The 144,179-nt window shown below is 37.6% G+C and overlaps 1 protein-coding gene across 1 annotated transcript; it reads left to right on the top strand.

Moving 5' to 3' along the window:
- Nucleotides 1-31,961: 31,961 nt before the first annotated feature.
- LOC131062627 (L-galactono-1,4-lactone dehydrogenase 2, mitochondrial) lies at nucleotides 31,962-142,439 on the top strand. Its single transcript, XM_057996334.2, has 6 exons — nucleotides 31,962-33,128; nucleotides 91,154-91,404; nucleotides 140,670-140,855; nucleotides 141,038-141,488; nucleotides 141,689-141,829; nucleotides 141,948-142,439. Exons 1-6 carry the CDS (start codon nucleotides 32,484-32,486, stop codon nucleotides 142,089-142,091), a joined length of 1,818 nt encoding a protein of 605 aa, XP_057852317.2. The 5' UTR covers nucleotides 31,962-32,483; the 3' UTR covers nucleotides 142,092-142,439.
- The last annotated feature ends 1,740 nt before the right edge of the window (nucleotides 142,440-144,179 follow it).

Raw genomic sequence — 144,179 nt, 5'->3', positions numbered from 1 at the left:
TTGGAGAGGAGAGGAACAAGGGACAAAGGAGCTAATATCATGTTAAGAGATAGTTGGAGATATCTCATTGTCTTACTTCTTTAGTTAGATTCATTAGCATGTTTTTAGTGTCTCCTTTGGAATGCCTTCATGTTTTAGTTTTTGATTGATTAACTCTAACATCTTGTGTGTTTTGTGTTGTTTGATCTTGAACTAACAATTGTGCCATTTAGGAGGGCATCAAATAACATTATCAAAATTAATCTAAAACCCTAAAGAAAAGAACATAATAATATATAGCATTTTGCTTGTATCTAATTTGTACAATTACAATGCGGTTTACCTACTCAGTAGAAGTGCCTGGAGCTACATCCCAATCTGTGCTATGTGTCGGATCCATGTCGCGCTGTGACAAAAATTAAATATAAAAATGATATATTGGAGTCATTAATTGGAGATTGGTTTGAATGGCATATATAAGTACATACCACCCCATGATAGTAACTTTGTTTGTATCTATGTGATTCAAATTGTAATTTATTATCAGCTCTTCCCCTACACTTATTGATTTTATCGCACATACGAATACACGGTTTCCCTCGCATGCCTCGAATATGCAATTGGGTTGCCTATTAGTTGACCCAGGTCGTGTGCTTTTTATAAAACCTACAATATTCCCTATTTCTTTTGGCCTTCCATCAGTGTACATAGCCACTCTTTTACTTTGATCATTATCTTTTAGCTGTATATAATTTGTTGATGGTGCATACCTACGCATACTTCGTGTATATCAAACCAGCTGCATCCAGTTTTTGTAATTGTAACAGGGTCCAACATACTCCATCAATTAATAAAATTTGTTGTAACATACCTTTATGTTGTCCATGGAAAATAGGCCCAAACCATGTAATGATGATGGTGCTATGCAATATATACTCTCGTTAACACAAAAATCAATGTTTATTGGGGGAAGTTCCTTGGGTACCCATTGTTTCTGTAGATGTTTGTACCTCAAGGGCACCTCGATGTCGCCTATTTTTTCATCATTATAAGAACATGACCCCCCTTGAGCAAGAAAAAATTCCATGCATTTATGGAATTTTCTTCTGATCTTTTGACCTTTAGTTGATCTCCCTCTTTTAGACGTACTACACGTCTCTCTTTCCTCTTCTCTTCCTGAATTTCCCTCACTCAAGGAAGACACATCTGAAAAATACCTATTTGGTGGTACCTACACTCCATCAAATGAGAGAGATAGTCGGGAGAGGGTCAAATGTTATTGTGAGAGGAAATAAATTTTAGGATTCCATGGAGAGAGATGACAAGAAGTTGTAATAGATGGTTCACCATATCTTGTTGATTTTTTGCAAATGTTGCAAGTAGATTTGAGGGTGGGTTGTCAAAGGTCTATTGCATTGATTGATAAGAATGGCTCATGTTTTTTCCCCAAATTCATCATTGAGGGTAATGTTGATGAAGAAGTCGGCCCTAAAGTTGATGTTGAGATTTAAATTTGAATAAGGCCAACTGGGGCCTCAAGTGCTGATAATTGTATTAGAGTAGTTGTTAATGTGGAGGTTTCAAAAACTCAAAAAAATAGCCTTCCTTGTCACTTAAAGCATATAGGAGGGTTGAGAAAGTGGAATGAGCTATACCATGTGGATGTCAAGTTGGTTTAGGTGAGAAAAAAATCAAAGTTTTGACAAAATATAGTTGCTAAAACCTGGCTTATTATTAAACTACTCCAAGATGGGTGTAAAGAGAAAGCAAGCAAATAATAAATGGTTTCTATAGGGTGTATTGACTTATACCCACTGATCCATGAGAAGAATCATCGCCTTGCCTTTATGTAGACTATGCAGGATCCTCATCAAAGGGGTTCAGGTTCCTGCATATTTAATTCATTTATCTTATGTTAGCTTACATCTTATATGAAGGTCAATCATAATCATATTTACATAAGTCATACGTATGCCAAAAATTACATAGTAGACAATATGAATAGATTTATTTCTTGTTACAATATGCAATCATCATAGTTTATACAAATACTGGAATGAATGGTAAAGAGTATTCTTCAGGACTATAAAAAATAAATCATTTCATCACACTACACAATACACAATTAGGGGTAGGTAAAAGTAACTTATTTACCAATTAGAATCAGGTACATACAACTAAATAAATGTTTGTCTTAAGCATTCGATGTTAGATAATTTAGATAACTGAAAGACAACTAAGAGGGGGGTGAATTAGTTGTCACGGATTACAGGAACATTCAGCAATTAAAACATTAATACCCGAACCCAAAACAATTACCGGAATAGCAGTTAATCAATTAAGCATAAACAATAATCACAAAATAAAATCCATCCACACAACACCAAGATTTGTTTGTGGAAAACCTGGTAAGGGGAAAAGCCACGGTGGGAAGCCTACCCACAGTCAGATAATACTTTTGCAGTAAGTATGTGAATTACAATGAAGGGGCCTGCACTTGCAGGTAGGCCAACAACCTAGAGCACATTGCTCATCACAAAAGGAGTCTCGCTGACTACATATAAATCCAGACTACAATCCAGAGAAGTGTTGAACTACAAAAGATAGCATCTCCTATGCCTGAGTATAGTTTCAGTTAAGCTCAATACCGGAGGACTAAATCCTCTTACATAAACCCAATTCGATCTCCAATGATCGATCAACTCCTCTTCTTGAATGATATTACATTATTCGCACATTACATTCCTTGGCCATGACCTCTTACAATAACCATGATGATCTACAATGAGATCTTACATCTATTTATACAAACCCTCAAACATAAACAATCAGGTAGGCCACCAGACAATAAACCAATTACATAATTAAAAACCATGTCGGCCTTAGACCAAACAAGTAATATCAACACATAAGACATCCCAAAAATATATCAATAGGTCCTATCCACATGTTACATTAAAGTTGGTCAATAACCTAGATAAACCGGGACCAAGTATAGGTCCACATGTTTCATAAATGTTACAAGCTAGCGTTGACATTGCACTAAAAGATCGACTTGTCAATGCTCGATACAACCACTAGACTTATAGAATCCACAGGAGGTTGTTAAACCATGTCGCGAATCCCTGCAAAGGACGCTGGCCCACTACCAACAATCCCCCTCTTAACGTCACTCGTTGTGACCTGCATGATTCGAACCTATGACCAAGCTCTGATACCACTTATTACAAGCTGGGGTTGACATTGGACCAAAAGATCGACCTGTCAATGCCCAATACAACCACTAGACTTATAGAATCCACAGGAGGCTGTTAAACCATGTCGCGAATCCTCACGAGGCACATTGGTCCACTGCCAACACGTTGTTCATTCCTTCTTTGGTAAAGTAAATTTTCTACAAAGATTCATTCCGAACTTTGCAGAAAAGACTCATCATATCATGGATATGATGAAAGGAAAAACCGTTTTTCATTGGAATTTGGAAGGAAAATGCCGCATTCAATGAAATCAAGGATGCAATTGCTCATGAACCTATGTTGGTATGTCCTAACTGAATTAAGGATTTTATCATGTACAGTTATGCTTCTGAGAATACTATGTTTGTTATTCTAAGGCAGAGGAATTCAGAACAGATTGAATCTCCTATTGCTTTCATGAGTTGTTCTTTGAAGTCTCATGAACTCAAGTATTCCCCTATTGAAAAGAATACATGTGTTGTTGTTAAAGCAGTTAAGTATTTCCATTTTTATATTCTGAATTCTCATACTATTGCGTTAGTTCCTGATACAGCGGTCAAGTCTATCTTGACACAACAAGAGTTTGACACAAAAAGAGGGAATTGGATTGCCAAAACTCAAGAGTATGATTTGGAGATTAAGCCTACTAAGCTTGTTCACGGTAAAGGACTTTGTCAGCTTATGGCATAAGGTATTCCAGAGGAGCAAGAATTGGATGATTCTGAAGATCTTCCCAAGCTGTTGTTTGTTAGTACTACCGATGAATGGTATTCTAATATAGAATTTTTCTTGACCTATGGTAAATGTCCACAACATTTGTCATTCAAGGAAAAGAGGAGTATCAAGCTAAAGGATGCGAACTTTGTATTATGGGATATTGGTGTGTATAAAAGAGCAATTGATGGTACTTTCCTTCGTTGTTTTGTCAAAGCACAACAAGACAAATTGCTAGAATCTTTCCATGATAAGGCTTGTGGTGGTCATTTTTCCGCACAAGTGACTGCTCACAAAATTTTGAGAGCTAAGTACTATTGCCCTACACTCTTTCAAGATGATTTTAGATGGGTGCGTAAATGTGTACATTGCCAATAGTTTGTGGGCAAACATAATCTTGTAGCATTACCATTAAAAATGTTGATTGTTGAAGAACCTTTCCGGCAATGGGGAATTGACTTGATTGGTATTATCAACCCTTCTTCAAGTGCAAGGTAATGGTCAGGCGAAATCAAGTAACAAGAACTTGATTACCATCATTTGCAATCTTGTGGAAGAGAACCAAAGGTATTGGCATAAGGCTCTTTATGATGCTTTATGGGTGGACAAAATTACACCCAAAAGGGCTATTGGTATGTCACCATTTCAACTTCTTTATGGGATCAATGCAGAAATACCCATTACTTTGGAACTTCCTGCTCTTAAATTGGCTAAAGCAATTGAAGATGAAACTTTTGAAAATGCTTCAGACAAAAGGATCATGTATCTTTCTTAGCTGGAAGAACAAAGAACACAAGTGGTGGACCGGATCGCTCAGCACCAACAACAAGTCAAAGTTCTTTTTGATAAGAAAGCAAAGCAAAGAGGATTCCAAGTTGGTGATCACGTGTTGCTTTGGGATAAGCAAAGGGAACCTAAAGGTTTACATGGAAAATTTGACTCTCTTTAATGAGGACCTTTCATAATTCATCTTGTTGCTGGAGAAGATAGTTTAATCTTGGCTTATCGTGATGGTACACCATTTGCGCTGCCCTGTAATGGTCAGCATTTGAAGCATTACTTTGAATGAAATTTCGAGGTAACCTCTTGTAAATAATGTCTATGTCTTTGTCTTTTTGTCTTTTGTCTTTTTGGTTGTTTGTTTTTGTTTGTTTTTGTGTTGATTGACTCTATGGCCCAATGGATAAGAGGAAGGCACTTAGAGATCTAGTTTCTTTTCTTTCACAATATTGAAGGATAAATGAAAGAATTCTCTAGTCAAAGCCAGTTGTTGTCCTCATTTTTTGTTTTCAAAAATGATGGACCATTACTTAAAATTTTTGTCAAAAAATAAAAAATTTACTCTAAGGCACACTTCTGGAGGTAGAATTTTGCCCTACCCTTGGATTGTCTTAACCCTCATTCCATCCTTGAACCATGTTTCAAATTTCATCGTGTTTCGAGTTCGTTTGTTATGTTTTTCCTTCAATTTTGGGTTTTTTCTCCTTGGCTGCAGGTGGGAAATTTTCCTTAAGTTACAAGTTTTATGTTTTCTTTTGTTTTAGTCTTTGTAGGGACATTTTTAGTTAGTTAAAAGTTCACTTTATGTAAAAAGAACTTGTAACTTACTTTTTATTTCCCCCTTGATTCTTTTTGGCTTTTTAAGTCATAATAGGAACTTTTTGGATAAGTTACAGGTTAATTTTAAATTTATAAATTTAAAAGTCACTTGTAATTCTTTTTTTTAAAGTTCCTATTTAAGTGATTTCACTTGTAATAGGGATTATAATTCCCTATTACATGTTTTATTTTCAAGTCACTTGTAAAGAGAATTTTATTTTCCTATTGCAAGTGTTTTTTAAAGTAAAGTTATTAAAACTTGTTGAGGGGATTTTATTTTCCCCTTACAAGTTATTATAACTTGCATTTCTCTCTCACAAACCCGATTTGCTCTAGAATTGAAAATAAAGACATTTTTAAACTTGTAATAAGATGAAAGAAACCCAATTTTCTTCATTACATGCATTTTTTAAATTTGTTGTTCACTCCCAAGAACATGACCAGCTATAGAGGTGGAATTTGTTGAATATTTAAAGCAATTTTTTTGGAGAAATCTTAGGAGGTGAAAGGTGTTTTGGATTCCTCCCTATTTTCATAAATTTTCAAACACATCCCACACCATTTGGAGGTAGGTCATGATTGTTGGTTTTATGGTGTTTAATAGCAAAAAACGTGTTTGTAAATGCCACGATTTGCCTTTGAAATTTACCACGGATCCATTCTTTCCTAAGTCGTTTTTCCTTCCTTCACCTAGGTGTGGGGTTTGGATGGAGATTTGACCATTTATTATCCCATTTTGATAGTCATTTTTGCTGCACATGGTATTTTGGAAAAACATGGCTAGGGTTTGAATCTCCTCCTTGTATCTATTTAAGAGTTTCAATCTTCCATTTCAAGGATTGCTTCTTGTATTTTGGAGGATGTTTTCATTGATCAAGGTATGTTTCTTTCCTTTCTTTTTTGTTTTTATTTCTTGTTTATTTGGTTTTCCTTGGTCAATTTGTAAATTTGTATATATGTTAATTTTTGCCTAAAATCGGTTTTGTGAGAGAGATTTTCCCCTTAGCAAAGCAATTTGTGAATTGCATTGATCTTCCCCTAGGTTGGAAGATTTTAATCATCTTTTGGTGAAATTCCAAGTTTCTAAGTTGAACAATACCCTTTCTTTAAAAATTGGGTTTTTAAAACCGGATTACATTTTGAAAGTTCTTCTTATTTTCTTGAAAGTGGCCTTCCCAAAATCCTTCCATTTTTGTTCATACTCATTGCCTTTATTTGTACATACCATTCACGCCATTTCCCACATGTCAAAATCTCATTTTTCACCCACTTCTACATTTTCCTTTTTACAAGTATACTTGCATTCGGATTTTAAAAGTCTGATTGCACGTTTGTCCTTCCCCACTTGTATACTTGTAAAAATTTCCCCAAGATCCAAAATTGGTCAAAGGCCAAGTTTCAATCATTCCCATTTATTTCCCATCTTCCTCTCACAAAATTGTGAAGTGCAAGGGTTAGAGTTTTTCCCAAAGATGATAGTTGCAGTTGATCTTGATGTTGCTTTGACACTTTTAAGTCTTCATTGTAGCATACCAGATTGTTCTTCAATTTTAGATTTACCATCATCTTTTGTTCCAAATAAGATGAAATATAAATATGACAAATACCAGAATGAGGTTTCTCCTACATAGGTTTCCTCTCATATGGATCATGTCAAGGATAAATAAATTGGGCATGTCGACATGTCAAAATTCATCATGCATCTTCTTTTCTAGTGGCTGCCCTAGAACCTAAATTTGTTCTTGCTTGCACTCACCATTTCGATAAGGAGACGAGAACCATTAGAAATAATAATGGAGAGGCAATAATCCACCTTGACTTGGATACTATTGAGAAAGTCTTTAGAATACTGTCAACACCTATGTATATGGAGATTTCTAAGGATAATGTAGCTGAGTACTGTGTGAATAGGGAAAAGGACTGCAAATGTCACATTAAGAGATGGATCCATGAGCTATGAGCCGCTTTCACAAGGTGGGCTAAGTTATACGAATGTGACTTCAAGTGGGAAATTGGAGACATCATTACTCTCCTCAAAAGAATGTTAGTTCTTGAGAATTCTAATATTTTTGAGCCTTGGATGTATTAGTTTATCATGTTCATAAGGCAATCCCATCACATTTCATGGGGAGAGATTATTAGTTATGCTTTGTGTAAACAACTTGCAGCAGTCCCTACCACTATGACTATTACATGAACTCATACTTGGTGTATTTGGCAGCGTCACTTAGACATTTCCTTGGTCTTTCTACCAAGGGTCATCTCTCGCTTATGCCAGTGTGGGAGTACTATGATTAGCTCCCCTTGAGACCCAACAGGTTACATTTCAAAAGGGATTAGGATGCATTCTTTGGTTATTTCATGTGTCAGTTTGACAAGACTCTAAAGAATAAAAGAATATCTAATGAGGCATGGGAAAGGGTGAATGAGTATGGTTTCTTGTTCCTTCAATTCCCAACTTACACTAGAGTTGGATGCTACTATGGGCAGCCATACATGCTCCCTAGATACTCAACTGACAAGATTATTCTTATGGAGTTGAGAAGACAAACCATGGCAGTTCATGAACACCAATTTGTTAAGCATAAGGTTGGAATAGGGATTTCTACAACTAACCCATTGAAGATTGGTCGGTACTCCCTCACCACATCCACCAAAGCCAAAGCTATGAAGATAGAAATGCAGGAAATAAAACTCAAAAGGTTTAAGTTAATGGTATATTTTGACTACTGAGGTATGAAGGAGAGAATAAAAAATTCCTTCATACATGTGCATCACATAGAAGATATCTAGGTGGATTACTACAGGCTCACCCTTGAGTAGGTTATTGATTTGAACCTAGTGGATATTTCAAAAGGGATGATTGATGATGGAAATATGCTTGATCCAGAGTACGTCTCATGGAGGGTTGATGAAGCCCCACTTCCTTTAATACAGTGGTCACACAAAGAATGCACTTCCATTCTTGAAATATTTCAGCCCATCTTAGTTAACACCAACACTTGGCTGAAAGGTAATGGTATTAGGCTCATCAAGATCAAGGTTGGAAAAGAAGACGATTCTATGGGGCCTCTTGGACATAAGTCTAAGATTCAGATTGACAACAAGGAAAGTGCATCATCTTTAGGCATGAGGATCAAATTACAGGTTAGTCGGGCAATGGTGCTTCCTCTTGAGGAGGCGACAATTCATGGGAAAGAAAAGTCCCAGATTCACATTCATGTGATTGATCCTGATGATCCAGAGGAAGGACAACAATCAGATTATGCTCCTAAGTCACTGGATTCAGAGTCACCTGATGAGATTCCCTCCTCAATTTCCATGGAGTTGCCTCTATCTCCTCCTGAAATAGTAGTGAATGAGTCTCCTCAGAATGTCATTCCCATTTCAATAGTTGAGCCACCTCTTGATCATCAACAAGAGAGTTTGCTAGAAATCTTCGAGGATACTATTGCATGTATTCATTTGTCAGAGATTGATACCTCTACTTCCATCTTTGAGGAGTTTATGAAACAATCTTCATGCCCATTAGTTACTGAACAAGCCATGGTTGCCATCCAGATAGATACTTCCCCCAGGGTGACCACGGTTGTTCAAACAAAAACTGCTTCTATTTTGCTTTCAGCTGCTACTGAAGGAGAACTAGTCGTTTTACCTCCATGGCTTAGTTCTTTCACACCCAATAGGAAGAAGCGGGAAATTTCTCGTGATGTCTTTGATTATCAACAACTTAAGCAATCTAGGCCCAAGGTTGCTAAAAGAGCCAAGATGATCTCAAGGGTAACAGTTGACAACAACAAGATGAAAGTGGCAAAAATTGTTGAGCCCCTTGTAGATAAGCCACATGTGGAAATGCAAGCTACTAATTACAAGGTCACAAGGATAGAATTGTGTAAGAAAATGCATGAAGTGGTCAAGCATGATGCCCATCAATATGTAGCTTGACTAGAACAATGATATGATGAACTTCTAGCGAAGAAAGACAAGATAGAAGAGGAGAATAGGCAACTTGTTGCAGCTGTTCATAAAATCACAAAACCTACTGGTGAAGGGAGTAATCTTTCAAGTTCTTCTGGTTCACAAAATAAATTTGGGGAGTTGAAAGAGCTATTGAGAAGGTACAAGAGTTGGACTCTTGTGTGGATCAGTTCATGATCTATGTGCGCAAGTGCTGAAAGACATATTCCAAATGATGGTTAAGTTAGAGACCATTGAAGAAAAATTGAATAATACCTCTAAGACTTTCAAACAAAAATTGGAAAGGGTTGAAGGTAGCCTGACGGTTTGGTGCAAGATACCTCAACAATAGTTGAGTGTTCTTTAGGAGCATGACATTATTCCTTCCATGGTCATGTATCTAGAATTTGAAGATCTCCTAGAGAACAAAGCCCTCATTCTCAAATCCCTCATTGAAGAGACTGATGACACAATGAGATTGTGAGTTGAAGTATTCCAAGGTGTTGTTTCTCACTATGAGAAGGCCTGTTGAAATATCATGGGTCAAAATGGGGAGTTGATACCAAAAGAAGAAGTTCTCGAAGATCTATAGATGAAGATTCATAATGAGTGGAGGAGTGAGCAATTTTCAGCTGCCTCTATTCAAGTATTGATGAAACATCAAATCTTCTTGCAGGAAATCTAGTTTACATTGGAGAAGAACAACCCTATGCTTCTTCAATGCCATGATACCATTGTGAAGACCATGATTGTTGCCAAGAACACCCACGAGCCAAATCCTGCTGAGCTACAAACAATCATCCAAAAGTTTGAAGGATTCATGTCTTCACATGCTACAACTTAAGTGTTTTTCAACACTTAGTTGTATTTTGCAGAACTGTAATCCCTTAGTTGTAGTTTTTCTTTTGACAATTTTACTTGTAAAAACATTTTGTAAATTGCAAGTCAAGTCATTACTCGCACTTTTGTAATTACAAGTAGATGAGTAACAAGTCAATTTAGAATACCACTTGTTACTTTGAATAAGTCATAGTTAGTTATTGAATAAGTCTTGGTGGTTGAGAGAATTTCTCCAGTTAGTTAGGATCCTCCCACATTTTTCTCAAGACTCCTCTCATATAAATACTTGAGGGGGTCTATTATAATCTTTATCTTTTGAAAGCAAGCAAAAACTCTACCAAATTTGCAGCAAAAAGTCTTTGAGCTTTAATGTGTAAATTGAAGAATTGAAAGGAATAGAAGAAGATTGCTCAAGTTTTGAGTCTTTGTGCTACATTCTTTATTTTGTGTTCCATATTATCTTTCTTGCAAATGTTTCTTAGAGAGCTAAATAGAATTTGATTTGCAGACTTTGTGCTACAAGTATTGAAGGTTAATTTTAATTAGAGTAAATATTCTTTTGGGAAGAGTTGTAAGACTTTGTGCTTACACTTATTCTTAAGAGAGTTTAGAAATAGATTTTGTGATAAGAATTAGTTGTGAGTCTTTGAGCTCATACTAGTTATTATTATTTTATGTAAAAGAGAATAAGATGTTTCAGACTTTGTGCTGCTATAATTTGTTCTTGATATCATTAGCATGCCAAAGGGTAGATAGGACTCGATATATTTAAGTATATGAGCTTAATATTGTTGTCATGTCATAAAGGATGTGACAGAAGTCTTTGAGATTTCTAGAAACTTCATTTCCTTTCTCTCATCTTGTTTCAAAAAGTTTTCATTACTATTTTAAGTTAACTTGCTATCACTTTTCTCTGAAGAGAAAAGGATATTGGCTTTGGCTTTCTTGAAGAAAGAAGAAAGATTGTTGTTTCATCATGTTTAGTTTTACATTATATATAGATAGGGGGAGCCTTCCCTTAATTAGGCAAGTTTTACTCACACACTGTGGTTGAAGCCATAATTTTGTATATTTCCCCAAGTGTACAAAACTTTCAACCAATAGGCCTATGACCAAAAAAAAAGTTAGGGTTTCATACATATAGCCTTTCCTTTCCTCATTTGAAAGATCTATCTACATGCAATTGAAGAAGCCTCTTATGAAGTGAAAGTGTAAGTTATATGGAGTCTACAATTAGAAAATCAAGCATTTGTCAAGTCTACATCAACCATTTTCATTATCAATTGGAGCTTTGAAGACATAGACGAATAATAAGAGATCATCGCCTGTTGATTGGCTTGTACCTCTCCCTTAGTGTTTGGTATGGTTTCAAGTTATTTTCATGTCTTTGTATGAGCCTCATAACATTCATTTTCATATCTACATTCATGCTTTAGATGCATTATTGTATTTGTGATTTTAAGCATTTGCATTTACATTTACACTCATTTAGGGTTTACTCTCCAAAGCGTAGGGTAGAGCTCTAGATCTACTTTCTTGTTTATTTATGATCTTGCATACACACAAGATTCTTGCACACACATTTTTAATACATTATCGACTATTTGTGGAGGTGGAAATCACCAAAACAAGGGTTTTGACTAAGGCAAAGCCCTATATAGCCACCCACAACACAATGCCCCTTCTTTTTGTGTGTAAGTTGCAGATTCGGGAGATGTACAAGACTAGAAAGGACAAAGGAGACCAAGACAAAGTGAACTACCTTTTGCAGATCTTTTGAAGACCCCCTAAGACCAGGGTGCTATAGCGGGACCAGGGCGCTAGAGGAGGACCAGGGCACTTCCTCTTGGTCCCGACAAGGACCAGGACACTGCCTCTTGGTCCCGATAATTTTTCTTAAGTTTTCAAGTGTGGACTCTAATCCTCTTATGTATCTTAGATCCTATCTTGTGGCTCTATTTGATTTCTACAACATTGTGTTTTTACCATTTCATTCCAATGGATTTAGTGTTTGCAATTTCCAAACCTAATTCAAGATTACACAATTTCAACTCAAACAAAAGTGAAAATAGGACCTCAATCAGCATTCAATCCTTTTCCTAATAGAATTGAGGTTGGATCTATGGAAGGTTCATCCTCCTTTTAATTTTTTGGTTAGTTTAGCTAATTGGTGGTCTTAACTTACGTGGTGTGACCCTAGGTCCAAATTAATCCATTGCATAAGGGTAAAAGCAATGGAAGAAGAACTAAATCAAATCCAGAAGAAAAAGACTTGGGATTCGATACCTAGACCGATGGACAAGAATGTAATAGGAACTAAGTGGGTATTTAGAAATAAGCTGAATGAGAAAGGTGTTGGAAGTGCAAAATTTTGGCTTTTAAGTGTGTCCCTCCTACATTTAAAATCCTAGGGTTTAGGGTTTTAAAAGGGTTTTACTGTTGCTAAATTTTCCCTTTGTTCTCCCGGGCCATGTTATGTTTTGTAGTTGACCTGCGTTTGTCGGTGCCCTTGCCTTAAGTCATGGTCGGGAGGGTTCTTCATCATTGCTTTACCAACCCCGTGCGTTAGGATTTTTATATCCAATCGGTAACCTAGGGTATTGGTTGCCTGAAAGATTATGTGAATCCCCCATATGATTAAGCTTAAGTCATATAATCCCCTAGGGACACCCCATCTCATCACCACTTTACCCATCATAAGCCCCCACATGCTCTAAATAGTCACTTAAGTGTTGGTCTGTGTGTCACAATTGTGCACCTGATAAGAAAATACAAAGGAAATGTGCTAGAGAAGCTTATCCCACGAGAGTATATGCAGTAGGTCCCAATCATGCGGGATAAGGATATAACATTACTCAAGTGGAAATGTTATCCCATGGTATGTCTGAAGAAGAGAAAGTAGCAACACGAGATAAGAAAGGTTTTTAAGGAGCAAAGGTAATCCTTACCCCGCGGCTTCTTCATAACAGTTCAAGGGCCACGCAGGATAAGGATAATCAAAAGAACACTAGGGACAAGTTTATCCCATGGTACCTCTAGGATGCCAATAAAGCACTACGAGATAAAATATAATTCAAAAAAGCAATAGCACGGCATAAGAGACGGTGACGGAAGTAACAAGTAAAGATGCTTATACCGTGGTGCTCTTTACTATGAAGATTGGATGCACGAGATAAGAAATAACAAAGGATGTTGAATGCATTCTTATCCTGTGAGGCTTCCCAGTAGTTCAAAATGGGTTGCGGGATAAGGTTGCAAGCTAAGGATAGAAGGATTTCTTATCCCGTGTATTCCCGTGGGGATAATAAATAGGTCATGTGATAAGGAAATACTAAGCTAATGAATTATCCCACAGGAGTAAACACATAAAGGAGAAGCATGCTCAAGAAGTAAAAGGATAGAAGACTAATGACATCGCAGGATAAGGAGGCAACTTAAAAGGCATACTTGAAGCCTTATCCTGCGAAGGAGAACTAAGATATTTGTTGTGATGCAAGATAAGGAAGGATAAAGTCGATAAAAGAAAAATAGCTAAGGCTTATCTTGCGATGAAGGGAGGGGTGTTCCTAGATGCTACGAGATAAGAAAGCAAAGTAGATACAAAGGAGTCTTATCTTGCAGAGATGGTTAAAGCTATGCAGGATGTTGCGGGTTAACTAAATGTGAAGATTTAAGACTTGGGTTATCCCTCATGGCTAAGATAGTCGGAATAGCTGAAATAACATAAAATTTTAACAAGTCCAAGGTGGCCGAAGGAATTTTAGGATAATTCCATGTCACTATTTAAAGGACATCAAAAGATGATCTTGGTCGTGTTGGCATTTGGCACTAAGTTGTCATTAATGTCAACTAGCATGATGGAGATCCACATAAGGGTGAGCATAAAGAATGAAGGTCTATCAATCTGAAGGATAAAGTACAAACCGGTCTGAAGGATGGTTGCTTGTTTATGATGAAGAGGCAGAATGTTAAAAGTTGTCTCACACCACCAGAGGTGAAGATGTGAAACCAGTACAGGATGCTCTACCAGTTAACATAAGAAGAACACTCTACTAGCAAAGGGATATACCAGTATGTTCTTGTCAAACCGAATGTGTGTTGGTGGGCCATGTCTTGATCTGTGTAATGCCATGTGGAGCAGAGGTGAAGCCTCATCGATAGGGTCAATGAAACATATAATCGCCATTAATGAAGGAGCCACAAAACATGAGATTGTACCTGACTGATTGCGGATCGAGGAAGAAGGAATGATAGAGGAAGATCAGGGTGTAGTTGGCGCCTGAATCAAGGCAAAGGAAATCTGATTCAGGAAGTTCTTATAAAGGAAACTTCTGGAACACTTTATGTGTCATTTTACTAAATGACAGAAGATTTGATTCGTGATTGCCACTCCGAGAAAAACATGCATTAGATAATGAAAACCATGTGTAGGTGCAGTCTTCAAGGATAGGTGATTGATCCAAGATAGTGGGGATTGGATCTCATAAAGATTGTGTCGGAAAGAGAAAACCCTAACTGCTCAAGTTTTTGAATTTCATTTTGGCGAGAAAATAGGTATAAGAAATGAGAGCTTTGGATAGAATAGGTGTTGATGCTATGAAGATTGAGCAGAGAAGAGAAAGAGCGATAAAGTTGCAGTGTGAGTGAGAAAGCAAACCGGTGAGAGGATTCTACTGACAGTATCATAGTCTGGCAGTTGAGCTTAACTGGTAAGGTGTGGCAAAGTAGACAACATCCTAGTGTGACACAATGTGTTGAGAGATTGTGTGTGAAAGGGACAGAAAGATAATAGAGAGTTATTTGATTCAAGAGTTGCAAAAAACATTTGCAACAAGAAGCCTTAATTGTATTCAAATAGTATTTCAATATACATCACCAAGTTGAAGCTTGGTGTAGGGGTTGGTGCTCCTTGGGTTGGTGCCCAAAATCTTTGTAAATCTGTGTTTTACCTATGAGGCTAGATTGGAGCAGTAGTCTTCAGCAACTTTTGTCACTGAGGTTTTTCCCATATTGGGTTTTCCTCATAAATCTGGTGTTGTGAGTTACTTGTGTGTGTATGGTCTCTTTGGATTTCTTTCTTGTATTATCGATTTGACTGTTTAAGTGATTAAGTAAATAACTAATATTCTCAAGTTAGATCACAAGAGGAAAAACTTAGGAACCACTGATTCACCCCCCTCTTAGTGATAATTTGTGTTTAACAATTGGTATCAGAGCATAGGTTCTCAGTTATCTTTAAACCTTGGGTAGATTCTGGACTTTGAGAACAATGGCAAGAAGTGAGTCTGCTTCCTCAAAAGCCCCCATGTTTGATGGATCCAACTATGCCTTCTGGAGCAGAAGAATCGAGACCTATATTTCATCTCTTGGTTTTGATGTGTGGATGTCGGTCAAGAATGGGTATGTCATTCCTAATACTCCTCCCTCTGATCCAGATTCAAAAAAGAAGTATGAGAATAATGCAAAGGCAAAACATGCTATCTTGAGTGGACTGTCCGATAATGAATTTGTCAAAGTCATGCACTGTATTTCAGTAAAGGAGACATGGGACAAATTGCAGAGATTGTTTGAGGGAGATTCAAAAGTCAAAGAAGCCAAGTTGCAAACACTAAGGGGTCAACTTGAAAGCATCAAAATGAAAGATGATGAAAAGATTGCAGACTATCTTCATAGATTTGATGAAACTATAAATACCATTAGAGGACTTGGAGAAGAGATTGCAGATGAAATTCTTGTCAAAAAGCTACTTAGATCTCTCACTCCCAAATATGATACTAAGGTGTCAGCCATTGAAGAAGCGAAGCATCTAAAGACTTTTACAATGGATGAGCTATTTGGCTCCTTGACAACCTATGAGATGAGAGCAACTGGTGATACTTCCTCAAGGAAAGAAGTAGCATTCAACGTCACCAAAAAGGGCAAAGAAGTTTTTACTCACAAAGAATCCAATGAAGATTCTGATGAAGAAGTAGAAAACTTTGTCAGGAAGCTCAAAAGAGGATCCAACTGGTACAAAGGAAAGCTACCACTTAAGTGCTTCAACTATGGAAAAGTAGGACACTTCACTGCAAACTATCCTCACAAAGAAACTGGTGGAGATGAGTCAAGAGAGTTCAGAAGATCTGCCAGCAAAGATAGTGAAAGGAATGACTATTGGCAGGGAAGAAGAGGCTACCGAAATCATAACAACTTATATACCTTTGAGGAGGACACAACAGATGATGAAAATGCATCAGAAGATGATGACCATGAGAACAACAGAAAAGTCAATCTCTTCATGGCACTTGATAGACCAGCTGATGAAGATGAGGATGTTGAGGCTGAAGTGGATTTGGAGAGGGAATTTATAAGTGCTCTTGAAGAATTGAGTAAAACAAGAAGAGAACTCAAGAAGGTTAAGCTTGTTGCAGTAGATGAACAAGATCTTTTGAAACAATCTCTAGAAGAGTTCGGTCAAGTCATATATGACTTGAAGCTGCAACTGGAAGAAACTATGAGGATTAGTGAAGCTTCAGCCTTTGATCTAACAAAGAAAGAAAAGGAGCAACAAGAGCTGGAAGCTAAAATAATAAGGTTCAGAAAGGAGCTTGAAGAAAGCAAGGAAGAAATAAAAATAAGGAGCAAGTATGAAGGCAGCACTGAGGCCTTAGATAAGATGTTGAGCAAACAAAAGCATTCCAAAGACACCGGTGGCTTAGGTTTTGAAGAAGGTCAAAGTTCAACCCACAAAGATAATTTCGACAAAGAAATAATGTTCACCTCTTGAATTGAAGGTGAAGGAAAGAAGAAATTCACTGTAGGCAAGGATGCCAGCAAAAAGACATATGCAAATGCTATTGGAAATTGTCACTCAAATCGGTATGCAAAAATGAACCTGACGCCACACTTCTTGCACCAAAATGCAGATTTAAGGAGATATGCCAGAATTGATCATGAAGGATTCACCCGATTTAACAACATGAAGGGAAAACCCTCCATGAGGCAATTCCATTCAGGACCAAGACAACTTAACCGATATGTTTCCAATTTTCATGGTTACTGTTATGGGTGCAATAAATTTGGACACAAAATAGCTGATTGTAGATTAAACAATAAGCCTTCTATGAATTATGAAAGTAGAAATCTATTAAATACACTCCAGGATATGAATGTTGTCTACTATCAGTGCAATGGATATGGTCATAAGAGTTTTGATTGTAGGAAGAATAAACCTACACCTTACAATAATGTTAAGGATGTTCCCTTAATCAAAATGTAAAATGCTATAACTATCAAGAATTTGGACACATAGCGAAGTCATGCAAAAACAAGAAGATCAAGAAAATGAAGGCAAATCCAGATCAAGGGCTGGTAATTGAACCTGAGCTCAATATAGCAACAGACAAGAAGAAGGAAGTCAAACCAATTTGGGTTGAGAAAGAAAAGGAACGGGCATAATCAAGTCTCTTAGTACAGATGACCTTGCATGCTGAAAGGAAAAATCTATGGGTGGTAGATAGTGGTTGTTCAAACCATATGGCTGGTGACAAAAAGAAATTCATCAAACTTGAAGACTAGAATGGTGGATCAGTAAGGTTTGGAGACAACTCCTCCATCAAAATAAAGGGAAAAGGAAGTCTAGGCATTGATGGAAAACTTAAGGCACATGATGTATATTATGTGGAAGGCCTCAAGCATAATCTACTGAGTGTGAGTCAGATGTGTGACAAAGGTTACAAATTCACCTTTGACTCAATTGAGTGTCATATAAAGAAAGACAATACCAGTAAAGTTGTGGCAAAAGGAAAGAGAACTAATGGAAATGTTTATAATATGAAGGAATGCTATGAGTTCCAATGTATGTTAGGTCAAGTAGATGAAAGTTGGTTGTGGCACAGAAGATTAGGTCATATCCACTTTGATAACTTAGTTGCAGTAAGAAAAAAGGGGTGTGTGAGGAATATTCCACCCATCATCAAACCGGTAAACACATTTTGTGATGAATGTGTACAAGGTAAGCAAACAAAAGTGAGTTTCAGGACAAAGGAGCACAACACCTCAAAACCACTTGAAATTGTGCATACAAAACTATGTGGTCCAACTCGAACAAGAGAACTTGTCGGTGAAAGATACTTTATGCTCTTCATTGATGACTACTCAAGGATGACATGGGTCACCTTTCTGCAAGATAAACCACAAGCATTTGAAAGATTCAAGATCTTTCAGAAAATGATGGAAAAGAAAAGTGGGTACAGATTAAAATGTCTAAGATCAGATAGGGGTGGAGAGTTCACATCAAATGAATTTGAAGATTATTGTGAAAAACATGGAATTAGAAGGCAATACTCTGCTCCTAAAACACCACAGCAAAATGGTGTGGTAGAAAGGAAGAACAGGACAATCAAGGAGATGGCCAAAACCATGTTAAATGAGGCTAGTCTATTGGATACATATTGGAAAGAAGTTGTTCACACTGTTGCATATACTTTGAACCGGGTTCAATTAAGAACAAACAACAAAATGACACCTTATGAGTTTTGGTATGCCTGGAAGCCGTCAGTCAAATACTTCAAAGTATTTGGAAGCAAGTGCTTCATCAAGAAAGATGTGGATGGTTTAGGAAGTTTTGACTCCAGGAGTGATGAAGGAATCTTTCTTGGTTACTCATCTAACATCAAAGCCTACAAATGCTACAATAAAAGGATAAGAAGGTTTGTTGAGAGTGTGCATGTAAAAGTTGATGAAGATATGCACAGAGGAAGTCAACCATAGGTTAACCAGTATGATGACTCTGATGATGAATATTGTGAAGCTCAGACAGATACTGAACCAGAGGTAGCATCCAAGAAGGTTCCCAATCGGTACGTACAACTGAATCACCCAAAAGAACAAATTTTGAGAAATAAGAGTGATTGTATGCAGACTAGAAGAAGACTTTCCCATAATGATGAACAAGTCAACCTATACCTCATGACTAAAGTTGAACCCAAAACTTTCAATGAGGCTAGCAAGAGACAAGAATTGATGGATTCCGTGGAAGAAGAACTGCACCAGATTGAGAAGAACAAGACTTGGGAATTAGTCCCTAAACCGGAAGACAAGAACATCATTGACACAGAGTGGGTCTACCGGAACAAGATGAATGAATAAGGTAAGATTGTGAGGCATAATGCTAGACTAGTATGCAAAGGATACTCTCGAGTAGAAGGAATTGACTTTGAAGAAACATTTGCACCAGTGGCTAGATTAGAAGCAATTAGGATGTTTCTAGCTTACTCTGCCTACAAGGGGTATAAAGTATATCAAATGGATGTAAAATCTACTTTTCTAAATGGAAATTTAGAAGAAATATACATGGAGCAACCGAAAGGATTTTTGTTGCATCATGATGAGACATTTGTGTGTCATTTAAAGAAGGCTTTGCATGGTTTAAAGCAAGCTCCCAGAGAATGGTACTCAAGATTAGATCAGTATCTGAAGGAGAAGGGATTAAAAAAGGGAAGTGCTGACAGCAATCTGTACATAAGGAAAGATGGGAATCACATGATTATTGTGGTTGTGTATGTAGATGATATCATCTTTAGAGGTAACAAGGATACTCTCTGCAAAGAGTTTGCTGATCAGATGCAGTCAGAATTTGAGATGTCAATGCTTGGTGAATTGACTTACTTCCTTGGCTTGCAGATATTACAGAAAGATAAAGGAATCTTTATCTCACAAGTCAAGTATGCAAAGGAGATGTTGAATAAATTCCAACTGGAAGATTGCAAACTGGTAAGCACCCCCATGGTGACCGACAACAAATTGAGTAAGAATGATGAATCACCGGTGGTGGATCAGACTCTGTACAGATCCATGATAGGCAGTCTACTATATCTAACTGCTTCAAGACCGGATATAGTTCAAGCAGTATGCATGGTAGCCAGATTCCAAGCTGCACCAAAGCAGTCACACATGAATGTTGTTGGCAGAATTTTTAGGTACCTACAAGGAATGCTCAGCTGTGGTTTGTGGTATCCTAAACAGGGAGATTTTATCTTGGAAGCATACACTGATGTCGATTGGGCAAGATGCATTGATGATAGAAAGAGCACAAGCGGTGGTGCATTCTTTCTAGGTGACCGGTTGGTCTCTTGGCATAGCAAGAAGTAGGATTCAGTCTCCTTATCTATTACTGAAGCTGAGTACATTGTTGTTGCTACATGCTGCTCTCAGGTGCTTTGGATGAAGCAGACTCTCAAAGATATATAGTTGGACATCACTGAACCTATTCTCATCAAGTGTGACAATTCGAGTGCAATCAACATAGCAAAGAATCCGGTCATGCATTCAAGAACAAAACATATTGCTACCAAATATCACTTTCTCCGAGAGAAGGTTGAAGGGAAGGAGGTATGGATGGACTATGTTCCTACTGGTGAACAAGTAGCGGACATTTTCACCAAACTGCTACCGGTAAGCATGTTTGAATACCTTTGACACAAGTTGGGAGTTATGTCATCTGCCTAGGAAGATTTTCTGTGACTCAGGGGGAGCTTGGTATGGGTCAAAGGGGGAGTGCGCAAGTACCCTTTGTCATTGTGTCAAAGGGGGAGAAATGTACCAGTATGGAGTGGATCGTGAGAAGTTGACATCAATGCCAAAGGGGATACTGTTGGCATTTTGGCACTAAGTTGTCATTGATGTCAACCGACATGATGGAGATCCACATAAGGGTGAGCATAAAAAATATGGAGTAGATCGTGAGAAGCTGACATCAATTCCAAAGGGGGAGATTGTTGGCATTTTGGCACTAAGTTGTCATTGATGTCAACTGGCATGATGGAGATCCACATAAGGGTGAGCATAAAGAATGAAGGTCTACCGATCTGAAGGATAAAGTACAAACTGGTTTGAAGGATGGTTGCTTGTTTATAATGAAGAGGCAGAATGTTAAAAGTTGTCTCACACCACCCGAGGTAAAGATGTGAAACTGGTACATGATGCTCTATTGATTAACAGAAGAAGAACACTCTACTGGAAAAGGGATGTACCGGTATGTGTTTTTCGGACCGACTATGTGTTGGTGGGCCATGTCTTGATCCGTGTGATGCCATGTGGAGCAGAGGTGGCAAGTGTGTTGTGGTTGGTGAAGCCTCATTGACAGGGTCGATGAAACAAATAATTGCCATTAATGAAGGAGCCACAAATCACGGGATTGCACCTGACTGATTGAGGCTTGAGGAAGAAGGAATGATAGAGGAAGATCAAGGTGTAGTTGGCGCCTGAATCAAGGTAAAGGAAATCTGATTCAGGACATTCTCATAAAGGAAACTTCTGGAACACTTTATGTGTCTTTTGACTTCATGACAGAAGATCTGATTCATGATTGCCACTCTAAGAGAAACATGCATTGGATAATGAAAATCGTGTGCAGGAACAGTCTTCAAGGATAGGTGATTAATCCAAGATAGTGGGGATTGGATCTCATGAAAATTGTGTCGGAAAGAGAAAACCCTAACCGCTCAGGTTTTTGAATTGCATTCAGGCGGGAAAACAGGTATAAGAAATGAGAGCTCTGGATATAATAGGTGTTAATGCTATGAAGATTGAGAAGAGAAAAGAAGTGAGAGCGAGCAAGGAGAAAACTTTAGAAGGTGTTCTGAGCAAGTTCCAATGTGAGTGAGCAAGCAAACCGGTGAGAGGATTCTATCGATAGTATCATAGTTTGGTAGTTGAGCCTAACTGGTAAGGTGTGGCAAAGCAGACAACATCCTAGTGTGACATGGTGTGTTGAGAGACTGTGTGTGAAAGGGAGAGAAAGATAACAAATAGTTATTTGATTCAAGAGTTGTAGAATACATTTGTAACAAGAAGCCTTAATTGTATTCAAACAGTATTTCAATATACATCGCCAAGTTGAAGCTTGGTGTAGGGGTTGGTGCTCCTTGGGTTGGTGCCCTAAAAGTGCAAGGGTTGGTGCCCAAAATCTTTGTAAATCTGTGTTTTACCTGTGAGGCTGGATTGGAGCAGTAGTCTTCAACAACTTTTCTCACCGAGGTTTTTCCCATATTGGGTTTTCCTCATAAATCTGGCGTTGTGAGTTACTTGTGTGTGTATAGTCTCTTTGGATTTCTTTCTTGTATTACCAATTTGACTATTTAAGTGATTAAGTAAATAACTGATATTCTCAAGTTAGATCACAAGAGGAAAAACTTAGGAAACACTGATTCACCCCCCTCTCAGTGGTACTCTGTGTTCAAAAGGTCGTTCATTTTCAGATTAACGGTTGAAATTCAAATCTGGCACCAATGACCAACTCTGTCCAACATGAATGAATTAATGGCATCGCCATAAAAGAGAGATTCAATGTCATTCTTCCACACCTTGCATCTAAGAGAATTCAGAGCATTTCTAGAGAGAAGAAGAAGAGAGAATTGTAGTGAACTAGTGCGCCTTCAAGCAAATTCAGCCAAGCAGAATCCAATAAGTAAATTATTTTCCTATCCTTTTGCATTGCTAGGTTGTTATAGTCATGTGTATGCAGATTCTTTTTGTGTGTGCCCTATAGTCAGTAGGTTTTGTGTCTGCACTCAATTTTCTGAGCTTTCTTTGCTTTAAGTGTTAAAATGGCCTCCCTTGCTAAGAAATTTGCTACCCCTGCTGCTGAGAATGTTCCCGAGATTGGTACTAGCTCTGCAACACCAGAGATTACCCATGTTGTCCCCCTTGACGTAATAGCTCCTGCACCAACAATTGAGAATGCCCCCGTTGTCAAGCCAAACCTCGAACTAGTTCCGCAAATATCTATGGAGGCCGAAGCTAGATCCCCTCCAAAGGAAAGGCTACTAAGGCTAATAAGAGAAGGGAACCTCGAAAGGATACTATCGTACTTTCAGACAGTGACTCTTTTGATGATCCTACCCCTGCTCCCAAAGCCAGAAAACCTACCTAAAACAGAAGGAGAGTTGCTAAAGAGATCCCTGTTGAAGCACCCTCCACTGACGTCTCTCCTCTTGCAGAAAGTGCCCCTGTTGCAGTTAACCCTTCTGGTGGTAAAGGCCCAATTGCACAAGAGCCAAACCCTCAAGAGCAACCCAAAAAAGTTGCTCTTGTGAAGAAGCCTACCCCCGTAAATGCTAAGCAACCCAGGCGACCTTCAAAGGGAGAATCTTCTGCCCAAGTATAGCCAACAACAAATACCACTAACTCTCTTGCTCCTGCCATGACCCTTGAGGAATTGCAGTAAGAAGTAGAGCAAAAATTGGAGGAAGTTAGACAGAGGCCAACAAGACAGACAAGGAGGTTGCACCAAGACCTTTTGGAATTATTTGAGGGCTCCACTATGCATGACAACCTCATAATGGATTTCATGATAAGGAGGCAGTGTGCAGAGACGCCTTTACAAAGGAGAGGGGTTGGGATATCTTTTACTATTTCTATGGTAACAGAGACAAACCTGTCCCAGTGTCCAATCCTTGAATTTTGAATTTAGGGAAGCTAGTAGTGCCAAATGTGTTTGTTGAGCCTATGTTGATAAGGGAACTTGCCAAGGCTTATGATTCACCAAGCCTAACTATAAGAACTACAAAAGGATATTGATTACTGGACATCTCTCACGGGGCTATTGTTGAATGTTTTGGCTTGGATAGGTCCACCCTCAGAGGCATCAACAAGGAGAATTTGAAAAGTGATTATAAATATAAGAGGGAAAGGTACAAGAAGGAACTGATTCCTCCCTTCATGGGGAAACTTTTTAAGAATTCTCAGAATTATGTTTTTTCATATGAGAAGGAGCCTTTCAGATTAGAATGTTTTGATCCTTATTTTAACAAAACATACTATGCCTTGTGCCAAATTCTTGGGGTAGACTGTGGGCTAACTCAAATGCCCATTGATTTCATGATGCTAGCAATAAATATCTAGTACCCCTCAATAAATGAATCATATGATTTTGCAACCATCATTCAAGACAAGATTCATGAGGGGTTAACTAAAGAAAAAAATAAAAGTGAGAAGCTAGAATTCAAACATTATTCTTTGTTGTGTCATTTAATTCTATATCAAAATAGGGTCTATTGGGGCAGTGAATTGAAGATAAGGGTCAATGACCCATACACAGGTTTTGAATGGCTCGTGCAAAGGTGGACTCAAATATGGGACAAAGGGTCTAGACTTGGAGATTAGTGTGTGTTTTTTTATCATTTTGTTATGAAAATTTTGTCAAGGCTTGGAGTTGGGTTGTGAAGGCTGCCCAAGGGCATCATTAAAATTTTGAGAATAAAAAGCTACAGGGCTGAAGGGTTAGTGTACCCAGAGGGGGGTTTCACCCACAATTTTGGAGATTTCTTCTTCTATGGCAACTGCACCATCTTTAGAGTCTATGGGTGTGAGCAGGCACCTCATGTCTTGCCAGTTTTTGTCTCCCCTAGCCTGTCTTTTATTGAATTCATTTGGCAAATGATGTGGATGGAGAAGGAGCAAATCAAAACAGACAAGAAGGGAATGCTCCTCCCTAGAGTGTCAGTTTTTGAAGAATTTAGTTTAGGTTGTGATGTCTTGAAGAAGGTGCAGGATTCTTTGGTAAAAAACTACAGATTAAAGGTTGCCTGAGCTAGGCATTTTGACCCTAAGGGGTGCATAAGCGACTTGAGGATAAACAAGCTGAAAGAAAAGGGTTATTTCCATTTATTTGATGAGAGAGAACATCTAATCAAGAATAGTTTCCCTACTGATATGGACCAAAGGAAAAAGAAATGGGAGCTTATGAAAAGCTAGAGAGGGAAAGGAAGGAAGAAGACCCAAATTTTGAGGATTTTTTTTACATATTTCAATAATGATTTTTCAAGGATATCATTTATGGTCCGAATGGTTGATGATATCATTAAAATGGAAATGGGAAGAAAAGAAGCCAAAGAAAAGGGGACAAAATTTGAAGAGAGGCCCATTGAAACAACCCCTAAGGTTTATAAAGTAAAGGGAACAAAGGTCTTAATTGAAGAGCTATCTCCAGGGACCTCTCAACAAAGCACACAAAAGGAAGGGCGACATACTACTGAGCAAGTCAGAAGGATTGAAAAAGGGAAAGCAAAGATATCCGACTTTTCTCATATTTAGGAGAATTTTGATGTTGGTGTGCCACCACCCTCTCCCCCACGAGACACATTAAAAGAAGATGAGGCTATTGGGGTCCTTAATGATAGAGATAGGGCCATCGTTCCAATCACAACCCTATTGAGGAAGTAGATGATGAGAGGATTGTTGCTTCTAAAAATTTCATGGCGGATGACAATTTTGTGAACACTCCCGAGTTTAAATCTTTTTGGCTTAGGGAAAAATTGCAAAACCTGCCTAATGAAGAAATTAAAGATTTTGATAGAGACAATTTTAGGGGCACCCGTGAAGAAGGTAGGGAAATGGTCACAAACAGTGGCATGATTTTGGTACCCGGTTGGGATTTTGAGAAAATTTTCTTGTTAGATCAGATCATGCAACAGAAAGATCCTAATTTTTCTAGAGAATTTGGAGAACATGGGTTGGGGGTAAGCATAAGCTTAAAGGATTTTTCTCTATGGGACAAGGCCCCAAGTATTCAAAAGTTAATGGTTTTGCAGGGTGTACAACAAAAAATAGGAGATACAATAATTAGAACATTGGAAGACACTACTGCATCAGAAGTTGTGGCCATGACATCCCATGCAGTCCAATTTGCTTAGTTAGTTGTAGAGGACCTTGAGCAAAAACATGCAAGGCTAAAGGACATGCATGTGGCCCTCAATGCAAGCCACAATAATTTATTCATTGAAAATGTTGCATTGAAGGATAAGATAAGAAAGATGACTGCAAAGTCTTTAGGAGGAATAAAGCCTAAAGAATTGGAAAAGATGAACAAATAATTGCAAAGGGTTAAGGATGAAGTCGAGCAAAATTATTTTGAAATTAGAAAATCTTCAATTTTGCAGGTCTCAAATAAAGTCATTGAAAAATTGAATGAGGTGCACACCTCCTATTCTTTGATGTCACAACTCCTCATCCAATTGGATGAGATTATTTTATTTTTTCAAGCTATTAGGATTATTTGGCTGCCAAAGAGTCAAATCCCAAAAGAGGTCTTATTGGAAGTCAAGAATGTGCCAAATGTACCCCAAATTGTAGGGACAACATGAAAAAATTACAATTTATTGATTAAAGAGTTGGCTCACATTGAGGATGAGAAGAAAGCACAAATCAACATGATTGATTTTTTTCAAGGACTTCAAAGTGGGATATTCCCACTATTTTGATAGGTGAAGGGTAAATCAAAGATTTGGATACATGGAAGCAGGGATTCCAAGATGCAATTAATGCAATTTTGAATTCATTGGCTAATGACCTTGCCCAAGGTGACACATATCATTTGATTATTGATAAGATCACAGAAGTTGATTCCATGTATCATAAGTTCACCTTGGAGGCTATAGTTGTACCAGCACACATGACAAAAGAAGCAATGAGTAAGCTTCAAGGCTCAAGAAATTTTCCTTGGCAGGTGGACGAGATTGACACTCTGCACAAAAAGTACTATTCTTTGGAAGAGGATTAGCTCGAGGAGGAGGACTCGTCCGTGTCAGTTCCATTTTTGCACCTCCTATGTTTTTGGGCAAGTTTCAAGTTTTGGATGAGGAAATTTGAGCACTCATTCTTCACTCATCAACCCCAAACGTACATGATAGATCCAACGACTAAGTACAGTCAACACTGACAAAAGATACTGCAAAAGATTGCCCCTGTATCAATCACATCAAGCCCGCTGCTCCAACTTCTAGAGGTTGTCCTTGCTTCCGCCATCATTTATGATCTCTTGGAGTTTTTGAAATATGAATTGTAAAGATGCCTTAGGGCATAATCTAGCTTGTAGGCAATATGATTTTGACATGTGTCTTCTCTGGCCTGAAGCTTATTTTGCTCCCTTGTGTTATAAAAGGGAATTCAGGCCCAGGAAGCAGGATTCCAAATTTTTTGACTTGTATGTACCAAGAAGGCTAAAGAGTAATGCATAGACAATTAGTCATTTTGAAAATTTAGTGAGCTTAACAGTTTGTCATGAATGTATCAATCTTATTCTGAAAATCAATAAAGAAAACATTCATTTTCTGGCTCCCATCTCTTGTGTTATGTTGTATGAGTTGAAGTGTTAATGACATGTTTAGCTTATCTTCTCTAATGGAGAATGTATGTTCCTTGATGGGTTTCATTTTGAGTGAATGAATTAAATTCTATCTTGAACATTGCAATATTTGTGTGAGAGAGTGAGAGGAATTTATATATGCATTCCTACTTTAAGTATTTTAAGCAAGTCTTACATACTTAGTATTGAGTTTTAGTGTTGATAATGTGATATTGTTCATCACCAGGCCTGCCACTTGACTTTGTATTCCATTTGAATAAGCACTGGTCATACTATCTTAAGTTTCAGGGTCATTCTTACATTCTTATTTCACCTTTTATATTCCTGCCTTTTATTTTTCTGCACTAGGAGTAGTTATCAGTTTAGAACTCATCTCAATGTGTACAAAGATGGTATAAACCAAGGTTAGAGCCATAACCAAAAGTTTATCTACATTTTCTTGGTATATTCTCATTGATAAATTTGCTTTGTTCTACAGTGTCATAGGTCTAAAGAGTTGAAAATTTCTCAGTTGCTCTATAGGGGATCCCACCTGGGTCTTGTAGAGCCTAAAGTGTAGGAGACCTTAGTTTCCAACTAAGTCTTGTTTGTTGGCCAAGTCTCATTCTAAGTTTGTTGATAAGTTAGTGACAATTTCTTTAGAACTTGGAATCTATTGATTTGGGAACCAACAAAAGGACAAGTGACAAGGAATAAAGCAAGACTAGTCTATAAAGGATATTCTCAAGTGGAAGGCATACATTTTGAAGAAACTTTTTCTCTAGTAGCAAGGATGGAAACTATTCATATGTTTTTGGTATTTTCTTCTTACAAGAATTTTAGTTTATCAGATGGATGTCAAATAAGCATTTTTTAATGGAGATCTATAAGAAGAAGTTTATATTGAGCAACTGGATGGATTCAGACTGACATAAGAACTAGATATAGTGTGCAAACTGAAGAAAGCATTGTATGGACTCAAACAGGCACCTAGAGTCCGGTATGAAAGATTGGATAGGTATTTGTTTCAATAGAATTTCAAGAAAGGTACAACATATAATAATATTTATTTCAAGATTGTTGGAGATAAGTTGTTAATTGTTATAGTTTATTTGTTGGCAATTTGGAAGAATTGATTATGTGTTGCATTGATATTTGTCATTGATGTCAACACTAGCTTCTTTGGTTATCTACTGAGTTCCAGTAGAGTGGTCATACTTTGATGATGATCAAGAGATTTGTCTCTGGTAAATTCTGATTGGTGGAATTGGTTTGGTTCGATCATTCATTTTATTCAGATGCTTCTCACATTCAGTTGGTTCAAGATTTGGTGATCTAGAAGCTATCATATGTTCTAGTAAGCCTTTTGGTTACTGGTAAGGGTTCTATCGACAGAGATTCATTGAAGATCTTTCGATGGATTTGATAAGTGGTGTTGGTGTGGCTTCTAGAAGGTTTTCAGGATGTTGATGGTTATCATGTTCATATTCCAGTTGATTGGTGGTATTTCATTTGGCTTATGGCGACATATTTTAGGTCTGGTCTTGTTCTACTAGGTTATGGACCGGTTTATGTAATGTGTTGGTGGATGCTCCCAATGCGTTACCAGTTGGACTTATTGTTTGGTTAATGTTGTTTCGGTCTTAGGCCGACTTGGATTATCATTGGTTTGAGGGTTTATGTAATGGATTTATTGTATTATCTTTTAGGTGGCTGACCTAATTGTTTAGGTCCCGGGTTGGTATAAATATGATGTAAGATCTCTTTGTAGATCATCAATCGGTCGTGGTTATGGGAATATCTGTGTGTGAATAAAGTTGTAATCATATGCAGAGGTTTTGGTCGATCATAGGTGATCAAATGAGGTTAGTGTAAGAGGTTTAAGACCTCCGACATTGAGCTTAACCGAAATTGTACTTAGGCATAAGAGATGCTATTCTTGCAGTTCATTCTTATTTTCAGATTGTAGTCTAGATATCTTTTGTAGTCAGTGAGGCTCCTTTGTGATGAGAAGTGTGCTCTAGGTTGTTGGCCTTCCCGCATGTGCAACCCCCTTATTGTAATCACATACTTATTGTAGAAGTATCATCTTACTATGGGTAGGCTTCCCACCCTGGGTTTTCCCTTTATCGGGTTTTCCACGTACAAATCTTGGTGTTATGTGCTGTGGATGCATGATATTTGGTTTAAGATTTATGTTTGTGCTTAATTGATATATCTGCTATTCCGGTATTTGGTTTATGCATTTTGGTAAAAGTTTTTGTGTGCTTAAAGTTTCATAATCTGTTAACAACTGATTCACCCCCCCCCCCGAAACAGTTATTCACCGGTTATCCTAACAATTGGTATTAGAGCATGGTCCTCTTTGCAAAAGCTTAACTGCTTGAGGAAGATCCTATGACGAGTAATCATTCAACTTCAATTGCTTACTAGAAGGACAACCCTAGGCTTGAAGGAACACATTACAGAGTATGGAAGCTTCAGATGGAGACTCATTTGAGATGTCTTAGCAAGGATATTTGGGAGATCACTGAGAAATGCTATACCCCTTATGATCCAACATCTGGCAATCCTCCTCTGACAGACTTGGATAAGAACATTGAAAATGACTATAGAGCGAGAGAAACCCTTTTGAGCGCCCTTTTAGATCAACAAGTAATGGGATTAATGGACAAATCATCTGCAAAAGCTATATGGGATAAGTTGGAGACTCTGAATGAAGGTGACCCTACTGTTAAAATTGCTAAACTTGATGATTACCGGGTAAGGTATGAAAACCTGAGAATGGAGGAAGATGAAAGAATTGTTGCTTTTATGGAAAGAGTCAATGGAATTGTTTTGGGAATTCAATGCTATGGTGGATCTCAGAGCGAAGATGAGATTGTTTCATATTTGTAATGATGTTGTTATTGAGATCTTCATTCAATCATCATTACTAATACAATCCCATATAACTAACAAAATTTGTGTGTAGTAGATTAAGTCGTGACATATATATAAAAAAATCCATAAGGGAAATTGGCCATAAATTGAAAGAAAATGCACATATTTCTCTCATGGTAAAACATGCATACACTATAGGTCTAGTAAAATCACTTAGATCTAAACACAACAACCACAAAGAGCTCACCATGTTGTAGATTTGAATCTTGAAGCACCATAGATATACACATTAGTATATGTAGATCCAAAACACATAACTTCATGGCTAAATTATACAAAATTTTCACCCAAGCATGCATATCTAAAATAATCAAATGTACAAAATCATAATAATGAAAGAACACATATATTCAACATAAAAAAATTAATATTAAAAAAAAAATTGCTTGCCATCCTTCTCAACAAAACCTTAAACCCCGCTTATGCGCACAAACTCCACTCAAATAAAAGGTTAACTAATCAAGAAAGACATCCCCACTTATAACCCAAAACCAAGCTTTGATACCAAATATCAGTAAATTTCAAGCCATAAATGTTGATCCCACATAACCTCAATGAGATAAACTACGATAGAATAGTGTGCAAATTCCACAATACAAAAAATTTATAAAACATGCACATAAGATCTAGATGTACCTTAAAAACTCATTCGAAAAAACCCAACCTCTAAAGCACCACATAACTCAATGCATTATCTCAAGAATGAGATTACAACATGTTTAAAAAGTTCTCCATGCAAGACTTCAATAACATTAAGCAACCCATCATGTGGTCAATCTAATGACACATGAGAACCACACATCCTACTCCATGCCTTCCTTAGGTTCTCCAATGCATATTCATACCACTATCCATGCCCTTGTTTCTATAGACCAAGCTTGCACAAAACTATATGCCCTTTAAACCATGACCCCATAATTAAATAAATGTCTCATGTCCCAGACAACTTATAACTCCCCATAAATTACCTATTTAATGTGGTATGCACATTAAAGATAACCCCAATTAAAAAACATATGTTTTTATTATAAATGATGTATGACATAACTTTCCTAACACATCATTCACCAATAAAAAAAATTGATTCATTTAAAAAAAATCTGTTTTTCTTAAAAAAAACAAAACAATTCATCTAAATACTTTTCACCACCATTACTATAAACAAATAATTACCAATAAATTGAAAAACAAAACAAAACTAAGAAATGCATAATAATACAACATCTCAAAGACAACTTTAAGACATAACTTTATCCACAAGCAAGTCAAAATCACAATGCAAGTCTATAAAACCTTTATAATAAATATAAAAACCAATCATTATCGACATGAAATTGACACTCCAACCTAACCGCTCTATATAAGGCACTAATCCAAAAAACTCAGAGTGAATAAGATCAAAATGAAGAGTACCACATAAAAATTAACAATTAACATAAGATAGGAAAAATAAGAAACATGATGCTCTACTAAAACATAAAATAATGTGTCATATTTTAGAAATTTTAAAATAACCTATGGGACCGGCCAACAGCTCAAACTGATTTTGCAGTTCCATCCTCTTTTTTCGTTTTGTATTATGAGCTAGTTGGTCCAGCTGTCTCTGGTGTAATTATGTCTTGCTGTTCCTAAACTTGTTCTTTCTTTCTGTGCAGTCCTATCTTTGGACTGCTATTCATTTGTTCAATAAAAAAAACATAAAATAATGTGTATATGTTATGGGTCATGAATCACTGAATGCCCAAGATCTACTAGATGAGCGTGAAAAATGACGAAGAGATCTTTTCCTACTACCTAATGGGGTGCATCTTGCCATTGTATCACCTCTGGTCAAATCAAACCAGAAGAGGACAAAACGTCGGTTTATGAGGGTCATAAATCTGTTAAAAAAACTTGATTAGTGAGATACGGATAAATGCTATAGAAATTATTCTAAGAAAGCTGATTGATTGAGATCGCCAATGGAGTTAAAATCTGTAAAAGGTAAAATTTATTTTTGGGAAGTAGCTATGTTTGAACATGACAGGGCATAGAAGCTGTGGCAATAAAGAGCAGACGAAGCGCGAATTGCTGGTAGATCCTCAAACATTCATCTGTCCGTGGGTTTGGCTATGGCCTCAGCTCTCCTAAGAGACGGGCGACGCTTATGCCGACATTATAAGGCATTGGCGCTCACATTCCAAAACCATAAGAACATTGCAGCAATTTCAGCGCCTAAGGGGGTTTTGTTTGGGCGTCCATTTTGCTCTGTACCGAGAGAAAGAGCAGAGCTTTCGGAGTGGAAAAAATATGCAGGTTATGTGGTGCTGCTGGTGGGGTGTGGAGCCGCCACATACTATACATTCCCATATCCAGAAAAAGGAGGGGGGCGAGGGCGAGGGGAAGAGGGCGAGCAGCAGAGCGTGGCTGTGAGTAACTGGAGCGGAACCCACGAAGTGGAAGTGCAGAGCGAGAATTATCTGCAGCCGGAGAGCTTGGAAGAGCTGGAGAGGATGGTGAGGAAAGCCGATCGGCAAAGAAAGAAGATGAGGCCTGTGGGGTCGGGGCTGTCGCCCAACGGCATAGGGTTGAATGCACATGGGATGATGAATTTGGCCCTCATGGATAAGGTACTGCATGTTGACACTAATAACAACACAGTGCGCCTGCAGCCCGGTGTCACAGTCTCCAACCTTGTCGATCACCTACGCCCCTACGGCCTCACCTTGCAGAACTTTGCTTCCATAAGGGAGCAGCAGATTGGCGGTTTCACTCAGGTATACTCCAATTTCTCTGCTGAAAATAGTAAGAGTGCACAAAGAAAGATCAGTTTCAATTATTGCTGCACATTACCTAATACAATGTTTTATTTTATTGCTTCATTCAATCACGAGAAATAACTCTCAAATTAATTCTCAACCCCATTATCTGTTGAAAATTCTGAAAGCAAAAGTTTGTTTTATTTATTTATTTGTTCAGTACCATAATCTAATTTACAATGTAATACAATTTTCAACGTTTCTCTTTATTACATTAATTTGGAACATTGCATGAAATGAGCACAAGAGTTCTACTTGAAGCTTGATGAAGTGAATCCACCAAATGTCCCACTCACCCAATACACTTCCAAATTGATCACATTAGTGGATGCTATGATTGTTAAACTTTACGAATTCTTTATATCACATGATGGAACATATCTCAACCTCCACACCTATGTCACAAAGTTTAAGTTTGCATTTGTTGATTACAACAATAAAATTCAGATGAAATTGGGCCAGAAGAAAAAATAAAAAAATTATGATTAAATATTATTCATAAATTTGATTTGTAAAAATATAAGATTATAAATTTATAAAAATAAAATAATATTATATTTGATTTGAATACATTATAAAAAATCAAAAAACAAGATAATATAAATGTTTAAAATTTTAATTCAAATATTGTTAATATATAAATAATAAATTTATTATAATTAAAAGCCTAATTTAGATGGTTTAGAATATGAAATCCTAATATAATAAATAAAACTTAAAATTAAAAAACAAATGGATATTTAAAAAAAAAAATATAAAGATATTAATCAGAGCTATTCGATTTCCACAATCCATTCAAATATTTGTATGTAGTTTTTGGATTAGATTGTGTGAGAGTTTTTAACCATCGACGTTTCAAATCACACTCCGTGATCCACCATCAAGGTGCAAGAGAGCTCAAGGAGTTGTAATATAGATAGTTGGAGACCAAGGCTTCAATATAAAGAAAAGGTGAGAGGAGAGAGGAGGGGGTGAGCACGAATTTGTTTCCCTTGGTCCTCATGCTCACCCCCTCCTCTCTCCTCTTACCTTTTCTTTATATTGAGGCCTTGGTCTGCAAATATCTTATCTTACAACTCCTTGAGCTCTCTTGCATCCTGATGATGGATCACGAAGTGTGATTCAAATTGTCGATGGTTAAAAATTCTCACACAATCTAATCCAAAAACTGCATACAATATAAATATATTAAATTAAATTTAATTTAATTTAAAAAAATAAAATAAAACGTAAAAATTAATATCTAAATATTAAATATTAAAAGGGCAGTGACTAGGAGAGGGGGAAGAGTGCCTCAGCCTACTCACATTTTTAATTGATTAGAAGGATATCATGTGGAAAAGGTGTTTAGTTGAATGGTTGAGTTATCATTACTTGGTGAGGGTTTATTCCTTCATTTATATCATTTTCCATGGTAAAGTTTTGATTAAGTAAAAGCAGGTATTTGAAAGGTACCCGAACCTTGAACAAGCCAGGAGAGAGAACTGCTAAAAAAAGTGCCTGGTCATTTCAAGAAAACAAAATGAACCCACCAAAAGGGATCAACTAAACACTACATTACATAATAAAGTATCTCGGTACAGACAGCAAAAGGAAAGCATAAAGACAACAAAGAGACCTAAATAGGGACAGCAACAGAAACTAAATACTATTCTTAATTTCCTCAGCGTGAACAACCATTTGTTTCATGCTGTTCGCTGAGGTCTTCAGATCCTCCAGCTCATGACCTTCGATGTCGCCTTTTTTTTTTGTGTTCGCTTTGGTCCTCCTTTCGTGCCCTTTCTTGTTCAACTGCTCTTTATCACCATCCTTATCAGCATCATTCTCGAACCTGTTAATAAGGATGTTCATGTTGTCCACCGAGGATTTGAGGATTTGGAAGTTTCGGTTGGCTATCTTCTTTACATTGAGCTCCAGCTTGTCAATTCTGGTGCTGAAATCTTTCATTTTGTTTTCCATTTCCTTAGGATCTCCCATCTGGTTGACCTTTTTCTCCGTTGCCATAATTTTTCCAACCATGCATTCAATAGCTTGTGCATTATGCAGAACGACTGCTAGTTCTTTAACATGTTCCGCCAAGGGCTTGTCACCAACTGTAATTCTTGCAATGGCCTGTGTATCGGTTTTCAAACTGTTAACATCCTTCACAATAGTAGCAATGGTCTCACAGAAGGCCTTAACAGTGTCTTTGTCACCATTGTCACTTTTATCCCCTTTTTCCTCCTTATGCAGATTCGTGGTATTCACGGTCTCCAAATTATCCATCACCGGGTTACCCTCCCCTTCTTTATCCTGACTATCAACCACCTTGTTTTCTTCAACCTCCTCTTCCAATTCAATTTGAACATGATTGAAGTCGGAATTGTTCCCCTTTTTAATGTTCTTTTTCTGAGCCTTCTTTCCAGTGGTTTTCCCTTTCCTTTTTTTAGCAGATTTTTCCTCAAGGGATTCAGTTGCAGAGTCCGACGTATCAGAATTCACAATAATCCTCCTTTTCTTGGCCCTAATCCTCCCTTTCTTGCTAGTTTCCTCCGACTCTCCCTCAGTTTCCGAGTCGAAATTAAAACCACTATCCTTACTTTCTGTAGTTTCGTCTCTAGCATTTTTGCCTTTGATAGGCTTTTCAATGCACTTCCCTTTTAGCATTCTATAAACCAGGACCATAAGCCCTTGGTGAAGGGCATGATCACCTTTAGGATCCCTCTGGATTTCCTTTATGGTGTGATCCATAGAACAGGCTAGGTAATAGGGAAGGCTAACCCTCTCTCCATGATGAAAATGATTAAGAAGAACGAAATGATGCCCGTAGGCCCTGGTAAACCTACCGTCTAAGGTAATGTATTCAATAGAAGCGAAAAGAACAAACCTCCAAGGCCTGCAAATTCTCTTCGGGGAGTGGTAGGAATTGTCAATTTTGATCATCTTTCGCCTCTCTCCATCCATAACTGGAAACTTGTTTGCAGCTTTCTCAGATATTCCTCTGTCCCTGTAAAATTTCGTACCCTCAGTAGACATCCCCATGGCCTCGGCAATAACCTCTTCGTCGATATTCATCATCTGTGAGCCAATTAGAATTTTTTCATTTTTCCAGTTCTTGATGAAGTAAGAAGTAATTGTGGGGTCTTTCCCACTAGTCGTTCCATGAAAACATTCATTCCTCCTTGCTGGAGGATATCCCAGACTTCATCATTCTTTTTCCAGTCCGAGCAGGAAGCAGGTTCAAATCTCTTCTTGTTACCTCCCATTTTTCCAGCTTCTTCCTTGCAGTTCCTTCTCTTGATTTGATCACTTCCCCTCTGGTTTCTGTGGTTATTCTTTGAGAGCGCCCAGAATCCGTGCCAATTAATTATGATAAGACACCTATTTAAAATTTCATTATCTTCAAACGAGCCCTGCATCGAAAAAGGCGGAAAGGTCATTAGAAATAATGATTAAAAGTACCGCGTTGCCTTGTGTAGCTTCAGTCTTGATTGAGCAAGGCTTTCATTTCGCTTGCAATCTCCGTTTCACCATAATTAGTAATGATGTCTCCCGATTGGCAAGCCAGGTTGGCAGCCCAGTCAGCACAAGAGTTGGCCTCCTTGTAAACATGTGTAAAAACACACATGTCAAACTCTTTGCTAATTTTCCTAGTAGCTTTAATAGCATTACTAATAGACCAAGACGGCGGGAATTTCATATTTAAACAGTTGATAATGTTTAAGGAGTCTCTTTCACACCAAAATTTAGTGCATTTGGCTTCCTTTGCAAGGATCATCCCATGATAGGCTGCCATGGCTTCGGCTACATGATTGGTTTGATTTCCTATGGGTATACATTTAATGATTTTACATATTCCTCGTTCATCCCTTAGGACCACTCCACATCCAGCAACCCCCGGGTTACCCTTAGAGGCCCTGTCAAAATTGATTTTCATCCATCCTCGGGGCAGGCTGGTCCATCTCACTCCTTCTCTAGGGTTGCTCTGAACACTCTCTTGGGCTTTTAGTCTCCACTTTTTATAGATACATTGATCCTCCTTAGTGTGAGGATTATCCAAACCACCTATGATATTCAGATTTTCCATTATGCTTCTTCTAATTTTTTCAAACACAATTTTGGCCTTAGTGGTCTTTTCCCTGAAAATCCTATCATTTCTCTCTTTCCAAAGACCCCAACACATGTGGGGTAAAGCAATTTTCCATAATAAGGTTGTAGTTTTGTTTTTTGAAGGATGATGCCAAGACTTGAAAATTTCCTGAATCGAATTAGGGAAGCTCCAACTAATATTGAATTGATCCAGACAGCGTTCCCAAACATCAGCAGAGAAGGGACAGTGGGAGAGCATATGATTTATTGTCTCCTCATTCTGCTTGCAGAGAATACAGAAACTAGGCATGCTGATACCTCTTTATCTGATATTCTTAGTAGTGAGAATTTTGTCTTGAAGGGCTATCCAAAAGAAAATATTGATTTTGGGTATGAGGCCTTTCATTGGAATCCTGAACAGACTGATGGCATAGAGGGGGATACTCTGAAGGGTAGATTTAAGTAGTTGGACCTTACCTGCTTGACTAAGGAGAGCTCCCTTCCATCCAGACATCTTTTTGTGGAATTTATCCACCAAGGCTCCCCAAAAGGTGTTCGGAGGATCAAGGCCTAATGGGAGTCCCAAGTAAGAAGCAGGCAGACTACCAATTTGGCCTCCCAGAATGTTACTAATTTTAATCCTCCTTCTCTCCGGGGTATTGATAAAATAAACAAAGCTTTTAGACCAATTAATTAGCTGACCAGTGGCCTCTCCATAGTTGTCCAAAGCCTTTTTTAGTCTTCTAGAGTCCTTAACAGTGGCTTTTCCCATTATTATAGAGTCATCAACAAACTGCTGATGAGAGCATATTTGATCTGCTGAGGAGGGATTCAAACCGCAAAACTCCCTTTTCTCAACCAGCTTACCAATACATCTCCCCAAGCATTCCGCCATGATGATGAAGATCACTGGAGATAGAGGATCCCCTTGCCTAAGACCTCTTGAGGCTTTAAAGAAAGGAGAGGGGGAGCCATTCATTAAAACAGAGAAAGATGCCGAAGAGACAAGTTGTCTGATAAGGCTGACACTTCTAGGACTAAAGCCAAAAGCAGAGAGAACATACACCATAAAATCCCAGTCCACTCTATCATAGGCTTTAGAGAGATCCAATTTCAAAAGAAAACCTTCTTTTTTAGAGAATGCCAGTGAGTGGATATTTTCATGAACAGAGATGATAGAATCCAAAATTTGTCTTCCTGGGACAAAACCGCTTTGCTGAGGCGAAATGATGGAGGGCAACAGCTTCAAAATTCTAGAGGTTAGGACCTTAGAGATAATCTTATAGAAAGAGTTGCATAAACTTATAGGTCTGAAAAGATCCATCGAGTCTGCCCCCCATCTTTTTGGGAATGAGAGCAATAAAAGTACCATTAACTTCCTTTAATAGTTTCCTAGCACCAAAAAACTCTTTCACAGCTCTGGTGACATCTTCTCCTATAATATGCCAGTACATTTGGAAGAAAAACATGGGAAAGCCATCCGGACCTGGGGCTTTGTTGCCTTCAAAGGATTTGACAGCTATCAAAATTTCTTCATGGGAAGGGATAGCCGACAGGGGATCGTTTTGTTCCTCCCCCAAAATGGTGGGTATGCTGTCCAAGAGTTCCCTCTATGCTTGTATTTCCAAATTCTGGTCCTTAGCAAGTAAATTTGAGAAAAAATCCATAGCAGCCTTGCTCATAGAAGAATCATCATCAACAACACATCTGCCATTCACTTTAATCTGAACAATTCTATTCATGGCGTTATGTCTTAAGGTGGACATATGGAAGTATTTAGTGTTCTTGTCCCCCTCCTTTAACCAGACATTCGTTGATCTTTGTTTCCAGTAGGTTTCCTCTTTAGCTATTATATCATGATATCTCATAAGAATAGTATCTTCAGTGTTTCTAGACATATTAGTGTAACCATTGATCTGTATCTCATCTTGGATTTCCTTGAGCTCTAAGAGGGTTGTAGCTTTTGAGGTAAAGATGTTCCCAAAGCACTCCTTATTCCACTTCTTAACATTATCTTTAACATTCTTCAGCTTTTTAACCACTTTGTACATGGCGTTCCCTTCAATACCAACCTGCCACCATTCCTTAATCTTATTTTCCAGATCCGGATGTCTGGTCCACATTCTTTCAAATCTATAAAGGAAATGTCTTCTTCTGTTCTTTACATCAGCCATAAAAGTTAAGGGATAATGATCAGATCCAGCCCTTATGTGAGAGGATAATGAACAATCATGAAGATTATACCAATCTAAGGAACGCAGAGCTCTATCGAGTCTAACCTGGATCAGATTTTCACCACTTCTTCTGATGGTCCAGGTGTATTTGACTCCCTACAATTCCAGATCATGAATTGCATTATTGTTTATGAATTCCATCAAGTCCAGTCTGCTGTCCAGATTAGCTTGACTCCCTCCCTTTTTCTCATTTTCCTTCAGGGGAGTATTGAAATCTCCCATAATTATCCAACTGTCCTCAACAAACTTACTTCTCAACCTAGTTAGATATCTCCACATCTCACTTCTACCAGTCTTTGTGTTGGGGGCATAAATGTTAGTTAGAACCCAAGTTGTACAATTCTTAATGTGCTTAAATCTTATACAAGCCAGATTGTTGTCCTGTATCAACACCTCTCCTTCTACATTGTTTTTGTTCCAGAAGGTAACAATTCCTCTCGATGCACCTTCTGAACTACCTCTGCTGACTCCACCATTTTTGAACATATTCAAACTTTCAACTTTATCTTTAACCATCTTAGTTTCGTGAATCAAAAAAATATCAGGGTTTTTATCTCTAATCATATTTTTAACTAAATTATGCTTATGGGGACTATTAAGTCCCCTAATGTTCCAGGAGATGATTTTCGTGGATTTTTGGAAATACCTGCCTCAAAGATGGTTCTTTGGGTACCATCTGCTAAGTTCCTGCTTGTTTCCAAAGATCTTTTCTTGGCATTTGAGTGTCTTCCTGGAGAAGTATGTTGTGCTCCCACATCACCAAGCCTGCTTCTGGTGTTTCTAGTCATCGTACTATTGACTGGGTTATTGTTTTTCTTTTTTTTTTGCTTGTTCCTTCTTTTATCCTTTGCTGCTTCTTCGTCCTCCTTCTTTGTTTCATTCTTCCTCAGTGCCTTTTTTATGTCTTCTTCATCCCCCCATTTTGGATCTTGTTCTTCCAAAAACGCCAGCTTTCCCTTTGTTGGGGTGGTTAGAGGAATTTCCGATAGCCCTTGGCCTAGAATGGTATCAGGTTGGGCCTCCTGGAACCAGTCTATTTCTTTATCTTGATCTTGAGATTCTGAAACAAGGTTAAAGTTATCTCCTTCCTCATTGACTGAGGGTTTCTTTTTTCCTTTATCTGGGACTAACTCTTTCTTATCCTCTTTCGGTTCTTCTTGCTGAGTGTTGTTTTTTTCTTTGTACTCTGAGTCCTCAACATTTTGCTCCACCATTTGAATCTTTAGTTCATTACCCACTTCGCTGGTAATTTCTTCCTCCACCCGTCCTATCTGAGACTGATTCTCCTGATTAAGATCGTTGGATTCCAAGGCTTTTGATGGCTTGTCTACTTTTTTCCAGACCTTAGTTTGGGGTAATGGTTTATCCTCCATATTTGGACATTTTTTAGCCCAGTGTCCCACCTTTTTACAATGGAAATAGGCGAAGGGGATTGTTTCATAAACAATATTTTGCTTCCACTTCCCCAGTTTCGATTCTATCTCTATTTCCTCTGGCATGTTCATGTCAGGTCTGACTCCAACACAGATCCTAGCGTAAATCAATCTTCTTCTGGATGCTGTGACCTGGTCAATAGCGATGAGCTCCCCAAAGGTATTGGCAATTCCTGCAAAAATATCTTCCTCCTAGAATTCTATTGGGAGCCCAGGGAGCTTGACCCACACCGGGACTTGGACCAAAAAATTCTTTCCTTTCGCTACATTAGGGTACCACTTCTGGATGTACATAATGTATTTACCTATTGTCCAAGATCCACTACAAAGAATGTTTCTTCTATCCTCATCATAGGAAAAAGAGAAAGATAGATAGCCTTTGTTCATTGCTGCCACATCAACCTGACCTTTCAGGTTCCACTTTCTTTTGACAAATCCACGAACTATTTCTATATTAGGTCTTGACCCAAAAAAATTACCAATCAAAGTGTTTTCCATTCTGGCAATGTTTTGGTCTATGATTTGGTCTAGAACAATGATAGCAAACTTGCCTTGAGACACATTCGAGGAGTTTTTAACAGGAGGCAATGAGGACTTACCTTTAGGCTTAACCCCAAACAGCGAGGACCACTTACGTGTCTGTCCATTGGGTCCCCCTTTCGGGTCCGTTGACGAGAAGACCTTTCCCGGGTGATCTTTTCCTTCCACCGTGTTCTCTGAGACACAAATCTCTTGCTGTCCTTGGGCTCCTACCGAGTTGCCGTCTTCTGTTTTTGAAGTTTGAACTTGCTCTTTCCCGCTCTCATCTGTTAACCGCTCATCACATGGTGTTGGTCCTCCCCCTGGGTCCCCCAAATCCACGGGATCATCAGGGTCCTTTCCATCTGAACCCTCCCCATCTGTAGGAATCTCTGTGTCTTCAGCCGCCTGCTGTCCTGATGCTGATCCAGAACTCCCGCTCAAATTTGAATACTGGATCCGACTGCCCTCCATGACCGCTCTCTCAAATCATCTTGATAGTTATTGTTGAGGTATATTATCCATGGTAAAGTTGAATGGGTTATCCACTTGTCTTTCTTTCCATCTGTAGGTACTATTTCGAAAATAGGGGCCATGATCTCTCTTGTTAAAGCAAATAGCAATTTAGATGCTTTAAAATATGCTTTTAGATACCGATTACCCATGTCCAAAACATTATTATATGTATAAAAAAGATTTTAAACTTTTGCTGCATAGATTTGAGGAAACCCAATAGAAAATCCAAACAAAGTATGCAAAAATGATGAGCTCTTATCCATATGAATATTAGGGCAAATGAGAATGAATTTTTAAGATTTCATTGAAGTTTGTTTAATTTCAAATCTCATGTATGAAATTTGGCGAACCTTGTTACTTAGCTTCGTACACAACAAGAGAACAAATTTCCTCCAAGAATCCACCCTCTTCAAGGTGTGTTAGTGCTTGGACAATAAGAGAACAACTCTCCTTTGAATGAATGTTTTAAATAATGTCCACGAGGCCAAATGTAATGTCCCCTCCTTAGGCAGTTTAGATTACAACAGGCGTTGGCCTATAATCAGGAGGTTCTCGTAGGTCAGTAGGTTAGGCTACCCAATCGGGGTTAGTGGAGCTTTGCAGGGGGCTTTACAAACCTCTACAAATATGTAGGTGTAGTCTCCTATTTTTTAGGAGGATCCCTAATTTTTACTAGACTGGGAGATGGTTCGGAAGGCATTCCGGATGGTTTGAGACAATTTCCTAAAATTTAGGAAGGGGTCCTATTTTTTAGGAGGGGATTGCTAGTGACCTTGCTATATTTAGACATCATCCTTGGATTGGTGGCAACATTCAATTTTCAGTTTGGAGTCCGGATGATGATTTTAGGAATAAAATGAAATATCTAAATTATGACTTTAATGCCCTAAATAAATTAATGAAATAAATATATAAAAAAGTTACTTTATATTATTTTAATAAAGTAAATAACATGTGGACCACCATGGGCCATGACGCCTAGGAAGGCTTGAGTTAAGTTGTTTCTAAAACTACTTATTATTATTATTAATAAAGGGAATCATAAGGGGTTCAAATTTCATGAGGGAGAGATAAGTTTATAAAATAGACTTTAATAAAATAAAGTTGAAACCCTAAAAGGTTCGATTAGGGTTGAGAGTCAATAAAGCAACATGAGGAGGCAGCATTTGTTTGTTCAATCATTCATTTTTACAATAGTAAATTGGATTTGAGCTCTGGAGAAGAGTTTCAGCAGCAGATCAGCCTTCTGGGAACGAAAACCCCCATGGAGAATTGTGAATTGGACGGAAACCCAGTTCACCACTGAGGGGAATCTACATAGGGTTTCCAATTGGGTCTCATTGGACGAATGTTTATGCAGATTTGGTGTCATCGTTAAAGGAAAATCAGGAACTTCTGCAACAACAGGTTGAATTCATCACTTGATTGCAAATTTGGGACGTTTAGACACATATTCATCATACATCATCAGACCAAACTTGCCGTACCTTCTATTCAGAGAAATACATCTGATGCAGGAGCATCCTTGGTTCTTGGCAATCTTGCAGCAACCAAAAACATTTTCTTTCTATTTTGCAGTTTCAACATTTCTTTCTGCGGTTCTTTGCATTTGCTCATCGGATCTTGCGGAGTTGGATTCTGTTTGTGGACTTGTTCATCTACCTTATCCCATGTTCGTGGAACGTTTGGATTTTTTTCCGGCAAGTTATCGCTTCTGGAATCTGGGATAGTTTTCTAGCTCAGAGCACCAAAACCGCTTGGACCTATTTGCTAATGGAGAATCTTGCAGATCTGTTGGTTGAAAATTTTGTACACTCGTGAAAGCAAACAAAATTGTGGCTTCAACCACAGTGTGTGAGTATGAAACTCTCCTAATTAAGGGAAGGCTCCCCCTATCTATCTAAAACTGAAATAAAAATAGGATGAGACAGCAGTCTTCTTTCTTTCTTCAAGGAAGCTCATATCCTTTTCTCTCCTTAGAAAAATGATAGCAAGAAAATGTATAATAATGGTAACAACTTCAAATGAAAACGAAAGAAAGGAAATGAAGTTTCTTGAAAGCTCAAAGACTGCCGTCACTTCCTTCAGGACGGGACAACAATATCAATCTCAAAGACTTGACTATTGGAAGTCCTATCTACCCTTTGCTATACTAAATTTTACAACCAATAAAAGACAAACAGCTCAAAGACTGGAATAATCTATTCTTTCAACACAAAGACAAGAACTAATGCAAGCTCAAAGACTTGCTGCTATTTCTTATCAAACAATAATTTTTCTTCAAGAATAGACTCAAGCTCAAAGACTTGCTGCTCCTTCTAGAGATTTTCCTATTTTAATTAATCTTCTCTACTTGCAGCTCAAAGACTTCAAATCAGATTGGACTAAGCTCCTTTAGAAACACTTTGCATGGAAGAAATAAAAAGATTCAAACTCAAACATGTAGCTCAAAGACTCAAAACTTGAGTAATCCTTCTTTATTATTCTTCAAAACTTTCAATTCACATACATAAGCTCAAAGACGACTTGTTGTAAATTTGGCAGAGTTTTTGCTTGCTTTCCAAAAGATAAATATTACAATAGACCCCTCCAGTATTTATAGAAGAGGAGCCTTGAAAAAAAGGTGGGAGGATCCTAACTAACTTGAGAGATTCTCTCAACCACCAAGACTTATTCAATAACTAACTAAGACTTCAATAACTAACTAAGACTTATTCCAACTATAGTCCTAATTGGACACAACTTGTAGTTGCTTTACATGTAATTACAAAAGTGCAAGTAATGTGTAACTTGCATTTTACAAAAAAAAATACTTTTACATGTAACTTGTCAAAACAAAATTACAAATGCATAACTAAAACTAATCCATGTGTCTAAAGACATGACTCTAACTGCATCATCCTTTGTCTGTGATGATCTTCATGTCGCTTCAGGATGCCAGAACTTGAAGTATTCTGGATTGGTAAAGACATCTTGAACCGGAACGGGAACTTGCATCCTTGTCTTCTTGCTTGGGGTAGTACTAGCTTTTCAAGAGGGAACGGGCTGCCTTCCTCTTTTCATGTCATGATCATCTTTGTCTTGAAAGCATTTTATGCTCTCCACCATGAATTGTTGTTGTATCTCTTCTTTGTATCATCCTCCAATCTTGAAATCTTCTTGCAAAATAAGGCGCATGCCTTAATCCATTGATTTGGTAGATTGTGTGTGCAAACCAGAGTGACAAGGGAAGGGATAAATTGATGCAAAAATGGGCTCACAAGTGAATTTCGGGTTTCGGAAGCTGCATTACATGTGTGGGATAAACAAGAGCATTAACTTGCAGTTGTGGAGAACAAACATGCAACTTCATATGTGTAATGGGTAAACACAAGTTTGCATTTGTAATTGGACCTTTAGAAGTCATTTTCAAGTGTTTTTTGAGTGCATTTTGGACCAATTTCGGGTTCTGGATGGCTAACCGCAGGTAGACTTTAAATGGGGAAAATGAATGAAAGTGTGAAATGAGTGGATGAAATGGTATGTACGGATGATGGAAATGAATATGAAGAGATTTTGGGAAGATCATCTTCAAGAAAATGGAAAGAACTTTCAACATGTAATCCGGTTCTAAAAACCCCATTTTGAAAGAATGGGTATTTTTCATCTTTGAAACTTGGAATTTAAACAAAAGATGGTTAAATCTTTTATCCGTAAGGGAAGAACAATTATTTTCATCATTCTAAAATTGCTTATCAAGGGGGAAAATCTCTTTCACAAAACCGATTTTTGGGGAAGAACCAACATATTTACAAATTAGGAAAATGAAGCAAGAAGAAAAGAAATCTTACCTTGCTCCAATCTGAAAATGCTTCTTCAACAAGATGATTAATCTTTGAAAGAAGGAAGGAGAACTCTTAAAAAGAAATTAACCGCATTCCAAAACCCTAGCCACGTTTTTGAAAAAATGTCCAAAACTAAAAAACATGGCAGCAAATGCATAAGAAATGGCATGGAAAATGGCCAAGACTCTTTCTAACCTCAACGCCTTAGCATACCAAGCCAAAACGATTCATAAGATTGCTGATTCGTGGCATCTTTAATGAAGAAAAACGTGGTTTTTTGGCAAAAACATGTTTGCTGTTATAAACCTAAAAACCAGCAGTCTTAACCTCCATGTGGTGTGAAAGGTGTCTAAAAATGCATGGAAATAGGAAGGAATCCTAAATGCCTTCCTCCTCCAACAAATTCTCCACAAAAATTTGCTAAAAATCCAAAAAAACAAAACGTTTTCCTTGCAATTCGGGGTTGTTGGAACAAATAACAAGTTTTAATTGCATTGAAACAATGAAAATCGGGTTTTTTGGAGGAAATAACAAGTTTAAAATTTCACTTTTTCAACATGTTAGGCAAAATCGGGATTTGTTGGCCAAATAGCAAGTTTAAAATGTCAAAAATGCACTTTATGAGCAAAATCGGGGTTTTTAGACCAAAGTGCAAGTTTTAAATTGTCACTTTTTCACTAACAAGGCAAAATCGGGATTTTTGGAGATGCATGCAAGTTTTATGCACTTGTAAAAGGGAAATAAAACCCCTACAACAAGTTATAACTTACTTGCACATATGTAATAGGGGTTTAAAATCCCTATTACATGTAAAAACCATTAAAGTGTAGGGGTTTTTGGAGAGAACTACAAGTTTACTTGTAATTTAGCCAAAATATCCCTATATAACTAAACAAGTCAAAAAACAATAAAAATAATAAAAACAACAAAAGGGAAATTTAAAACAAATTACAAGTTTTCATTTTTTAATAAAAGTGTACATGTAATAAGCTAAAAATTCCCCTATAAAGACCAAAACAATGGACATCATGAAAACTTGCAGTTTGAAGAAAATTCTCCACCTGTAGTCGGGATTTTAAAACCCGAAATTGAAAGAAAGACATAGCAAACGAACCCAGAATTCGACGAAATTTGAAACGTAGTTCGAGGATGGACTGAGGATTAAGCCAGACCAAGGATTAGTCGAAATTCTGCCTCGGGAAGCATGCCATAGAGTAAACTTTTTCATTTTTTCACAAAAAATTTATGTAATGGTCCTTCATTTTTGGAAACAAAAATGAGGACAACAATTGGCTCTGACTGGGGAATTCTTTCATTTATCCTTAAAGATTGTGAAAGAAAAGAATCCAGAGCTCTAAGTGCCTTCCTCTTATCCATTGGGCCATAGAGTCAATCAAAGGAAAAACCAAAACAAAAAGACAAAAGACCAAAAGTAAAAGACGCAAACGACCAAAAGGATGATATGACTGACGCAAAGCAACTAACTAAGACGCTAACTTGTGCAACTGCACTTATTGAAAATAGAAACCTACCTATCCTAAACTAGCCACAGCGAAAACTTTTCAAATGAAACCATTCACTGGCTCAGCAAAATAATTGCCTTTTTTCAACAACTTATAGTACCTTGCATGATCATGAGCAGCCACAACCAATTGAAGAACAATCGATTGCACCAGAACTTGATGCAACACTCCTTGGAAAAGATGAACAAATTCACCTTCGTCTTGAAATGAATCATATGTATTGCTGCTCCAAAGTAGATTTTTGATGCCAGACTGCTCTTGCTTAGCTGAAAATGCATGTTTGGACTCTTCAACAATGTATCTACCGGCTCAGGAACAATTGAAACCTTTGTCCTCCAACCAAGAAAGATGTCTGATTGGACATCCTCTTGATGGGACAAAAACATAATTCTTCTTGCTGATTACATCTTTATCAGCTGCTTCTTCAACCATAACCTTATGCTGGATAGAGATATCTTCATGTGATTCAAATGAAACCATGACTGCATTGCATTCCTTGGTATGCTGTTTACAAACTTCAGATTTGAGAGAATCATCAACAAGACTTGAACAAGATTCTTCTATAGAGCTTTCTTGAGGACTTGAACAAATATCAAAACCTCCATCTTGGAAAATAGACTCTTGATTTTCATCTTTCTCAAGCTGCTCATGATCTTTTAACTTATGAGATATCGGTTTGACATCAAAGTTTGAACAAAACAATTCCATCTCATCCCAAAATGTATCCTCTTCAATATCTTCTTTGCTCTTTTGAATAGAAGAGCTGAAATTTGCTTCATGACAACTCTCATCAAACTTTCCAAAATTCAAAATAGAATTGTCTTTATGTTCATAAAGCATCTTTACACATCCCATGACTTGATTATCCTCCTTTATCAACATCTTGGAAGAGTGTCCTTCAACCTCTTGTTTGGTATCGTTCATGGTATCTGGCACGATCTGCATAAACCATATTTGAGAGTCGCCTGCTACGTCTACTTCCTCATCTTCTTGGAAGAGACTAGCAAGATCACTTTGTTCAAATTCAGAATCCTCCACTGCTACATTTTTTGGTGGTGCCTCAAGAGAAAACCCTTCTGCTGATGAAGGAAGTTTATCTTGATTTTTAGCTACATAACTAGGAGAAATATTTGGGTATGGCCTCCTTGGAATGTCTTCATAAGGGGAAGAGAATACACCTTGAGCTATTTGCCTTTTGAGGGCAATCAGCTCATTAGCCAACTTCTGCACCATGGGATCTGTTCTTTTGGTAGCCCATGATCCCAATGAAGAGATTTCTTTGGACCCATTTGATTCTATCTTTATCTTACTAGCAAGGATAAGATCATCTTCAATATCAATAGCGAAGGCTTGCGCTGCTGCAAGGTCTCTCAGAACTTCCCTTCTCAACAAGAAACATACTTCTGGCACTTGAGCACTGATGAAGAAACACTTCAAATTTGCAGCAGTAGGCTGAGCAACAACTGGAATTTTGTTACACAACTTATTGAATTTAGCCACAAAATCCCGCATGGGTTCATGTGACTCTTTTTTCATTTGAGCCAACTGAGCTAACAATGCATGCACATCTTCTACAGTCTTGAAACTCTCTTCAAACTTGACTTTAAGTGTGGCCCAAGATACAATCGAACCAGCAGAAAGGTTATAAAACCAATCAGCTGCAGTACCTTGGAGAGTCTCCACAAATAGCCTTACAGATACATCTTCGTGTTCAACACCATGAACACCACATGCAATGTAGAAAGCCGCAATGTGTTCATCAGGGTGTTGCTGTTCATCTCCAAAGAACTTGGGAAAGTTCTTTCTCGAACCATCAGGAAGAGCATGCAAAGGCGGAGTCAAATTCAACAGACCAAAAACATTCCCCCAAGGACCTTGAGCAGCCATTTAACATATCCTTGGTGAAAGTTTGAGAAATTACAAAAACAGGAATTACAACGAATAGCATACCGGTATACTTCAAAGAAAAGCGTGAGGCTTTTGAATGCGTATCGTATCCTAACAAAAAACCAAGAAAAGTTATTTCCTTTTTTTAAAATCGGCAAGACACTAGCCTTCAAACGAAAGCTCGAGGCTTCCGAATGCGTCTGTGTCCCCAGCAGAGTCGCCAAAAACTGTTGGTTGAAAATTTTGCACACTCGTGAAAGTAAACAAAATTGTGGCTTCAACCATAGTGTGTGAGTATGAAACTCTCCTAATTAAGGGAAGGCTCCCCCTATCTATCTAAAACTGAAATAAAAACAGGATGGGACAACAATCTTCCTTCTTTCTTCAAGGAAGCCTATATCCTTTTCTCTCCTTAGAAAAGTGATAGCAAGAAAATGTATAATAATGGTAACAACTTCAAATAAAAACGAGAGAAAAGAAATGAAGTTTCCTGAAAGCTCAAAGACTCCCGTCACTTCCTTCGGGATGGGACAACAATATCAATCTCAAAGGCTTGACTATTGGAAGTCCTATCTACCCTTTGCTATACTAAATTTTACAACGAATAAAAGACAACAGCTCAAAAACTGGAATAATCTTTTCTTTCAACACAAAGACAAGAACTAATGCAAGCTCAAAGACTTGCTGCTATTTCTTATCAAACAATAATTTTTCTTCAAGAATAGACGCAAGCTCAAAGACTTGCTGCTCCTTCTAGAGATTTTCCTATTTTAATTAATCTTCTCTACTTGCAGCTCAAAGGCTTCAAATCAGATTGGACTAAGCTCTTTTAAAAACACTTTGCATGGAAGAAATAAAAAGATTCAAACTCAAACATGTAGCTCAAAGACTCAAAACTTGAGTAATCCTTCTTTATTATTCTTCAAAACTTTCAATCCACATATATAAGCTCAAAGACTTCTTGCTGTAAATTTGGCAGAGTTTTTGCTTGCTTTCCAAAAAATAAATATTACAATAGACCCCTCTAGTTTTTATAGAAGAGGAGCCTTGAGAAAAAGGTGGGAGGATCCTAACTAACTTGAGAGATTCTCTCAACCACCAAGACTTATTCAATAACTAACTAAGGCTTTAATAACTAGCTAAGACTTATTCCAACTATAGTCCTAATTGGACACAACTTGTAGTTGCGTTACATGTAATTACAAAAGTGCAAGTAATGTGTAACTTGCATTTTACAAAAAAAGAATACTTTTAACTTGTAACTTGCCAAAACAAAATTACAAATGCATAACTAAAACTATTCCATGTGTCTAAAAACACGACTTTAACTGCATCATCCTTTGTCTGTGATGATCTTCATGTCGCTTCAGGATGCTAGAACTTGAAGTATTCTGGATTGGTAAAGACATCTTGAACTGAAACAGGAACTTGCATCCTTGTCTTCTTGCTTGGGGTAGTACTAGCTTTTCAAGAGGGAACGGGCTGCCTTCCTCTTTTCATGTGATGACCATCTTTGTCTTGAAAGCATTTTATGCTCTCAACCATGAATTGTTGTTGCATCTCTTCTTTGTATCATCCTCCAATCTTGAAATCTTCTTGCAAAATAAGGCCCATGCCTTAATCCATTGATTTGGTAGATTGTGTGTGCAAACCAGAGTGACAAGGGAAGGGATAAATTGATGCAAAAATGGGCTCACAAGTGAATTTCGGGTTTCGGAAGCTGCATTACATGTGTGGGATAAACAAGAGCATTAACTTGCAATTGTGGAGAACAAACATGCAACTTCATATGTGTAATAGGTAAACACAAGTTTGCACTTGTAATTGGACCTTTAGAAGTCATTTTCAAGTGTTTTTTGAGTGTATTTTGGACCAATTTCGGGTTCTGGATGGCTGACCGCAGGTAGACTTTAAATGGGGAAAATGAATGAAAGTGTGATGAGTGTATGAAATGGTATGTACGGATGATGGAAATGAATATGAAAAGATTTTGGGAAGGTCATCTTCAAGAAAATGGGAAGAACTTTCAACATGTAATCCAGTTCTAAAAACCCCATTTTGAAAGAATGGGTATTTTTCATCTTTGAAACTTGAAATTTAAACAAAAGATGGTTAAATCTTTTATCCGTAAGGGAAGAACAATTATTTTCGTCCAAGTTGTAATTGGGATTTAAAATCCCAAATACAAGTAAAGAGGGAAAATGGGGAAGAACAATGCAATTCTAAAATTGCTTATCAAGGGGGAAAATCTCTTTCACAAAACCGATTTTTGGGGAAGAACCAACATATTTACAAATTAGAAAAATGAAACAAGAAGAAAAGAAATCTTACCTTGCTCCAATCTGAAAATGCTTCTTCAACAAGATGATTAATCTTTGAAAGAAGGAAGGAGAACTCTTAAAAATAAATTAACCGCATTCCAAAACCCTAGCCACGTTTTTGAAAAATGCCCAAAACTGAAAAACGTGGCAGCAAATGCATGAGAAATGGCATTGAAAATGGCCAAGACTCTTTCTAACCTCAACGCTTTAGCATACCAAACCAAAACGATTCATAAGATTGCTGATTCGTGGCATCTTTAATGAAGAAAAACGTGGTTTTTTTGCAAAAACATGTTTGTTGTTATCAACCTAAAAACCAGCAATCTTAACCTCCATGTGGTGTGAAAGGTGTCTAAAAATGCATGGAAATAGGAAGGAATCCTAAACGCCTTCTTCCTCCAACAAATTCTCCACAAAAAATTGCTAAAAATCCTCCAAAAAAAACGTTTTCCTTGCAATTTGGGTTTTTTGGAACAAATAGCAAGTTTTAATTGCATTGAAACAATGAAAATCGGGTTTTTTGGAGGAAATAACAAGTTTAAAATTTCACTTTTTCAACATGTTAGGCAAAATCGGGATTTTTTGGCCAAATAGCAAGTTTAAAATGTCAAAAATGCACTTTATGAGCAAAATCGGGTTTTTTAGACCAAAGTGCAAGTTTTAAATTGTCACTTTTTCACTAACAAGACAAAATCGGGATTTTTGGAGAGAGATGCAAGTTTTATGCACTTGTAAAAGGGAAATGAAACCCTTACAACAAGTTAAAATTTACTTGCACATATGTAATAGGGGTTTAAAATCCCTATTACATGTAAAAACCATTGAAGTAGGGGTTTTTGGAGAGAACTACAAGTTTACTTGTAATTTAGCCAAAAAATTTCTATTTTAACTAAACAAGCCAAAAAACAATAAAAATAATAAAAACAACAAAGGGGAAATTTAAAACAAATTACAAATTTTCATTTTTTAATAAAAAGGCACATGTAATAAGCTAAAAATTCCCCTACAAAGACTAAAACAATGGACAAAACTTGCAGTTTGAAGAAAATTCTCCACTTGTAGTCGAGATTTTAAAACACGAAATTGAAGGAAAGACATAGAAAACGAACGCAGAATTTGACGAAATTCGAAACGTAGTTCGAGGATGGACTGAGGATTAAGCCAGTCCAAGGACCAGTCGAAATTTTGCCTCGGGAAGCGTGCCACAGAGTAATTTTTTTTCATTTTTTCACAAATTTTTTATGTAATGGTCAGGACAACAAGATCTTTCTCATAGCTTGCGGAGCCTAATTTCATTGCTTCCAACATTCCTTGTCTTGTGGCCGATCTTCCCTTGGGTCCACACATCATTCTATGTCGTTTCCAGAGGGATTCCTTTGGTGGAGGCCGACTTGGTTGTTTTATACGTTACATCTTCTTCATCGGCAATTGTCCCATCTTGAGCTGACGCGGATCATCCTTGAGCTATGAATATCATATAAATCAATGTAATCAAGCGGAAAGACACAAGTTTTGACAAGTAGGATAAGGATAGAAGATCCAAAGTTGGTTCGCATTTTGCTGGAGCCCGGATACTGTATTTGCGCATGTTTGTAATCAGGCCAGTGTGCCGAATTTTGTAGCCCGCATGTTGCTGGCCAGTTGTATTTGAAAACTTGATATAATATGTCAGATTTTGCATTGCCTCCCTCGTGTTGAGTTGTTTGTGTTATGTTACATTTGCTGCACGGTCCAGACTGTTCTCTTTGAGGACTTACTCCTACTGTGACTGGACTAAGTGGTATCAGAGTGAGATTTCGTTTCGGAGATTGTAGAGTCCTGTAAGAATTTTGTTGCGGGTTGGCGGATTGAGGATGCGGCCTGCAACTGCAGAGGACTTGCGTAAAGATGGCTCGAAGAGGAAATGTTAGAGGTGGTGGAGCGCGTGGAAATGCAGACCTTGCTGTGATGGAAATGTTGAGAGGAATTGCAGCCCGATTGGAAGCTGTTGAAATGGCCGAGAGAAGCCGTCGACATGTTGAAGATGTGAGCGATGATGAAGAAGTGGGAGCGGGAGAAGTAGGAGCTAATCCACCGGCGAATGATCCAGATGAAGAGAGGTTCATAAGAGCCTTGACAAGAGTGAATACCAGAGCACATTTTAACCCTCCGGACTATGACGACAAGTTAGATTCGAATGAATTGCTTGATTGGATTACAAAGATGGAGAAGTATTTCGATTTTGAAAACATCGCCGAAGACAAGAAGGTGAGGTATGCTTGCACTAAGTTGAAAGGCCATGCGTTCCTTTGGTGGGAACATTTGTAGGTAGATAGACATAGAAGAGGTAAAGAGAAGGTTAAATCTTGGGAGCGGATGGTTAACAAGTTGAAATTGAAGTTCATGCCTGTTGATTATCAAGTAAATCTTTTCTAGAAGTTGCAGAACCTGAAGCAGAAGGAATCTAGTGTGAAGGAGTATACTGAAGCATTCTACAATTTGAATATCAGATCTAGACATACTGATGATGAGATCGAACAAGTTGCTAGATACCTGAATGGGTTGCGGGTGTCTATACAGGACGAACTTAATCTAATCAAGTTGCAGAGTGTTGAGGAAGCTTATCAATATGCCTTGAAAGAAGAAGAGATGCGGAACAAAAGACATGAGCAAAAGCAAAGAGGTAGAAGTGGAAGATTTCAGGGAGGGAGATTTCAAGGAGGAAGGACCTATAACGAAGGAAGAGGACCCTGTGCAGATTAGAACAAAGACAAGGAAGCTAACATAGATGTTAGTTTATACTGGAAGGATGACATAAATTTTCATTGGAGAAGAGAACCGGATGGTTACCGAAACGAGGGTTATGAAAAGGAAGACAAAAGACAGGATAAGAGAGTGTTTAGAGGATCCTTCTTTACGTGTGGAGGAGAAGGACATTGTGCTTTTGAATGTAGGAAGGGAAAGAATAGTAGAAGAGCAGCATTGGTGGAAGAAGAACTTGTCGGATTAACTTACAAACTGGAAGATGGAGAATTACTGGTGATGAGGAGAGCATTGTGCCACACCAGAGATGATCAGGAGCCCTTGCAGAGGAGGAATTTGTTCAAGACAAGATGTAAAGTAGCCGTTAAGTGTTGCAAAGTTATTATTGATAGTGGTAGTTTAGATAACCTTGTTTCAGAGGAGATGGTGACTAAGTTGAATTTGGAGATTGAAGCACCCTAAGCCTTATCAGATAGTATGGATTCAGGATGATCATAAGATATTGGTAAGTGAACAAAGTTTGGTAAAGTTGAAGATTGGATCTTATCATGATCAAGTTTTGTGTGATATTATGCCTATGGATATTTGTCATATCTTGTTGGGTAGACCTTGGCAATATGATAGACAAGCAATACATGATGGAAGGAAGAACATATACACTATTGTTGCAAATGGGATGAAACAGACCTTGTTGCCCTTGGAGGAGCCTCTTAAGAGTGAAGTTTGTACTGGTGCTAGGATTTGTTTGGTGGATGGAAGGAAATTCCTGGATGGGATGAGACATGAGAATGTGTGTTTTTCTTTAGTCCCTAAAAAGACTGAAAATCCGGAGCATGAAGAAGAAGAACCGGAGGAGATAAAAGAATTGCTGACAGAATATGGAGACATCATTTCCGATAATGTACTCGATGGATTACCGTCCGTGAGAAGTATCAATCATTGCATGAACCTGATTCCCGGAGCTAGTTTGCCTAATAAAGCAGAACACCGGATGACACCAACAAAAAATGAGGAGTTGAGTAGACGAGTGCAAGAGTTGTTGAAGAAAAGTTTGATCAGAGAAAGTTTGAGCCCTTGTGCAATTCTTGCAGTATTAGCACCTAAGAAGAATGGAGAATGGAGGATGTGTACTGACTCTAGAGCAATAAACAAGATCACAGTGAAGTACAAATTTCCCTTGCCTAGGATGGATGACATAATGGATTGTTTAAGTGGAGCCATATACTACACAAAGATAGACTTGAAAAGTGGATACAATCAGATCAAAATTAGAGAAGGAGATGAGTGGAAGACAACATTCAAGACAAATGAAGGACTGTATGAATGGTTGGTGATGCCTTTTGGACTCACTAATGCACCGAGCACTTTCACGAGGTTAATGAATGAGGTACTGAAGAAATTCTTGGGTAAGTTTGTTATTGTGTACTTAGATAACATCTTAATTTTCAGTAAGACAAAGGAAGAGCATATGTTGCATTTGAGATAAGTTTTGTAGAGGTTGAGAGAAGAGAAGTTGCTGATAAACATTATGAAGTGCAGTTTCATGAAGGAAGAGTTAGTCTATTTGGGATTTGTGATATCTGCGGATGGATTGAAGATGGATCCTGAAAAGGTAAGAACAATTCTTGAATGGCCTACATCGGAAAGCATTGGGGAGGTAAGATCATTTCATGGATTGGCTAGTTTCTATCGGAAGTTCATTAGAAATTTTAGTTCAATCTGTATTCCTATGACAAAAGCAATGAGGGGAGATAGGAAGGATTTTAAGTGGACATTTGGAGCAAATAAGACTTTTGAGTTGTTGAAGCAGACGGTGACGGAGTAGCCTGTGTTAGCTTTACCGGATTTTAGCAAAGTATTTCAAGTGGATTGTGATGCAAGTGGGAATGCAATTGGAGCAGTGCTAAGTTATGAAGGAAGATCGGTAGCATATTTCAGTGAGAAGTTGAATGATGCCAAAAGGAGATATTTAGTGTATGATCAAGAGTTTTATGCCATAATTTAAGCATTGAAGAAGTGGAGACATTATTTGTTGCCTAAGGAGTTTGTATTCTATACCGATCATCAAGCTTTGCAATACTTGAACAGGCAAGATAAGTTGAATCAAAGACACATGATATGGGTGGAGTTCTTGCAGAATTGTACTTTTTGTTTTGAAGCATAGAAGTGGAAAGTCAAATAAATTTGCTGATGCCTTGAGTAGAAGGAGGAACTTGCTGACAGAGATGAGAGTGGAGGTATTGGGTTTTGAGGAATTGAAGAATTTGTATCAGGATGACCCGGTTTTTGTAGAACCTTGGAAAGCTTGTAAAGAACCAGATATGGTGGACCGGAGCAAGTGGCTAGGTTATTTCATTCAAGATGAGATGTCGTTTAGAGGAACTCAGTTGTGTATACCTAGGAGCTCTATGAGGGAGAATCTGATAAAAGAGAAGCGTAGTGGAGGATTTGTCGGACACTTTGGTGTTGATAAGACAATAGCCTTGGTTAGTGAAAACTACTTTTGGCCTCAGATTCATAAGGATGTCAGGAAATTTGTGCAGAGCTATAGAATTTGTCAACTTGCAAAAGGTAGCAATCAGAATTTTGGATTGTATAAACCTTTGACAGTTCTAGAGAGACCTTGGGAGGACATAAGCATGGATTTTATACTTGGATTGCCTAGAACAAAGAGAGGATATGATTCTATATTTGTGGTGGTGGAAAGATTCTCAAAAATGGCACATTTCATACCCTATAAGAAGACAACAAATGTCGTGCATATAATTGACCTATATATCAAAGAGGTGGTGAGACTACATGGATTACCTAAGAGCATAATTCTGATAGAGACACCAAGTTTGTTGGATATTTTTGGAGGACACTTTGGAAGAAGATGAAGACAGATTTAAAATTTAGTTCTACTTTTCACCCACAAACTGATGGACAAACAAAGTAGTAAACAAGAGTTTGGGAAACTTGTTGAGATGTTTAGTTGGAGAGAAAACCGGAAATTGGGACTTTATCCTTGCACAAGTAAAGTTCGCCTACAACAATTCAGTAAACAGGAGTACCAGAAGAACACCCTTTGAGATTGTTACCGGAATACACCCTAGAGGCATATCAGAGTTGAGAGACATCAATAATAAAGATTAAAGGAGTGCAGAAGCGGAATAATTTGTAGAACATATGAAGACAGTACATACTCAGGTTAAGCAACATTTGGAGGACATGAACAACAAGTATAAGGAGAAAGATGATGAAAAAAGGAGACAAGGAATTTGAAGTTGGAGATGAAGTGATGGTGTATCTGAGAAAAGAAAGATTTCCAGTTGGTACCTACAATAAGTTGAAGATGAGAAAATTTGGACCTTGTAAGATCTTGAAGAAATTTAGTTCCGGAAATGCATATGAAGTGGAGTTTCCGGATACCTTGGGTATTTCACCTATATTCAACATTGCAGACCTTCATCAGTATCATGAGGCAGAATTCAGTGAAGCCAGTGCAACAAACTTGGAGAGGAAGATACCCTAGAGAGTACTAGACCAGATTAAAGACATTTTGGATACTAGAATTGGGCGTAGCACCCGAGGCAAACAATACAGAGAGTATCTTGTGAAGTGGAAGGGCAGACCTGTTGAAAACTCATCATGGATTTCTCAGGCAGAGGCAGACCGTCTTGGTTTTCCTCTGACCCCTGCAAAATGAGGGACTCACTTTTTTTCATCAACCCCGGATGTCTGATGCAGGAGCATCCTTGGTTCTTGGCAATCTTGCATCAACCAAAAACATTTTCTCTCTGTTTTGCTTTTTGTTTTGTAGTTTTAGCATTTCTTTTTGCGGTTCTTTACATTTTCTCACCAGATCTTGCGGAGCTGGATTTTGTTTGTGGACTTGTTCATCTACCTTATCCTATATCTGCGGAATGTTTGGATTTTTTTTTCCGACAAGTTATTGCTTTCGGAATCTCGGATAGTTTTTTAGCTCAGAGCATTGGAATCGCTTGGACCTATTTGCTAATGGAGAATCTTGCGGATCTTTCTTGTAGCTTGCGGAGCCTAATTTCATCGCTTCCAACATTCCTTAGCTTGTGGCCGATCTTCCCTTGGGTCCGCACATCATTCTATGTTGTTTCCAGAGGGATTCCTTTGGCGGAGGCCGACTTGCTTGTTTTATACGTTACATCTTCTTCATCGGCAATTGTACCATCTTGAGCCGACACGGATCATCCTTGAGCTATGAATATCATATAAATCAATGTAATTAAGTGGAAAGACACAAGTTTTGACAAGTAGGATAAAGATAGAAGATCTGGAGTTGGCTCGCATTTTAATGGAGCCCAGATATTGTATTTGTGGATGTTTGTAATCAAGCCAGTGTGCCGAATTTTGTAGCCCGCATGTTGCTGGCCAGTTGTATTTGAATTCTTGATATAATATGAGTCAGATTTTGCATTGCCTCCATTGTGTTGAATTGTTTGTGCTATGTTACATTTGTTGCATGGTCTAGACTGTTCTCTTTGAGGACTTACTCCTACCGTGACTGCACTAACATCATACTACAGCTAGGCGCTAAGGGTTTGGCATTATAAATTGTCCAAAATCCAGTCATTAATAAGGCGGCCAGACTGGAGCAGGAATCACACAATGTCACTAGGGTTTGATGAGCACCAAATAAGCAATCTGGAATGTTTCTTCAATCTGAGTTGCGTTAGCAGGTTTTAATATCACATTTCCTTGTATTTCAATTGGACTTCCTCAATAATCTCAATAAAGTCATCATTTGAAGAAGCATTGGAAGTTCCGGGTACGAGACTTTATTAAATGGTGTTTGCAATACTTGATTTGAATTTGCTTATTGATGATCTTAATTAATTAGAATCAGAAATCTACATCAGTTCAACTTATTTGTGTTATTTGGGGTTTCAAGATTGTTTCATAGCTTATATTTCATGCCTTAAACATCCCATTATCATTGGCATTGAGAAACCAAACAAAACAATATCAAACATACGCAAAAACCTTGATTAGCATTCATTTAAAAAAAAAAAAAAAGGCCAGATTTGGGTTGGGATCTTTCACCAAACGGCCTGTGGGATTGATGGATAGCTAGCAAAGAAAGCATGCAAAGCCCAAACAAAACACTGTGATTGCTAAACCTCCTTTTCCTTTTGCATCTTGGATCTTCTATTGTATTTTTTGATCAGGAAATCTGCAACTCTTGTTATCTTTTCTTCGTCAAATAGGTTACTCAAGGTGTTTACATTCAATGTCTCAGCATAGTTGATTTGAATATCATTGTAGGCTAGACGCTCTATATAATGTAATGCCATTTTGTCTTCACCACCCCTTGGGTGCAATATCTACATCTTCTATCTTCCCATTCCTCTTTAGGTATCATCCATCTTCCTGATTCGCATCTAAGTTGATGTGAGCTGGTTCTTATCCGAGCTATTAATATTTTTGCTTTCCATTTTATTTCCATTCCTATGTAGTTCTTTTGTGTATGGTTAGGTATGGGATTGAAATATTTGATATAGTATTCCTTTTTCCTCCCTATTGGACCTGTACACATGTTTTCTTTGATTTTTTCTTGCACATACTTTTTTATTTTCTGTTGTTATTTGGGCAATCTTTTATGTTAATATCCCACTTATTCATCCATTTAATGTTTTGTTTCATCCATGTGTTTTTCCCTTTGTCTAGTTTCTCTCCTACTGCCACTTTTGGCCAGCAATGTATCTCCATGTTTTCTAATCTTCTTAGATCACTTAGCAGCCGGAACATAGCCGATGCCTCATTAGGAAAAGCCCCCCTGCTTCTGCTAGGACAATCTCATATGGGATAGATGATTTAATCTTGAGGCTATTCATAATTAAATGTTTTTGTAATCTCTCTATTTGTTTCCATTTCCTTGTTGAAGTGTTGTTGCCCCATACCTCACATCCGTATAGTACCACTGGAACCACAAGAAGCCCAAAAAGAGTTTTCTTAGTTTTCCAGCCCCATAGTTTAGCTCTTCTATATGTATTTTGTAGTGACTATAAGTCTTTCCATCCCCCTTGATTCCTTTTTACTCTACATGTTTCCCAGCTGAGCTTATTGTGGAAGTCAAGGCCAAGGTACTTATATTCATTGACCATTTGTAAGAGGTTCCCCTCAAAAACAAATTCTCTATGAACCTTCTTTCTCTTCAAGGTAAAGATCATGACCTTGGTTTTGCTAGTGTTCACCTGCATCCCCACCTCATGGCAAAAATGTTCTAGAGCCTTCATGTCTTCTTTCAAATCTTGTGCTATTTTTGCCGTTAAAATAAGATCATCAACATATAAAAGCATCTTTATTACATAATTGGTCAGATGAACTCCCCCACCACCAAACTTGTCTATCCATTCATCTATCTTGTCAATGTATATCCCAAATAGAGTATAATGGGCAGTCCTGCTTGACCCCAATGTCACTTTTGAAGCATTTCGATAATCCTTGTTTGGTTTGTATCTTAGCCCAGACTTGGTCATACAAACTATGAACAACAACTCTATATTTTTTTGGAATTTCCAATTTTTCCATTTTACTCCACAATTTGCTTCTAGGTATTGTGTCAAAAGCTTTCTTGAAATCAACGAAGCAGCAAAAGACTTCCCCTCCGTGTTTGTCCCTTACCTTTTCAATCAAGTATTTGAGTGTAATGCAATGATCAATTGTAGAATGCTTTGGCCTAAAGCTCACTTGCCCTTTCTCTCTCTTTCCCTCCATTTCGGCCCAAATACTGATTCGTCTTTCTATCATGCTCCCAAAAAGTTTACCAAAAAGAGGATTGATCATTCTAGTGCGGTAATTTGAGGGGTTATTGATGTTGCCACTTTTGAGCAAGGGGATAACAACACTAGTTGTCCAATTTGTCAGAAACCCATTTTGAATGACTCCAAGGAATATTCTTTTGATATGAGGCGTGAGGATTTCCAAGCCCCATCTTAAGTGTTCTTCTCGTAGGCCATCTATGTCATGAGCTTTACCCACATAAGCTTTCTAATTCAGTCTTCAATATTGTCCGGAGAGAAGAGTTTAGTTCTTGAACCGATTATCGGAGTGGTATCTTTATCTTGAGCTCTCTCATATAGTTGCATTGCATATTCTAGCCATTGAAGTTCTGTGATATTATTTTCTTTGATTGTCTCTCTTTCTTGCAACTCTTTCCAAAAGCCTCTTGGGTTGTGCCTCCCAAGCGAAATCAGCTCGTTTCTTCTTGTTTGCATGTAATCCTCTTTTTTCATTTTCACTAGCTTTGTATATTCCTTGTTATCACCCCATATTTTGACCATTTTCTTTGCTGCCTTACAGTCTTCATCATACCGCGGGTTTGTAGGGAAGCTATTCTTGTTGCTTCTTTTAGGTCTAGACCTTTTGCATGTGCTGAGAGCCCTGAGGATTATAGAGCTCAACTTGATGCTGCCTGCTGTTTCCTTGTTTGAATTGACCAGCCCATTGGCTCCCACTTCATGTAGCTGTTTTTTGAGCATTGTTCGAAAGATTTCTTGGTTTTCATGTGTCAAAAGGATTGTCCCTTGAGTGACCTCTTTCTTTTCTATTTGTTGCATCTTCTTTTGGTGCTGATTATCTTTTTGCATGCTAATCTTTCATGTATTGGGCTGTGATCTGATTTCATTTCTATGGGACAGTCCTTCACCTCTATATGACAGTCCTTCACCTCTATATGTATTAAACTTGTCATAAGTTTCTTTAAGCTTATAACACAATCTACCACACTTTGACCATAAGTTTCTTTAAGAATCCACTTTTCTCCATAAGTGTCAATAACCCTTTTTTAGAGTTGTGGGAATGAATACACGTGAATAGCGAGAACATTTGAGTAGTAAACACTTATGAATCGTGGCGAATGAAGGACTGCCTCCTATTAATAGGGATTCTATAATCAATAGGGCATCTTGTCAATCATGCTTATTTGATCTTGTTCCATTGTCATGCATGCTTGAGGGCAGGTCATTGACATCTATATCTTGTTCTCCTTTATTATCTCTACCCCATTGTTTAAATACTCACTTTAATTCTATATGTAACATGCCTAAAAGATGCGACTGTGGCATGTCGTAGTAGTTTGTACACCATTGGATGGAGGTGGGCATGTTATGTATAGAATCTGGCGTGGGTCTTGTTGTGACCATTTCATGCATGCTTGAGGGCAGGTCATTGACATCGATATCTTGTTCTCCTTTATTATCTCTACCCCATTGTTTAAATACTCACTTTAATTCTATATGTAACATGCCTAAAAGATGCGACTGTGGCATGTCGTAGTAGTTTGTACACCATTGGGTGGAGGTGGGCATGTTATGTATAGAATCTGGCGTGGTTCCTGTTGTGACCATTTCACACATCATTTGTTGGTTTTGATTGAAATGAGGCACAAATTTGGCTAAGGTAAGTTGCTTTTGGAGGAAAAGTATTCTAAATTTGCATTTTGGAGCTCAGTCATTGACCCCCCAAAAGTTTGACATAAGCTTTTAGGCTCGGTCATTTACCACCCAAAAGTGCAACATAACCTTTCAGGCTCAGTCACTGACACCTTGAAAGTGCGACTTAAGCACTTTAGGCATGTCCTTGCCCCAGTCTTGCATAGCATTGCCCTTGATTGAGATCATCATTGTTTTGACAAAGCATTGCTAGGATCAAGCAATATCAAGTGAGGAAGGAGATGGGCTACTTGATCAAACCCACAAACTTAAGGTTTTGGGCGATTTCCTTTGCCTTCCCCAACTAGCGACTTAAGGATTTTCATTGCCTTTGCTCATCAAGAACGATAGGTTGAGCGATTCCATCTCCAATCAAGCTTCCAATGGGCATCTTAGGCATTTCAGATTGTACTTCCTTTGACCATGCAAAAACGTGAACTAAGGATTGAGTAATTTCCATTGCTATGCCAAATCAGCAACTTAAAGAGATCAAGTGACTTCCTTTGAGGGTCTAAATGTTCGACATAAGGATTGCATGATTTCCTTTGTTAGGTGAAAAGTGCGACATATTGAATTACATCATTTCCTTTGCTAGGTGAAATGTGCGACTTAAGGAATTGCTACCTCAAATGTGTGACATAAGGTTTTTATCACTTCCATTGACATATGAAAAGTGTGACTTAAGCATGAGATGACTTCCTTTGTCCCCCAAAAAGTGCGACTTACGGATGAGCGGCTGTCATTGACCTCTAAGATCAGCGACTTAAGGAAATAACGTTTGTAAGATGATTGAATGGGCCCCATGTTTTGGAAGAAGAAACGTTTTATTTTGAATTTAAATTTGATGATTCAAGTCGTATTTAGAAGTTTTATTGCAAATCATTTAATCATGTCGGCCTTTGTGATAGAGTATTGCACCCCTTCAAGCAACTCTAAAGTTATGTTTGATCATTTCATTGGATCAAACTAAAATCGATTTTGCATAAGTTCTATTGAAGGCGTTGATTCCTCATAAACCACAGCAAATTCACTCTTTGATTGAAGGCGATTTACTTCAAGCAACTCTAAAGTTATGTTTGATCATTTCATTGGATCAAACTAAAATCGATTTTGCATAAGTTCTATTGAAGGCATCGATTCCTCATAAACCACAGCAAATTCACTCTTTGATTGAAGGCGATTTTGATTAAGAATGAAGCGAAGTCATTGGAAGCATCAAATTTGATCATTATCTACAGCAAATTGAGCCTTTTCACAGCGAATTCGTCCCCAAGGGCAGCAATTCTATTTTTTCTCAGATATCGTCAAGGTTGTCATTGCATATCACAGCAAATTCCTTCATTGTAAAAAACGATTTTGACTTGGGAAAGGTAAAGCCTTTAGAACATAGTGGACTCACTAATCCAAACAGCAAATTGGAAAAAGATTATTGAATCTACATCAGCAGCTTGACTAAATCTAGCAATTGATCAAGGGCACACTCATTTAGAAAGACAATTTTGTCAAAGGAGCAATTGAATTGATATAACCAGTTTGTTTTGAAGAAATTCACAGGCAAGACATGGCTAGAGCACGACCAACTCTCATCAAGGAGGACTTAAAGGGAGGTACAATGGATTCCAAGGTTGCATCATTTTGGAGCAATGCAAGAGATATCAACTTTGGTCAAATCAACATGAAGAAATTCCAAGGACCACTATACACCACCAAGCCTTTCGGATACTCCAAGATGATGATCGAGAGCGGAATAGTGGAAGCAGTAGGCTTCCCTCTAGCAGTGTAGTGTAATGAATTGATTGTTGAGTGTGCCAAGCACTATGATACAAGCAAGAGGATGATAGTGGCACCTGGTGGTAGAGAGCTTGCCTATCTTTCTGAGAAAGCTATTAGCAAAGCCTTCCATATACCGAAATTCAACAACATGATCTACAAGAGCAAGGATTTAGTGCGGGCATTCTATGATGATGATCTTGACAAATGCCTTGGCATAATCAACAAGTGCTGGCTATTGAAGAGAAGACTTGGCTTATCCAAGATACCTGCCAAGCTCCACTGAATCAACTTCAAGGAAGAATTCAGTGATCTAATCACATTGCTTAACCGAATTGCAGGAGCTCCTCACGCATTTCAATTTGAGAATTGGATGTTCTTCTTCATGGAGATCATATCAATAGGAAAAGAAAGAATCAATTGGGCGAGGATTATTATCAATAATATTGATGTACAACTCAAAAGGCTTGATTGAACTAGGACAATCTACATCAGCTCATACATCATCTATTCACTTGCAACAACTCATGAATATGCAGGATTAATCTATAGATGTCTAGTTGTTCAAGAGTCAGAGAATTGAGGGCATGTGAGTCATACACACAATTGCATTACCCTAGCAAGACACATTACAAGAGGGTGAATGATGCCTTCACTATCCACATCACAAGAACGTTGCAAGGTGGCATTCATCAAAGACTGTCCCCATAGGCGAAAGAGCTAATAGAGAAGTTCGGTGCTTGGTTTATTTAGTTTCCCAAGTTCACCTACATAAGAATACAAGGATGCTTGTGCCTACCCTACATGTTATCGAGATATCCTACCGACAAGCTAGTATTGCTTGAGTTGGTGAGGCTGTTGATAGTGTTCAACAAAGTTTGAAAGAATAAACACAAGACAAGGATTCCATTTCCCATCCCAATTGGACAGTCATTGGAGGTGTGCCCGTCTTTACAAGTGGCAGAGAAAGTGGATGAAGAATTGAAGTCTCTCCATCTAATTCCATACTTTTCTAGAGACAACTTTGACCCCTATGGCAGCATCAAGAGATCAAGTGGAAGGAGACACAAGCATAAGTTGCAATTGGAAGATCATTTCATGAATGCTAAGGATGATCTAGATATAAGGAAAAGAATGTGTTCGAGGCTACCTATTAATATTGTTAGAGAAAGCAAGGTCTTTGATGTTCCTGATCAAGCACAAGATAGTGGAAGACGTCTCTTACCAGTATATGAGCAAGAGAAAGATAAAGAAGTAAAGATCAATTGGATTGAGGTAGAGGTCACCAACTTGAAAGAATTAACAAGGCTAGTCCTTTCATACACAAAGCAATGGGTAGATGCTCAAGCCCATGTATTGAAGAGTCAAGGCACTCAGTTGACATTTGAATTGATGGGAGAAGTAGAATATTCCAATGATGAGACAGAGAGTGGAAGTTGGAGTGGAAGTGCCACCCAATCAGCCCATTCCAAAGGATCCAAGAGAAAGGAAATCAACAAAGAGGAGCCTCCAAAGAAGAAGCATAAGTCAAGTTCACACCACCCTTTGTAATGTCCCTACTATTTAGAGATCATTAACCTGCAAAACAGATTGTTAGAACATAACAAACATTTATATATATATAGATATAAGTAATCTAAATGGCAATCTAACTTCAATGCTTAATTAACATAATCATAATTTTCATCTAATAAAAAGGATACAATGCCATACGTAAGTATGTCCTTAGGCGGCCGTGCTTCTCGCCTTCTTGGAACCCCTTGGTCCCAAGCCCTCCAGGAATTCGAAGATGAATTCGAATCCTGTCTTGGGTGTAACCTCTTACACCCAAGCCCTCCAAGGAAGACCCTTGTCTATTCCTTGTCTTGGGTGATGCCTTCATCATCCAAGCCCTCAAAGAGGATCGGCCCGACCTTTGAGTCCTGTCTTGGGTATAACCTCTTATACCCAAGCCAGCCAAGGAAGACCCTTGCCTTTTCCTTGTCTTGGGTGATGCCTCCATCCTCCAAGTCCTCAAAGGGAATTGACCAGATCCTCCTCTTCTTGGTTGAGTTTAGTCAACCAAGCCATACATTTGCATAACAGTTTCAGTTCATAAACTATCCCTTGTGTTAACATGAATTCTTAATGTATTCTTAAATTAATATATACATCAATATGATTTTCCATCTTTTACATATGCATTACATTTCTTAGAATACCTTTGTATTCATAATCCTTCTTAATATACAAACTTATGTATACAACAATTACAAGATTATATCTTTTACCTATTTTTAATGACTAGTGAATATTATACATTAATATATGTATAAATATCCACTAGACTACAATTAACATCACCTATTAATGAACCTTTATAATTAACATCACCTATTACTGTTAGTAAGAATGACATTTCATATCCTATACTTATATTGTTTAATATAAGTGGGAACTCGGTTTCTTACCTCTCTTCCGTGGTCTGCTCTTCCTTACCTTTTTCCGCAGCCTGCTCCTTACCTTCTTCCCTGCCTTCAAGTCTTACTGCTGCCTCCTTTATAACCCATGAGGGGTTGTGCCCCTCCACGAGCCCCTTCCGCATGAAGGGGTGTGGGGGTAATCGCAGCCTAGGCTGCGGTTACCCACGCACCGCTTCATGTGGAGGTAACCCAGCCCCATGTGGGATTATCTTTAACTATGTTTTATATATAATATATTAAATATTATATCTTGCTTCCTTTTTAGTATATTAAATATTAATTACGTTTCATTTCAAATATATAAAATACTATATATTATTTCCTTTTAATATATTAAATATTAATTATATTTCATTTTAAATATATATATTATTTCTTTTTAAATATAATAAATATTACATAACGTTTATATTACATAACATTTCATTAAATATATTCAATATTACACATCAAAATATATTTAAATATCTTTCCATTTAAATATATATTAATTATTTAAATAACATTTCCTTTAAAACAATTAAATATATTTCCTTTAATTTTCATAGATTACTTAGATTATTATTTTAATTTATTCATTTACAATATCCTTATCCATGCAAGTGATTTTACATCTCGTGATACCGTAGGGGTTATCACACCCTTCTACCAATACTTCCTCTGTGCATGAGATGGAAACGAATCAAGCAGCTACCCAACAAGAACACCCACCTAGAGGGAGCATTGATCATGGAGTGAATGAGTTCATGGAATCTACAATTCAAAACAATAAGTGTGAATGAACGGACAAGGGAAAACAACCAGTGGATCAAGATAAGGAAATCCCACCTAAGCCAGTCAATGATAAGGCAGACAATGATGCATATGTGAGCATTGAAGATGAAGATCAAGTAGTTACATCCCCACCTTGAGAAGATCAGCAATTGAATGAGGTGCAAGTCGAAGAAGAGATATGAGCTATTCCTGCATGGCTAAGGGAGAGGTTAGCAAAGGAAGTGATAGTAGCAGAAGAGGAAGATCCTTTTGATTTGGGCAGCTACCTAGATAGAACTCAAGAAACGGAAAAGAAGAAGGCAATAAAGATGTCCAAGTTGACAAGAGATGGTGAAGGATCTAGAATAATATAGATTGCCACTCCAAGAGTAGATAAGCTCGAAGATGAGATCACAGCAGAGGAGTATGACTTGGAGACTATTGATTTAGGTCCTCCCACTACTGATTAGACATTGGAAGATATGAATGACATGGTGAAGATGGTTCATGACATGCTAAAGTTGGAAGTAAAGAAGAATAAGAAGTTGAGAAGGAAAATAGTGTATTGAGAAGTCATCTCCAAGAACTCAAGCAATTGCTAAGGCAGCATGATCCTTTGGCTACGCCATCGCCATTGCCTCTTCCTGACCCAATTGATGATTTTGAAAAGATGAAAGCTTCGGCACAACTGATGGATACTTGGATTAATAAGACTTCTAAAAGAGCAAATGCATTTATAAGAGAGTTAGTGGAGATATTTGATAGAGCTATGGGCATTCTTGAAAGAACTCAAGCGCTCATGACAGTATATGATACTTTTGTCTACACCAGAGATTTCACCATACCTATATTGCAAGTAATGAAGAGCATGCCAAGACAGATGTTGGTGAAAGGAGTATTGAAAGATGGACAATCACCTCACTTCCAACAATGGTGTAATTTGCTTCGAATGAGAAAGGTCATTTTTGAAGATATCAGTGGAGGATGCATTCAAGTTGATCAAGCAATAAATTTGATACATAACAAGATCTTGGAAGCAACTGACATCATTTTTAAGGAGAAAAATGAAGGAATTGATATTGATGCCGATCAGCTAGTTGAGTGAGTGAAGGTCATATTCTTTGGGACGGTCGGACCACCTTCTGAGAGGCAGCTGGATGATATCCACTCATTCACCATTCTTGCCAGCAAGACGAGAGATTTTGGGCTAGGATGGGAGGCGACCTTTGCTTCAAGCTTGGATGAAGTCAGTTACTTGGAAGAACAATTGAAGAACCTACCTACAACTCCATTAACTGAGATTGAATCACTAACGTCTTGATTCATTGAATTTTCAAAAAGAGAAAAGGATAAGGGCAACAAGATTCTAGAAGATAGTTTGTTATGACCTTATGTGGCGTCAATTTTTCCTATTGAAGGATTTTTCCTCGTATTGTGTGCCAAATGGATGTCATATTCCCATTGGTTGATATTAAATAATTTGCAATAATTAGCTATTTTGGTTGTTACAAACCCTAATTAGGGTTTAGGTGGCAAAATCGGGGCCCTCGATTCTGATTTAATCTTGGCCATTCATTGTAATTGAGAGCTCTATATAAGAGTTTTGTAAAGGATCGATTGGAAGAGTTTTGAAGAATTGTTGCTTGATGCTGCAAAAATTAATAAAATCATTGAAGTATTGGTGACTTACTGAGTTTTGGAGCATTTGCTTGTTTCTTCATCCTTTTATGAGAGAAGTTAATATTGAAAAAACAAAAAAATTAGAATAGAATTTGCTTTAAGTGTTTTAGATGAGTGAAGGATACATGTGCATGATTGAAAGTGAAGCTCGTTTTTCATACTACTAGTACTCCATCGATGGTGAAGTATCTTGCATAGTCAACTGAACTCAATTTAGCCAAAGCCTAACTTCAATTGCTATTCCATCATTGATATGCTTCATCTTAAAGGTGTCTATGCTTGTGATAGTGATTTGAAAATCACCAAGCTATCCCTAGAAGATTGCACTAGCGTTGTGGAGATGTTTATAGCATGTCAAAGCAAAGCTTAGTTGAGCTCACTTGAAATTGTCCATTGTCTTGCATTCCTAGTATTAGCATAGCATTCCTAAACCTTGCTTCTTTTTCATTTTTTATCAAAGATCATTAGTAGTAAGAAAGAGCGATATTGCAACATCATTCCATTAAACTTGAATTGGATGAAGAGAACAATTACGTAAGTCCCCTCGCAGGTACAACAAACACATCATACCATTGAAGCTATCAAACACGTCAAGACCTAACATCAAGAGCCTTGGAGTCATCTCAAGTGATCCTTTTTTGCTAATCTTCAGCATTTGAAAAGTCTTCAAGAGAGAATAGAGTATTCAATACTTGATTTTATGTTTGATTTTGTGTAAAAACACCATCAATAGGTCCCTATCTCTCTCCCTATGGTATGTGATGCAATGAGGAATCGATCGAATTGAGTGTACCCAAGGGGATGGATCTTCACCGAACTTGCACCTATTGAACATTGCTCCATGTGCTTCTTGCTCTATGGTTAGTGTATAGCAAGAACAAATCTAGTATAAATACACTAACCTCACACATTTCAGAGGTTACACTATCCACAAAACAAGTGCACATACACTAACCTACCTATTTCAGAAGTTACACTATCCACAAATATGGCCTAAAAATTACCAAGCTCCTCTTGCTGCATAAAGAGACACAAATGTGGTGGTGCTTCTCAAACAATCTACCATATATTAGAATGATAAGCTAGCTCAAGGTGGAGAAATTCCTCCAGCCTCCTCTATGTCTCTTTATAATTTATTCACAAATGTAGTGTGAGTGAATCTGAAATCTCTGGCAAGTGTATTATGGATGATTTTAAGGGTACAAACATTATATGATACACACATGATCATAATTAATAGCAAAAAGGACAAGCTGTTAGATTCCACCGTTATTTATATCTGATTACACTAACCCCCCGCATTTTAGAGTTTACACTATCCACAAAACAAGTGCAAATACACTAACCCACCTATTTCAGAAGTTACACTATCCACAAATACTACCTAAAAACTACCAAGTTCCTCTTGCTCCACAAAGAGACACAAATGTCTCTTTATAATTTATTCAGAAATGTAGTGTGAGTGATTTTGAAAGCTCTGACAAGTGTATTATGGATAGTGTTCCATGGGGATGCATCCCCCCCAAAAAAACCCACGTCCCCTATAGGGGGATGTTTCCCAGACTTGGGGACTTCGGGGAAATGTCCCCCCACCAAACCATCACCTTTGCCACCTACGCCGTGGATGCTGCTAGGTTGCTTGCTATATGGCACATGCTATTACATACTAATCGCAACCTTTAACTTCAGAAAATTAGTTTGCCTTTCATGGGGTACGCGCAGAGATGTTATATTGCAGATTTTGCCTTGAAGATTTCAATTCACCACAATTTATATATTAGTGCACATCAAACTTGTACTTTGAAATCATTTAATTGCAAAACCTGTGAATAACAATGGTGGTTCTTGAGTAGAAGCACTCCAAACCAGTTAGGGATTGTCTTCCAGATCTGAAACTGGTAATCAAATGAGGGTTTCCGTCTTCAATCAATCTTTGGAAGAATACACAGGTTCACTTCAGCAGCATAACAATGTGTAATCTTTATCATATGAGAAGTGAGAGCTCAAACCTCCTTTTATAGAGCTTGAGGGAAAATGATCAATTTTAAATTACAAATAATTCATTTTCCCACCAAAAGCACATTTCAAAATATTAAAATGATTTATTTGCAAGTTCTCTTTCCCTAGGCATTCACTTTAGGGGGACATAAAGTGACTTTATAGAAATATAACACCCAAGTGTTATATTATAATTTATAACATTAAACATTATGATTTAAGTGTATATTTGATACAACAATCCGAAGTGCAGAAAGCATTGTTGAGGCATTGGAAACCAAATATCTGAACATGCCAAGATGTTACTGAGGTAGTGGAACAAAAATAGGTGTCAACCTAGAGCCCCGCTAATTAAAGATGCTGTCCAAGAACTTTGGAGAACACCCTAGGAGGTCAAAAAGTTTCAAAGAGTGTCATTGTGATCCAAAACGCCGATTGAGCTGAATGCCATCAACAAAAATCAATAAATATTGAACTTGAATCTTTCAAAAAGTTTGGAGTTCTTCTCAGCCCACCTAGAAGCTTCCGAGAAAACTTAGAAATTGACCAAAAGCTCATGGAACAATATGTAATGTCCCCTACTTGGACTTAACCTAATCTGTCCTAAAGTTCTTCAATTAGGGTTTGAAGCTTGGAAATAGAAATTGTTATCTCCGTATCCTGATGTAGGGCTTGCAACCAGGTTAGTATTGCAAGATAAATAAACATATAAACTAATATTGAACAAATAGAATTCAGATTTACTGTTGTAACATCCAAGATGTACATATGAATTCCCTTTGAAGATCTATCCAACCAACCCATCATCATTAGGGAGCACCAGTTGGGGAGGCCATACAAGGCACCTCGAGCCGTTCCATCCAGCCCAGGAGCACAGAATGACAACCTCCATTCTTGTCTCCCAGCCCCACTTGGGGTGTCTCTACCGGCGTGGCTTCCTAGCTACTGGCAATCCCTCGTATGTACCATGTCTCCCCTCCAAAATGGGATGATCAATTGGATGAGAAATTTAAGGGAATCTTAATGACCATTCTATCATGCAGAATCATGGCAAGAACAATTATATAAATAGAATTAGATATAACAGTATTAATATGTTATTTATGCATTATTCTACATCTTATCAAATGAAAGATCAATAATATATCAGCCAAATCATTATGCATTATACTTCATACCACACTGTTAGATAATTATAAATGCTGTTGGTTAATATATGTTTTCTGAGTTTTGCAAACTGTTCCCAGATCAAATGCTTGATGATTGCTTCTTTGATGGTCAACCTTTATTCCCATTTCCTGTCACTTTTTATATCCTTATTTCTCTACATGAAGAGAGACATCCTTTGGGAAAGGGTGTCCTTTTAAACAGTCATGACTTTTACTAATTATTAACTGCTTAACCTGTTTGCAGCCTTTTATAATATAATTGTTATGCAAATCCTTTATCATTGCCCTTTTAATTAGCTTATTGTTTTATTAGCCTTAGTCGTCCAATTACTCAGTCGGCCCTTCTATGTGTTTGCATGTTTGATTATTCCGTTGGTCAATTAGTCTCAGCTGGCCTTTTACTTATGATCTTATCTTTAAAAAATTTAATTGATATAAATAATGTGATTCTTAAAATCTGCAACTCCATCTTGTAAGGGTTATTGCTTCCCTTGGGTCTTTTGTAATGATCAGTTGGATGATTAGCTTAGCTTTTCCCAATTTGGCTTCACCAGAAAAAATGTGAAGTCTTACTAGTAAGACAATTTTTCTGAGTGATGGAAATCAGCTTTGGGCTTATTTACTATGTTATTCCCTTCTTTCTTACTGAAGTGAGAGTTTAGGGTTGGAACATGACACAATATTGTGAAAAATGGGGACATTACATTTCAAAATCCAAAATAATTATTAACTTTATACCTTAAAAATTATCACAACTTGTACAACCTTATCTCTTCTTAGAAAAAAATCTTATTTGATAGAAGATCAGCAGCTCATAAAATTCAATTTCTTTCCTTCTTTATCCTAATTTTAAATATTTGCCAATTGAACTATCTATATAACATTAAAGTGATATAACAAACTCTTTTTAAATTAATATTTGAAAGAAATTGTAAAGACTTCTTTTACCTTTCATGCCTCTTTCAATTGGTTTCGCTTTTATCACTTTTTATTACATCAATAAATAGCGTATCAATTCAATTAAAGATGTACTCCCCTATACACCTAGTAAACTTCCCTTTATACCTTATATCAATTATCTCATTTTAAATACATTCCCATAGAAGACTGCATTTCCTATCCACTTCTCTTGCCCAAATATCCACAATTTTGCTCAAGGCTTGTCCTTAAACATGTGTCAAAGATACCTAAAGACCCTCCACATTGTAGTCCAATATCCTTAGTCCAAAATGGACACATATACCTCCTTAGGTTCAACTTGGGTAATGTCTGGTGTGGTTCTAATCGCAACAAACGACCAACCTCACTCAGATATAGGACATGGCTTATCCTCTATCTCCTCTAGTGTAAAAGAACGTTGTAAACCATGCCCTTCTTACAACAACAACAAGTGCTCTAGTTGTGTACCATTGATTTCCTCTGCCAAGTTCCTAAAAAACACCTAATCATTCAACTTGAAGGTCAAACACAACAACAATAGATAAAAAATCCTGAAAGATGTGGGCTTCTCAACCAGAAACAATATTTCACCAACATCCATTCCCACATCTAGGTAATTGTTGTGTTGTAAACACACACGCCCCATTGCAAATGGGGACCCCCACTTTTTTGCTTTCTAGCTTAGTGTTTTTGCTTAGTTTTAGCTTGGCAATAATTTCATAGTCTTTTAGCCTTTATTTGTGAGAAGGGTTTTCGTCTTGTTAGTTTGGGAAAGAAGTGTGTTGATCGGTCCTTGAAGTGACTTAGAGTGTGATCAAGTCAGGAATTTAGGTTTTGAGACTAGGTCCATGAATAAGTGTCAAGATTGAGAATTGAGAGCAAAGTTGCAAAAGTTGTCAAAATTGTCAAATGTTTTCAAATTGCAAAAAATGTTGCAAAATTGTTGTCAAGGAAAATTATCAAGGATTTGAAAAAATTGAAGTGTTAGGTGTGAAAATGGTAAAATATTTCAAGAATGTGATACCTAGACAATAAAAATTCCTTGTCAAGGTTGGATTTTCTGACCTTGACAGGAGGGGAAAATAAGAAAAAAATTGTAAATAAATCCTTGGGCAAAAGTACAAAATTCAAGTTCAAATCATTGTATGAAGTATGGAATTTCAAAATCAAAATGCAAAGGGCAACATCTAAACGTTGATTTGCGATCAAAGTTTTTTTTTTTCTTAGAAAATCCATGGATTTCATTTCAAAGTTCTTCACAAAATCCTTTTGCCCTTGTCAGCATCATTTTAGCGCTAGGTATCCTTCACTCATCTCTAGCGCTCTTGTGTGTTAGATTAGCTCTTTCAAGTTTGCTTTAATTGAAATTGATCCTCAATCTAGTTGGAGGTGTTGTGTTCAAGCAATTATTTTGAAATCATTTTGGTGGCGCCCTTCAATTCAGAACTATAGGTCCCATGGGACCTTTAATCCAGAGTGTTGTGTTGTAAGCACACATGCCCCATTGCAAATGGGGACCCCCACTTTTTTGCTTAGTTTTAGCTTGGCAATAATTTTGTAGTCTTTAGCATTTGTTTGTGAGAAGGGTTTTGGTTTTGTTAGTCTAGGAAAAAAATGTGTTGATTGGTCCTTGAAGTGACTTAGAGTGTAATGTATTGTCCTTAGAGTGTGATCAAGTCAGGAATTTAGGTTTCGAGTCCAAGTCCATGAATAAGCATCAAGACTAAGAATTGAGAGCAAAGTTGCAGAAGTTGTCAAAATTGTCAAATGTTTCAAGGTTGTAAAAATTGCAAAAAATGTTGCAAAAGTGTTGTCAAGGAAAATTATCATGGATTTGAAAAAATTAAAGTGTCAGGTGTGAAAATGGTAAAAAATTACAAGAATGTGATGCCTAGACAAGAAAAATTCCTATTTGACAGGAGGGAAAATAAGAAAAAAATTGTGAAAAAATCCTTGGGTAGAAGTACAAAATTCAAGTCTAAACGTGGAGTTGCAATCAAATATTTTTTTTGTCCTTAGAAAATCCATGGATTTCATTTGAAAGTTCTTCACAAAATCATTTTGTCCTTGTCAACATCATTTTAGCGCTAGGTATCCTTCACTCCTCATCTCTAGCGCTGGTGTCTTGGATTAGCTCTTTCAAGTTTGCCTTAGTTGAAATTGATCCTCAATCTAGTTGGATGTGCGCTCGAGCAATTATTTTGAAATCATTTTGGTGGCACCCTTCAATCCAGAACTATAGGTCCCATGGGACCTATAATCTAGAACTATAGGTCCCAGTCTAGAATTACCCTTAGTACCTTGCTTAGTCCCTTTGTCCATGGATACCTTGCATTTGCACCTAGGTTGTCCTTTGTAAGCATGAAATTCTGCCCTTTCACTTTTGTCCATGCTAAATGTGGAATCGCGCCCTTGGAAATCCTTAGCAACATCTCCTTATCGTTGGATTATCCCTCTACATCTCTTATATGCGCTCAAGAATCCACAAGACAGATGAAAATGCCCTCTACTTGTGCATGAACAACTCACACAAGCACCCTCAAGTCTGGAAAAATCCTTGCATACCTCTTAAATGTGCCCACCTATTCCTTTGACAGGTCTTAAACCTGCCCTATTTTGTCCCTGCACAAGAGGAATCTGCGCCTCGTTTTGTCCTTGAACACTGTCAAAACCCGCCTAGCAGTCCCTCTCTGCCTTGTAGATGCCCACAACAGTCCATGGTGAGGTGATAATTGCGCTCTAGTTGTCCTTGTACTTATATGAAACCTGCCAAGGTAGAGTTTAGGTGGTTAGTTTGGCTGGAATGAAGTGAATTTCAAGTTTTAAATGTAAAACCAATGATTTTTAAATAAAGGCCAATTTGAAGGCTAGTTCAAATGTGCTCAAGTACATGGCTAGGTCTTGGTCGACTTGCATAGGACCTCTTCAAAACATGGAAAGACAAATTGAAGCGTGTGAATATAAGAGTTAGCTGACCCTTGACAAGAGGAATGTTTTGCCTTTGAATGCATATAAAGGTGCTACCAAGGAGTCATTTTTCAATGTCATTCAAAGCGAAATTCAAGAAGCAGAGCAGAGACAAATGAATTCCATCGGATCAGAAGTAAATCACAGTAGATTCAATCAAATTTCCAGCAGATTGATGCTAATTTGGATAAGATATAAGTCATGGTGTTGAGAGAGAAAGAGAAAGGGGGTGAATTATGAAGGAATCGGCAATTCATATGCAGATCAAACCATTTATATGCACTTACAGACCTGAAACCTTCAAAATTCAAGATTAAGATTGCCATTTTCAGATTGGGAAGGGTTTTAAGAAACATGATTAGTGAAGTGTTAATGTTATTTCATTGATGAATTAAGATTGTGTAGGATTGAGTTTTGTTTTATTATCACATTCTTCTTGATTCATAATGTTTCCTTTTTCAGGTTTGATGCAAGGTGACATGAAGATTCCACCACATGGAGGAGTCAAGGTGTTCAAGTTCAAGGAAGTGGATGACAAACAACAATGCGAAGAAGGAAAGCATTCACATTTCAAAAAGAGAAATCAAGGCTTGAGTTTGAGAAAAGATGAAGATACAACTTGGAGGACAACATTTGCAAAAGACATCAAGACATTCAAGAATCACAAGACTCTACAATGATCTTGTATTTCCTTTTCAAGATCAAAGGAGGGAACACAATAATGCAAAGGAGGAAAACCACATGGGATATACTACAACAACAAGAGGATCAATGCAAGGAGGCGTCAAGATGCAAAAGTAGAAGACAATTGCAACATGAAGTCAGGAACTACACCAAAGAATTCAAGATCAAGAAAAGGAAGATTTCCAAGATTCCAAGGATGAGAATGGAATGGTGAGATAGGGACATCATAGGGTGGATTCCCAAACATGAGAATGAAATGCAAGATGAAATGATCAAGGAAAGAAGATAGTTTCAAAAGAGTTAATCAAAGTTAGAAACTTGATCAAGGTGATGCAATTTGGGAACATGAACCATCACACTTAGTCAAGCAAGGTGATGATGTTGAGTATCAAAAGATATCTACATTGAGGTGGTGACCACTCATCATCAACAAATCAAACGATGCCATGTCAACATGTCCAAGTGCATTGAACCTATTTCATTCAAGGAAGGAGCAAGTGACGTGGCACTATATCAAATATTATTGAATATACCTAAGCTCGTTTTTCATTGGTCAACATTCAAAAGGGATATGTATCTAAAGATTGTAATTTTCTCAGTGGAGAACATTAAATGTAGGGTGGTGGTGGTTGTGACTACCCCAATTAGGGTTTGCCTTGAATTATCTTGGCCATTGATTTTAAATCAATCCTAGCCCTTCATCTGTAATCAAAAGTTCTATATAAGGCTTTGCCTTTACTTTTTCAAAGGTTAATAATAATAGAATAGAGTAGAGTCAATCTGCAACATTCATTAGATCTGTCCTTCAAGGATTGAGTCAAGCTTTCTTCATTCTTCTTCCGGTCTTCTATCTCCTTAGTCAGCTTCATAACAATAGATTGCATTTCATTCTTCAAAACTGCATTCTCCCTAGCCAACTTCTCACATTCATCTGTCTTGTCTTGTAGAATTTGATTATCAACACTTTGTTCTTCTTTTTCCTTGAGCTTGTCCTTCATCTCCTTTCTCTTTTCCCAAGAAGTGTTTACTTGATCTTTCAGGGTTTCAATGAAGTCTTCAGCTGCACTCAGATTTCTTTTCAAGCTACTCTTTTCCTTCATTGTTGCATCAAGGTCTTCAAGTGCCACAACAAGCTGTCTCTGCAAACTGGAGTCCATTGATTCAATCTTCCAGATCTTTCTCAAGCTGTTAGGCTTCCTCGGAGGAACCATGCTCTGATACCAATTGTTGGAATCAATGAACACTGAGAGGGGGGGGGGGTGAATCAGTGTTCCGGTGTTAATAAATTTGTTATTCTGATTCTTAATCAACCGGATGCACAAATAAGAAACTGAAATGCAGAAACACAAAGCAATCAAGCACATAACCATAACACCAATATTTTTTATTTGGAAACCCAAAAAGGGAAAAACCATGGTGGGATTTGAACCCACAATATTATTCCACTATAGCTAGTAGCAAAACAATATTACAAAAGGGAATGCACTTGCATTCAAGCACACTGCCTAGAGCTCACTGCTCAAATATAAAAGGGCTACAACTCGGAGGAAGGCTCACTGCCTTACAGGCTAATATAAAATGATTAGAATGATAGATGAACTAATTAGAAGCATCTGATTATGCCAAATTATAGTTCCGGTTAGGCACAAAGTGATCTGCTGGACTGTTCTGATAAATTGCTCTGTTATGCCCTACTACTAATTACCGGATCAACAAAGCTAAAGGTGCGGACATGAAATTGCGCTCAATCGCTCTTAAAATCATCTCTCATGACATCTCATTTCCAAAAAGCATTATCCCAATCGATCTTATATATCTGCACAAGCAAAAATGATCTCCCACAAGTCGGCTTCACAAAGTATCAAAATATGAAATGTGTAGCTTCAAGTTGGCTCAAATCTTCACAAAATCATATTCCAGATCCAAGACACACGATCACACGCTTCCCATAAGTCGGTCCAATCTCCTCGAACTTGCCAATAACCATCGGAATCAACTCAAGGAATCCGGTCCACACGTTACACCACTGAAAATGAAGATAACCCCGTTTTACTGCTCAACCAGATACTGGACCTTCTAACTTGCCAAAGAATCATCACCGGAGGATAATATTGCATGATAATTTGCTTCTCATACCCAATCAACTTAACTCAAATCACTGGAACCAAAAGCACATTAATACGATTTCTTTCTTTCTTTGTGTGTTCAGTCATCTATGAGAGCTGTACTATCCATGTTTTTGCTGTGAAGATGGGAGAATCATTTGTCTCCCACTATGACATGTTTTGTTGTGCCAGATATGCTAGACCACCTCCAATGTAGGATCGGAAAACATAGAGCTACACCATGATTGCACACAATTTTTTCTTTTTTTATGTTATCAAATATGAGGGGATGATATGTGCATTTAGATAAAGGCTGATAAAGCCATTCATTTCAACCACCACTCGAACTACCATACCTGACAACAACAATATTATGAACTTAGAACTTAGATTATAACATACAACTAATATAAGAACTTAGATTATTTCATAACCTATAGTTCTCACACTAAAATTGAACGTTAACCACAAAAGCAACTTTTGGATCTTTTATCCAACATATACAATGCATTACCATGCTGTATGCTTATCGCATCTATGCAGAAAAGATGCCTGATTCCATTCAACAGAAAATACTTTCCAATTCAAAGAATTCAAGTTTAGAAAAGTTCGGTCCAAAAGACCAGATTCAAGTCATAAAAAATAAGATGCCTTGATTCCAAGAACCAAGATATATTTACTACAAAAAAGGGACGGGCTGATTAAACTCTAATTGTCATCCAATATTATATTTATGCTTGCTACATGTTTGTTTATTCCTCTTAAATGATTGCTTATCAGTGATGTGCCTATTACAAGGCCAAAAAAAGCACTAATCTCCAAGGACAACTATATCCCCATGTCTCCTGCTGCGAGGAGAAGAATCACTGCAGCCTTTTAGGCAGAAGTATGGATACCAAAGATTAATAGTCTTCAGCCAAGTTGGAATGAATTTTGCTTAAAATTTGATAACAAACATTCCACTTCTTTCTAGTCTGCGATAAATTTGTCTAGTTACTGAAACCTGCTGCACAATTGCTGAATATGTTTAACAGTAGAATATCTAGAATGTTAAAATTTTTAAAATACCTATGTTTCTGTTCAATCGTCGAAAATTTGGGCCTTTGTTCTCAGGGACCAGTCTGTATATGAACATTTATATTGTATGGTCTTGTTGTGACCATTTCACACATCACCCCATTAAAATGGGGACCCCCTCTTTTTGCTCGTTTTTGCTCGCCTTTCTCTTTGCTTTTTAGGATTTTGGTTTAGTATGCCAGTTGTCTGGACTAGGGTCAAGCCTTAGGGTTTCTGTTACTGTGTTTTCAGGCCAGAGTCCAGTCCAATTTTGAATTTTTGAGCTTCCTCTCGTAGGATGCAATTTTGAATAAAGTGAATTCGCCAGAGGCTAAGTGAGTTGGTCTAGTTTCAGTCGGAATTTTGAATGCAGAGTCCAAATTTGTCTAAGTGTGAATGATGAGATTTTGGATTTTTGTCCGATTGAGTAATTTTGACCAAATTTTGAAAATTTTGATAATTGATCCTGGGCATTGGAAATGACTTGTTTTCACCTTGTGAAGTGATTAAAATCCCAAAATCTTGATATTTTGGCCTGTGGAAGCAAAATCGCTCCTGTCCCTCAGTGAAGGACCGGAGCTTGTTTCTCAAAATTTTACTGTCTCTGTAGGATCAAGATGAATTTCGGATTGGAAATGATAAAGGGAGGCATGTTCTTTCCGTTGAATATAATTTGAAGAATTTTACAAACACGGAAATGTGCCAGGAGCAAAAATCGCTCCTGTCCCTCAGTGAAGGACCGGAGCTCAAAATCAAACATTGCCTTGTCCTTGCTGAATTTGACGATTTGAGGAGATCAAAGGAGATATGTTTCATCAGTTGAATATAATTTGGAAGTGCCTTCGTGAAGAAGATTGGACCTAGAAGCTAAATCGCTCCTGTCCCTCAGCCAGGGACCAGGGCGAAATTTAGTGGTAGCTCCCGTCCCTCTCCCAGGGACCAGAGCGAAATTCCTCATAAGGCAAAATTTGAGCAAAGATCAAGTGAACATTAAGTTGAGGCAAGTAAAGGTGGCGTAACGAACTCGTTGAAGACAAATTGAAGATTACAAGATACCAAAGTGAGGCCCAAATTGGCCTAGGCGCTCCTGTCCCTCAGTCAGGGACCAGAGCGATTTCTCCCTTAGGCCAATTTCTCACCAAGTTAGAACGAACTCCAGGCCAAGGATGAATGAAAGGGGGCACAACGAGTCCATTGAAGATAAATTTGGAAGTTGGCAAAGTGTAATTGAGCTTGCAAATGAAAATTCGCTCCTGCCCCCAGCCAGGGACCAGGGCGAAATGTTAGTTATCTTTCCTTCCACTCAAGTTTAAATCACTCCAAGTCAGGATACAGGGTGGCAAGGACATTTTGAGGTGTCTCGACGAAGAACGAAGTTGCAAGGACCACCAAAGATGAAGGATTTACACTAAAATACCCAAATTCGCTCCTGTCCCTCTCCAAGGGACCAGAGCGAAATGTTCGAATGTGTCCAAATTTATGTTAATTAATCACATTTCAAGTGTTTGAAAGGAAGTAAGGAACATCATTTTGCGCCTTGAAGACAATTGCAAGTCAATATGATGAAGATTTTGCACTAAATGCCCTAGTTCGCTCCTGTCCCTCAGTCAGGGACCAGAGCGAAATTTCTATGGAGGCTTAAGTTTTGGATGTTGATCACGTTTCGAGTGCTCAATAAGGATCAAAGGACCTCATTCTATGTTGTGAAGGTGATTGCAAATTGATGGAAACAAAGATGAGCCCAGAATACTAAAGTTCGCTCCTGTCCTTCAGGCAAGGACCAGGGCGATATTCACTATACTAGCCATTTCCTTCAAAAATCATGCTAAGTAAAGGACGTACAAGGTTGCACAAAGTCTAAGGTGTCTTAAGAGGATGATATGCAAGGGAGTTGAACGTCAAAAAGTGAGCAACTAGAACAAGGAGACAAAATCGCTCCTGTCCTTCAGTCAGGGACCAGGGCGATTTTCATTAAATCACTCATTATCCTTCAAAAATCATGTCAAAGCAAGATTATATAAAGTTGAAAGCGTCATTTGGAAGGCGATGAGCAAGAAGCAAAGGTTACAAGATAGCAAATTTAGGCTAGAACACAAGGTTCGCTCCTGTCCCTCACCAAGGGACCAGGGCGAAAACCATTTAAGCATCAAAATGCCTTGTTAAGGACGAATAAGGTAAACTTGGAACGAAGGGATAACGTCATTGCTTGCCACATGATGAAGATTGGTGATCGAAGAAACAAAGATCAAGGAGAAAATACAAGGTTCGCTCCTGTCCCTCACCAAGGGACGAGGGCGATATCAACCTCAGGAGGCATTCATCCACAAAATCAAGTCGATCAAGCTCGAGATTCCTAGCAAAAAAATGCCAGTTTCAACGTGGAGATGGTGATTTTAAACGTCGAAGGCGAGAATCCAGGCTAAAATGATAATTCGCTCCTGTCCCTCAGTCAGGGACCAGAGCGATATGGTTTGTATCTTTTCACCTCTCTAAATTTTGGCGCTAAAACATTTTTTTGGATTTTATTAAATGCTAAAGATCAATAAAATTTGAAATATCCAATCATGTTAGCATTTAAAAAAAATAGCGCAAAACATTTATTAATTAATTTTGCCTATTAAAAAATCGGAAAAAATTAATTATAAAGGCATTAAATTAATTAATTATTAATAAAAAGTGGGGCGCTTGGGGTTTATTTGTTTCATTTTACAAAAGTCGGCCTTTAAATTTATTTTAAATTTGTTTTAAATTACCAAGTCGGCCTAAAGGTAATGGGGGGTTAAGCGCCTATAAAGGAAGGTGAAAATTTTCATTTTTAATCATCATTTTAAACCTTCATTTACATGCGATTTGGAGTAGACAAAGGGGTGTGCGAATTTCATAAAGGAGAAGTGCGAATTTAGCAAAGGAAGTGGTGCGAATATCATCCAAAGGAGTGCGAGTTTGAGTTGAGCGAACTTGCCAAAGACTACGTCAAAGACCCCCCAAAGGTGGCGAATTGCTAAGGAGGACATTTGCTAAAGGAAGATCACGTGGAAAAGTTTCAAATTCTAAATTTTGCCTAGGCAAATTTCCTTGTTTTGCATTTTAGAGTTAAACTCTCAAGTAAGGTATGGCGAAATCTTCTCTTGTTTTGTTTTGAATTTTGATCGTCATTGCCTTAAATTTTGAATTTTGAAATTTTGAATTTCAGTGGCTCAATCGTTTGTTAGGAAATGATAACTCAAGGACTTATCATGAAGTTTCCTAAAATTAATCTAATCTATGTTATACATTGCAAAATCTAGTTTCTTATTATGAAATGTTGTGTAGGTATGGCGACCTCGAAGGCGGGAGCATCCACCAGTCGTCCAGCTCTCATGAAGGAAGATCAAAAGACCGAAGAAGTGGAGACCAAGATCGTGTCTAAGTGGAGCAACATTGGAGATACCAACTTGGGTAACTTCAGTACGAAGAAGTTTCAAGAGGTCCCCTATATTGGCAAGCCATCACCTGTCGCTAGGAGGATAATCGAAAGTGGCATCATTAAGGCGGCCGACTTCCCTCCACAGTGCAGTGCCATGAGTTGATGATCGAGTGTGCTCGTCATTATGATCCTCAATCCAGAACGATCGTGTCCAAGGAAGGAAACACTTTGGCGTATCTTTCAGAGGAAGCTATAAGTGAGGCTTTCCATCTTCCAGAGCACAGGGATATGGTCTACAAGAGCATAGAAGGAGCCAGGTCCATGTACGAAGATGATCCAGATGCTTGCCTAAGCATCATCAATAAGAACTGGTTGCTTAAAAGTCGTCCTCGCCTGAGCAAGATACCGAACACACCACATAGGATTGATTTCCAGGAGGAGTATAGAGATTTGATTACGATGCTTAATCGAGTCATAGGAGCCCCTCAAGCCTTCTATTTTGAGAAGTGGATGTTCTACTTCATCCAGGTGATAGTTCAGGGAAAAGGAACAATACATTGGGCCAGGATGATTAGCCATTGCTTGGACGTACAGTTGAGGAGACTCAAGGCTACCAAGTCCTTCCACATGAGTTCATACGTCATATATGCCTTGATCAGGAGCTTCGAGTACGCAGGACTACCTCACAGAGGAGTGATTGGAAGAGGACCCGGCGAGGTCAGGGTTTGTGATTCCTATGTCCACTTGCATCATCCGCCAGGAAGTAACTACAAGTTAGTTAATGATACCTTCACGATGAACATCACAAGGACGTTGCAAGGTGGGATTCACAACAGATTATCTCAGGATGCACAAGAGCTAGTAAAGAGGTACGGTGCTTGGTTTATCCAATTTCCAAAGTTTACTTATATTAGAGTTCATGGATGTCCTTCACCTCCATACATGTTGCCGAGATATCCGACATACAGAATAGTGTTACTTGAGGTAACAAGACAATTGGCAGCTTATGCGAAGGCGTTCAGACACAGGCATGGGAATGGAGTTCCGGTACCTATCATATTGGGCAATTCAGTTGAGGTATGTCCTAATGCTTTAGCCATGGATGACGCAGAGAAGGAGTTAGCTTTGTATTCTTTTTCATTCTTTGCTTTGAGAGAAAGCTTTGATCCACATGGATATATAGAGGAGACAGTCGGTAGGAAGTTTAAGCATGAGTTCCAAATAGAAGATTTTATGATGAATCTCTTAGACGATCTTGAAGTGAAAAGAAAGATGCATTCTAGATTGCCTTTGGATTTCATCAGGAAATGCAAGATTTACAGAGTGGCCGACCAAGATCAGGACAGTGGCAGACATCTCCAGTCATCCTATGATCGAGAAAGCAAATCAGTAAGGTTAGATTGGAATGAGCCCGAGGTTGTGGATCTAGATGCTTTGATGGCTCCAGTCTTGTCTTGTACTCGCAGATGGGTTGATGTGCAGCATCAGAAGTTGAGAGAGCAAGGCATAGCTATGACTTTCACTTTGGAAGAGAAACTAGCCGAAGGTGGAGCTAGTGTAAGCGAAGGTAATCCTAATCCCAGAAATGCAAGTGAAGGCAACCTTCGAAGTGCAAGTGAAGGCGATCTCCATCCAAGAGGCTCGAAGAGAAAAGAGAGACCTGAGAAGAAAGAATCTTCCAAGAAGAAGCAAGGGGCCAACTGAGATCGCTCATCCGGCACATCTTCTCGACAAGAGAAGAGGACACTTGAAGTAGAAGAGTCTATGGAGTCAATGGTACAAAATGATAAAGAAGGACAGGCACCTCGAGGGTCACCAAGTGGATCTCTCCAAGATTATGAGTTACATGAAGACAAGAGCAATGACGAGGTAACATCTCCTCCTAGAGAAGAAGAAGCATTGCATAAGGAGATACAGGTTAAAGAGACAAGATCGGCTATCCCAGATTGGTTGAAGGAAAGATTAACGAAGGTGATTGTGATCGAGGACGAAGACAATGTGATTGATTTAGAGAGCCTTGTTGGACATTCTCAGGAAGTGACAGAGAAGAAGAAGGCTACCAAGATGTCCAAGATGATTAGGGATGAGACTGGATCCAGAAAGTTACAGATAGCTACACCGGCAGTGGACAAGTATGAAGGTGAGATCCTAGCAGAGGAATATGATATAGAGACATTTGAGCTAGGTCCATCCACAGCCGAACAGACGATGGACGATGCCACCGATTCATTTGAGGCCTTGAAAGATAAGCTTAGAGAAGAAATGGAGAAGAATAGAAAGCTTGAGAGAGAGGTCGGTGCATGGAGAACATATTTCAGCCATCTCAATGAGCCTTTGGGACGTCAGGATCCAGCAAGATCACCCGTACAGGCAATTCCCCTTCAATCAATTAATGAGGCAGAGAGATTCAGGAATATGGTCCAGCGTATGAGTACTTGGATGGACAAATCTCATACAGTTGCCATAGAATTTGCAACAAGGATGATGAAGACCATTCATAGGGCTATCCAGGTTCTTGAGATCATCCACAACTTGATGATAACAGTAGCCGCTTTTGCTCATACCAAAGATGTTATCATCCCTGTCTTGCGAGTAATCAGACAAACATCAAGGAAGGTCTTAGCGCAGGAAAAGATCATGGATGGAGGACCTCACAGTTTACTTCAGTGGTCAACCTTACTCCAGATGAAGGAAGTTCTCTTCGAGGACATCAGTACTAGATGTAGCCATGTTGAGGAGGTGATCAACCCAATCCAGGACAAAGTATTTGAGGTACTGCGTACTATTCTTGACAGGAGGATCGAAGTTGAGACAGATGTGGATTTGCATGAATTGGAGGATAGAATCAAGGTCATCTTTTGCAAGGACGCTAATATCACAGATGAGCAACAGGACCAGATGTTTGCTACCATGCTCCTGATTGAAAAGACTAAGGAACTTGAACCTGGATGGGACGCTGCTCTTTTCGAGGCATTTGATCAGGTCATCCACTTGGAAGAAAGAATGAAGAATCTTCCCGAGATTCCAATTGCTGAGATCGAAGGAATCGTATCAAGATTCATTGCATATGCTAAAAAGGAGCATTGGAAAGGGAATAAGATTCTAGATGAAAGGTTGTTATAGATGACATGGCATCTTAATTGTCATTGGTCTATGTCTCCTAGTTTTTTGTGCCAAATTTAATATTTGGCTATGCATTTAATATTGTTCAGTAAAAATGAGGCTATTTGTAACAAACCCTAATTAGGGTTTAGGTGTCATGATCTTGACCGTTGATCTGCTTTTTGATCTGGACCGTTCATTGTAATTGAGGATGCTATTTATACCCTCATTTCATTTCATTTTGTAACTAGAAAGAGAGAGAGTTAGAAATTATTGATGCATTAGAGATTAGAGTTTAGAAGCAATTTACTTTTGTAGCAAGATTGAGTTTTGAGAAAGGAATTCAAACAATTGTTGTACATGATGGCTTTGAGATCAATAAAATATTGCAGTTATGGTGTTTTGTTGCAATTCTCTCGGTTATCTTCATGGTTGTTCATTTTTCTTGAATCACTCTCAATCAAAGTAGTGTGTTAATTCGAAGGACAAAGTGTTGGACTTGATCTTTGGTAGGATTCGCTTTCCAAACCACTAGCTTCTTGCTGATTGTAGGAACGCCTTGCGTGGTCGACTGGAGATATTGGAATCACTCAAACCTTCAATCATTGTTGTATCTTGGATATGTACCTTCGTGGTAGTGTCTTTGATCTTTGATGTATTGAAAAATCATTTGTTACCTTAGAAGATCGCATCAATTTCAATTGAGTTGTTAATTTATGGCAAAATTGAAGTTGGTAGAATCTCACCAAGTCTTGTCCACATCAAGTCATTCTTAGGGTTAGACTAGATTAGACCTCTTGCCAACCCTATCCTTTTGTTATTTTTTGAAAAAGCTTGTTTAGTTTAGCAAAATCTTCGGCAACGTAAGGCCCCTTGATGACACAGCAATCACAACGACCACTGGTGCTTATCCACACGTAGAGACGTGTATTTTGTACACAATCATACAGGTCTATGATCCTTATGTACTACAAAAAGGTTATTGTTTAAAATTGACATAGTTTGTGATAAAAAATATTGATCTTTTAGATTATTTGGTTGTCTAAATTTTTTTCTATCATGTGAATTATATTGGGCTTTCTTGAAAAAAATCTATCTTCTGAATCATTGAGGCAAGTCTTGAGTATTCAAAGAAATAGTTGTCTTCTAGAGGTACCATACCTTACCTTATAGTGTTTGTCTTTGTGTGCAAAGAACAAAACTACTCATGAAATATGGGTGGATGCAGATTGACTCAAAAATTCAAAATCACACAGCTGAATCCAAAAAAATCAACACATAATTTATGTGAAAATACTACTTATATAAAAAAGAACTATGCTCTATGGAGTTTCAGGGATGGGGATGGCAGGGGATGACAGGACATTTTTCTGGTACAAAGGTACTTTTGGGCCAATATTTAGGGGACAGCAGGGGGCGGCTGTTAGAAAATAGGGAAATTTTTAAAATATAGAGAAATTTCAAATATTCATATCATAAAATTGATAAAGCATTCATCATAGACATTATAGAACCTTTGTGAGCATGGGTAATTGAATAGGAATCATGGGTATTATACTATTAGTATTTTTGCATTATGAAAATGGCATTTCTTGCCTACCAGGACTTAACATGTATTCAACAATATAATGAACATTGAATATAGCAAGCCAACTTTGTCTATGGCAGTCCTTGTATACTAAACAAGTTGTCCATTATAAGAAACAAGATAATCCTTGATTGCGGCTTTGACTATGAAGATGTAGAGATTTGCAATAGGGAATATGTATTTTGCAGATTTTGTGATCATGATCCATCATTTGTCTTGTACTTGGTTAGACTTATAGTTTGATGGGGATTTGGGGGCAACACCCCCAATTGGGTCAAGGGGCGGAGCTTCCGCCACCAAGCCCAAATTAACACCTTCAAAAACCTTCATGGGAAACACCATTTTTATATCTTCGTAAATCCTTATGGGTATGTTATATATCAAATAAGCTTTGAAACTTGAAAGGTTGTTTTGTTTAAATTACATAAAATTGTGCCTAGGTATGTTAGGAGATGGCTAGCCGTCCCTGGGACATATGGGGGATGTTTGGACATCCCCTGACTGTCTTGGGGACGACTAGCCGTCCCCTATGTCCCGTCTGTTTCCTATTTTTAGCTGAAAAGGGGGTTGGTGAGGGGATGTTTCCTGGCTGTTCCCGAGTCCCCAGAAATTTTTGGTATGGGGATGGGGTTACCAAGCAGGGGACATGTCTTTGTGGAGCACAGAAAAAGAACAAAACCAAATAACATATGTCAATCTAAACAGAATTAGGGTTTCATGAATGAGAGAGTGCCTATATGGCATTTCCACACAGCATCATGGATTTCATTACTTCCTAACCATATTCTAAATCTGTGTCAGTCTCAACTTTGGCGACATGACTTAACGAAGAATTAATTGCAGACTTCTGAATCTAAAAATGACAAAAGAATTCTGAAAAAAAAAGCTCTCTTCTAGATTTATAACTCTCATAGAGTCCAGACTCAACAGCGTATAAAATGGACATAAAGTATGCATGCCAGTCTTGCTAGGACAAACAATTTTCTGTGTATTCCTGGGTCCCAACATTTACAATTTCCAAGGAGTTAACATCTGTCTGTATATAATATTTAGAGAAGTCATTTTTTCCAGTTGATTAATCCAAAGATTGGAGTTTACTGTCTGCTGGTAATGAATATCCCTACAATAACCAGTGTGTTGGCTTTTTGTTGTATCTTTCTTACTTACAATGTTGCAGACAAACAATTCTGCTAATTGCTGGCATCTATATTTTCATAAGTTTCTGGAATCTCTGGACGGAATATGTTCTAGACATCTTACAGTGAAATCTCTGCAAATATTCTAAAATATCTGGATGGACTGTAATGGATGGCTCATCGATGTAAAATCAGTGTATTTTCATTGATAGTGCCCTCAACTTATGTCTCAGGTATGGGTGCCTTGTGTGAAGTAACTGCAAATTTTGTGTTGGTATCTTTCCTCTCTTGGCATAGGTAACACTCCCTATCACAACTTTTTTTGCTTGCATTCTCTTGGATGGAGACTGTGTGTGGCATTCTCTATTCTGCTGTGAGGACATTTCAAAATTTCCTTACAAAGTGTTGCTGGCTTAAGCCTGCAATATTTGTCAGGAGAGAATGGTATCTGGTTTAATTCTGGTGAGCTTTTGGTACATTGAAATTTCTCTTGCCTTGAATTTAAAAATTCCTTAATTTGATGTAATTTATAACAACTTATTGGCGAGTTACTCAAGTGAGCCTCAAATTGGTTATTAGGTCATGAGTTTTCTTTCCTAACCCTATGCTGCACCAAGAGCCATGAGACAGCTCAACTGAAAATCTTCCAGCAGGTCATGGGTACCTGAGGTGATCAACCAGATCATATGTGATTGTAAAATTCAATGTAATCATTAACTATGAAGATAAATATATATTTTTTATTGCAATCGAGCAAGTACAACAACTCAAACTGTCAAACAGTGAAAAAACTGTCAAGTAGTCTTCCTTAAAATGTTACAAAAATGTGCATCCTCAAGTGTGGGGTATACTTTAGCCTTGCCCACCACATTTAAGGTATGGAGGAACACATAGGAAGCATCTAGTAGGCTTTCATTATTTATCCATTAGACTCTTTCTGCTTTTATCATTCAATCATGAAAATTTTAAGTTACATGTGGCCTCCTCTTGCCCCTATCCTCCTCCTGCCTATTCTCTCCTTTTCCCAAACTTTGTGCCCGTCCCTGACATTTTCAGGGACTTGTTCTTGAAAAATCCCTTTGTTGAGATCAGATGTCCAATTTTTTTAGGTTAAAGAAAACCAGTGAAAATTAAAAAATGTTTGGCTGAAATTGGAAATTTTCAAAACTTTCTTACAGCTGCTAAACTTGAATCAATGAATATTGAACTTTGAATCTTGAATTTGTGAATGTCTAAACTTGAATCTTGATGTCATGTACAGCTAAACTTGTAAAAATGGAATTTCCCTAAATCTAATTTTATCTATCGCCTTCCCAAAAAAAGGCATCTTGGACTGCCATCACCATCCTGGAAATGCTGTGGAACATAGTGGAAAGGCTCTACTGGCTCTTTACTAACATGCACATAGTTAGCATATGCTTGTGCTTCTTCTGTGATATGAATAAATAAGCACATAGGCCTTTCTTCTTTTTGGTCTTGAGTAATTTTTAGTGATGATGAAATTTTTTTGCTTTGGCAGAGTCCTCTGAGATTAGCTTGATTGCCATGGAGAGAAAAAGTATACATATAATTTTTTTTTAAGTTTATATGGTAAAACGATTCCTTCTATAAGCCTTGATATGGAAATTACTATGCTTTCTCTACTATGCAGGTTGGAGCTCATGGAACTGGAGCAAGGTTACCACCCGTTGATGAGCAGGTAGTCAGTATAAAACTAGTTACCCCGGCTAAAGGAACAATATATCTTTCTGCAGAAAAGGATCCTGAGCTGTTTTATCTGGCTCGTTGTGGGTTAGGTGGGCTTGGGATTGTAGCTGAAATCACTCTTCAGTGTGTCCCGAGACATCAGCTTGTGGAGCATACATTTGTGTCAAATATCAAAGAAGTACGAAAAAAGCACAAGTATGAAGTTACTCTATGAGTGTCTTTCTTTTTTATTGTTACAAATATATTTCTTTATTTGTTAGCAAAGCTTGAGTTTTATTTCTAGGCATATTGATGGATCAGTAATTATGTATTGCTTTCTTGGATATGCTTCATATTTTTGTTGAGGGAAATTGACTTTGGGTGCATACCATGATCAAATATTATGTTCTATGACTTTCTTTGTTTACCTGCTTGTGAAGAGGGGATACATGGAATATGTCATCAGCCCCATGTCTGTGTCCCTACTGCTGAACCTGAGAGATGGGGATGATGGGATATACCTTGGTTTCGCCTTGTCCTCTGGGGAAAGCCAGGACACTTTCTGTCAATAAAATTTTAAAAGGAAAAAAAAGCCAGAAAATAAGGGTGTGGTGGCCCACATGCTCTAACACCCTTTTCGGAACCTTAGGACCCTATATGCAATTACTCACCCATTGGCATTGCCACTTATAATTAACAAAATCATTTTCCTATGTGTAGCTGTGAACTTGAAAATAGGGAGGGCTTATGAATGGTTTATGACTAGTCATCCTTGAATATTCACATTGCTCAGACAAATGAAACTCATGAATTGAAGGCATGGAATTTAAAACATACACTGCTTGATGGAAGATATAATGGTTTTCTAAAAATCTACAAATTGCTCCAAAGGCACCTCAGTAAAGGTTGGATGCAACAATTTGCTTGATATGTTTTGATGCTTTCCAAACAATGTGCCATCGGGTCATATGCACATACTCTTATTCTCATTGCGTTCCAAAATAAGAAACATGATGATCTTATGTTCATGATCAGAACAATTTGATTGCTGTGTAATATTCTTTAGTTATTTAGCTCTATAGAGTGTCAGAATGGGCACATCATATTTTCAATGCTTCTATTTCTTCTGTTATAATTAGGGGCCACTGTAGTTACTAAGTACATATTCTTTTGTAGCCTGATATATTAGATTCTTATGAATATGTAATATATGAAAAACGTTGAAGCTTATATTTTTGAATTTTCCCACATGTGTATATATATTATATCATCTGCAAAAAATGGTCTCTAATAGTATCATCCCCGAAATATGTCCTGCAGTCCCCTACCTTCCTTGCCCCCAGAAACATTGTAGAACATAGTTTATGAAGCTATCTTTTGTAACCAAACAAGCGTACTTAAATATGCGGATTTGCTTTTCCTATATGCCACCAGAAACTATGTAATGCCCCTTTCAATTACTTCAGCTTATGTAGGCCCAATCCTTATAAGTTATTTCTGTGACTTAGGGTTGGGATCCTTGAATTGTTTGTTATAACTTATAACTTGTAACCCATGGGTCACTTGGCAGCTTCTTCATGACAGTTTTGTATGACAGCTTATTAATGAGTTACACGATGGCATTCATGACAAAATGTGGGCTAGCTAGCATTGATGAATAAAGCTCATAGTTTTTCTGTTATACTGCTTAATGGAAACTAGCTCTTGCCCCTTGGTTTTCTACATATTCTGGGTTTTCTGGCTTGTTTTAGGTGCTCCTGACTGTAACATCTCTGCCCACTAGGTGGCAGCTGCTGACACCATAATAGTCTAGACTCCAAGCTGCTGATTTGTGGTTAAAAGTATACAATTATCTTAATTTCTGAGCTGTTCATGTTAATTTTGTAACGTCGGTCGTACTATTTCATGCTTCCGATATATATATATATATATATATATATATATATATATATATTAATTTGATTACATATACTAATATGTTAACGTTAACTAATGATAAATAAAACCAAAGTTAACTTATCGTGTTTGACCAACGGTTACACCGTTCATGGTATCGGGTGGTAAAGCGATTCTCAAACAAGTCACACTCCTTCTGATCGGGTAAGTAAACGGTGACTAGTTTATATACTGTGGTGAGAGGTATGTAGGGAAGAGACGTGTCTTCCCACGTGGGAAGACATATCTCTTCACTACGTAACCCCTCATCCACTTATATAGCATGCTTACATTGAGTAGGATGCACACAGCGAAATTGATAAGTGTGGTGCATGTTTAAAACACGCTATAGCAGATAAAATACAACTTTCAGATCATATCTCCATCTCTTCTATTTTGATCACAGAATTTTGAAAGAACTTAACATGGTATCAGAGCGAAGTTAAGGAAGATCATATTAAAATTCTGTAACGATCTCATAAACTTTCACTAGGCTCTTACTAAGATCACATTCCCATAATCCTAAAGGCAACCGGAGTCAGGTTTGAAGATAGATTAGATGGAGCATCAAATTTTGTATCTTGGAAATTCAGGATCATGCTTGTTTTGAAAGAAAATAAAATTGACTCCCATGTCAAAAGTGAAATTCCTGAACCCTCTGATGATACAGAGAAAATTCAGTGGAGCAAGGACAGTGAGAAGGCGTATGAGACCACATTGTACCGGTCATTTCTAAATATGAGACGGCCTTTCAGATGTTCAAAGCACTAGCTGACATTTATGAAATCAACAACACTAGCAGGGCTCTCACCCTAAAGAATCAACTACACCATATAAAGATGAATAAAAGAGAAACAGTTACATCCTATTTCTTGAGGATCACTGAGCATAGGGATCAACTATCCACTATTGGACATCTAGTAGACAACAAAGAACTTGCTATGATGGCCCTAAATGGACTTCCTACCTGTTGACGTGTATTTTATACACCATCATACACAGAATAAAATACCAATAGGCATCTTATCCTTTCTTGAGAAAATAGTCTCTAACTGCTGAAGATTCGCATAAAGGATCAGTTAGGAAGACTCCAAGGTTCTGTTAGTAGGGTCTCTACGTGTGGACAAGCTTCCAGCGGTATGATGTGATTTGCTGTTTCCTTCAAGGGGTCTTACGCATTCCGAAAGTTCAAAGATTTTACTAAAACTAAAGGAACTTTTCAAAAAATAACAAAAGAGTAGGGTTTGAAAGAGGTCTAATCTAGCCTAACCCTAGGAATGACTTCGTATGGACAAGACTTGGCAAGATTCAACCAACTTCAATTTCGCCATAAGATAACAACTCTATTGAAATTGATGCGATCTTCTAAGGTAACAAAATGATATTCAATGCATCAAAGATCAAAGATACTACCACGAAGGTACATATCTAAGATACAATAATGATTGAAGATTAAGGGACTCAAAGTATTCTCCAGTTGACCACGCAAGGCGTTCCTACAATCAGCAAGAAGCTAGTGGTTTGGATTACGAATCCTACCAAAGATCAAGTCTCACACTATGTCCTTCAAATTAACACACTACTTTGATTGAGCATGATTCAAGTAGATTAAACAACCATGAAGATAACCAAGAAAGTTGCAACAAAACACCATAACTTCAATATTTTATTGATTTCCAAGTCATCATGTACAACAATTGCTTGAATTCCTCTCTTCAAAACTCAATCTTGCTACAAAATAAAATTGCTTCTAACTTCTAATCTCTTAGCTATCTCTCTTCTCTATTACAACAACTATTGACTATTAACTATTACCAAATGAAATGAAAAATGGGGGTATAAATAGCATCCCCAATTACAATGAAAGGTCCAGATTGAAAGTAGATCAACGATCAAGATCATGACACCCAAACCCTAATTAGGGTTTGTTACAAATGGCCTCCTTTTACTGAACAATATTAAATACATAGCCAAATATTAAATTTGGCACAAAAACCTAGGAGACATAAACCAATGACAAATAAGATGTCATGTCATCTGTAACAACCTTTCATCTAGAATCTTATTCCCTTTCCAATTCTCTTTCTTAGCATATGCAATGAATCTTGATACAATTCCTTCGATTTCTGCAATTGGAATCTCGGGAAGATTCTTCATACTCTCTTCCAAGTGGATGACCTGATCGAATGCATCTAGAAGAGCTGCGTCCCAAGTAGATTCAAGTTCCTTTGTTCTTTCAATCAGGAGCATGGTGGCAAACATTTGATCATATTGCTCATCTGTAACATTTGCGTCCTTGCAAAAGATGACCTTGATTCTATCCTCTAACTCCTGCATATCCACATCTGTCTCGACCTCGATCCTTCTGCCAAGAATGGTACGAAGTACCTCAAATACTCTGTCCTGGATCGGATTGATCACCTCCTCAACTTGGCCACATCTAACACTAATGTCCTCGAAGAAAGCACTCTTCATATGGAGTAAGGTTGACCACTGAAACAAACTGTGAGATTCCCCATCCAAAATCTTCTCTTGCGCTAAGATCTTCCTTGATGTATGTCTAATAACTTTCAAGACAGGAATGATAACATCCTTGGTATGGGCGAATGCAGCTACTGTTATCATTAAATTGTGGATTATCTCAAGAACCTGGATGGCTTGATGAATAATCTTCATCATCCTTGTTACAAATTCTATGGCCACTGTATGAGATCTATCCATCCAATTACTTGTACGTTGAACCATGTTCCTGAATCTTTCTACCTCACTGATTGATTGAAGTGGAAGTGCTTGCACTGGTGATCTAGCTGGATCCTAACGTCCCAAAGGTTCATTGATGTGACTGAAATATGCCCTCCATGCACCGACCTCTCTCTCAAGCTTTCTGTTCTTCTCCATTTCTTCTCTAAGCTTGTCCTTCAATGCCTCAAATGAGTCGGTAGCATCGTCTAAAGTCTGCTCTGCTGTGGATGGTCCTAGCTCAAATGTCTGTATATCATATTCCTCTGCTAGGATCTCACCTTTATATTTGTCTGCTGCCGGTGTAGCTATCTGCAGTTTTCTGGATCCAGTCTCATCTCGAATCATCTTGGACATCTTGGTAGCCTTTCTCTTCTCTGTCACTTCCTGGGAATGTCCAACAAGGCTCTCTAAATCAATTGCATTGTCCTCATCCTCAACTACAATCACCTTGGTTAATCTTTCCCTCAACCAATCTGGGATATTTGATCTTGTCTCTTGAACTTGAATCTCTTTATGTACCACTTCTTCTTCTCTGGGAGGAGATGTCATTTCATTATCTTCTTCTAACTCATAGTCCTGGAGAGATCCATTTGGTGAACCATGCTGTGCTTGTCCTTCTTCCTGCCTGTCATTCTGTACCATAGACTCCATGGATTCTTCCGCTTGAATTGTTCTCTTCTCAGGTCTAGAAGAAGTACCGGATGATCGATCTCTGTTAGCCTCTTGTTTCCTCTTGGAAGACTCTTTCTTTTCTGACCTTTCTTTTCTTTTCGAACCCCTTGGATGGAGATTGCCCTCACTGGCACATCGAAGGTTTCCTTCACCTGAATTTCTAGGATTAGGATTGCCTTCACTCACACTAGCTCCACCTTCCGCTAGTTTCTCTTCCAAAGTGAAAGTCATAGCTATGCCTTGTTCTCTCAACTTCTGATGTTGTATGTCAACCCATCTGCGAGTACAAGACAAGACTGGTGCCATCAAAGTATCTAGATCCATGACCTCGGGCTCATTCCAATCTAACCTTATTGTTTTGCTTTCTCGATCATAGGAAGACTGGACATGTCTGCCACTGTCTTGAGCTTGGTCGGCCACTCTGTAAATCCTGCATTTCCTGATGAAATCCAAAGGCAATCTAGAATGCATTTTTCGTTTCACTTCAAAATCATCTAGGAGGTTCATCATAAAATCTTCAATTTGGTACTCATGTCTAAATTTCCTACCCACTGTCTCCTCTAAATGTCCATGTGGATCAAAGCTTTCTCTCAAAGCAAAAGATGGAAAAGAATACAAGGCTAACTCCTTCTCTGCGTCATCCATGGCTAAAGCATTAGGACATACCTCAACTGAATTACCCAAAATGATAGGTACTGGAACTCCATTCTGATGTCTGTGTCTGAATGCCTTCACATATGCTGCCAACCATCTCGTTACTTCAAGTAACACAATTCTGTCTGTCGGATATCTCGGCAACATGTATGGAGGTAAAGGACATCCATGCACTCTAATATAAGTGAACTTGGGAAACTGAATGAACCAAGCACCGTACCTCTTTATGAACTCCTGGGCATCCTGAGATAATCTGTTGTGAATCCCACCTTGTAACGTCTTGGTGATGTTCATCGTGAAAGTATCATTAACTAACTTGTAGTTACTTCCTGGCGGATGATGCAAGTAGGCATAGGAATCACAAGCTCTGACCTCGCCGGGTCCTCTTCCAATCACTCCTCTGTGAGTTAGTCCTGCATACTCAACACTCCTGATCAAGGCATAGATGACATATGAACTCATGTAGAAAGACTTAGTAGCCTTGAGTCTTCTCAACTGTACGTCCAAGCAATGGCTAATCATCCTAGCCCAATGTATCGTACCTTTCCCTTGAATGATCACCTGGATGAAGTAGAACATCCACTTCTCAAAATAGAAGGCGTGAGGGGCTCCTGTAACTCGGTTGAGCATGGTAATCAAATCTCTGTACTCCTCCTGGAAATCAATCCTGTGCGGTGTGTTCGGGATCTTGCTTAGACGGGGACGGCTCTTAAGTAGCCAGTTCTTATTGATAATGCTTAGACAAGCATCTGGATCATCTTTGTACATTGATTTGGCTCCTTCTATGCTCTTGTATATCATGTCCCTGTGCTCTGGAAGATGGAAAGCTTCACTTATAGCTTCCTCTGAAAGGTACGCCAAAGTGTTTCCCTCATTGGACACGATTGTTCTGGACTGTGGATCATAATGACGAGCACACTCGATCATCAACTCATGGCACTGAATAGCTGGAGGAAAGCCTGCCGCCTTAATGATGCCACTTTCCATTATTCTCCAGGCGACAGGTGATGGCTTACCAATGTAAGGGACATCTCGAAACTTCTTCGTGCTGAAGTTACCCAAGTTAGTATCTCCAATGTTGCTCCATTTGGACACGATCTTAGTCTCCACTTCTTCGGTCTTCTGATCTTCTTTCATGAGAGCTGAACGACTGGTGGATGCTCCCGCCTTTGGGGTTGCCATACCTACACAACATTTCATAATGAGAAGCTAGATTTTGCAATAAATAACATAGATCAGAGAATAAATTTTAGGAAACTTCATGATAAGTCTTTGAGTTATCATTTCCTAAAATAAAACGATTGATCTAGGAATTCAAAATTCAAAATTCAAAATTCAAAATTTAGGTAATGACGATCAACTAATAAAACAATAAAGCAAATATCGCCATACCTCAATAGAGAGCTAACTCTAGAATGCAAAATAAAAAGGATTCGCCTAGGCAAAATTGACGTATAAATAGTCTTCAACGCAATCTCTCCTTATCAATTTCACCACCTTTTGATATGTCCTCGATGTGATCTTCAAATCAACGTTCCTCTTATCAAGTTCGCCACCCTTCAAGTTTTTAACGTGATCTCCAATGGATTTGACAAGTTCGCACAAATGGAAACTTGGACTCGCACCACTTTGGATAGTAGTTCGCACCACCTAGCTTTGTAAACTCCAAATCGCACTTTCAAACACAATTTCGCACTTCCTTGGATATAAATTCGCACTTCTCCCTTTGATCGCATATGAGATGGAAAAATGATAATGTGAAAATAATGATTTTCACCTCTCCCTTTATAGCGCTCATCTCACCATTCACCCCAAGGCCGACTTTTGTGAAATAAAGCAATTTTTAAACGACCTTTTTAAATAAGTAATAAAGGCCGACCTCCATATCTTAGCGCTCCTTTGATTTTTAAATTAATAATTAATTAAATGCCTTTGTTTTTTAAATTATCAAATTCGATTTTTTAAAGGCAAAATAATTAATAAATGTTAAGCGCAACATTTAAATGCTAATTTATTGAATTTCAAAAATTATCGATTTAGCATTTAAAATAAATTAAAAAAAAAAAATGTTTGCTTGAGCGCCAAATTTTTTGAATATGGAAAATACTAACCTTATCGCCCTGGTCCCTGACTAAGGGACAGGAGCGATCCATCACTTTTGTCTTGATTCTTGCAATTTTTACGTCCAAGGTCTCCATCTCCACGTTGGATTTACCATTTTCGCTAGGTCCTTCAAACTAGATCGACTTGCATGTGTGCATGAGTGCCTTTGGATGTATTATCGCCCTGGTCCCTTGGAGAGGGACAGGAGCGATCCATCAATTTTCACTTGAAATTCTCCATTTTTGATATCAACTCCTCCTTCATCACCTTTTAGAAGATGTTTCAAACCTTGTACAACTTTATTTTGCGGTGATCTTTAAAGGATAACATGTGTTTTGGCAAATATCGCCCTGGTCCCTTGGAGAGGGACAGGAGCGATCCTTATAATTTCTCCTTGACCTGGCATCTTTAATTTCTAATCTTCATTGTAGGGCGAATAATAACATTGTTTGTTCATTCCATGCTTGTTCCACTTGATTTTTGCAAGGCATTTAGACTTTAGAAAGATTATCGCCCTTGTCCCTTGGAGAGGGACAGGAGCGATCTTGAAGCTCTAGTCCAAATGCATCACCTCTCAATCTTGGTTCCTCGTTCATTGCCTTCCAAAGGACGTTCTTGATCTAGTGTGAACTTGCCTTGTCTTGGTTTTGACGGAACATGAATGTTTTAATGAAATCGCTTTGGTCCTTGTCCAAAGGACAGGAGCGATATAGGCTCTTTGCTTAATTGATAGCACTTTGACGTTTGGAACCTCTTGCATATCATCTTCAAAAGACACCTTATACCTTGTGTGACCCCGAAAAACCTTGACTTGGCATGAATTTGAAGAAAAATGAAGGATCCTAAGCAAATCGCCCTGGTCCCTTGGAGAGGGACAGGAGCGATATAGCCTCTGTGTTCACTTTGATGATCATTTAACGTTTGGAGTCTTTGTATATCACCTTCTAATCATGCCTTGGACCCTTTACGACCTTGCAAAACCTTGACCTTACGTGATATTTGAGAGATTTGGCTAATATAATCAATATCGCTCTTGTCCCTTCCTAAGGGACAGGAGCGAACTTCAAGGTTTTGGACTTGTCTTTGCTTTCTCCAACTTGTAATTGTTATCATCGTGTAAAATAAAGTTCCTTGATCGTTCTTGATCACTTGATGCTTGATAAACTTTCAAATTTTATGCCTTTATGGAAATATCGCTCTGGTCCCTTCCTGAGGGACAGGAGCGAACTAGGTGTCTAAGTGCGGTTCCTTCAATATTGGCAACTTTGGATACTTCGTGCTTGATTGAGATGTCTTAAGACGTCCTTGCCTCCTTGTTCTTCATTTTGGAGTGGCTTGAACTTGGAAGAATAGCAATATAATCATCATATCGCCCTGGTCCCTTGGAGAGGGACAGGAGCGATTTTGCTCTTGTGGGCTTCATTTCACTTCATCTCCTTCAAAAACTATCTTCAATTGTCTTGTCATACTTCCTTTCATTCATTCATGCCTTGAGATCGGTTGTAACTTGGCAAGAAAATCATCTATAACAAAAATCGCTCTGGTCCCTTCCTGAGGGACAGGAGCGAACTTAAGCATTTTGGTCCTTTGATGGCATTTGGTAATCTTCAATTTATCTTCAATGAGTTCATTTCACCTCCTTCCTTGCCTTCAAACATAAACTTGACTTGATCTTTGCCTGAATTTTGTCTTGTGAAGAACTTCGCTCTGGTCCCTTGGAGAGGGACAGGAGCTACAATGTACTTCGTCCTGGTCCCTTCTTGAGGGACAGGAGCGATTTTGGCATTCTGGACCATTTTTCTTCATGTTTGCACTTCAAGTTATATTCATTTGATAAAACATATCTCCTCGGACCTTTTCGAATCGTCAAGTCATCAAAATCCTGCTAGGACAAAGCAATATTTGATTTGTAGCTCCGGTCCTTCACTGAGGGACAGGAGCGATTTTGCTCCTATAGGCCAAAATAACATGATTTTACACATTTTATCACTTCACAAGGCGAAAACAAATCATTTACAATGCCAGGGATCAAAAATTAAAAAACTCAAAATTTGGTCAAAATTGGTCAATTGGTCAAAATTCACATTCCATCATCAACACTTAGACAAATTTAAGCTCTGCATTCAACATTCCAATTGAAAATAGACCATTTTGGCGAAATCATTGCATTCGAAATTGCATCCTACGAAAGGAAGCTCAAAAAGCTCTCAAAATTGACTGGATTCTGGCCTGAAAAGACGGCAATTAAAACCCTAAGGCTAGACCCTAAATCCAGACAATTGACAATCTAACAAAACCCTAAAAAGCAAAGCGAAAGGCGAGCGAAAAACGAGCAAAAAGAGGGGGTCCCCATTTGCATGGGGCGATGTGTGAAATGGTCACAACACTACCTCATGGGAATCGTTCATTCAAGGAATCACTGCTCGTTCTAAATTTCCTAAGTTTGATAGATTGAAAACCGATTGCATTCAAGAGGAATCTCGGCTTGTCACAAGAGGAATAAAACAAAACAATGGTAATGAAGTCTTTCAAGTTCTAAACTCTAATTCCCACAAGAAAGGAAAGAAGAAGAACTTTAAGAGAAAGAGGGACAACAACTCAAATGGGAAGAGGTCTTCAAAGAAGAAGAGAGACATTTCTGAAGTACAATGTTTCAGATTTGACCAATATGGGCACTATGCAATGAAGTGTCCAGACAGGATCAAACAACAAGCTTCAATGGTAGAAATTAAGAAAGGGAGTAATTCCGAGAAGCTAGTCTTCTACTCAGCCCTCTCTAGTCAAGTCACCTCCAGGTTCAACACATGGGTGATTGACAGCGGAGCATCTCGACACATCACTGGATTTTGTGAGCACCTAGATACACTTGTGGAAAGTTCAAATGAAGAAGTGACAATTGGTGATGACTCAAATTATCCAGTTATGGGAATAGGAACCTACAATATCAACCTAAAGTCAGGCATATCCCTACAGTTGACTGGAGTTCTATTTGTACTTGGTATAAAGAGAAACCTTGTCTCAGTTTCTGCACTTGAAGATAATGGTTACAGATTAACCTTTATGGAAGGAAAGGTACTTGCGTGGCCAAAGAACTCCACCATCAAGAAAGCCCACACCATTGGAGTAAGACAAGGGAGCCTCTACAGACTTTGCACCACTCTACCTTTAGCCTTGATTCATGAGACTCCAGATTCGAATGAACTTTGGCACAGAAGATTAGGGCACCTTCATTTCCATGCCCTACCTAAGATAGAGAAGATGGTGATCGGCTTACCCAAGCTAAGTCAAAAATCTGAAGGAGCCTGCAAAGGGTGTGCCTTGGGAAAGGATACTAAAGGGTCTTTTAATTCTAGCAACAGTAAATCCAAAAATGTATTAGAATTAGTTCATTTCGATTTATGTGGACCCATGTCTGTACACTCATTAGGGGGATTTTTATATTATGAAAGATTTGTAGATGATTATTCTAGGAAGACCTGGATATATTTTCTGAGGTACAAAGAGTCTGAAGAAATCCTTTCTAAATTTAAGGAATTCAAAGCTCTTGTAGAAAATATGACAGGTAAGAAAATCATGACCTTAAGAACAGAGAATGGGGGGGAATACACTTCTGATATGTTTAAAGATTATTGTATAAATGCTGGGATTAAGAGGGAGTTAACTGTACCTTATAACCCACAACAAAATGGGGTAGCTGAAAGAAAGAATAGGACTATAGTAGAAGCTGCTAGGGCTATGTTGTTTGACCAAAATATAGAAACCTCATTTTGGGCTGAAGCATCTAGGACAGCTGTGTACATTCAAAATAGATGTCCTTATTCTCTTCTTGACAATAAAACCGTTGAAGAAGCCTTTACTGGCAACAAACCTGACATAAGTCATTTCCGGATCTTTGGGTGTCCAGTCTATATTCATGTCCCCAAAGAAAAGAGGTCAAAGTTACAACCTTTTGGAAAGAAAGGAGTATTTGTTGGGTACAGTGAAACCTCTAAAGCCTATAAAATATACATACCTGGTCAAAGACAAATTGAACTAAGCATAGATGTCATCTTTGAGGAAGACATAGCATTCAAGAGGTCCAAAAGCTCTAATGAATTAGAACACCAAGATCCTCCTACAAGCTTGGATGAGGATTCCACCCCTGAGATTCAGAGGGAGACCCCTGAAGATGCTGAGCATGAAGTTCAAGGCTTACCTTTAGAAGAAAATTATCTTGAAACTAGGAAGAGACCACTTTGGGCTAAAAAGATGCTTCAAGAAGCTGAAAATTATGCTGTTCCAAAGGGGACCTTCAGAGAAATTAAGAGACCTAACCTATTTTCCAGTTATACTGCCTTGATGAGTGAGATCATTGATGCAGAACCTTCTTGTGTTGGAGATGTGCTCAAGCATCAAGTTTGGAAAGATGCTATGTCAGAAGAGTATCAGTCAATTCTGAAAAATGATGTCTGGGATATTGTGCCTAGGCCTAAAGGCAAATATGTGGTATCTTCTAAATGGCTCTTCAAAATCAAACATGCAGCAGATGGTAGCATTGAGAAGCACAAAGCAAGGTTTGTTGCCAAAGGTTTCTCACAGAAAGAAGGTATTGACTATGAAGAGACATTTGCTCCTGTTGCCAGATATGCTTCTGTCCGAGCAGTTTTGGCTATTGCAACATCTAAAGGATGGAAAGTCCATCAAATGGATGTCAAGACTGCTTTTCTGAATGGTAAGATTGAAGAAGAAGTTTATTTGGAGCAACCTGAAGGTTTTGTGATTCATAAGGCTGAATCACATGTCTGCAGATTAAAGAAAGCTCTTTATGGATTGAAATAGGCCCCTAGAGCATGGTATGAAAGAATTAACCACTATCTCTTGGAATAAGGGGTTTTCAAGAATGAAGCAGATCCAAATCTCTACTACAAGGTAATCAATGGTGAATTATTAATTCTTATTCTTTATGTTGATGATCTACTAATCACAGGAGAGGATAATTGTATTTCTCGATGTAAGAAAGAATTAGCCTCTGAGTTTGATATGAAAGATTTAGGAATTCTTCACTACTTCGTTGGATTGGAAGTTTGGCAGCAGGCAGATGGTATAATCCTTAATCAAGGAAAATACACCATTGATGTACTCGAGATTTATAATGTTGGATTGTAGATCCATGACCACACCTATGGAGACAAATCTGCACAAGCTAAAGGAAACAACTGCAGAATCAGAGTTTGCAGATCTTACACTCTACAGACAGATTATTGGATCTCTGATGTATTTGGTAAACACAAGACCTGATATATGTTATGTTGTAAATGCACTAAGTCAGTTCATGTGTGAACCCAGTGAAATACATCTTGTTGCTGCAAAGCATATTCTGAGATATCTTCGAGGAACTATTGGTTTTGGTTTGAAATATAAACATGTAGAACTTGACCTACATGGATTCACTGATTCTGATTGGGCTGGAAGCATAGTTGACATGAAAAGCACATCAGGATGTTGCTTCAGTTTAGGATCAGGAATGATCTCATGGATATGTAGAAAACAGTCTTCAATTGCTCAGAGTTCTACAAAAGTTGAATACATTGCAGCCTCCATGGGAGCAAGAGAAGCTGTATGGCTCCGGAAATTGCTTGTAGGACTGTTTGGTCAGCCCTTAAATCCTACTGTCATCTACTGTGACAATCAGAGTTGCATCAAGCTTTCAATGAATCCAGTATTTCATGACAGGTCTAAACACATTGAGATTCCTTATCACTATGTTCGAGATATGGTGGAAAGGAATGTGATCCGACTGAATTATATTAGTACAGGTGATCAGATTGTAGACATTCTTACCAAGCCTCTCTCCAGGATCAAGATTGAACACTTTAGAGATAAACTTGGTATGGTTGAAAATGTTATTTAATTTTGAGATAGAGTCTCATTTATTCTGATATACTAATATATTTAAAGATGTTTAGTGTGTAAACTCTTTTATTTGTCATGTGTGTGACTCCATGACTACATGGGCCTTCTGTGAACATTATTGAAGGGTGACGACTTTTCAATAATGAACACTTGTTTCAAATTGATATTGTAAGGTGACAATTTTAAAATTATCAATTTAACTATCTTGATGGATATCATGTGACTTGATATCTGTGGATATATCATGATAGTATATATATCTCTGAGACATTATGGTAGATATCTGTTGGTTGATATCATTAAATAAACCATAATTATGATAGAGATCTTCATGGTGAATATTATGAACATAATATTCGTGGACATGCCATGAAATCATTATTAGTATGGTAGGCATCATGTGACTTGATGCCAGTGCACATACCTTACTTGATAACTATGAGTTATGGTGAGTATCATGAGACTTGATATTCATTGTTGAACCATATCTCTAAATATCACTATGGTGTGATATCTCCTCTCTTCACAATCAATGGATGAATTGTGATGTTTTCTCTAACATGAAATGTGTCCTCCCTAGTTAAGAGGGAGTGTTAATTTTGTAACGTCGGTCGTACTATTTCATGCTTCCGATATATATATATATATTAATTTGATTACATATACTAATATGTTAACGTTAACTAATAATAAATAAAACCAAAGTTAACTTATCGTGTTTGACCAACGGTTACACCGTTCATGGTATCGGGTGGTAAAGCGATTCTCAAACAAGTCGCACTCCTTCCGATCGGGTAAGTAAACGGTGACTAGCTTACATACTGTGGTGACAGGTACGTAGGGAAGAGATGTGTCTTCCCACGTGAGAAGACATATCTCTTCACTACGTAACCCCTCATCCACTTATATAGCATGCTTACATTGAGGAGGATGCACACACCAAAATTGATAAGTGTGGTGCATCTTTAAAACACGCTATAGCAGATAAAATACAACTTTCAGATCATATCTCCATCTCTTCTATTTTGATCACGGAATTTTGAAAGAACTTGACAGTTCAGATTATGGAAATCAAATTCTGGATAGGCTTTTGGCAGCCTCAAATTGCATAGTAAGTTTCCCATTGCTGGGCATGATGGTTTGCTTCACCAAGGATCGTGAGACTCACTTCTTTCTGGGCATGAACATTCTTCAGCCTAGTGTTGCAACTTGCAGCAGATTGGTGGCATTTTAATGGATTTGTGTGGTCGCCATTACTCAAGGTGTGGCGTGAGGATTGCAAGGGAACATAACAACAAATTTAGAGTATTTGATTTATGCAAAGAGCAGACCTTATTACTTAGCGTGAGAGGTTCCTGGCTGGTTGCTTGTCTCATAACCAAAAATTGTGACATTCAATGAGGTGTATGGAAATCTTGGTGACTTTATGAATAATCAATCATGTAATGTTGTATCTGTTGTTAACGGTCAGAATGCCAGTTTTTCTCTGTTTCAGTCATTTGTATCAGCAAACTATAAGTTCCAATGTTATTTCCATCATACATTTATCTACATTGAATGCCATTGCTTTGTGTAATTTTTAAGCTCGATGAATGGTAGAAATGAATATTTATTGCAAATACTTTTCAAATCATCAAAAATCAGAAACCTATACGGTCAGAAAACCCTTACCAGAGATTGCACTCTAAGTATTGACAAAATGTGTATCCATTAAACATTAAAAAACAAATTGCAAAAAAATTTGGTTCAGAATTTGGCTCAGGTCATCACAGTGGTACTAGAGCTTGTTTCTTGCCAGCCTGTGGTGTTTGATTTTCTATTGCAGAGAATTCAGTATTACAAGTTAGTAATTAGTAGAGTAAAAAAGTTTGCATCAAGTGCTTAAAGAAAGATGAAGACATCAAGAACTCATGATGGAAATTTGGCATGTCTTTCATGAATATCAGAAGAATCTAACAACATTGTTAGAGCACCCAAAGATGTTGAAACCTCATTTATCAATTGGAAAGATAGGGAATTTCATGGTGCACGACAGGAAAAGAATTCTTCCATTGCTAGGGAGAATGGAGGCAGTAGGAATGAACTCAATTGAATAAATCTTTGCTTCTCATGCAAAGGAACCTAGGAGCCTAGTCACACATGCAAAGATAAAGAAGTGAAATTGTTAAAGGAAGAATTGAAAATCATAGAAGGAGAGGCCGAAAAGGAGAAGTCAGAACAGATCATTGAGTAGAAACCAATATTAGTTGACTCTCATGTTACATTTCTGGAAGTTAATGATCCACCTTCAAATACACAAGCAACGAACCCCCACCCTGAGGTAGGAAAAAAATTAATCACATTACAAACAAGCACATAAGATGTAGTAAGGAACCAAAAAATTGTGATGAATGGCTAAGGAGGGTCAAGGAAGCTAAGTTGATAGCCACTCACACAAAACAACACCTACAAAAAATTAAGGAAAATTTTGCCCACATGGACCATGAAAAATAAGTTTTTAGGCAACAACATAGTTCAAAAGTTCAAGGGAAAGCAATTGTGATGAGAGAGTGTGAAAAAAGTCAGAACTGCATGAAGATGAAGACCTAGTTAATTCCAAAACTCCTAATCTTTAGTATGGTGTAATTGATGCAAATATCCGTAAGACATTGTTGGTTGAAAATTTTGTACACCTGGGGAATGTGCAAAATTGTGATTTCAGCCATAGTGTGTGAGTATGATACTCTCCTAATTTAGTCAAGGCTCCCTCTATCTACAAACTAAGCTAATCTAATATGGATGGGACAACAGTCTTACTTCTTCTTTCAAGAAAAACTATACTCTTTCCTCTTTACAGAAAAGTAATAGCAATTGGAAATAAATAACAACAAATACAGAAATGAGACTTTTTTGTAGGATTTTTGGAACATAAAGGGAAACAAAGTTTCTATGAAGGCACAAAGACCTCTGTCACATCCCCGGGACAGGAGAACAGAAAGAAAGCTCAAAGTCTTCAACTATTTATTCTCCTATCAACCTTTTTAGATGATTTTTTGCTAACTAAGCACAATATGTAGCAGCTCAAAGTCTAACTACATGATGCACTTCACCTTACATGCACAAATCTTAAAAATAGAAGTAGCACAAAGTCTACAAGCTATCTTCCCACTTTAGCTTTCCACACTAGTTTCAGATATGATAAGCAACTCAAAGTCTGCAAGACCAAATCTGAAAACCAAAAATATAACTCTAAATACAATTAGTAGCTCAAAGTCTTCAAGCTTGAATTTAAATCCCTCTTTTACAATAGAGCAAAACTCACAATCAACTCTAGAAAATGTCGTCACATAACAACTTGAATTGGCACAAAGTCTCAACACAACTTGCCTCTTTTATTGAAAGCAATTTGATTTACATCTAAGCTCAAAGTCTTAGAGTGCACATACAAACTAACAAAATTTTGTTGCATTGCCAAAATATATCCATTACAATGGACCCCCTCAAGTATTTATAGGAGAGGAGTCATGAGAAAATGGTGGGAGGATCCCAACTAACTTGAGAAATTCTCTCAACCACCAAGACTTATTCAATAACTGACTAAGACTTATTCCAACTACAGTCCTAATTGAACACAACTTGTAGTTGCTTTACATATAATTACAAAAGTGCAAGTGATGAGTTAACTTGCAATTACAAAGTTACATTTTTACATGTAACTTGTCAAAGCAAAATTACAAATGCATAATTAAAGCTATTCTATGTGTCCAAAGACACGACTCTAACTGCTTCATCCTTTGTCTGTGAAGATTTTCATGTTGCTTCAGGATGCTAGAACTTGAAATATTCTGGATCAGTAAAGACATCTTGAACCGGAACAAGAACTTGCATCCTTAATGATCTTTGTGTCCTTGGCCAACGAACTTCAACCTTATCTTCTTGCTTGGGGTAGTACTGGATTTTCAGGAGGGAAAGAACTGCCTTCCTCTTTTCATGTCATGACCATCTCTGTCTTGAAAGCATTCTATGCTTTCAACCATGAATTGTTGTTGTATCTCTTCTTTGTATCATCCCCCAATCTTGAAATTTGCTTGCAAAATAAGGCCCATGCCTTAATCCATTGATTTGGTAGATCGTGTGTGCAAACCAAACTGACAAAGGAAAGGATAAACTGATGCAAAAATGGGCTCAGAAGTGAATTTCGGGTTTTGGAAGCTGCATTAAATGTGTGGGATAAACAAGAGCATTGACTTGCAATTGTGGAGAACAAACGTGCAACTTCATGTGCGTAATGGGTAAACACAAATTTGCACTTGTAATTGGACTTTTAAAACTCATTTTCAAGTGTTTTTTGAGTGCATTTTGGACCAATTTCGGGTTCTGGATTGTAATATCCCACTAATTTTTTTTTGATTTTTAGACCAATAACAATTCATCCACAACAAATAACCCGTTAAGGTTAGAGGAATAAACCAAACAACTGAAAGGGAACCCTTCCACCTTTTGTTCACCGAGAGCCCAGACTAGGAGGGTGAGAGCATATGGTGTTTCGGGGATCATTAGCAATAATAATCAAACTGAAAATTACAATGCATGGGCGGCAAGCCAGACCCTTCTGCTTATCCAGTAGGATAGAAACCAAAGCTCTTGGCGGTAAACCGATCAAGGGAAAATTACAATAAACTGAAGTTCAATCACTCAACTGCGTATTTCAGCGGGAGGACATTACATTAAACTATCACTCTACCGCATATTTTAGCGGGAGGGCCATTGTATTGAACTTATCACTCGACCACTTATTCAGCGGGAGGACAGAATACAAAAACTGAATTACCAAACTTAGAAGGCGGCAAGCCAGCCTCTTCCACTTATGCAATGGGAATTACAAATGAAAACAGAAAGAAGGGATGATCAATACTACTGAAACAACCTTACAATATTGAGATGAGATGAGGAGAATAATTGCAGGTTTCTACAACAAGACTGTAATTTTCTGTTACACTGATCTGCAGGCTGAAAGTACAGTTTCAGCAGCCCATGGAAACATCAAAACACTCATAACTCACTCAATTTTTACCCAAATTGATTCAAATCAATCCCAATCCCACCGTACATCAAATGCAATGACAACCAATCAAAGCCACATCCCAAACAAACCCATTTTTGTTTTGCACGCATCCCAATGCAAAACAGAAAACCCACGCCTAGCCTAGGAATTTCGATTTTATCTATTAAATTCATTGCTTAGTTTAAAATGCTAAAAACTCACACATTGTATCGCCATGGCATGGAAGGAAGGATGAGTCGGTACCCAGATGGATGGAGTCGCTTGGTTAAGAGATTGAGCAAATTTCACTTTCAGCAGTCCCGCGACCAGCAACCAGAAACAATCAAATCCAACATCAATCACTCCATAATCTGCAACTCATTAACCAATCTGCAATGGGAACACAAGGGCACAACTAGGTACTATATTGCAAGTACGAAACTGAGACTTAGCTAGGAAGCCAACTTCGAAGCTTAGATTTTCAGTAGCCAAACCGGCAGCATAACGATGCAATTTTCAAAGATGATGCAAATGGGAGCCCAAGCCTCATATTTATAACTTCACTCTTCAAATTCAAATGCCATTCCTCCAAATTCCATGCCTTGCATTTGAATTTCATTCCACTACATGTGGACCCAAGTGTAGCGCCACTTTCTCCTAAGTCAAAACTCACGCCCAAAAAGGGGGAGGACCCACGTTAAACACTTAGGCAAATGATGGAGATGCAATGTGAAATAATAATCTTCTAAAATATTTCTACATCCCATAGTACACCTGAATTTGGCCAAAACTTAGGATAAAATAGGCATTAATCCCAATTTTAATAAACCAGTAGCCAATAAACAGATTAATTAAATATTAACCTTAGGATAAGGAAATAATATTTAATTATGTCGCAAATGACTCCCGTACTGATTATTATCACAACCAGGATGAAACTGAGCCCGGACGACCACAGAACTGCTGCAGAATCAGAACCCTGTCTACTGCGAAAAATAGAATTGTGCCACACAATCACTTACTAAAAATAGTAAGTCAAGATCTAATGCTCAGAAAAGCATGATCATCGCGTTCAGAGGCAAAACATGGAGAGCTCAGTAGGACAGTAACACCAGAATGGTCATTCCCTGACTTACTAAAAATAGTAAGTCCTTGTTTCATCAATGCTAGACCCTCATTCTTCATTCCTTCTAGCCTACGGGTCTCAGGAATAGGCTAATGGACCACTGAAAGAGCATTAATGAGAAGGGGACATTACATGGATGGTTGACTGCAAGTGAAGACTTTAAATGGGAAAAATGAATTAAGGTGTGAAATGAGTGGATGAAATGGTGGGAATGGTATGTAAGGATGATGGAAATGAATATGAGTGAAAATGAAAAGATTTTGGGAAGATCATCTTTATGAAAAATGGGAAGAACTTTCAACATGTAATCCGGTTCTAAAAACCCGATTTTGAAAGGATGAATATTTTCCAATTTAGAAACTTGGAGTTTCACCAAAAGATGCTTAAGATTTTCCAACCAAAGGTGAAGATCAACTATTTTCATCTTACATGCAATTGGGTTTTTAAATCTTGAATGCAAGTAAAGAGGGAAAATGGGGAAAGACAATGCAATTCACAAATTGCCTTGCAAACTTGGAACAAAGGGGAAAATCTCTCACAAAACCGATTTTAGGCAAAACCAACATATATACAAATTTACAAATTGACCAAGGAAAACCAAACAAACAAGAAATAAAAACAAAAAAGGAAAGAAACATACCTTGATCAATCAAAACGTCCTCCAAAATACAAGAAGCAATCCTTGAAATGTAAGATTGAAACTTTTAAATAGATACAAGGAGGAGATTCAAATCCTAGCCACGTTTTTCCAAAATACCATGTGCAGCAAAAACAGCTATCAAAATGGCATAATAAATGGTCAAATCTCCATCCAAACTCCATGCCTAGGTGAAGGAAGCAAAAACGACTTAGGAAAGAATGGATTGGTGGCAAATTTCAAAGGCAAATCGTGTGTAATCTCCCCTATTAGGTTTAGACCTGTTTAACCATAATTAATCTATTTCTATACACTTATGACTTAAACTAACTTAAGTAGGAGACAAATCTATCTTAACATGAATGAAATCAATGCCATTCCATGGTTCAATCAATAATTCAAATTACCATTTCCATATATTTCTATATATATTTATATTTATTTTTCAGATAGTATTATAATATATATTTTACTATAGAGTAGTTCTTTTAAAATATTATAATAATTATAATCATTATATTATTTTCTATAATTATATTACTATTTAGTTCTTTCTGATTATACAATTTAATATTGTTATTGGTCTAATCAAACCATATATATATATATATATATATTCCCTACAATATTAATTATTAACAATGCCATTTTCTAATCATTAGTCTATCTGGTAGATGCAAGGGTAGACAGATCTGATGTGCGTCAGATTTGGTTTGCCACTGTATATGGGGTAAGTATGACTGCCTTACGTATTATAGAGTATTAACATTACTATTAAATCTTTTATAAAAATATTATAGGTTGTATATATATTAAGCACATCCCCGTGCATACCACCAAGAACAAAGATGTTTACTGCCTAATTGGGCCTTTGCAGCCAAATGCTCAAATGATCCAAATTGGATATATTTACAATCCCAGGTTGCCAATATCTATATTCCATCTGATGATTACCCATAATATATATATTCCATTCCTCCTCGATGGAATGAATTCTCCCTTTATTATATACTTGCATTCTGCGTTTTCATTGAGAGTTGTAACCCTTCATTAATGGGTCGTGTTTTTCCCATTATGAACTAATTACGTCTCTTAACATGTGATTAGTGTCTTGATCATTATAATTACTGATAATTAGTTAAAACGTACCTCTTAATTAAGATATCCATTAGTTTGTAGTTGACTATCGAATTGATATTGAATAAAAGCGCTCAGGTTAAATGCTTGATTATTATCGAATTGATGTATACAAGTTGCTGTTGCATCCCATTGAATACACAGATGTGCTGCCTGTAACTTATAATTAATAAATACTCCTCTACCGCTACCTTACAAAAGTATGTAATATCATTGTTTATACAATAATATTAGTTTATTCTATTTGAATATTTCAAGAAAATATTAATTATTAGTAATATATAATAAATAAATAAGTATTTAATAGCTTCAAATCCTCATACATTAATAAACAATATATTAATTAATAATAATAATTGTTTTGTTTAGGTTATATACAACGATTTAAGGAGGGGACATGACATCGTGGCATTTCTCAAACACGTTTTTTGCTATTAAAACACCATAAAACCAGCAACAATGTCTTTCAAATGGCATGAAGAGAGTTTCAAAATGCATGAAAATAGGCATGAAATCAAAACGTCTTCCTCCTTGAATTTCTCCATAAAAATCGTTGGAAATCTTCAACAAAATCCTCCAATATTGCTGGTCGGGTTTTTTGGGAAAGGACAAGTTTAAAATTGCAAAGAACACATGAAATCGGGTTTCCAAAACCCATTTGCAAGTTTAAAAATGTTCACTTTTCATGCATAAAGGCAAAATCGGGTTTGTGAGAGCAAACAACAAGTTTAAAATACTTGTAATAGGGAAATAAAACTCCCATTACAAGTTTTAAACAACTCAACAAAAGACTAGTAAAGGGAAAATAAAATTCCTTTTACAAGTCACAAAACAACTAAAAAATAAAACTTGTAGTAGGGAAATAAAATCCCTATTACAATTTAAAGTGACTTTATAAAACTTGTAATGGAGGAGAAAAACCCCTAGCATAACTTAAAATCACTTAAGTGGAACTTTTTAAAAGAATTACAAGTTTTATTTTAACTTTATAATTTAAAGTTCACTTGTAATATGCCCAAAAAGTTCCTACAATGACTTAAAAGACAAAAAGCAACAAGGGGGAAATAAAAAGTAAGTTACAAGTTCTATTTTTCATAAAGTGCACTTGTAATTTGTTGAGCATCAAATTTGAATGTTTATCTGTGGAATTAAATCATAAAAGCCCCCTATTGTTAGAAGAAATCATCATTTTCATTAATACCATGATAGCCCTCAAGTCATCAAGCGGGCATAATAGCGTCCTATAAAGATATCCGGATTCAAATAGTATCGATGAGACCCAACGATGTCTCATCGATATAGAAGGGCCATCGAAGAAAGGAAACGCCGATGAACTTCAGAAATGACTCATCGAACACAGTAATTCCATCGACAAAAGATGTCGAGGAAAGCGGAGATGGTTTTCATCGACGGGAAAAGGTCTTCGAGGAGAGAATACCATCGGTGCAAAGGGACTCACCGAAAGAAACGTTCTCATCGAAAGAATAAGGTCGATCAGACAAAAAGAAGTTACATTGATAAAAGACATCGATGAGGAAATAGGTTTCGAGGAGGCTAAAAGGCATGTCTCCGATATGCGTTGTTTTGCCGATACAACTTTATTGGTGGAAGACGACAAGAGAGGATAAAGAAAGGCTTTGGTGAGACAATAGATCCATTCATCGACAGGGCATAGTGATATCGATGGAAGAGGTATTTCGGTGAAAAAATAAAGGAGGTCACTGAAGCCCAAGGTTTCTTCGACATAAAAACCCGATGGATATCAGATAGGTATCGGTGAGGAGATAGCCATAGTGACCGAATACAATATTTCAATGAATGAAGGAAATACTTGATCGAAGTGATATTCGAAATAAAAGTGTTGTCGATAGAAACAAAGAGATCGATGGACTAAAGAAATTAATGATCGAAAGATATATTCTCATCGAAATGGTTATTGATTGCCGCGAAAATCAGAAATGAATCTTAGGCAAGGTCACATCGCCATTAAATTCAAACGTGTGCCCAGGTGGTCGTTGTCCAAACCGCCACTACTAATTGATTAAATGCGCCATAAGTAATAGATCAACATCAAAAGACACAACATTGAGGAATTCACAGGCGACGAAGTGGAAGCAGAAATTGGGCGAATTCACAGATAAAACTCAGTGATTTCAAGTAAGTTGTTTACACACAGACCTCTTTCTTAAATTCGAATGGAATCATCATCTAAGGCTAGTAAGACCAGAAAGGGAAAGGAACCTATTGCTGCAGAAGAAAAGCCTAAAAGACAGAGAATGACATGAGGATATTAAACAGTGATATTGTGATGTATAAAGATGATAAGTATATCGAGCACATAGGAGTGCTGAACTTGTTTATCTTCCAGTTTGTTAACAAGGGTGCTAATTAATAGTTATATGCTGAAAAGCCACGACGCTTGGTGACAATGTATACCCTCATATAAATAAGGGAACTTTTGTAACATGGAGGGACATAATTAGAGAGAGAAGTAGATTATAGCCTCAGGCTTACCACTGTACTATTTTGGCAAATATATAATATAATTAGTTGTTTTTCCTTTGCATGTGTTGCGGATTACTGCATTTTTCTGTAGGCAGTTGCTTATGATATTATCTAAAGGAGATAAGGTTATTTGTGTTCTTCCAGTAAAATTCTGTGTTTCATATTGTAGATTTGGATCAAAAAGATTTACTTGCGAATTGTAATTGTTCCTTGTATTTCTTCTTTGGATGGTCTCTTAAGGTTAGAGTTAAACTCATTCAGGCGGTTTACCATATAGACATTGAAGTAGAGCTCATAAGAAACAGTAACTGACAGACTCATCGAGAGGGGGTGGGTTTAAAAATTGTCTCATAAGTTTACACAATAAGTCCTAAAGAAATATAAAGACTCTGTAGCCCAAACAACAAAGAAAGGCACCGGTCATCTATAAAATACAACTCATCAGTTCATACTTTCACATTAAAAGTAATAGGAGTAGCTGAGTAGGAATTCTAGAATAAATTAGCAATAGTGTATATATATATATATTTCAAGCACAAAGATCAAATAGATTCTACAAACAACAATCTTGAACTCATCTGCTATATCTCCATCCTAGGAGCTTATGCCATTCTGAGATAGGAGGAAGTCAGATCAAGACACTAAATCTGCTATAAAAAGCATTAGTTGAAGGAATAACTAGTGAGTAGGTATACCCGCCTAGGTCCTGTGTAATGTCCCTACTAGTTAGAGATCATTAACCTGCAAAATAGATTGTTAGAGTACAACAAACACACATATATATAGAAGTAATCTAAATTGCAATCTAACTTTAAAATACTTACTTAACATAATCACAACTTTTATCTAATAAAAAGGATACGATTGCCATACGAAAGTATGTCCTTAGGCGGCCATGAAGCTCGCCTTCTTGGAACCCATCTTGGTTCCAAGCCCTCCAGGAAGTCGAAGGTGAATTCGACTCCTATCTTGAATGTAATTTCTTACATCCAAGCCCTCCAGGAAATCGAAGGTTAATTCGACTCCTATCTTGAATGTAATTTCTTACATCCAAGCCCTCCAGGAAATCGAAGGTTAATTCGATTCCTGTCTTGGGTGTAACCTCTTACACCCAAGCCATCCAAGGAAGATCCTATGTCAATTCGTTGCCTTGGATGATGTATCCCATCATCCAAGTCCTCAGAGGGGACCGGCCAGATCCGTCTCTTCTTGGATGAACTTAGTCAACCAAGCCATATATATGCATATAGATATTCAGTATATACTGCCCTCCAGAGATTATCATAATCCCTCCATTAGGCTAAGGGAATTTCTTCCCTTTAACCTTCATCATATAATCACATTAATATTACATTTTATAATTCATTATGATTTTCCATTCCATAATTTACGTCTTCATTTACATATTCTTTAATCTTTCTAATGATCCTAAATATACATACATATTCTACATAGATTCTTATCTTTATTGCTACAATCATATAAGTAATCATTAGAGATATATGTATTCATAAAAATGCATTAATATATATGTGTGTGTGTGGCACACACGTCCACACACATATATACCTTAAGATTTCTTAACCCCTCTTACCTGTATGCAGATTGTAGCCTGCGGTTGGAGTTCGCACTGTAGATGTCGCCTGCAGATTGGGAGGCATACCATAAAGAACACAAATGTTACTTCCTGTAACTTGATAACAATTCTGCTCTGATCTTATCAATGGTGATGTCACTAGATGCTTTTGATTCCTTCCCTTTTTATCTCTCAATTTGAGGGAGAGGTCACACCTCTTCATCATGTATGCCCTTTGGCAAGAGACATACCCTTTCACCATTAGCACCCTTTGAAAGAGTGTAACTCTTCATTATTTCTACCATTTGAAAGGGACACAACCTTTCATAATCAGATCTGCACTTATTATTTAAATCAAATCTGCACTTCTCATCACCAAATTATCCCCCCTCTCAAATGAGGTTTTCTTCTCCCTTTTATATATCATTGTTGAGGGAGTCACAACTTTTCCTTTCATGTCTTTTGACTTTTCATTAACTTAATTAATTTTTTATTAATCATATTTAATTATATCATTTTATATTTTAATTTTATTATTATCATTTATTATTAAATTCTATTTCAAAGTGGGGTTATTGTTATCATTTATTATTAAATTCTATTTCAAAGTGGGGATATTATTATCATTTATTATTAAATTCTATTTCAAAGTGGGGATATTACAGTCCACCCCTCCCAAATTTGCTTGTCGTTAAGCAATGTAGATTTTAACTTTCTCAAACTAAGTCATCTACGAATATGAATAAAAAAACAAAGACCATACACATGAAAAACACGAAGCATACACATGGATAATTACAAACACAAAGCATACACATGAATACACGTATTGTCAGATTTTTCTTATTATCTAGAATGATTCAATGATTCATCTTTCTGTAATGTCCCTACTAGTTAGAGATCATTAACCTGCAAAATAGATTGTTAGAATACAACAAACATATATATATAAGTAATCTAAATTGCAATCTAACTTTAAAATACTTACTTAACATAATCACAACTTTTATCTAATAAAAAGGATACGATTGCCATACGAAAGTATGTCCTTAGGCGGCCGTGAAGCTCGCCTTCTTGGAACCCATCTTGGTACCAAGCCCTCTAGGAAGTCGAAGGTGAATTCGACTCCTGTCTTGAATGTAATTTCTTACATCCAAGCCCTCCAGGAAATCGAAGGTTAATTCGACTCCTATCTTGAATGCAATTTCTTACATCCAATCCCTCCAGGAAATCGAAGGTTAATTCGATTCCTGTCTTAGGTGTAACCTTTTACACCCAAGCCATCCAAGGAAGACCCTATGTCAATTCCTTGCCTTGGATGATGCATCCCATCATCCAAGTCCTTAAAGTGGATCGGCCAGATCCGTCTCTTCTTGGATGAACTTAGTCAACCAAGCCATATATATGCATATAGATATTCAGTATATACTACCTACCAGGGATTATCATAATCCCTCCATTAGGCTAAGGGAATTTCTTCCCTATAACCTCCATCATATAATCACATTAATATTACATTTTATAATTCATTACTGTTTTCCATTCCATAATTTACGTCTTTATTTACATATTCTTTAATCTTTTTAATGATCCTAAATATACATACATATTCTACATAGATTCCTATCTTTATTGCTACATTCATATAAGTAATCATTAGAGATATATGTATTCATAAAAATGCATTAATATATGTGTGTGTGTGTGGCACACACGTCCACACACATATATACCTTAAGACTTCTTAACCCCTCTCACCTGTACGCAGATTGTAGCCTGCGGTTGGAGTTCGCACTGTAGATGTCGCCTGTGGATTGGGAGGCATACCATAAAGAACACAAATGTTACTTCCTGTAACTTGATAACAATTCTGCTCTGATCTTATCAATGGTGATGTCACTAGATGCTTTTGATTCCTTCCCTTTTTATCTCTCAATTTGAGGGAGAGGTCACACCTCTTCATCATGTATGCCCTTTGGCAAGAGACATACCCTTTCACCATTAGCACCCTTTGAAAGAGTGTAACTCTTCATTATTTCTACCATTTGAAAGGGACTCAACCTTTCATAATCAGATCTGCACTTATTATTTAAATCAAATCTGCACTTCTCATCACCAAATTATCCCCCCTCTCAAATGAGGTTTTCTTCTCCCTTTTATATATCATTGTTGAGGGAGTCACAACTTTTCCTTTCATGTCTTTTGACTTTTCATTAACTTAATTAATTTTTTATTAATCATATTTAATTATATCATTTTATATTTTAATTTTATTATTATCATTTATTATTAAATTCTATTTCAAAGTGGGGATATTGTTATCATTTATTATTAAATTCTATTTCAAAGTGGGGATATTATTATCATTTATTATTAAATTCTATTTCAAAGTGGGGATATTACATCCTGCAGAGCCTAAAGTGAGAGAGTTAGTAACCAAATAGGTTCACTCTATAAGTTGGCCAAGTCAATTGGAGGGTTTGAGCATAGGAGTTGGCATTTCCTTAGAACCTATCCAATCTATTGATTTGAGATCCAACATAATTAACTAAAAATTTCCCTACTACATTAAAACAAAGGAAAAACATAAAACTTGCAACTTAAGGAAAATTTCCCACCTGCAGTCAGGGAGAAAAAAACTCGAAATTGAAGGAAAAACATAGTAAATGGACCCAGAATGCAATGAAATTTGAAATGTGGTTTAAGGATGGACTAAGGATTAGTCTTGTCCAGGGATAAGGCGAAATTATGCCTCGGGAAGCATGCCATAGAGTAAAATTTTCATTTTTTGACAAATTTTTTATGTAATGGTCGATCATTTTAGAAAACAGAAATGAGGACAACAAACATCAACAGAAGAAGGTAAGCTTTTGGACCATTCTTTTGACAGCTCGAATCAACTGAAATCTGGAATGGGGAAATTTTCAGTTAATGATTGAAAGGAAAGAAATTTCAGATTTCTCTTTTGTCGTTTTCACCTACTTCATCCATATTCTTCTTAGTATATTTCAGTATTGCAGCTGCTATCCTAATTTTCAAATTGCTGATTTTGGAAAGCTCAGTTCGTGAGTTGTGGTTTCAGTCTTGTACAACTGCAATTATGCTCAGATTGACATCAAAGAATCAAAAGAAAGTGTTGGTAAGTTGTTATTAAAAAGGATGGTTATGGCTGCCAACACCAATCACATTTGGGAGGCAGTGCAAGAGAAACAATTCAGATGTTTACTAACAATTTTGGCTTTTAGATTGTGACTTGATGAATTATGCATATCCTTTCACCTTCAGGATATGACGATACAAAGGTTTGGGATCTAGGAATTTGTCTGATTATTGGATTGCTTTAGAGGGTAAGAAAGAATGATAGATTTGTCAGTTACATTTGTATTAGAGTGCAGCTAGGAGTTTGTGGGGGAGCATTCATATGATTGATTTGGGATCTTGGTGCTGGCATACAAGTTCAAATTGCTTGGGGACAAGCAATCTTTGGGAAGGGAGGACTGTAATGTCCCCTTCTTCCGAATGAGTCTTTTATCAGAGACCGTTTGTCTATTTTATTCTTGTAGGATAAGTCAGGTATTTTAAGGGAATAATTAATTAATGAAATGTTAAATAGTCCTAAGCTTCTCAAAATTATTCATATTTAATCAATTAAAAGCTGAACCTTGGTTATTTCAATAAAGTGACTTTAATGTCAATAGAAAATTTATAAAGTGGGCCACTTTATGAGTGGGAATATGAAATAAAAGAAAATAAATTAATTCTCTCAAAAGATGAGATATAAAAGAGTCAAGAACCAAAGAGCAATTCATTCTTGACTTGTTATTTTCTTGGAGAGCTTTGAGAGCTTGTGCATTTGGTTGAGTGGATGAAAACCCCATTTCAGTCAACTGTAGTGGATTCACATAGGATTCACAATTGCATCTATTGGATTGGATTTTGATGTTTTGGGTGTGTGAAAGATATACCTACATTGCAGGTTGAAGTTTTGATAATTTTTTGGATTATTGTTTTCCAATATTTGGATAAAGTTTTCATATTGATGGTATTTTGGAAGCCATTTAGATGATTATCAGGGCATAAAGGAGAGAAGTCATTTTATGAAGATTTGATGGTAAATATTTTGGGTTTGAGACTTTCATGTGCTATGGTTGTGCTGTTCGATATCATGTGTTGAGTGAAGTTGTTTGGAAATGTTTGTGTAAGGTTCCTCTTGGCTGGGTGTAAGATTGCTTACTGTTGTGCGTAAGTATACCATTGCTGGGCATGAGGGTTTGCTTGACCAAGGATCATGAGACTTCTTGCTGGGCGTGAAAATTCTTTAGCCTAGCATTGCAACTTGGAACAGTTTAATGGCATTTTAAGAGGTTTGCATGGTTGCCATTACTCAAGGTGTGGCATGAGGATTGCAGGGAACATAACAGCAGATTTAGAGGGTTTGATTTATGCAAATAGCAAACAGTATTACTTGGCATGAGAGATTCCTGGCTGGTTGCTTGTCTCATAACAACAAATTGTGACATTCAATGAGGTGGACAAAAATCTTGGTGACTTAATGAATAATCAATCATGTAATGTTGTATCTGCTATTAAAGATCAGAAAGCCAGTTTTTCTATGTTTTAGTAATTGTATCAGCAAACTGTTAAGTTCTAATGTTATTTCCGTCATACATTTATAGACATTGAATGCCATTGCTTGGTGTAATGTTTAAGCTAAATGAATGGTAGAAATGAATATGTATTGCAAATACTTTCCAAACCATGAAAAATCAGAAACCCATAGAGTCAGAAAAACCTCACGAGAGATTGCGTTCAAATTGTTGACAAAATGTCTATCCATTAAACTTTGAAAAAAATTGCAAAAATATTTGGTTCAAAATTTGGCTCGGGTCATCACAAATCTCCCTCCATTCCCTTGTAATAGTTTTGGATGGTGTCTTTGGTCTTATCCAAGGCCTCATAAATGTATCTCATTGGATTTTGCTCCCCATCCACCAAGCATAAAACCCTCACCAAAGGCTTTGATACTCACAAAGTACAAACAAATTAAAATTACAAATACAAGCTACAATCGGAGTAAATATTTGAAAAGTAAAGATTTAATTTTAAACTTAAATTGAAGTTTGAAGCTATTTGACAATCTTTGTAGTCCCTTTGCAAATGCATCATCAAATACTGTTTGTGGTCCTCTCCCCATCAAAATTCTTTGAATATGTCGAGTCTAACCATGTTTGGCTCACAAACATTTGCTTCAAGGATGCTAATGCTGCAAATGCTTTTTGCAATGTTAAAAAATTAGCTGCAAACCTTCTGACACTCAATCACACACGCTCTTTCCCATTGGTGTTATTTTTCATCAAGTTGAGAACCCAAGGGTGATTATAAATATATTTTGTGATGCTTCTTCTATTTTCTACAATGGGTTTCATCCAATCAATTTTGCTTATCTCCTCCAAAAGAAAATTAATGCAATGGGCTGCACAAGGGGTTCAATAGAGTGGTGAATGCCTTTCTTCATACATTCTATTATCCATTGCGTATGCCTTTGCATTGTCATTGACAACTTGCACCACATTTTCTATGCCCACCTCTAAGACAATCTCCTTCAACATTAGACTGAGATTTTGCATTTATTTAATATGTTAGAGACATCAATTAACTTCAAGAAAAAAACTCACTGTTTGAAGCCATTTTCTATGCCCACCTCTAAGACAATCTCCTTCAACATTAGATTGAGATTTTGCATTTATTTAATATGTTAGAGACATCAATTAACTTCAAGAAAAAAACTCACTGTTTGAAGCCACCAAAAAATGGATGAAGGCATAATTCCTTCCATTTGTCCACTCATCTAAAAGAATGGTGCATCTCAATTTTCGCCACTTTCTTTTGATCTTCCACAATTCTCTTTTCGTTTGCAACAACATCTTGGAGCAATGTCCCACTTTATTCTTTTTGAGAGGGTGCCTTGTATCCTTTCCCTACAACTGTCAATGATGTCACCAAATACTCTTGAGTATGGGCTTTTTGCCATGTTGAAGTGAAAGTTGTAATACCCAAAAATTGCACACACTTTATCTGTTTCCTTGTGCACCTTCTTGCTCCACCTTGTGCTTTGCAGTGAAGATTGTGCTTTAGTGTAATGCCCCCTACTTGATCTATTTCAATATACTAAAATTGATTGATATTTTTCAATTAGTTATTAAGAAGTTCTTATTTATTTTCCTCATTAGATGATTAATTTTATTATTCATAGTTTTTAATATAGATATCAGACCCTGCTACTACTTCAGTTTTAAGGGAGAAGGGTCTATGTATGTTACAAAGGCGCTTAGAGACCAAATACAATAGGTTCCCTCAAAGTTTACAGATCCAAGCCCTTACCTATCTTGAGTCCATACCCTCAAGGCTTATGGGTCACTGATCCCCACCCTATCTTGGGACTTAACCTATTGCTTGGATTTAGACTGCCCCTCTTTGGAACATCTCATTCCCATCTTAAATACTGACAGTAATAACATGATTTAGACTATAAGTATACTAATTTCTTATGTATTATGAATATATATGAAATTAAGTATGACTGTCAGACATATTGCAGTCCATATTAATATCACTATTAATTCTGCATAAGAACATTATCAGGTTTCATATATTAAGCATACATTCTCAGCTCATCCCCATGCATACCACCAAGAACAAAGATGTTACTGCCTGTAACTTAATAAAAGTTCTGATCTTATCAATCCATGGTGATGTTATTGGATGCTTTGATTCCTTTCCTTTATATCTCTCAATGTGAGGGAGAGGTCACACCTCTTCATCATGCATGCCCTTTGGCAAGAGACACACCCTTTCACCATTACCACCTTTTGAAAGAGTGCAACTCTTCATTATTTCTGCCCTTTGAAAGGGACATAACCTTTCAAAATCAGATCTGCACTTTTCTTCCCCCTCCAAATGAGTTTCTCTTCTCCCTTTTATATCTCACTTTGAGGGAGTCAACTTATCATTTCATGCCTTTTGACCTTTCATGAATTTTAATCAAATTTTAATTATATTTAATTATATTCTTTTATATTTTAATTTTAATTTTTAAATTTATTTTTTTCTATTTTAATTTTATTATTATTTATTATTAAATTCTATTTCAAAGTAGGGACATTGCATTTAGGTATGTTTCTAGACAAAAACCAATTATTGGGCTTTGTTTGAGTTGGATTTGCCAACAATATCTGTCATGTTTACTTCTGTTTTGTTTGCCAAGTTGGGAATAATGATTGTTGCTATGGCTGCTTGCATTCACGCCTTCTATAATATCTTCTCATATAAGTTTATAACAATGCAAATATAACTTGTATGTCTCTTTTTGCCTTTGTTTTGTGGCATTTTCAAACAGCTTGGTTTCACAGTTAGGAATGCCTACAATATGATATTGGAGGTAATTGATGCTCCATAAAGCTTCTTTGTGCATAAGAGAAAAATTATATTCCTTGATAGTACGACACATTTCTAAGTGGGTCATAGCTTCCAATGGGTTACAATGGGTGTGCTTCCAATCGGATGGCTTCCACTTGTTGATTTTGAGCTTGATGCCATTGTATGCTAATTTGCAGCATTTTGAAAGAATATATTTTTTTAAAATAGTGATTTGAACAAGAAGAATAAAAAAAATATCATATAAATGCATTTCAAATGTAATACGGTGATTGAATAGCAATAATATTAATTTATTTAATGATTTTTTTTCTATCATAGGTGTGAGGTATAAAGCCTATGTCCAGGAACAAAACAGCAAGTTCATTCACAAAAAATTTTGTGCAAATCAACAACAAAATTTATGAAGTTGGATTCAATGCATTTAAAATTGTAAAATTTATATGTTATAAATAATTTAGCATGCTAGAATGATTTTACATGCTTGGAAAAAAAGGAAAAAAGGTAAAAACTAAATTGGAAAAACTCCAGAATTTTGCTCCTTTAATTTACCATAAACGCCACCCCATTTGCTCAATAATGTTCAAATGCTGGTGTGATGTTTTGCCTTGGGCATGTAGGGCTTGTTAGGAGAAAAACTGTGTTTTTTCATTGTCCAGACTCCTAAATGATTTTTCTCTATGTATTTTTCATGTCCAAGTTTCCGTTTTGAGAAAGTGCTCATGTGAGTCAAAGGTCAAATTTGCCAACAATTCAGCAAGAAGGCTTGGGAAAAACTTGTGAGTAGTTAAACTACGATCTATTCCTTTCTTCTAAATATCAATGCCAATCTTGACTATGTTCTTGCTTTTGTATAGCAAAATGAATGTCAAAGACTAGATGTTTAATTTAATTGATTTTTTTGGGCTGTTGGGGATGTCTTGATATCCTTAGGATGATCAAGGGATGCCTAGATGTTCCCTTGGCTATCTTATGTATGCTAGGGTTCCCTCCCCCCTACAACCCCCCAAAAATGACAAAAGGAATGCCTTCACTTCGTAGATGTGTCCCAAGTATGGCCTTGTTGGGTCTTGGGACAGTGTGGAAAATTTCTTCGTTGTCTTGTCATCCCTACAATGTTTGGGACACTTGGCCTAGGGCCAAAGACTTGCCCCCATGGTCTTCTGTGTCTAACATATTGGTTGAATTGAATATATTATCATATAGAGCTGGTGTATATCCAGGCCATCATAAAAAATTGATTGCTAATTATTTGGCCACTTATTTGTTGTTTGAAACTTTGGACAAGCATTTCTCATAGATCCTCTTGGTGCATTTGTGTCAAATATTTCAGAGCATGATGCAGAACAATCTCGTGGAGTTTGAACAGTTTTTGTATTGAATTTTGCCTTTGATTATCGTTGTAATCTGGTAATTAAAGGCTGTTCTAAGAGCTTTCTCCTTTGAAATTTGGAAGCTAAAGTAGTTTAAATGTTATTAGCAAGTGATCACATATCGAAGAGATGGCGATAGATTTACTCTTGCATGTACAATTGGGGCATGGTGATGGGCTGATTCAACTTTGTTTTTATTATTTGATCTCTTTTTCTGATTTTACCATGCTGAAGTATCCTGATTGATTTTAGGCCATGCTTTTAGGGATGACAAAGTTATGCATTTGAAGGCAAGAGCTAAGGGATGTTGGGTGAGGATAGCATAAGCAGAAGCAACAATGGGTTCCTCTAGTTAGTGCCCTTCTTTACTACTTTATCCTTATTCTTAGTGAGTTGCATGGTGCACCCATTGGTTCATCCTTTTGGCTTACAAAAACTAACATTGATACTAAAGTTGATGTATTCAGGGAAGGAGGTTCTTGTTGCAACCATTTTTCAAATTGCAGCAGTTATGATTTGGTCAAAAGCAATGATATATCCTTTCTTTTTGTAAAGTGTACTGAATGGTTTTCATGGTTGAGGCAGCCATCAGGGTGTGGGTCCAAGGGGCAGCAGACCAATCCAGCTCTCATCCCAAAATCTGGATGTATTACATGCTCCAATTTTCAACTTATACCGATGGTTAAGAGAAGGGTGCTTTGATACACTTTGTAATAGAAGATAAGTATGGATGTGTAATGTCCCCTTTTTTGGCCCAGGTGCTCGGAGAGGAAATAAATAAATAAATTAGATGAAGTTGTCTAAATAAATATTTTTCCGGTAACTTGTATTTAAATTTATTGTGTTAGTAAGTTGAATATTTCATTTTTATAAAGTGACTTTACCTGGGACAAAAAGTAAAATATTATGAAGTCACTTATAAGAAGTTAAAAAGATAAAGAGAATTAAAATTCTGCTCCGCAAAAGCCGTTAGACATTAATGGCGGCCTTGGCCTTGGAGGGAAAAGGCTGAACTCGGAGGAGATATGCATCGATTTTATAGAGGAATTGAAGGAGGATGTGGTCTTCTGGGAAAAGCACACAGTCATTGCAAGGATTATTGGGCTGAACTGGTCAAGAAAAGAAATTAAAAAATGGGTGGAAGGCAATTGGGGGTTGCGGACTGTCATTAAATTCATCCCAAAAGGCTTCTTTGTGGTCTTATTTGAAGATGGTGAAGACAGAGATCGAATTATCAACCAGGAGAATTGGTTTGCAAATAATCACGTAATTTATCTGCAATCGTGGTCCCCGAACTTTGATCCATTACCGTTGGTTGTTTACCCTGCACCGGTATGGATTCGATTGTACAATTTACCCATTGAATATTGGAGTGAGTTTATTCTGGAAAAGATTGGCAGAACCCCGGGGACTCTATTGGAAGTAGATTTTGATGATGAGGACGATCTCTGCAAATTTGCCCGTTTGAGGATTGCAGCGGTTAAAAGGATATCTGTGTCAATCACTCTTTTAACCTGAAGCGGGGAATGGCGCCAACAAGTGGAAATTGAAAAAGAGATTAAACAATGTCCCAGATGCGGGAGCAAGTTTCATGGATTGGAGGCATGCAAGATGTTTGTGAGGAAGGCCAGGAATGTCATCAAGAAGCCAACTCAGTTTTGGAGGCGAAGTCGGAGAACTCATAAAAAACGGTTACGGATCAAGAAGGGAAGAGATCCGGTGAGGTTGGTCAGACTCATAACCAAGAGATGAACCCTTCGACTTCTTTGATATCAGCGTCCTGCAATTCGAAGGAAACTAGAGAGGAAGAAAAGATCTTGGTCCTAGGTGATAGTGATGAATGTTCGAGATTGAATATTAATGCAAGAAGGGAGAATGATGCGGTTCCAAATACCCCGAGAATTACCCCTTCGTGCAGAGGACTTTCAAATACCGAATTTGAATTTGAAAAGGGTTTGGATGATGTTTTTTTTTTCAAGAAGATGAATTGGAAAACATTGATCCAAGGTGTGTCAGTCAGTCAGCTAATGCATTGTTGGGGAAGGCCAAAGGTTTTATAGGTAGAAGGAGAAATCGTCAGAAAAGAGAGGAGAGAGCAGGGGAAAAAGGCATCATCGGTGTATAGGATTTTATGAAGAAAGCCAAGGGAGAACCCCTGGAATGTCAGGGGTTTATCGGCCCCTGACAAGAAATGCTTGGTCAAGCGTTTTTTGAGTATTCACAATCTTGATGTGTTACTTTTACAAGAGACCAAGCTTGGTGGAGATAAAACTGGGCAGTTCATTAATTCTTGTTCTAAATGGGATGGGTTATTTCAAGATGCAATAGGCTTTGCTGGTGGACTAGGTGTGGTGTGGAATCCGACAATTGTCGAGGTGGTACTTGTTGACGTGTTTTTTATGACTACGTCGAACACAGAATAAAATTGCCTTACGGTCACTTCACTCTCTCTTGATCAAAGTGCGATTGCATGCTAAGATTGCAAGAAGTTCAAACAATCGACTCCAAGGTTCCTTTATGCTACGGACGTGACTTGGTTGATGTGTTTGCTGGTAATCCAAGGGGCCTTACGTTTGCATCATTCTTTCACTTCCTTGTTGTGGCTGGAACTCCATCATCGGATATGACAATACTGCGATGCTGCTGCTTCGAACGGACTAAAATAGATTGAAAGTAAAAGGGAAAGGGTTTAGAAGGATCTAAATCTACTCCTAAGGGTAGTGGTAACAATGAATAGTGCTCTGGTGGATAAATTCCAAATAAACCAAGCTCTGCTTCGCCAAGTTTAACTACAACTCCGCAAGAACCGATGCAATCTTCTGGGGATGCTAGAGGATTTTTAAATTGAGAAAGTACATTTGAATACCCAAAACGGTGCAATCCAAACGACTATCCACAATCAAACTTAGCACGAATTTAGGGGGCTCAAACTAACTTTACACTACAACTTACAATTAGCAAGATGCAAAAAGTATGAACCATGGAAATTCATCAGACACCATTACATTCTCCATTGAAATCAAAGCACTATACTAGTTCTACTCTAAGTGAGGAAGGTGAAACCATGCAAGTTTTAAAAAAAAATAACTAAAGTGGACACCATCAGAGAACAATGTTTCACTATTATTTTCTCAAAAACTTATCGCAACAATTTCATGCAAAGCTCCCTCCTTTTACAAATGAGGGGGGTCACCCCTTTATATAGGCCTCAAGCCATGATTACATGCAAACCCTAATTAGGGTTTTCCCTAAAAGATTCTCCACTCAAGATGCAACAAGGTGGGAATCTCCAATTAATAACCCATCATGCCCATATGCAATTAATTCCATCCCATTACAATTAATTACATTCAAAAAGTGCCCACTATGCAATGAATGTACCCTCATGCAAAATCGCCCATGATGCCATAAATGCACCATCATCTTCTGAATGTGACGGTTGCATGCAGAAGGAATTTGTCATAATGCCATAAATGTGACAGCTGCATGCAAAGAGATGCTTCATTATTTCAACGTCTATTGACTCAGTTGCCACTTGGCGAGAAAACCTTGGAGAGAGAAAACTTCAGGAGAGAAGAATTTGATCCATGAAGAATTTTTCTTGAAGTTTCTTGAACTCTCCTTGCTCTGGAGGAGATTTTCAACAATTCTCCATCTCCTATTTTTTTAGGAATTTCCACAATTTTAGGGTTTTGGTCCAGGAGAGAGAGAATTCTCTCACGTATCCTTATCTTCAAAAATTTCTAAATTTGGAGGTCATTTGAGCCCTGAAAATGGATTTTTCAAATTTTTCCCTGGGGGGGGAAATTTCTTGTTTAGTTCATCCCTGATTCCTTCCTTGCCTTAGAAATTTTATCTTCAATTCATCCTTGGGTGTGATTTCTTGTTGTGGAGGAATTCTTCTTTGGAAGGAAATTTGTTCCTTACCTGAGGAAGGAAATTCTTCATACCTTAGCCAATTTTCATGATTTCCAAGAACTATGTCCTGAAGGAAGAAATTTCAAACACTTAGTCAATTTTTCACCTTTCCTGGAATTTCTTCAATTTTTCACCTTTCTTGGAATTTCTTCTTCTTGGGTGCAATTCTTCCCCGATGAAGGAATTCATCTCTTTGTGCACTGTCCATGAGAAGATCATTTTAGCGCACTGCTGTGTTCCTAGGCAGCATTTTACACTTGGTGGGGAATTCTTTCAATTCCATGGATTCCTTGCATCCCTCTATCTGGCGCTCCATCTCTCACTTGGGCGCTAAAATGCCTTGGTCAAGGACTCTTGCAATTTGCCTATTTCTCCATGCACTCTTCATTTTGGCGCCCTCCACAAGGCTGGGGTGGAAATTCCTCCTGAAGAAGGAATTCATTGTTTTGTGAATTGTCCATGTCTTCTTTTCAACATCCCTATTTTTTAGGGATCCTCCTAAAATTTAGGAGTCAGGTTCATTGGATGGGGAATTTCATCCCGATTCCGAATCTATAAAATTTTCCACACTTCGTCGAGATTCGGTGTCTAAAAATAGCAAATTCAAAAAATTTGCTCAAGGGGAATTTTGCTTTTTATTCCTCTTTGACTCCTTGGATGCTATGCCTTAGGCAAATTTTCAACTTTTAGCTTGGGTGGAATTTTCTCTATGTGGAGGATTCATGAAATTTATCCATCTATCCTTGCCTGACCCATTTTGGCGCCCAACTGCATCCTTGGGTGCAATTTCCACTATGCCACGGATTCATGGATTTTTCCATCTGTCCTTGCCTTCCTCATTTTGGCGCCCAACTGCATACTTGGGCTCAATTTCCACTATGCCATGGATTCATGGAATTTTCCATCTATCCTTGCCTGACTCATTTTGGCACCCAATTGCATCCTTGGGCAGAATTTTCACTATGCAATGGATTCATGGAATTTTCCATCTATCCTTGCCTGACTCATTTTGGCGCCCAATTGCATCCTTGGGCGGAATTTTCTCTATGCCATGGATTCATGGAATTTTCCATCTATCCTTGCCTGACTCATTTTGGCGCCCAATTGCATCCTTGGGCGGAATTTTCACTATGCCATGGATTCATGGAATTTTCCATCTATCCTTGCCTGACTCATTTTGGCGCCCAATTGCATCCTTGGGCGGAATTTTCACTATGCCATGGATTCATGGAATTTTCCATCTATCCTTGCCTCCTCCATTTTGGCATGACTTCTTGAACCTTGGTGAATTTTTGAGCTTTCCATTTTAGGCATAGGCTTCCAGCACTTGATCAATTTGTGGCTTTCTCTTGTCTGCTATCTGATTATCCGGAATTAGAAATATCTGCAAACCCCTGATCCTTGTCGCCTTGTCTGACTAACCCTGCCAGTACTGACTTTCCAAAAATAGAAACCTTCAAAGTGTCAGCATTAGACCCATAGACAGGGTGTAGTAATGACTTACTATAAATAGAAACTTACTAAAAATAGAAATTACTAAAAATATTAAGTTTGATTTTTGGCAAAATGATGACATTCCGGGACTCGGAAAAATCCCTAAAAAATAGGGACTTTCTAAAAATAGAATGTTGCTCTGTTTGGGCTCAAATTTCACTGGGAGGACCCTTGAAAGGTCCTGATTCCAGTTGTATGTTCAGTTTTCCCAAAACCCTAACAGAAACCCCTAAAATCTAGGACAGAAGGCAAAAACCCTAAAATTCACAAAACGAGTCCTAGACTTAGCCGAATTTGCTCAAACGAAAGGTAGACTTAACCAATATGACCCCCAAACACTTGCAAAGCAGAGAGACTGACGAGATTGCTACGAAAAGACCCCAAAAACACAAGCCAAAAGACTGAGAGGGCCTAAAAAGTAGGGGGTCCCCATTTGCAATGGGGCGATGTGTGAAAACGTCACAACAATACCCGTTGCCTCCCATGAGAATTGGATGGCGTGTGAGATCAAAGGCATTTGTACAAACTTATAGTTCCCAATTTTTAATGTTTATGGCCCGACGAAGACCGAAGACAAATTGAAGGTCTGGAGAGAAATTACAATGCAAGTATCTCTTGTTGAGAAGGATAAAGCTATCATAGCAGGGGATTTCAAAGCTCTGTTGGATGTGGATGAGAAAGAAGGAGGTCTCAGAAAATGCTCAAAAGTGATGGAGGATTTCAAAGATTTCATTGAACACAATAAGCTTTTCGATATTATCCTGAAAAACGGGAAATTTGCCTGGACTAACTGAAGGTTGGAGTTCTCTAAAATATCGGATTGACTGGATAGGTTTTTTGCTGGAGAATGGTGGTTGTCAAGGGACATGTTATTGGTAACCTACATTATTCCCCAGTGTGGCTTTGATCATTTACCAATTTCTTTATCAATCGGGAAGGAGACTCACAAACAGAGGAGATACTTCAAATTCCTCAGTATGTGGTGGTGTGACCCTAGTTTTAAAGAAAAACTCAAGGTGTGGTGGATGGAAGGAGACACTTTCGTGGGCACCCCTAGTTTCAGATTTGTTAAAAGACTTCAGTCTTTAAAGCATAAGATTAAGGCCTGGAATAAATCGACCTTCAAAAACATTTTTTCAGAAAAATTGAGAATAGAGGAAGAACTTGAAGCGTTAAACCAAAAAGTGATGTTGGCCGGGATGAATAAGGAGGAATTTCTGCTTGAAAACAAATTGAAGGAGTAAAATGAAGTTTTGAAAAGAGAATTTTTTTGGAGGGATAAGTCTAGGGAGCTATGGATTTCAGAGGGCGACCGTAACACCAAATTTTTTCATGCATCTTCAAAAGCTAGAAGAATCCATAATAAGATTAATGCCATCAAGGATGAAAATGGTCATTGGAAGATGTTAGACGAGGAGATTCAACATACTGCCCTTAATCATTTTCAAAGAGTTCTAGGGAATGCTGACTTGGGAGGTTTTGATTTTGAGCACCTTGTCAATGCGAATATTAATAATAATCTGATTTCCAATTCGGATGCAGAATTGCTGGTAGCTCCCTACACCATGGAAGAAGTTAAGGCTGCGACGTTTGGACTACACCCAAACAAAGCCCCTGGTCCGGATGGGATGACTGCAGATTTGTTTCAAAACTGCTGGGAGTTCATGGGAAGGGACATTTGGTTGATTGTTGAAGACTTCAGGAAAAAACATAAATTTGTTAGAGAATTGAACCATACCATGATTGTGTTGATTCCTAAGAAAGAAGATTGTTTAACCATGGCGGATTTTCAGCCTATCTCGTTGTGCAACACAATAAACAAAATTATATCGAAATCTATGGCCAATAGGCTCAAGAAAATCATGCCTAATTTAATTCACACCTGGTAGAGAGTTAGCGGACAGTATCATTTTGGTAGCAGAGGTGCTGCATTCCATGCAGAAAGGCAAACAAAAAGGTATGACCATTAAAGTTGACGTTGCAAAAGCTTACGACAGGGTGGTTTGGGATTTTCTTGTCTGTGTTCTTGATAAATTTGGTTTTCCTAAAGATTGGATTGATTGCATTAAATTTTGTATTTCTTCGGTGAGTTTTTCCATGATTGTAAATGGAGCGGTCTGTGGGTTCTTTGAGGCCACAAATGGGCTGCGCCAAGGGGATCCTCTTTCCCCTTCTCTGTTTGTCCTAATGGCAGAGGTGTTGGGCAATTTCATTAAAAGGAGAAATAGTGAAGGTTTTTGGAAAGGCATCAGGGTGCATGAAAATTTTGAGGCCATCACGCATTTGCAATTCGCGGATGACACGATTTTGTTTGGCGAAGCAACCATGAAAGAAGCGATGGAAATCAAGAATGTCTTGGACATTTACACTCAAGCTTTGGGACAGGCGATGAATAGGGACAAATCGCATGTCTTCTTCTTCAACACCAACAAACCTCTTCAAACCAAAATTGCAAACTTCTTGGAGTTTAAAATTGGGGGGTTCCCCATCAAATACTTAGGGGTTCGAATCAGCTCTAGTTGTAGGCAGAGCCATATTTGGGAAGATGTGATCCATTCGTGCCAGTCGAAGTCTGATAAGTGGAAAAATAGATGGCTCTCGCAAGCGGGACGTTTGACTATGTTCAGAGCTGTCATCTTGGCTATTTCGGTCTACAATATGTCTTGTTTCAAGATGCCGCATGTGGCTGGGAGGAAGTTGGATGGGTTGCTCAAGAAATTTGTGTGGGAAGGTGCCAAAGATCAGAGGAAGATTTCCCTAATCAACTGGGATACCATGTGCCTTCTCAAGGATGAAGGTGGAGCAAGGCTGAGGAAGATGGATCTTCAAAACCTTGCATTGGGGGAAATTGACTTGGAAAATGTATGAACAACCGAACAAGTTGTGGTGTAGACTCTTTAGGAAGAAATATTTGGATATGGAGAACCCGAATAGGATCCTTACCATAGCCGATGCTACTAGAGGTTCCTCGACTTGGAATTTCTTGTGGGACTGTAGGAACATCATTACCGATCATATATCTTGGCGCATTGGCAATGGCTAGATGGCTTTTTTCTGGCGCGACTCATGGGAAGGTGAGCAGGTGCTTGGTGACTTATTTGTAGAACAGGAATGGGTCAAAGAGGTCGAAAGTAAGGTTGGTCTTTTTGTTAAAGATTATGTTGTTGACAGCTTGAGTAATGGTGGGGTGTTGGGGTGGAAATCTATTGATATTGGAGAAAGAAGACTGTGTTTGAAGTTGGCAGATCTTCTAAAAAACAGATGCGTCTTGCAGTTGGAACAGGAGGACACCATATTTTGGTGTGCATCCAAATCGGGTAAGCATAGTGTGAAATTGGGGTATGAGATCCAACGTCACAAAGTGAGAGAAAGCAAGTGGCCTTATTATCTTCCTAAAGCATTGGTCTTCCTAAAGCTGGAGCTTTTCTGTGGATTTCACTTCATGGCAAAATTCTGATTGGTGATAGATTGAAGCATATTGGGATTTCAGGACCGAGTTGGTGTGTTATGTGCAAAGGGAGTGAAGAGACAACCAATCATTTACTCTTTCAATGTCCCTTTGCGGATGCATGCTGGGATTGGCTCGTGGATAAATTGTAGTTCTTTTCGGTCAAAAATGAGCTTCTTAAAGATTTCCTTCTTGTGTGGCCTAAAGCAAGTCATTCGAAGTGGAGTGGATTGTGGCTGATTACCCCTGCTTTGTTAGTATGGCACATCTGGAAGGAGAGGAACAAGAGGATTTTCAGAGAAACTTGTCTTTCGTCAGAGGAGATGATTTTCAAAATCAAGGTGGCAATTGAAGAAGTGATTAATGGCAAGCCTCCCAAAGCTAAATCACTCAGGTATTGCAGTTGGGACAGGGATATGGAACGCAATTGGTCGCTCAAGGACTGGGGGTTGGGGTGCACTCCAGTTCCCAAAACCAATAGGAAGCTAGTTAGATGGATTCCTCCACAATGTGATTGGGTGAAGCTGAATTTTGATGGAACGAGTAGAGGGAATCCTGGGATTTCAGGTATTGGTGCGGTCATTAGAGATTCCTCGAGACAATTGATGGGAGGCTTGTTTGGGAGTTTGGGCCTAGCCACAAATAATGAAGCAAAGGTAAGGGCATTGGCGGCTGGATTGGACTTATGTGTTCGAAAAGGGTATGACAAAGTCATCATTGAAGGAGACTCACAGATTATCATTAACGGTATCGCTAAATCTAGCTTTCTAAATTGGAAACTAGGTAAGTGGATACCTTATATTAATAAGCTTCTGGGATCCATTAACTCTTTTGAATTCAAACATACATTTAGGGAGGGAAATAAGGTGGCAGATCTTTTGGCCAATGTTGGGATTGATAAGGATCTTGGTACAATCATATTCGACAAAGAGGATGCAGGCACAATAGTTTTGGAAGCCATTCTGACTGAGATCCCAGATTTGAATCATATGGGGATTGGCTAGACATTGGCTGATGCTATTGCCTCTTGCGAACTGGACCATAGGTGGCATAGTTGTATGATAAAAGGGAAAACAAAACTGTGTTTCGGTTCCTCGTGAGTCCTAGTCTACAGAAAGTGGCGGTGATAGGTACAGGTTAGTCACACCTCTGGCAGAACGCAGTATGTGATAGCAGGTAAGAGTGCAGCACGTGGATCCCATAAGATTTCTTTGGAATGAGAGTTCGGATGGTTCCAGTAGTCTGCATTCTATTTAAGGAGGGACAGGATAGAGATGGATATCATGTTTGTATAGCCAAAATGCCACCTTTTGTGTGTCTGAGTTGTGTTAACTGTAGAAAATCTTTGGAGCGACAATGTCTCAATTTGTTTGTGCTGGAGGAAGAAATCTGTGGGGCAATTATCTCCCTGGTGGACTGTTCTTTGAGCTTAGAGCGTCATTGGTGTGATGGGCTTGTCTATGGAGCGGTAATCACTCCCATAGTGGATATCCTGGAGTCATGGGTGGAAGGTGTCGGTTTGATGCAAGGATTTGTTAACCCGGTGAATATCCATGCTGTGGCGGATACTATTTTTGAACTGCGAGAAGGGGTCAGGGAGAGCATCCTGAAGCTATATTTTGAGCCTGCAGAGAGCATTTCTTCCGCATCTAACATAGAGGATTCGTTGGGCAATGGTCATGAGGAGTCCGATGGTGATGATGTCGAGGAGATGGATGCAAAAGGAGAAAAAGAGGAGGTGGCTGATAAGGGAGAGGAGCTGGACGAGGGCATGGCATCGGTGACAGACTTGGGCAACTGAGAGGAAGAGGAGGCTAATGGAGAGGCGGCTCGCAGAGCAGAGTAGAGAAGAATGGCCCGGTTCGCGAGAGAGGCTTGGTGCACTTTCAAGGCTGGTGTGTTGAGCGGCAACCTCAACAATTTCAGGAGGCTCCTGGAATCGGATGATTGGTGGCTATCGGAGGGGTCAACTCACAATCTCCTTAGCATAGGGGATGCAGTGGTGGATATCCTTCGCTTTATTAGATAGAATTAGGGAATAGGATTCTGGTGTTCGGGTTGGTTAGGGTGTATTTGCCAAGGTTTTCCTAGTCGGGCTCTTTTTGTAGCTATGCTCTCTCCTTAGTTGAAGAGATTTTTGGATATGTGACAACATAATTATGTATTTATTTTCTTTTATTAATATAGGGCGCTATCCCCACAGCTGATAGCACTTACCTTAAAAAAGAAAAAGAAGTTAAAAAGATAATTATTTAAAGAAGATTTAATAATTTGAATTCTAAAAAGTTCTGCAAGGGGTTTTTAAAAAGAGGCTAAGAAGACCCATTGGGTATTTTAAAGATTTACAATTTCTCATTTTGAGATTTGTGCTTGTGGCCAAATCCCTACTTGTGGGACGAAAACTCCAATAGTTTCCTAAAGGATGAAAATCTGAAAGGTGAAGCTGAGGACGAAAAACCTTTGCCTTAAACAGAGTGGTTCCATCCAAGGATTGATAGTGACCTCAAGATTTCAAAATAGGGATGAAAACCCTCGTTTTGTTGTGAGTGGTTCCATCAAGGATCACCTTCTTTGTTGAATGTTTGAAGAGTAATAGACAGAGCTGAATTGATATATTGCTTTCCAGGTTTGTGGAGTTTGCAGTATTCTGAGCTTCGAGATTTTATTTCCAAGTGTTGCTAGGTTTGCAGTTTCAAATTCATTAAGAGATACAGACAAATAATAAATTTTAGGACTTTACATAATTTCTTTGACTGGTTATCTCAATCCATACTCCTATTATTTATCTTGCATCGCCCCCTTGTGCTGAGCCATTGAATAGTGGTTATTCATGGTCAAGGAATATTTTATGTGGGGTCACAACTCAATATGCTGATAGCAAGAAAGATTGAAAAAAAAAGATAGCTTATAAAAAAAGGGAAACAAATAGGCCATGTGGATTTTCAACCAGGTGGAAGTTTGACCTTTCTGTTGACCAGACACACTTCATGATCTGCAGCTGCGTCTATTCTGGCTCCAAAACAGACCCTTCATACAGCGTGTTAGGGACAGGTTAGTCAATCACAGCCGTTAATTGCAAAATCGACGGTGTAAAACGTGCGTGTTAGTCAATCCGTACTGTCGTTTTGGAGCCAGAATAGACGCGTCCATGATCTGCTTGGGCAAAGGGCTATATTTGGAAGGAGGCGATTGAATAATTAAGGTGGCATTGGGTTTCATAGAGGATGTGGGGAGTGAAAATTGGCATGGAGTTTGAAAGAAATAATTCTGTAAGCAAATAAAGTGCCACCACCCTCAATTAAGGAAATTGTGGTTTGCAAGGTGATTCACAGAAATTGCTGAAGACTTGGTGGATGAAAATTTAGAAATGTTTTCCAGATCCAGCACACTACAAATTGATCAACAGAAATCAGGGAAATTGTTGAAAAGGAGCAGCCGCTAGAGCTAGGTGATGTGGCAGATAGGGGCATTTTGAAGTTTAAAAAAAGATATGAGAATGCTAAGGCCTGCGCAGCTTTTGAGCATAACTATTCCAGCTGTCAGCTTGAAGGTCAAAACTTTTTTTTTGTGTTTTCTTTGATCTGCTCACTGTCACTCTTCAGTGCCACTCCAACGCCTTCATACAAATCAGGTTCCTCATGTTACTTTATTATTATTATGATTTAATGAATGCCAATTACTCACAATATTTATTCAAATAAATGTATCTGTCATGAATTGTTCATTCCAAAAAATCAGTTTGGCAGAGTTTGTTGTTTGTATTTGTAAAATTGAAAAGCAAAACAAAACAAATTGTCAGAATGTAAAGAAATAAATTTTCGGGAATTAACATGGATTTAAGAAGGGTATATTATAGAATGCAAATTGGTATAAGTAGATAAGCTAAAGGATTAATTAGTTGTTTCACATTGTTGATGAGTAGCCTGCGAAAGATGGGGTGCTCTTTTAGTCTCTAAGCAAGCCACATCACAAGTTAGATGTTTACTTTCTTAGTCTTATTGGTATTTAATCATCCATTTTTTTACTTCTCGTGATGGATTTCCTAACCACAAGTAGATATGTGAATCTTTGTTAAATACATTGACGTAAGATTTATTTGGTATTTTGGTGCATCTATCTTCAATACCTATTAGGATGTGGATTATAGAGAAGTGGTGGATCGGAAATGCTTGGACGACAGCTCTATAAATGTATGCTCTTGGCCTTCAAATGAAAGCCATTTAATAGTCCATTCTTTGACCTTGGTTTGCCATCTGCTAATAATCATTTCCAGTAGGTCCTTAGCGGCTTTCCAGTGAACTTGGAACTTGAGATATGCCAATGGTTATTATTTCTTTTTGTATCTTAAAATATCGAGGATGTCCCAGTTCTTACCATAGGTTATATTAGCAAAAATCACTGTAGAATTATTGTAATTTATTTGCTGGCCCATTGCTTTTTGGTAGCATTGTGGTGTTTAATTTAAGATGGTTGATTTCTTGTAATGGGAGAGTAGAACATTAAGAATGCCATCCACACATTGATACTGTATATTTTAAAATTTAATCCTTCCCTCACTGCAGGCAATTTGTGAAACTTTTGTTTCCAATAGATTCCAAAAGTTCAGAGAAGAGCTTCTTTCACTGCTGTATTGTCTTGATTCCCTTGCTGATTTTAAACATTTCCATATCTGTTGATAGCAATGGAGAAAGTTGAAGTGTTGATACAACAGCGTATCCTTTTGGTTGCCCGTCTAGAGAAAGTTTGGGACATGCATGAATCATGTGGTATTGATGTGGACTAACATCTGTTTGTTTCTTCTTGATTTCACTTCAACTCCAAATAACTTATATCTAATTATATCCCAGTAACTTAGATTTAATTATATCTGTTGTTTCTTCTTGATAAAATATGTTCAGTAAACCATGAGGCCCAAGAGATTAACTTAATTATGCCAGTCTGTTACAACTGTTGTAATTGTGGGATAATGAATTTTCAATTTACTATTCAAATACATAGGGCTCTTCGTAAGTGGTGCATATGATTTTACTTGCAAGGAAACCATTCTCCATCAAGGTTTTGTTCAGATTATGTTTTAATCATACATTGGCATGAAGTGATGCAAAGCAACAATATTATTAATTGTACAAGTTTGTTAAGGGTATTAGTTGTACTCTTCTTGAGTTCATCTCCATCTAACTGGGGCTTATCCTTTATTTGGACATATTAGAGGTCCAAGCTTATGGGTGAGCATGCCTGTAAACTGGGAATTTGCGCTTTTGTTCTGCTAGGGGTTTGATATTGTAATTCTCTGTACATTTTTTAATTTGTAGTTCGATTGAAGGGTGCTCACATCATATGTATGAATTATTTGGGTAAGAATGTCTGTAAAATTGAGAATTTGAATTGATTCATCCTATAATTTTTTTATTTGTATTTAGAGTCAAGGATGGTTATAGAATAATATATATAACTATATTAGATTGCAGACTGGAGAATGCTTTATATATGGTATCATTGAAAACGATTTCATTGCAGTTTCAGCCAATAAGTGAGACAGATTATATATTTTCTTAGTATTTATTGTTTCAAGTTTGTAATTTTCAAATTTTGGAATTGATCAAACATTTAATACTCTCTATTCATTTAATATTCTTTCCTTTTTGTGATGAGATTGCAGTAATGAACAAGGATGCTGCAAATATTTTGCTCATTAATAAAATCCTTTGTGATTATGTAGATTCTCAATTTACAGTCCTCCTACTAATAGCAATGTTCCAAAGGCAGTCCTTTACAAAAGCAGCTCAGTATCTGCTGTCATGGTTGCTTGCAGGAAATGGCTAGCAGAGAATAAGCATCTAAGATACATGTGGATTCCTTACGCAGACACCATAGTTGTTGTGCAGTGTAATCCTCTTCCTGATGGAAAAGATCCTCCTAGGTTTTCTGCAAAATATGGAAAGGATGAGGCTCTTAAGCATCTCCGTGACTTATACAAAGAACTTGAAAGCAAACACAGGTAAAGAATTGTGTAGTCATACTCGCTTACTTTGATGCTATTCTGTCAATATGCTTGATTTTGAAGGTCACACTCACATTCATTTGGCAGAATTAGAAAAGAGGAGCTGCTTTTTGCATAATAAATTTGGTTTTGTTTTGTAGTAGACATAGTGATGGTTTTGTTGCATGAAATGGATGTAGGATTGAAGAAACAAGCACTGTGGAAAACCATGATAATAAATCAGGTGTCCAAGTCTCATATAGCACAGAGATCAACATTAATGAACTTTCTTTTACAGAACTTCGAGACAAGCTTCTTTCATTGAATCCCTTGAACAAAGATCATGTCACAAAAGTAAACGTAGCGGAGGCTGAATATTGGAAGAAGTCTGAAGGATATAGAGTTGGGTGGAGTGATGAAATCTTGGGTTTTGACTGTGGTGGACAACAATGGGTTTCTGAGGTTTGCTTTCCTGTTGGCACATTGATAAGTCCAAATTTTAAAGACATCAATTATGTGGAAGAGGCTATTAAGTTGATAAAAAATGAGAAGATACCAGCACCTGCTCCCATTGAGCAGCGATGGACAGCTTGCAGCAGAAGTTTAATGAGCCCAGCTTCATCCTCAGTTCCAGATGCTTTGTTTTCTTGGGTAATTAATAAAAATATTGAATTGATAACTTTCATTTGATTTTCTGCTAGATCTAAGAATTACTGTGTATAAATAACACAATTATTTCTGATGGGTACAGGTGAGTACATTGCAGTTTCTGCAATTGTGTTTTTTATTCATTAAAAATTCTATATGCAAAATAGAGTTCAAATTTGATTAATATTTTTACGGTGGTCCAGGTTGGAATAATCATGTACATGCCGACCATGGATTCCAACCAGCGGAAAGCAATAACAAGCGAATTCTTTAAGTATAGACACGCTACACAGAAACAGTTATGGGATAAATATTCTGCTTATGAACATTGGGCAAAAATAGAAGTAAGGCATTTTAAAACCATGTCATGTGAAATGTTAATATTTTTTCTTGAAGAAATAGTATCCTGAACAGTATTTCTGAACCTTGTCACTTATGTGTGATCAATTTGTTGTACTTTAGATTCCAGATAATGATGAAGAACTTTCTTGGCTGCGTGAACGAATTAAAAAAAGGTTTCCAGTGGATGCGTACAAGAGGGCTCAGACAGATTTAGATCCAAATCACATTCTTTCAAATGATATTCTTGAGAAGTTATTTCCCTAACGGTAAATAATTCTGAATTTGGAGCAGCATAAATTGAAAGACAATCTCTAAGGGTAAACCAACTGGTGCAGAGTTATTTTGGTGTTAGATATATGTTTCAGTTTTATATTCTTTCGACTGTTTTCGGTATATCTGTGGACTCAGCTCCTTTTCTTTGCTGAGGACATTCCCTATAACGTTCTAGGAATGTTTTATTTTGCATTGTTGTTTCATGTTTATTATTTTGTATTTATAAAGATCCCTTTCATGCAAGGTAACATGCACAATGTTGGTTTGTGTAGAGTTTTTCTCTGTAATTACATACCTTTCATTTAAAGCAATTGGGGCCATTAGTGTAACATTTCAGGATCTAGGATCATATTCCAAATCTATTCTTTGCTATATGGGTTGGATTGCTGAGGACGTTCCCTATAACGGTCTAGCAAGGTTTTATTTTGCATTGTTGTTTCATATTTATTATTTTGTATATATAAAGATCCCTTTCATGTGAGGTAACATGCACAATGTTGGTTTGTGTGGAGTTTTTCTCTGTAATTATATATTTTTCATTTAAAGCAATTGAGGCGATTAGTGTAACATTTCAGGATCTAGGATCAAAATTAAGAATATTTCTTGCGCTAGCACAGATGACGTAGATTGTTAGTTTCAAGTTTGTCATTACATTTTCTGCTCCGAGACCAATGTGGATGGCACGTAACTTATCATATGCAGCCTGAGAAGTGTAACTCTTTTATGGTTCGATTTTGTAATAATTTATTTTCATTATTTTAAGTGGTGAAAAATATTGGCTTACATTGCATGGGTAAAATATTATACATGAGATTGGTACTCAACAATCATTTCTGGCTAACGGTAGTTGGGGACATAACATGCTTTCTAAATTCAAGCAGTGAGTGTCGTGCATATTTGACTTGGTAAATCATTCAATTTGTGTAAAATCCACCATATGGAACTCTTCCTAGAGCTCTAAAAAGTAAAAATAACATCTGATAAGATTAAAACAATTGCTTTGACAAGTTATAACCATCAAGCAGTCTTACTGCATGTCAAGGGATTACAGAAGCGTATAATTTCTAATGGGAATTTCTACAAGATATACCGGATATCAAATTGATATGAACATATATATATGTACATATGTACATACACATATATATAACATCATTAAGACAACAAGTACATAGCTAGGTATGACAGAGTACATGTTTTCTATACAACATCTATTCTGTGCCATGACTATATCTACCGCTCTGCCATACCATAGCTAAGGTATGTAGACGGTAAGGGAGTGCCCGGATGTTTATCATTGTCTAATTGATTCAACTTAATTACTATCTGTCTAGAATGCAAAGTGAATACAAAAGAGTAGTAGATTCTTATTGCAAATACAAACTCAGATTCGTGCATATTACACTTTTCTAGAGGAGATCGAACTGAAACTATGTTAATCAGAATTGTTCTAAGAGGGATCAATTAATCATGCTTGGAGTTATTGAGGTGCTATTACTGAATCGCCTCCTTCGATGGACAACTTGTCTCTATACTTTTAGATTCCTGTAGTGAACGAGCAGAGCTTTCCCCATAAATTGTGCTATGTTATTAATGATATCGTGCTCCAGGATCGTTGGACACGTATGATATATATAAATAGCAGTGATTATCGATGATTCTAGCAGATTATACAAATGTATATGTCGCAGAGGAAAAACCAATGATAAAAGTGTGCTCCCAAAAATAATTAGTGCTAGCCCTCTATACTCTTCTCAACATTCCTTAAAAAGATTGCAAGATCAAAGGGAAACCACCAAGAAGTAATGACCACCTCTTTGTTCGGTGGCAGTTACCAACGGTGGTGAGAGAGATCCAACATCTTCTCCTACCTTAATATAAATAATAAGGCTTTAATTTACTAGCCGAAAATATGTTTAACGTCAAAATGTACAATTCATTTCAAATAGCATATAAGCATAATCTCATTTATGAATTATGTTATGACATTATGCCTATATGTTATTTGAAATGAATCGTACATTATGAAGTCAATTTTTGGCTTATGAGGTTATGTTTATATGTTATTTGAAATAAATC

This window comes from Cryptomeria japonica, chromosome 6 (assembly GCF_030272615.1).
Source record: "Cryptomeria japonica chromosome 6, Sugi_1.0, whole genome shotgun sequence".
Lineage (NCBI taxonomy): Eukaryota > Viridiplantae > Streptophyta > Pinopsida > Cupressales > Cupressaceae > Cryptomeria > Cryptomeria japonica.
Note: the sequence above shows the minus strand (reverse complement) of the source record. Positions and strands in the feature narration are given on the sequence as shown.

Bases quoted from the DNA above. Each gene is read 5' to 3' on its own strand.
- LOC131062627 (XM_057996334.2), top strand. From the start codon at position 32,484: ATGGCCTCAGCTCTCCTAAGAGACGGGCGACGCTTATGCCGACATTAT. The intron at 141,489-141,688 runs GTAATTAATAAA...ACGGTGGTCCAG, and splicing joins CAGATGCTTTGTTTTCTTGG to GTTGGAATAATCATGTACAT. The intron at 141,830-141,947 runs GTAAGGCATTTT...GTTGTACTTTAG, and splicing joins AACATTGGGCAAAAATAGAA to ATTCCAGATAATGATGAAGA.